The 109,318-nt window shown below is 35.8% G+C and overlaps 5 protein-coding genes and 3 pseudogenes across 12 annotated transcripts; 4 read left to right on the plus strand and 4 right to left on the minus strand.

Moving 5' to 3' along the window:
• Positions 1-11,897: 11,897 nt before the first annotated feature.
• On the minus strand, positions 11,898-12,931 carry LOC113688581 (uncharacterized; annotated as a pseudogene).
• Positions 12,932-52,415: 39,484 nt separating this feature from the next.
• Positions 52,416-54,933, plus strand: LOC113690456 (zinc finger BED domain-containing protein RICESLEEPER 2-like). Its single transcript, XM_027208368.1, has 4 exons — positions 52,416-54,134; positions 54,253-54,313; positions 54,397-54,570; positions 54,782-54,933. The coding sequence occupies exons 1-4, from the start codon at positions 52,416-52,418 to the stop codon at positions 54,931-54,933; spliced, it is 2,106 nt and encodes a 701-aa protein (XP_027064169.1).
• A 4,956-nt stretch (positions 54,934-59,889) lies between these two features.
• Positions 59,890-60,348, plus strand: LOC140008802 (7-methylxanthine methyltransferase 1-like). The gene has a single exon (XM_072053684.1). The coding sequence runs from the start codon at positions 59,890-59,892 to the stop codon at positions 60,346-60,348; it is 459 nt and encodes a 152-aa protein (XP_071909785.1).
• Positions 60,349-61,229: 881 nt separating this feature from the next.
• On the minus strand, positions 61,230-70,307 carry LOC113697868 (putative disease resistance protein RGA3). 8 transcript variants are annotated; one of them, XM_072051465.1, is made up of 8 exons: positions 66,235-70,307; positions 65,436-65,614; positions 64,971-65,150; positions 64,413-64,847; positions 63,064-63,299; positions 62,657-62,981; positions 61,703-61,755; positions 61,230-61,633 (listed from the first exon to the last, which is right to left on the minus strand). In XM_072051465.1, the coding sequence occupies exon 1, from the start codon at positions 70,054-70,056 to the stop codon at positions 66,262-66,264; it is 3,795 nt and encodes a 1,264-aa protein (XP_071907566.1). In that variant the 5' UTR covers positions 70,057-70,307; the 3' UTR covers positions 61,230-61,633; positions 61,703-61,755; positions 62,657-62,981; positions 63,064-63,299; positions 64,413-64,847; positions 64,971-65,150; positions 65,436-65,614; positions 66,235-66,261. The 8 variants fall into 8 exon arrangements, with proteins under 8 accessions (XP_071907566.1, XP_071907573.1, XP_071907568.1 ...); XM_072051472.1 differs by lacking the exon at positions 61,703-61,755 and having other exon boundaries at positions 64,971-65,139; XM_072051467.1 differs by lacking the exon at positions 61,703-61,755 and having other exon boundaries at positions 62,657-62,978.
• A 105-nt stretch (positions 70,308-70,412) lies between these two features.
• On the plus strand, positions 70,413-75,967 carry LOC140008833 (butanoate--CoA ligase AAE1-like; annotated as a pseudogene).
• Positions 75,968-84,646: 8,679 nt separating this feature from the next.
• LOC140021091 (uncharacterized) lies at positions 84,647-85,744 on the minus strand. Its single transcript, XM_072071819.1, has one exon. It carries the CDS (start codon positions 85,742-85,744, stop codon positions 84,872-84,874), a length of 873 nt encoding a protein of 290 aa, XP_071927920.1. The 3' UTR covers positions 84,647-84,871.
• A 4,154-nt stretch (positions 85,745-89,898) lies between these two features.
• LOC140008876 (uncharacterized) lies at positions 89,899-101,033 on the minus strand. The gene is made up of 8 exons (XM_072053781.1): positions 100,248-101,033; positions 99,907-100,068; positions 99,797-99,836; positions 99,616-99,698; positions 92,658-92,735; positions 92,491-92,544; positions 92,137-92,271; positions 89,899-92,007 (listed from the first exon to the last, which is right to left on the minus strand). Exons 1-8 carry the CDS (start codon positions 101,031-101,033, stop codon positions 90,292-90,294), a joined length of 3,054 nt encoding a protein of 1,017 aa, XP_071909882.1. The 3' UTR covers positions 89,899-90,291.
• Positions 100,066-106,535, plus strand: LOC140008926 (butanoate--CoA ligase AAE1-like; annotated as a pseudogene).
• The last annotated feature ends 2,783 nt before the right edge of the window (positions 106,536-109,318 follow it).

Below are 109,318 nucleotides of genomic sequence, written 5' to 3' on the forward strand. Positions count from 1 at the left end.
AATAACAGAAATAGTGACAGTGGTGCAAATTTCAAATCAACAATCAACGTACACATGATTATAGTGATTTTTAGTCGATCAGACTAATATATGCCATATAGTAGTAAGATTTAGTCATTTGTGAATTGACAATTTTAGCAATTTATATGCCATTCACCTATAAAAAATTATGATTATTATAAAATGACATTTTATAATAATTTACATAACATTTGCCTATAAAAAATGAGTTTGATAAAAAAAAATATGCATACAAATCCATAATGTAAATGATACAAAGTATATTTGAAAGTTACTGAACTTAATATATGGGTAAATTTACTATGATTTTAAAAGATTATGCTACATTAATACAACTTTAACTTTTATACTTGTGACCCAAAAAATAAATTTATTAAAACTTTACCATTTTACTATATTCATAGGTATTAATATATCAAAATTGTGATGTATTCTATATATAACTCAAAAGATTTGTTGTTATTGTCATCCAAACTTTCTAACCTTTCACAAATTCAAAAATAATTCAGAATTTATAATATGACAAATAATTCGTACATATTTTATAAGGTCATGTGAAAAAATAGTTTTCATAGTATATTTAAAATGCTTTAAATACATAACATTTATAAATGATACATACAATCGTGTATCATACATTTACATTTCAAGAAATTACTAACTATAATAGTAAGTTTCAATCATTAATAAAAAATCTTAGCATTATTTGAAATCAACTTCCTAATACTTGTTTCATAGAAGTATTGTAAGTAATGTAGTAAATTTTGCCACGAACTAGTAAGTTTTGACCATTAACCAAATTTACTATGCTATCAACAAGATTTACTATAATCTATAAAAACTTACCATTACTTGAACTAAACTTCCTCTCCGAAAAGTAAGTTTCAAATATAGAGTAATAATTTATTTTTTTTAAAAAGTAAGTTTCATATTTATTCCAATTTATTTTTTGAGACATAAAAGTTACCAATTTATCAATTTAACTTACTATTTTTTAAGTGAAACTCACTAACCAAATTTTTAGGTATTATCTTATTTAGGTGACTGGTCCAACATGCAATTAAATGGTTACTAAAAGTGTTTAAAACACAGTTTCATTACCATAACTATCATTACTTTAGACTTTTCCAAAATTTTAACGCAAAAAAATCAGTAATTATGTAATTTTGGTTCTGTCCCCCTATTTTCCTTTCAGACTTTTTCTTCTAATTATTTTCTTTTTGGATTAGTCTTTTATATTATTACACTATCAGTGTAAAATATTACATACATGAGCGAGCTCAATTTGCACAACATGTTTGATATTAACTTACATAATCTAGAATTGTTCATGTGAAACTTTTGTTAGCACTGATGGATTAATCATTTTCACAATTAATTGTGAAGTCAGTAGTGCATACAAGATTAAACTGTGTTATGAAAGGTTTTGGGCTACAAGTGTACGTCTATTACTCTGGCAAGTTAGGCTAAATGGATTTAGCTTTGAAGAAGGCAGCCCAAAGCTTGTGAATCAGAATGTTGAATCTAATAGGACTTGTGATCCACTCAAATTCCAAGACCAAAATGAATCAACTTTGCTTCAAGGGTAACTTGGCTCTTAGACCAAAACTAATGCAAATAAAAAGTTGCCTAATCCAAGATTAAATTGTTATTATGAGTCGACTACTATTTTTTGATTGTGGGGAATGGATTGTAAACCAATATTTGGAACGCTTCGTGGCATCCGTTGGGACCAATACAATTGCATTTCCCAGCAAAGTTCTTAACATGTTTTGAGTGTAATACTCCGGACAAAGTGGCAAGGTAAATTTGCAATGGAAGCTGGAAATGGCCTCAAGGTTGAAAGCTCTCTAAGGAGGTTAAGGATATGATGCATGAAAGTGACAGCCTAATCTCTTTGTGCCCAATAGTTGATTCTGAAGTCTTTAAAGTGAGAGATATGAAGGCTATCAAAGGATGGGGACCTAATGCGTCTTGCTCTCGGCTAGTTGGGGTAAATATTTGTCCACGGATATGCTTTCATTTTTTGGTTGTACTTAGCAAGAAAAAACTAAGTACTGTGGACAGACTCAATTTGGTAAGGGTAGAACACGTCCTATGGTCGATCAGAGGTCCTGTAGAGTGGATCCAGAAGAATGTGTGTTTTGTCTTAAGATAATCCAGAAGTGGACTGCAATTGTTTTAAACACAATTAACTTTGCGATCCTCACTTTGGGGATAGCTTAAACGTCAATTAGTTAACTAGAAAGTTAAACAACTTGAACTGAATATATCAACTAGAATCTGAAATCCATAATGCCAATAGTCTTGGCTGTTACTTCAAATTCTGAGCATTATGTAATTTGTGGGCGAATAATCTGCAGTTCTATGTAAAAGTCTCCATCAACTTTTCTCTTAAACTCACAAATGCAAGTGTCTTCATATCCAACAATGTTGATCCTGCACAGGCTTGCCCATCCTTCATAGTACCAAAGTCTGCCATCCTTCCAATGATTAAGAGTTGCAGTCCACTCTCAGCCTTGTTGGTCAACAAGGATAATCTCTTGTGGCAGCGTAAGATTGTGATCTCTCACAACATCAATCGGAACATACTGCATTGACTATCCTCAGCAAAATTTTTTTCTAATCGATAAGCAATACTAGGAATTCCTGTGATGTGTTTGTAATGAAATAGGTGAAATATTAAAGGGAATGGATGAATACTAACATACCAGTTCATCTTTTCTCTTTGCCTTTAATTTTGTAACAAAATAAGGATTTTTTGGCTGGGGAATGCGTCTAGAATTGAAAAGATCACGGCCATAATGGTCAACATTCCTTGTGGTACGACGTTTACCTTTAGCAGCTTTCGCTTCTGCATGATTAACCAAAATCAGAGGTCCAGCAAATGTGATGAAGTAAACTGGTTAATTCTATGAAAAATTATGCTTAAGAATAATGCAAATTTCACAATCTTGTACCATTAAAGCAATCTCTTGATGACAGTCCTGGCTTAAATAATTGATTGAGTTGTGAAACTGACGTTATTTAGTGCTTATTGTATAATCATAGAAGGATCAAGGATGGATCAAAGCCTTAGAAACTTACTATGATCGGCACCTTTGATCATTTTCAAGCCTTTGTAGGAATGCTTTGAAGCAATTGTGTCAAATGGTTTGTCTGTTTTAGCTATTTCCCCGCAACGGATCTTCTGTCCTATACCTTGTGCCACTCTTTGTCTCACTTTTTATTATATTGCTATTTCTCTTTTATAAATATCATGTTTTAGTTTTTTTTTTTGTTTTCTTAAGATCCAATAACTATTAATTCAGTAATACACAAAATTTAACAAAGTCAAAAAATCAAAATGCATAAAAAATGAGATTTTTTATAAATTTTCTGCTGTATTTTTTAATTTTCTATTATATATTACTTTTTTGAAGTTGTTGTATTTATTTTTTACTGAATCAATAGTTATTGAATCTTAAGGAAATAAAAAAGAACTAAAAAGATGATGTTTATGAAAGAGAAATAGTAATATAATAAAAAGTGGGACAGAAAGTGGCATGGGACGTGGCACAGAAGATTTGTTGCGCTATTTCCCCTTCCCCTTTTTCTTCTTCTTTTTCTTCTTTCTCAGTACTATTGTTTTCCTCTTCCATTATGCAATCAAAATCCGCGTCCATTTCAGTTGCATCAGTGTAACTCTCTGCCACTTCTTTCTCTTCTTTTTCAAGCTTATTAGCTCCATTCTCTTTCTTCCCTTCCTTTTTTTTTCAATCTCATTATCTTCCTCCTTTATCTCTAGCTCTACTTCTTTCCCTTACTCTTCTTCTTTTTCAGCATACCTTCTACTATGGTGTTCACCTGTAACAGCTTTAGCTTCTGTATGATTAAGTAAATCAGTGTTAAGTGAATGTATAGTAGGGAAACAGATTAAATAAATGAAATATCTGACTAAATAATTGTTAGGATTCGAGCGTGCAATAAACAACTATTGAGATATCAAGTGCACAACAATTTAATGAGCAAACAAGTCACAAGCATGAAAGATAGACGACACACAATATTTAACGTGGTTCGGCTCCACCATTGAGCCTACGTCCAAGGAGAGAAACTCGTTTTTTATTATGAGAGAAAAACCCTATACAAGAATATAATTTGAACTCAAACCCAACTCTTGTATACCATCTCTCATCTCCTAAGAACCCTCTCTCACACCCTATGTATAAAGCTACATGATGCCCTTGTGTCTCTCTTGTGTGTCCCTTTGTAGTATATCAACCCACCTATTTATAGATAATGTTATTTGGCCAGAAAACCAAATAACAATTGAAAATCAATACTAATTCCTAAACTCATATGGAGTAGGAAATAACATCTAATTCTAGCTAAATAGGACTTTACTTGACTACTACTTCAAGTAACTGAAACCAAGTAGGAAACTAGTTATTTTCCACACAAAACAAGAATTCTACCTAAAAGAAATTAAACCAATTTCCTAACAAATCTCCACCTTGGCAAAAATTTCTTTTAACAACCATTTGCCTTCAACTACCAAATAATATGGTACCAAACTACACACCCGAATCAATATAGTCCTGATACCAAATTGATTCAATCGGCAAATGAACATGTGTAGTTGCCCTGAGTCTAACCTCCTGTTGACTCGAGAGAAGGTGCCTCAATTCACCATCTCCCTTTGTAGGATTTCTTCTCACCACAACTTGCACCACGGGACCCCCTTCTATGAGCTCTCAATTGGTATCAGAGTTTCAGGTTGCAAAAACTAGGCTACTCATTGGCGAGTGGATTCTTTTCGGAGTTGGACCAAGTGAAAATTCTCTTCTTGATGGTGGACCGAAGTGCCAAGGACTTTGGCTAATGTTGGACTAGGTGTGCTATGAGTTTGACAGGGGGTCCGATTGGGATTAGACCAAGAAGTCAAGGGTTGGCAGGGGTCCAGAATGCAGTTTGGATATTGAAGAAGAGTGGGTCCATGATTGGGAGAAGAGATGACCTTAAGTGATAAGATGGGCTTGCGTTGAGTATTAAAGTGGGTTCGGAAAAAAAAGACTTGTAAATTTGGATTTAATGTGGGGGTTACTCATGAAGGGGGAGATTTGTAAGGTTTATGAGTAAAGGGTTGTGTCCCACATTGATCCGAGAGATGGAGAAAGAGCGATTAATATGTAAGTAAGGGCTCAAGACCTAATAGCTTAAACTTTTGGGTCAGAGTTGGATTCCTGACTTACATATTGGACTCTTTGGTGGACTCTCTCAAGATGTTTCTTTCTAACAATAATAATATCAATTCCATGCACATCAAAGCCTTAGAAACTTACCATGCTTGCCTCTTTTGGTCGTTTATAAGCCTTTGTAGACATCTTCCTCTTTTTTTTCTTACTGAGTACTATCATCTTTCTCTTCCATCTTATAGTCAGAATCCTCGTCCATTTCAGTTGCATCAGAGTAGCTCTCCTCCACTTCCTCTTCTTCTTTATCTTCATTAGTTTCTTCCTCCTCTTCCCCTACTTCTTCTTCTTCTTTTTCAACCTTGTTACCGTCCTCCTCTGCCTCCCCTTCTTCTTCTTTTCCAAACTCGTTAGATTTCCCTTCTTCGTCCCATCCTTCTTCACCTCGTCATCTTCTTCAAACCCCTTAGTTTCCTCCTCCTCTTCCTTTACTTTAACAGCTCCAACTCCTTTCTTTTCACAAGCACTGTGGCCAAATAATTTTACGTCATAAACACAATCGCCATCATACTGAAAAACTAAAAAATCTCCCAGCTCCACAGTATTGTCCTTAACAAATTTAGCCCAGCTGTTGTGGAAAATGAAGTCATCTTCAATTCTTCCCACCTGAACAGGCTACTTATTTCCATATCGATCCCTTATGTATGCATTTGGAGATAGCTTTCCTTTCATATACGATGTAAATGTTGATAGGATTTTCTGCCAAGTAAAAAATGACTCAATGTATAGCAAGAATGTAAACGAATCTACTTCAGAAAGTGCATATCTACAACTCTCATCATCACTAGTATTGAACTGATTGTTACTAGTTTATGCTTAAGATAATCTTGTAACGGTCAAAGCAGAAACAAGCAAATAGATCATCAGATGGTAAAAATATGAAAGTCTTTAGAAGGAAACCGATAAGTAAACGAACAATGGATCACATAATTTGCAACTAGTTTTTCATCAAGAGAATCCACTACAGCCTTACTTCAACTTATCAACCTTCCATCACTGCGAATCACTTGATTTTTTTAGCTGCCCCATCCCTAGACAACCCCGATGCGAATACCAAAATTTCTCCACCTTCCTGGCTTGGGCATGGTTCGCTGTTGCGGGTTGCGGTCGCATCGCAGTTTCGGTTATTCCACATCCATTATGGCATATTGGTTGAATATCAAGTGATACACACATTTTAGTACATGAAAATTTTCAAAAAATCTGAAAAAATTACTAAAATTAGAAAATATAAAAAAAGACACAATTTGAAAAAATATCCGAGTCAACTTCGAGTTGATTCGGATGTATTGGCCGATATCATGCATCATGGATTCGAATCATTCAATATCGACCGAGTCAGAGTGAGTCACCGTGGATATGATAATATCCGCGATTCGGGAATTGGTATTGTACTGGTTCCCTCTGTTCCGGTTACGATTCGGCCGATATGTATCCGTATCCACCGATATTGCTAACCATGGTCTTGGGTATCTGCAAGCCACCTTATCACGTCATATAAACAAAATTCAGCTGCCTCAAGTTTGTCGGATTTCCAATCTACTTTAGCCTATTGGCACTTGGAAGGTTAAAATCCAAGAGTTTCAGATCATAATGAAATTCTTAAGATATTGATATACAAGTAAAACTCAATTATTTGATGATCAGCTCACAATGAAATTCTTAAGAAGAAAAAATTGATCACAAGATCTTGCAGACTATATCATCAAGAATCCATAATACAAGTCACATATGAACTCATCAAACATATATCTTTACCAAATACCAATCAAAATGTTTTCTATATCACACGGTCCACACCCGAACTATAAAATACAATAGGAATGAAAATAAAAAAATTAAAAAGAGAGAGAATGCTAGCAATTACCATTCTTTCTCTAGATCTATCGGGGATGAAAGTTTTGAAACAGGCACGAAGTCTTTTACCATCATACAGGCTGTTGGTCTTCATCCCTGATTCTACTGGATATCAGTTCAATAGTATACACTCAATCGTCCAATAGTTAGCAACTCTACTTACCATCAATCTTCTAATATCCATCAATCTTCTAATATAGGAGATTTCTGTTCAACAAATCAGTAGAAAATCGACCTGCCATGGACGGTGGTTGCTGAAGCCAACTCCTTTAGTACTGGCTCTTCTTGGTAAGTTTTCGATGGCAGGGTAAAAAATTGAGGCAGATAACAAAGTTCTGAAAATCAATTTGTTGTTGCACTTGAACTTCAGAATAGGGGTGATATCGAGTCGAGTCAAACTTAAGTATCGCTATAGTTGAGCTTGAACTTGATACCCAGTAGCAGTACTTGAACTCGAACTTGAACTCAAGTGAGTTGTTTGAACAAAGTTTGAGCTTGACTTGACGTAATACTGGGAAAGTTGGAATTCGAATCAATAGAGCTCGAGAAGTTAGCAAGCTTGATATCGAGCTCGAGTTATAAATATTGCAAATAATCAACCTAAAATGGTAATTTAATTATTTATAACGTATTAATTTTAAATATTACCCTGAGTACTTGATAGAGTTCGATGAACTCTCGAGTATATGGTATACATACTCTAACTTGACTTGAAACCTCAATCAAGTTGCTCGAACTAGACATTGATCGAGCTTGAGTCAAGCAGTTGACCGAAATACTTGCGAGTTCGAGTCAATGTGCTCGATTGAATTGCACCTCTATTTCAAAATAATAGGGGCTTCATTATTGATAGGGCAAAATATACTTTAGCCCCTCGGTGGTTTAGCGATTTTTTACATAACCTCCATATAGTTTCAAAAACTATATATAACACCCTCATAAGTGACATAAATGATTGTTTATAATGGAGTCCATGAAAATGTCAAAATTACCCTTATTTAAAAACTAAAATGGCCGAAGTAACCAAAATATATAAATATAATATGCATGACACTCTAACTGTGTATGGTTTTATATTTTACCATATAACTCCCTTATGGTTTAGTGGTTTACCATACAATTCCTTTATGTTTTTCAAAAAATATAGATAAAACCCCCCCATGATTAATAAATAATTTTCAAATTTACATAGGGGTAGTTTTGATATTTTAGTTGTCTCTTTGATCATTTTGACACTTTAATCCAAATCATGAGGGGGTTATGTATAAATTTTAAAAATATAGGAGGGTTATGGGAAAAAGTTCTAAACCACAGGGGAGTAAAGTATACTGATATCTTTTAGTCCCAGGAACTTGATGTCCGTGCTTTTGTCTTGGATATCAATCAAGTGTAAGAATTCAAATGAGAAATGGTAGGTTCATGTTGAATTTATTCATGATTGTTAGTTTTTGCTAATGTACCGAGTCAATCCAAGACTGATCAAAGAGATGATCCCCTCTAGATCTCATACCTTTTCTGGAACTCCTTGCGTGGGGTTTGATGGGGAATATTGGTCGCCCTAGACAACATTTCTCAAGAAAATTCCAGGGCTAAACTTGAAATTTGAGAGGATTAATTCCTGAATTTTCAGGTGAATTTTTAATCCTTGGTTGAACAAAGACATGCAATACTTATAAATGGCTGGAGACAGGTTGATTTCGTTCATAATATTCTCACTATATAAATGTAGGCAAAAACTTCCGAGGTCCGACCAACACACACACATATTGGTGTTGTGTAGTACTCGAAAGTGATTTTTCCGATTACTACGTTATTATCCTTTTAGGCTTTTTGAAGTATAAAGTTTTAATATCAAATGTTTTTAAGAAGTAAACTTTCTTCAATATCGAGGTCTCATTGGGATATTGTTAAATGGTTACTGTGCTGCGAAAAAAAATAGAGAGAGAGCACCTTTTGATGAACAAAAGAGTTAATGAAAGGGTTACTGGATTCCTTAAATAAGGCATGGAGATTTGAAACTTTAAACAACAAACTCTTTTTTTATTTAATGCTGAAATGAGAATAAAAAATTACTAGATAGTTTTCAGTTTAAACTATCAAATGAAATTATTTGATGGTTGATTACAAAAAAAAAAGAACAAAATTATATGATGGTGTGCTAGAACTTTCATGAAAATATGATGCTGCTTACCCAAAAATCACTTTGTACTACAATTTCTATTATGAATAAGATATGTGATGTTGCAAGTGAAGTAACATTTTATTACTATTACGTACTTAAATAATGGCATCATCACTCATAGATACTCGAATCCACCTATATAAATATAGGAAAAATGCCTATTATATTGACTTCCCAAAATATTTGTTTGAATAATTACAACGTTGAGGAGATAATTGCATTAAAAGATCCAGAGGTTCTAAACAATTAAACATAAATCAATCTTGAAATGCAGATTGTTATCCAGATCCGAACATAAATAGACATTTACAAATTTGTTAGGTTCTTTCAATAACAAATTAAAGTAAACTCCTCCGACAAACAACCTTTTATTTTCTCCTTTGTACATTACAACAAACAGAAGAGCAACCCCCATACTCAATAACCATCAAGGCAAACCAAACAATAGCACACCACATACTTTTGAGTTGATTTATTCAACATTTCTTGTATATGCTAACTCAAGTGTTCAAGATTCGTTTGAATCTTACTACTAAGAATTGATCGTGTATTATCATTGTGTTTTTTTTGGAAGACGTTTGTATAACTCTTCTGTTAGTACGCTTCCGTGTCACTAAGCAAGAATGTCTATGTCATTAGTAACGCACGCGTCTAAAACTTGTCTCTCTTCCTTCTCTCTATAACACTTCTAATCAAAATCTTCTTTATCTCTCCCATGGGAGAGAGATCAAATCTAGTCTTTTCCCTTGAGAGGAAGTACTCTTTATAGTTTTAAATTTGTCTTATTTAAATAAATTCTTTCCTAAGATTTTCTAATGGGAGATTCTTCTCTCCGAAGATCTCCTAGCGAGAGTTTCTTTTTTTCTTTTTTTTTTTTTTAGATTGTTCTAGTGAGAGTTTTATTCTCTTCTGGATTTTTTCTTGTAAGAGGTTTTTAGGTTTTATCTTTGTGAAATTTGAGATTTTGTAAATCTAAAATCTAGTTTCTTAGATCTAAAATTTCTCCATTATTGTCAGATCTAAATTTCTCTTTGAACTTGAACTAGTTTTAATCAAATCTGATTGTCAGCAGGCATGCACTGATGTATTGGGTTAGAGTGATTCATTCGGATGGAAGATATATAAGAGCATTAATGTTATCTTTATTTCTGTTGTTTATTTAGATCTATTAGATCTATTAATTTCACATCTATATGTATTAGTGTCATGTTTGTTTGATGTATTTTTTGTCATTAGTGCAGATTTGTTTAAATGAAATGATCTTTTCTATCAAAAAAAAAAAAAAGAAGCAAGAATGTCCACATACAGTCAAGCCCACATACAGTGAAGGAAGTCTTCTCTCTTCCTTCTTTCTATAACTCTTCTAATCAAAATCTACTTTATCTCTCCAATGGAAGAGAGACCAAATCTAGTCTTTTTCCATGGGAGGAAGTACTCTTTATAGTTTTTAATTTGTCTTATTTAAATAAATTCTCTCCTAAAATTTCCTAATGAGAGATTCTTCTTTTCTAAGATCTCTTAGTGGGAGTTTTTTTTTTTTTTTTTTTTTAGATTGTTCTAATGAGAGTTTTATTCTCTTCTGGATTTTTTCTTGTGAGAGTTTTTTAGGTTTTATCTTTGTGAAATTTGAGATTTTGTAAATCTAAAATCTAGTTTCTCAGATCTGCAATTTCTCCATTATTGTCAAATCTAAATTTCTTTTTGGATTTGAACTAGTTTTAATCAAATTTGATTGTCAGCAGGCATGCATTGATGTATTGGGTTAGAGTGATTCATTCAGATGGAAGATATATAGGAGCATTAATGTTATTTTTATTTCTATTATTTTTTTAGATATGCTATATCTATTAATTTCAGATTTATATGTATCAGTGTCATGTTTGTTTGATTTTTTTTTTGTCATTAGTGTAGATTTATTTGAATGAAATGATCTTTTCTATCAAAAAAAGCAAGAATGTCCATATACAGTCAAGCCCTATTCCAATGCTAAACCCCAATTTCACATATGTGTTTGGATTGAGAGATTTGACTAAGGATTTAAAATCCTCTCAAATCCCTCTAGTTGTTTATATTATTTAGGCGATACTTGAATTTATAATTTACAAATTGTTCTATTATTTAAAATATATTTTAATAGTTGGTGTATTAAAAATTCAAATGCCTATCAAGTAATCCAAATAATTAGAATGATTTAGATGAATTTCAAATCCTTTGTTAAAATTTTCAAACCAAATGAAACTCGTTGAATTCAAAACGTTATTTCTTGCACCTCCGGACACTCCTCCGCGATTGAGAAGCATATCAACTTACAACTTTTACACATCAAATATCACAGGTCATTTCTCGCACGATTTATCAAATAAACGGAAATAGGAACGCCAATGCTGGAAGGATTAAGGAAGATCATACCTGAGATGTAATGCAATCTACCAATGAGAAAAATAGGACAATCATTTGCAACATTTAGGATTTAAAGTTAGAGTTAGCAATAAACCTGGCAGCAAAAGATCAAGAGGTACCATGCGTTGAACAAATTGATCATAAAGTACAGAATTCAATTCGGATTACAAACTTCTGAATAATTTTTATCCTATAAATCACTTTATATTTTCTCCATTGAACATCACAACCAATTCAACCCCACACTAAATGCCATCAAGGCAAACCAGACAATATCACACTAATACGAACCTTTTCTCCTTCCTTATTCACTTTTTGGTCCTTGAAAGTCTGACACGATGTGGTTCATTAAGCCAACATTGCTATAGGCTCGTTAAAAGAAGAGACTTTGATCCTTTTCTGAGTCTCATCCTCCAGTGTTGTTAAAGATTGATACTCAACTTTTCCAGCTAACATTTTGTTTAATCCCAAATAAAGACACACACCAAAAACTGTAACACCAATTAAGTACCAGCAAAACTGAATGTTCACTAATGATTTAGCCCTTTCAAGGGCTTCATCATCTTGGCAACTGACAATACTGTGCCCATCTACCGAGTTTATAAAGCAGCCTTTGGGAATATACTCTGGTGTGTAAAGCATGATTCCCATGACCATCATCCAAACTCCTTGAAACAAGATGCTCAGAGACCTTGCGAAGTTATTCAAGAAACTCTTTGGATAACCTATGCCTAAAAGGGTAGTGAAAAATGAGACAAGTATGACAATTTGGTGAAACCAGTGGTATTGGCCTTCCACACCCCATGTGATCGGTAGAGTGGAAATGGAAGAGGAGAAATTGTTGGCCAAAAGCAATGGCTCCTAGCATTAGAGTTAGGCCATATTGAGCTGAGGGCTGGATTTTGTCAAGAATGAAGGAGAAAAGTGCATAGATAAAGAGAGACAGGGCTATGTTTGTGTGCTCAAAGTTGCGAAGATGGTGCGATGGGATGGTGCCATCAGGATCCAGTGGCTGGTGCCTGGCAGGACCAACGAAGAGTTCCATAAATATATAGGCAACGCAGCCTCCCATCAGGAAGAAAAGCTCTACGTACCTGATTTTTGAAGTTGGAAACCCTGGCAAAGATATGTAGGATTTTGGATGGAAAAAGTGAAGCCTCATATGGTTAACCAAATGCCAAAGCCCGATCAGAAAGAAGCCAATTCCAGGGATCACATGTCCCACCAAACTGCCCATAGCTAGTGCGTTGTCTTGTGTTTTTCTTGCTTAATTGCTCCCTTGGTTTGTATGTTTTGTTTTAGGAAATGCGGTGGAAGGAGGTGAATGGAAACCAGATTTCTATGTATTCAAAGTGTGCTTATTGTACTACATTAGGAGCCTATATATAGGGTAAAATACAAAGAGTAAATCTTATATATACTGACAGTGTATACACTATCACCGTTGAATCAATAACATATGTGTATAAGTTGAATTTCAAATTCAAATTTTGCACATTTATCATTCATCTAACTCTTGGTATATACACTGTCAGTGCAGGATAGATTAATTCAATTATAAAATGAAAATAAGAAAAATAAGCAATACAAGGAACCTCTTGGTAATTGAGACAATCAACTCAAATTTACAAAATCAAATCAAATCAAGTATTTATAATTTGTACGTAAGGTTTTTTTATTTTATTGTCCAACGGCACAAGATAAGTGGTCTAGTATCACTCCTTCCACTAAAGAGCATTTCTTTTTCATGCTTATCTTGTGCCGACACACAATGAAAAGGGAAAAAAAAGAAAAGAAAAGAAAAGGTATATATAAGCAGATATTTTATGGTAAAAAATCTGATCATTTGTTGGTTTCTTGTTTTAATGTTGTCCAATTAGTTTAGCGTAGGGGCTGACAGAATAAATGACAAGTTGAAACTATGAAACGGAACAAAACTATACACAAACATCAATGAATGAGGAAGAATAACAAATAGTTCAATTACTCTACTAGCTAATGGTAAGAAAGCTAGATATTTTAAATAGTTTTTTTAGCTAATTGGAGTATTATCAGTCTGAGAATTTAATTACGAAAGGGAATAATCTAGTTCAAGGAATAAGCAAATTCAGTGATCAAACGAAACGTTGTTGTTGGGCTCTTTGTTGATGTATTAAGTTCAAGACACGTTTGAAACCTTTTAGGATTTGCTAATTTTTCTCGAAATATTGTCTTAGCCAAAATGCCCAAGTGGATTTCTTAATAGTTACCGACTTTCCAATTTTAAGTATATATAATTTGTTTTGGTTGGTATGAATGCAAAATCAAGTTATCCATCATACTCAAACAAATAACTATCACCCTTAAGTAGGATGACGCATGAGATGCCTTTCAATATTCGGAATTAGAAATTAGAAATGTTGTTTAAGAGTTTTGGCTCAGCCACTGTGAAAGAAGAACATGAAATATCATATGCTCCTTGACAAAATTGAATATTGAGTAGCAAAGTAATTAAGACTAATAAGGATGGTTGAAGGGTGAATTCAAACTTTCATTGTAAAAGTTTATGCTAATTTTCAGTTTACATCTTGAAAATCTATTTGAAACTTTTTGCACCGTAAATTATTTCACTTTGGAACAAAAACTACACACAAAAGCTAAGGAGATGACACGTTTGCTTTGCTAACTCCATTTCTCATTGACCAATGTAAAACTGAGTAAAAGTTTAGGATGAAAAGTCGAACAAATTAAAGTTCTTTGTGCGAAATGTTCAAAATTTAAATTTCAGGTACAAAATGAGAGTTAGTGACAGGGATTGACCCTGTGTAATAATAAATACCTATTTTAGTGACAGGAGTCGACCCTGTGTAATAATAAATACCTACTCAAATAAAATACAGATTTTTGTATATAGTCGTGAGCAGGGTCGAATCCAAAGGGATTGGAAAAAATTCGTTTCTTATAGAGTTTAGAGTATGGGGAATTTTTATAAAAATGGAAACAATTAAACAACTCAAATAAAATAAATAAATAAAAATTAAATGACGAGTTATTAAAATTAGAACAATAATGGATAGACTCTGACCAAGAAATAACTTCGAAAATGGTTCACTTAATTTATCATTGATGCAATAATAATTTCATTTATTAACTGATAAATAAATTATAATTGCCAAACAATCGATAACAATCAATTTCTCCTTACTGTACTGGTGGTTAAGGTACGACCATTAATCACTTTCCTAATCAAGAAATAACCATAAGTACAACGTTAGAGTTCAATTTCTTAATTGCCTTAAGAATTAGAGAAGCCCTATTCTAACCAAATAATAGGCTGCAAGGGTTATTTTAAATTAGCCCATATGTCCCCCTAATACAAATCCAATCATGCCAATTACCACTAATTTAAAGCAATTAAATAATTACGAATTTAATTATTCTAATTGATTTTAGGTTATTAAATTGCATTAAACATCGAGCGCCCTTGAATTCAAATAAAATAATAATCATAAGAAATTAAATCAGAGAATATACGAATATCAGTAAAATAATGAAAATAAATATAATCAATTCGATCTCACAATTTTAGATGAACCAACTCCTCTATTGTTTCTTAACTAGAATGAGAAGCTTAGTTCATCTTTATTGAAGAAATCACGCGCAAAATAGTTGAATTGATCACCAAGGCCATTCTTCAATTATTAGATGAAGAGTCAGGAGGAAAAACAAAGGAAACGTTGTTCTCGTTTCTTCCTACCAGAAAAACCAATAGTCCCCCGGTTAATCTGGCTTTTCACCCAGGAAAAGAATGACTGTTGCTTCGTTTCCTATCTCTGCTGAAACTAGTACTACTTATCCAACCAAAGTTCAAATCCCAATAAGCCAACATGTCATTTTCAACCCTTTTAGGTTCAACCCTCGGAGTGTTTTGGCTAATTTCAATCTAACTTGCATGTCATTTTCAACCCTCTTAGGTTTAGCCCTCGGAGTGTTTTGGCTAATTTTAATTTAACTTGTGTGTAACTTTACTGTTTGAAAAAAAACATGTCATTTTCAAAAAGTTCTACAAAATAGCCTAGACTAGTATTTCAACAAAAGTAGGGGGCTATCCATTCGGTGGAGTATCCGACTTTCACTTCTTCAATTTAAAACGAGGGATCACATGCCAAATCCCAAGTTTTCGGACGTGCAAAGTTTAAGTTTTGATGTGCTTACGTTGAACAGCATAAAAGTCTAGTGAAAATAAGTAGAATTTGCTCCAAATCGCTTCTTTAACCCTTTTTTTGCTCCAAATCCCTATGACCAATGCCAATTACCAAAAATAAGTAGAATTTACTAATTAACACAATATTTGGTAAAATAAAAGAGGGAAACAACCATAAAATTAATAATAAAATGTAACCTATCAGTTAGTGCAAAATTTCTGGGTGCAAACTAGAATTAATGTTTAATAGCAACTTTCTTGTTTACAAATATGCATGTCAATTTTTTTTTTGGTAGTTAGCAGTTGAACATCAATAATTCTCCTTAGATTCATGAGTATATGCATATCACAACGAATAATTACATCCAATCCAACCCCTTTTATGGCAATTTTGTCTTCCGGGTTTTGCTCAGTTATTTGTTTAAAACGTTTGGGCAATCTATTTTTAGAACAATTATCATGTCTTGATATGTGATGATAAGATGGTCAAAATCTGAAAACAATACAGTGCACACTTTTTTTTTTAGCATTTGTCCGTCTTAATTCCTTTTTAATATTTTTTTTTTGGGGACAGATTGCCCATCTTATTTCATCACTAATTTTAGTTACACATGCACAACCCACTTCAGCCAAATGTTCGAACTTGTACGTTTGTCTTGGTTTTGTCTGTGGTTGAGTTGCTACAAAATTAAATCTTAACCAACCCAAAGCAGCTCTTACATAAATTTGACTAAGATGGCTTCGATAATTCACTCTCTTAATTATGTAATCACAAGCGAGTGCTCCCGATTTTCATTTTGGTTTAGAAATCGTTTTTGTTAATAATTGATTTAGTGGGATATTCAGCTTAGTGTTTGGGAGAAGTTTTTCTTCTTTTGCCAAGAAGAATGTGTATTGCTTTGAAATGTATTTTCCACTTTGTTTCTTTCTGGAAAGTAATATTTCCCACTCGTCTTAGCAAAGTCAAGACCTTAGATGTCTAAGTCTTGTAAATCACGTTTGACATCAGGAACTTATGCATCATGAATGTTAAGAAACAAAAGTTTTCAGGATCATCTTGTGAGAATCATGTTCTGCAATTTTCCCTTCAAATATTCTCAACTATGCCCTCTTAAAATTATCCATTACAAGATCAATTGTCCAACATTTCTTTTTAAAGTTTTTGAGGCTGCATCCCATGGTAATTTTTGAACCATACTAGCACCAAAATATTACAGCATGCACACAACATGGGTTTTTGTTTTTCCGGATGTGAATTTACAACAGAAATTGTGATTGATACATACAGCATAATAGAAAGAAACATAATATTCCAGTTTTCCCAATAAACTTAGGCTTTGCAAGACTAGGATGCAGTCGAGTTTACTGTATTTCTTGGTTGTTATTATCGACTGCAAGTATTCACTGAGAAGTGGCCAGTTGAGGTGGAATTTATTCTTGAATGCTAGTTTTAGATAAGAGAGAATTATAGTTTTGGTCTCAAATATTTGGCACGTGATTTCTTCTAGTTGCAAAAGTTTGGAAGAAAGCAAATGTAGCTCTAAATGTTACAATTTCTAAGTACATTGAGTCCTATTAACTAAGGGAGTGGGGAGGGATGAGTTAGTTTATTCAAAAGGAGAAAGTGTAAGTAATAGATCCCGAGTTTGAACTCTCCTACTTACACTAAAAAAAAAGTCCTATTGACTGATTTTTATCAATTGCTATAGGAATTCAGTCACATACTATTATGTACCAACAATTAATTTTTTAAAACCTTTTTTAAAAACTTGAAAAAAAAATAGTGGTCATAATTTTTAGTAAAGGAGGACTAATTATTTGCACGAAGATCATGTGACTAATTATTCTCATTTAGCCAAGAAATACATCAATTTGTTGATGTAAGGATCGAGGACAACCTAAGAGGGGGGAGGGTGAATTAGGCTTTCAAAAACCTGCTAATAAATGTTCTACCTTTTTGAACAGTCAGCCTTTCTTTTTCCCAAATGCTTCCCAATGAACAAGATAATACAATAGCGCAGGTATTAGTGAGATGGAGAGAAGAACAGTTTATATATAAAAGCAGTAAATAAGAGTAAAGAACCAAATCAAGCTTCAAACACAACTGAGGTTTGAGCACCACTATAATATACCAAGTTACTTCAAGCTGAATAGACTTGCAACCAATCTTATGTGTACAAGGAAGGGATCACTTCCTTCTTGCCCCAAAACACACTTGGTCAAGTAAGGAAGTTTTACAAACACTCGCAAACCCTCACTGTGCTACACTATTGAAGAAGTTATGTCACACTTGAAAAACAACTGCACGATGATTGCACATACAAGGAATACAAATGTTTCTTTTGAGTATTCTAGCACTTGAATCACTCACAATCTGATGTAGGCTTGATGTGCAAAGTTGTCTTGAGGTGGTTGACTTTGTTCCTTTTATAGGAGATCAGAGAATTCCTTAATTAATGCTGTCAACGGGTAGAAGGCAGCTGAAGAGTCAACTAGCCGTTGGTGCTGTCGGACGTCCGATGGTTAGATTTTATGCGTCCGAACGAGATCGATGAGTTCTGGAAGTTTTCTTGAAATCCTTCGGACAGCCGATGCGTTCAGAGTGTTGTGTCCGAAGAGCAGCAACACTTGTCGGACGTCCGCTACACAGGTGTTGAGCGTCCGAACCAGATCAGTAGTCGAGTAACTCCTGGCTTGTCCTCTTCGGACGTCCGAGTCTGAGTTCTTTACTCGTCCGAAGATACTCAAAGAATATCGGACGTCCGATACTTTCTTTTTGTGCGTCCGACATCATCCTCAGCAGACTTCATTCCTTTTTTATCTTCTTTTTCTGCTTCAAATCCACATACCTGTTTGGTACATTTCTGAAAAGGATCTCTACAAAAAGTATTAGAAACATCCAATTGTTTTGTAGTCATCAAAAGATATGAATTGAGATAAACAATCTCCCCCTTTTTGATGATGACAAAACAATTGGATAGAGCACAAAATATAACAGCTCCCCCTAACGAAGTGCATAAGTAGTATACAAACTCAATCCACATCATCAGTGCTAATACAACTCAACTCCCCCTGAGACTAACTCCCCCTAACTAGTTGCACTGCTCCATCAGTGTTAAACCAAATCCAATTCCAATTCTTCCCCTTTTTGTCATCACAGGATTTTATATCAGTTTTGGTACCAGTAATGCATCCCATTAGAAACAATATCAGTATACACATTCAATCAGCCGATATCAAACAGAAACATTTATTCAAACAGCGGATTGCACAAACACATAACCAACCATAACAGTCATTCAAAACATTCATAACAAAACACTTAATTGTAACATTCAGAAACTAAATACAGACCAGATGTTCAGCACTAAGTGCAATGCAAAAGACGACCAACAGTCCTAGGTTTAGGTGCAGTGACCTAGTAGTGCCTAGATAGTGATTTTGGATGATCCAGGCCTCCTCCTGGTCAGTCGATACTGTTCAGGGTCCTCCTCTTCCTCAGTTTCCTCATCATCATCTTCAACTTCTTCCTCAGTTACTGGAGCCTTGCCTTTATCCTTGGGCTGAGAACTGGAAGCTGGATTAGTCTCTTCACCAGTGGTTGGCCTTGTAGCCTCAGACCTTGGCTCTTTCTGATGAGCAGTCTCATTTGTTTCAGGCATAGGAGGCACAAGAAGATTCCTTTTTTCAAGGAAAGAGGATTGTTGGGCAGAGGTCATGGTCATCATGAGACCATCTTCAAGAAACATAACATGCTGTTTGAGATCTTCAAGCAGGGAGATGACCTCAGAGTTGGAAGAGAAGGACTTACTGGCAGATTTTCTAGGATGAATGGTGAAAGGAGACACATACCCTGATTGATCATGGGGAGTTCTAGGAGTGACAGGGGTTTCATGCACATTTTTTCTTCTAGACTCGGCCACAGTCTCCTTGTAGCACCAGTGACATTCAAAAAATTTTAGGTTTTTTCTTTCAAAATAAGCTTTGGAGAAAACTGAAGAAGCACTTTCTTTTGGAGATTTGCCAGAAAAAGGTATGTCAAAGTGAGCAAAAATGGGAGTCAGAAATCTGCCATAGGAAAGCTTCCTACGACTATCAGTGCTGATTTTGAGCAGAAATTTGCACATTACAAATCCAAAATCAATTCAGATTTTTTCAACAAAGCAGTAAAAGAGATAGAGTTCCATTTTATTCGCATATGTTCTGTGGCCATCAGTTGGCACCAACAGATTCGAGATGATAGTGAAGATGATTAGATTCTGAGGACTGAGATCATCCAATCTTGCCTCAGCAGGGGTGTTGAATTTAGTTTGAAAATAAGTCATGAGTTTTGCATTGTAAAAATGATGATAGGCAGAAGGGAATTCCTCATATGAAAAGAAGTTTGCAATTTTTCCCTTAAAACCAGGTTCAATATTAGTTTTCAGAATTGAATTCACAATGTCAGGAGTTAATATGATGTCCACAGAATTGACCCTAGAGATGAGTTCAGTGTGTGATGTACCCTTTCTAAGATTAGCAAAAAATTGATACATCATTTCAGGATAGAAAACATTAGGAGTGGTCAAAAGATGAGTCCATTTCTGGAATTCAAAGAGTTTGATGACAGGTTCAAGATCAAGCTTACGAAATTCAAAAGGGATGATGAGCCTTTGGGTGATGAAACCTTTTTGAGATACTAACTCAAATCTGTCTCTGGCTTCATCATCGATGAACTTGGGTAGAGGAATGGGTTCAGGTGCAGGCTGAGATACTGGATTCTTCCCAGAACGTGTCCCTTTAGAGGTTTGAGTGCCAGATGCACCAGCATTTTGAGTCTCAGTCCTTGTCCTTGGAGACTTCCGGATGGGGGGTTCAGGTGTTGGCCGACTCTCAGTGATGTTTTCTTCATTCTGCTGATCAACAGATGGATCAGCAGATTGCTTTTTCTTGGATTGGGGAGTTCTTTTCCCCTTTGCAGTCCTTTTTCTTTTACTGGAAGACCTTGTGACAGTTTCTTCACCTTGGGTGGCCTGCTCTGGTTCTTCATTTCCACCAGCAATGTTCCCTTCAGAGATCTGCCTCTCCATTTGTTCATCAGATGATTCAGGAGATGAAATGACTAATTTTCTTTGGGCAGTCTCCTTCACTATGCCCCTACGAGTCACTTTCTTACTTTTTGAAGCCACAGGAGGTGGATCAACAATTTCAATGTCTTCATCCCTCAGTTTAAAAGACCGTCCGGCACTAGTAGATCCTCCCCTTACCCTAACCATGATGCAATGTGGATGTGATTTTAAATGTAGAGTGTTGCGTATAGAAGGAAAGGACAGTGAGATTTAACAAGAGTGCACTATGATGCCACAGGAAGAGGGTTATATGAGGTTAGGGTTTCGTATATAAATTGGGAATTTTGGGGCAGTTGGGTGTTAGAAGTGTCTTTTATGAGTGGTTAAAGAGCAATGAAGGTGTAATTGAGTTGGTTGAGTCAATTTCTCGGAACTTGGTTTGAGGAGAGAGGAATTTGAATTTCAAATTTTAGAGAAACTGAAAGGTCGCGTCCGAGACTTATGAAGAAAAATGAATTGAGAAGAGTGGGTAACTGCCTTATAGGACACAATTTTTGAGTGTCGGACGTCCGAACGAAGTGATGCGTCCGACACGATCGTCCGAGCCAGGAATTTTCTGGACCTTGGATGAAGAACACTGTCGGACGTCCGTTCCAATTCATCGGACGTCCGATAAAAATAAGACTCAGAACATTTTTTCTGAAACACCTAATTTAGTCCTTAAAGACACAAATTGATCTAGCGGAAGAGCTTTTGTGAGGATATCAGCGATCTGTTCTTTAGAACAAACAAACTCAATACGGATTGTCCCCTTTGAGACAAGATCACGAATGAAATGATGCTTTATGTCAATGTGCTTAGTCCTAGAGTGTTGAATGGGATTTTTTGTTAGATTAATTGCACTAGTGTTGTCACAGTACATGGGTACACATTCATATACTAAGCCGAAGTCATTCAAGGTGTTTTTCATCCATAACAATTGAGCACAACAAGCACCAGCAGCAACATATTCAGTTTCAGTAGTGGACAGTGAGATAGCATTTTGTTTTTTACTAAACCAAGAGACCAGGCAATTTCCAAGAAAGTTGCATATACCAGTAGTACTTTTTCTATCTATTTTACAACCACCAAAGTCAGCATCAGAGAATCCACACAAAGGAAGTTCATGACATTTTGGATACCACAAGCCAAAATTTAAGGTTCCCTTAAGATATCTCAAGATTTTTTTTACTGCATTCAAGTGTGATTCCTTTGGACAGGATTGAAATCGAGCACATAAACACACAGCAAACATGATGTCCGGCCTACTAGCAGTTAAATAAAGTAAACTTCCAATCATACCTCTGTACTTCTTCTCCTCAACTTTTGTACCTTCCTCATCTTTGTCAAGTTTGGTAGATGTGCACATAGGTGTCCCAACAGGCTTTGAATCCTCCATTCTGAATCTTTTCAGCAACTCCATGGTGTATTTTGTTTGATTTATAAATGTTCCATCTTGGGTTTGAATCACTTGGAGTCCAAGGAAGAAGTTCAGTTCTCCCATCATGCTCATTTCAAATTCTTTTTGCATGATGATGGAAAAATCCTTGCACAGTTTTTCATTAGTAGCACCAAATATGATATCATCCACATATATTTGCACAATCAAAAGATCTTGTGAGCTTTGTTTTGTAAAAAGTGTAGTGTCTACAATGCCTCTTTTAAAACCATTTTCAATCAGAAATCCACTCAGACGTTCATACCACGCTCTAGGAGCTTGCTTTAATCCATATAAAGCTTTTGAGAGTTTAAACACGTGATCTGGATAAGATACATTTTCAAAACCAGGAGGCTGGTCAACATAGACTTCTTGATCTATAAATCCATTTAAGAAAGCACTCTTAACATCTATTTGAAATAATTTAAAATTCTTGTAACATGCAAATGCTAAACACATTCTTATAGATTCCAGCCTGGCTACTGGTGCAAAGGACTCATCAAAGTCTATTCCCTCTTCTTGAGTGTATCCCTTAGCTACCAGTCTAGCCTTATTTCTAATAATTTCCCCTTTTTCATTCAATTTGTTTCTAAAAACCCATTTAGTGCCAATGATAGGATGGCCTTGTGGTCTGGCAACCAGATTCCAAACTTTGTTTCTTTCAAATTGGATTAACTCTTCTTCCATAGCTAAAATCCAGTGCTCATCATTCAAAGCATCGACAACATTTTTAGGCTCAATATGTGATACAAAAGCAAGATTATCTATTAGGTGTCTAGAAGAGCGAGTTCTGACCTTTTCAGAAGGATCACCAATTATAAGTTCCCTGGGATGATTATGAGTGGAAGATCATTAGGAGTAGTGGTACCTCTATTATCCACTTCTTCAGCTGGACTGATCTGAGCATCATTATCCTTTGAATCAGATTCTGGTGAAGCAGAGTCATGGTCATTGATTGCTAGTTTCTTTAGTCCTTCTTGAACACCTGTGTCATCATCTTCACCACAACTCATAGAAATGTCACCATTAGATTCATCAAAAGTAATGTGTATAGCCTCCTCTATAATCAATGTTCTACGATTATAAACTCTGAAATCTCTTTTGTTTTCACAATAACCCAAGAAAATTCCCTCATCAGATTTCTTGTCAAACTTTCCAAGATGTTCCTTGATATTCAAAATGAAATATTTACAACCAAATACTTTAAAGTAGCTGACAACAGGCTTTTTGTCATACATGAGCTCATAGGAAGTTTTGTTCAAAATTGGTCTTAGAAGAACTCTATTCATGGTATAACAGGCTGTGTTTATGGCTTCAGCCCAAAAATATTTTGGTAAACTGCATTCACTAAGCATGGTTCTAGCAGCCTCTTGGAGAGTTCTATTTTTTCTTTCTACAACTCCATTTTGTTGAGGGACTCTAGCAATAGAGAATTCATGAGTAATACTATTATGATCACAGAACTCTGGAAAACCACAGAACTTGAATTCAGTCCCATTATCACTTCTAATCCTAACAATTTTCAAGCCAAGCAGATTTTGTACTTTAGCAAATAATGAGGTGAAATTCTTAAAAGCATCATCTTTATGAGCAAGGAATATTACCCAAGTATATCGAGAGTAGTCATCAACAATCACAAAACAATATCTTTTACCACCAAGGCTTGCAGTCTGTGTAGGGCCAAACAGATCAAGATGCAGAAGTTCAAGTGGTTTTGAAGTAGAAACACAATTTTTAGGCTTAAAAGAGACCTTGACTTGTTTTTCAAATTGGCAAGCATCACAGATTTTGTCTTTTTCAAATCTAATTTTTGGAAGACCTCTAACAAGTTCCTTTTTGGAAATTTCTTTCAGCAAGTCCATATTGAAGTGACACAACCTTCTATGCCATAACCATGGGTCCTCATTTGCTACTTTGAGACATTTGAGATATGAGGAATCAAATTTTTCAAGATACACAACATAGACATCATTAACTCTTTTTCCTTTGAAAATAATGTTGAACTTTGAGTCAAATATAAGACATTCAAGCTTTTTGAACAATACAAACAGATTCCTATCACACAATTGGCTAACACTTAACAGATTGTAGCTCAAATTATCAACAAGAAGAACATTGTGGATAAAAGTTTGATCATTCTTACCAACATCGCCAATGCCAACAGTCTTGGCTTTGTTATCATCTCCAAATGTTACCTTTCCACTTGCTTTTTGCTTGAGTTTAATAAATTGTGATGCATCACCAGTCATATGTCTTGAACATCCACTATCAATGAACCATTTTGATTCTTTAGCACTGTAATCCTGGTTCACCTACACACAAACCCACAAGATAATACTTGGTACCCTTTACATGTTGGGTCCATGAGAGTTAGTCTTATGTTTGACTATCCACATGCATCTCATGCCATTCCTCATGTTTTTCTTAACATGACAGTTGCTGTACATGTGACCAGATTGATAACAAAAGTTGCATACTGACATAGGATTAATCAAATGAACAGGTTTAATGAATCTGACTTGCCTTCTTCTGTGAATAGCAAACTCATTTGTATTTTGGTTCAGTCTTATTCGATGAGTATTAACATAAGGTACAGTGTCATTTTTTTGAAGATGATTCTGTTTCACATGATGTAACAATTTACATAAATCATCCATCCTTTTTCTAAGGCTGCATTGCTCACTTTTGAGTAAGTTACAGTAATTTTTCTTTTTGTAAAGTTCAGCAAGCACATCAGTTTCAGTCCTTTTCAGGTTATCATTTTCATGCTTTAGACATTTGTTTTGTCGAAAAAGACTTGCATTGTCTTGTATTAGAAAGCTGATTTTTTGCTTCAGTTCCTTGTTTTTAGCATAGGATTCTTTCAAGTTGTTATGCATTTTTTCTAGAAAAGAATTAACATCATCATCAGATTCACTATCACTATTGAATTGAGAATTGCATTGTGTTACCTCTTCATCTCCAATAGCCATGAAAGCCACTTGAGCAGATTCCTCTTCTTCTTCAACTTCGCCTTCTGAATTGCAATCATTCCAGGTAATCTGGAAATTGTTGAACGTTGGTTTTCGTTCAATCTTGCTTTCCTTTTTTTTCTTCATTGGACATTCATTTGCATAGTGTCCAGGTTGGCCACATTCGAAACATTTATCGTTCTGCTTCTTGTTGAACTCTAGTTTCCCTCTATTCCTGAAGTCATTAGTCTGATTTTGGAAGGAATTGCTAGATCCTCCTTTCCTGAATCTTCTCTTATTGAGAAATCTTTTAAAGTCTCTTGTGATGAGTGCAATATCACTATCATCACCTTCCAAGTCATTTTCATCCAGTGAGGCTGTTTCATCTTCATCTTGTGAAGCTTTCAGAGCAATGCTCTTTCTTCCTTTTGTGTCTTCTTCTTCCTGCAACTTAGATTTAAGTTTCAGTTCGTAAGAGGTTAGAGAGTTAATCAGAGATTCAATGGATAAGGTATTTAAATCCTTAGCTTCCTCTATAGCAGTCACTTTGCTTTCCCAATCCTTTGATAGAGCATTCAGAATTTTTCTGTTCTTTTCACCTAGAGAGTACTCCTTCTCGAGCACCTCTAAATCCTTGATCAGATCATTGAATCTACAATACATTTTGTCGATGTTCTCATGAGGCTCCATCTTAAAAGATTCATACTTGGTGACCAGAATGGACTTTTTCTGTTCTCTTACGTTGTCACTACCCTCATGAATTTCTCTTAGCTTATCCCACATTTCTTTGGCAGATTTGCACCCTTTTACTCTAATTGACTCATTTGAGTCTAAGGCACTATAGAGTACATTCATGGCTTTGGCATTCAATGTGAGATTGATTTTATCTTGAGCATTCATCTATGATCTCGTTTTTGGCCGCAACAAGCCTGTATCTGCATCAAGAAAGTTAGCATCATGCGGTCCTTCATTCACAATAAACCACAGCTCAATATCAATGGATTGCAAGAAGATAATCATTCTTTCTTTCCAGCTAACATAGTTAGAGCCAGTAAACATGGGAGGTCTAGTAACAGATTGCCCCTCAACAAACATAGCATGACTGGTTGTCATCTCACTCCAAGCCGCTTGAGCTTAATCTCTAGGAGACCAAGCTCTGATACCAATTGTAAGGATCGAGGACAACCTAAGAGGGGGGTGAATTAGGCTTTCAAAAACCTGCTAATAAATGTTCTACCTTTTTGAACAGTCAGCCTTTCTTTTTCCCAAATGCCTCCCAATGAACAAGATAATACAATAGCGCAGGTATTAGTGAGATGGAGAGAAGAACAGTTTATATATAAAAGCAGTAAATAAGAGTAAAGAACCAAATCAAGCTTCAAACACAACTGAGGTTTGAGCACCACTATAATATACCAAGTTACTTCAAGCTGAATAGACTTGCAACCAATCTTATGTGTACAAGGAAGGGATCACTTCCTTCTTGCCCCAAAACACACTTGGTCAAGCAAGGAAGTTTTACAAACACTCGCAAACCCTCACTGTGCTACACTATTGAAGAAGCTATGTCACACTTGAAAAACAACTGCACGATGATTGCACATACAAGGAATACAAATGTTTCTTTTGAGTATTCTAGCACTTGAATCACTCACAATCTGATGTAGGCTTGATGTGCAAAGTTGTCTTGAGGTGGTTGACTTTGTTCCTGTTATAGGAGATCAGAGAATTCCTTAATTAATGCTGTCAACGGGTAGAAGGCAGCTGAAGAGTCAACTAGCCGTTGGTGCTGTCGGACGTCCGATGGTTAGATTTTATGCGTCCGAACGAGATCGATGAGTTCTGGAAGTTTTCTTGAAATCCTTCGGACGGCCGATGCATTCAGAGTGTTGTGTCCGAAGAGCAGCAACACTTGTCGGACGTCCGCTACACAGGTGTTGAGCGTCCGAACCAGATCAGTAGTCGAGTAACTCCTGGCTTGTCTTCTTCGGACGTCCGAGTCTGAGTTCTTTACTCGTCCGAAGATACTCAAAGAATATCGGACGTCCGATACTTTCTTTTTGTGCGTCCGACATCATCCTCAGCAGACTTCATTCCTTTTTGATCTTCTTTTTCTGCTTCAAATCCACATACCTGTTTGGTATATTTCTGAAAAGGATCTCTACAAAAAGTATTAGAAACATCCAATTGTTTTGTAGTCATCAAAAGATATGAATTGAGATAAACAGTTGACAAAAAAATTGAGATTAAAGATTAATTACTCACATGACCAACATATGTTTAATTAGTCCTCTTCTATTACAGTTTATGGCTAGCAATATTTTATTAATTTTTTAAATTCTTTTAACGATTAGTTTCTGGTACGTGATCGGTAGTAATTGGTAAAAATCAGTCATTAGGACCCAATGTGCATAGAAAGTGAAATATTTGAGACTATATTTGTATTCATCCAAACTTTAGACATTAAAAGCGCTTATATCCGTTTGATTCAAAAAAAATAAAATAAAAATAAAAGCGCTTATATCCCAAATATTTGGAATCAAAACTACAATTCTCTCTTTTAGGTAATATACCAAGTCAATCTAGGACTAATCAAAGAGATGGCTCCCCTCTAGATCTCATAACTTTTCTGGAAATCTTACGTGGGTTTGATGGGGACACTTTGATGGTCTTAGACAACATTTCCTGAATTTTCAGGTGATTTTTCAATTCTTGGTTGATTAAAGATATGCAATACCTAGCTGCTGATCACTAAATGGTACTGAGAATGGCATGGGACAGGTTGATTTCATAAATTATATTTTCACTATATAAATGTAGGCAAGATCTTCTCACCAATGTATATGTATAAGTATTATGTAGTGCTCAAAAGTGATTTTTTTTTCATAACTACGTAATTTTCTCATTACCCTTTTAGACTTTAAAGTGCAATTGGTGAATTTTGTGGTCATTTACATGCTTTTTGAAGTATAAAATTTTAGTAGCAAATGATTTAAGAAGTAAATTTTCCTCGATATTGAGGTCTCATTGGGAGACTTATTAAATGGTTATTGTGCTATTAAGAAAAAAAAATCTCATGATTGCACGTGGTGTTAATTAAAATTTTTTATTTGACAGATATTTCTGAGTTTTTGTTTTGTGATGCCAATCTTTATCATTTGGTCTAACGAATTATAACAATTTCATAGTCCAACTTCTTTTTATTTTGGTAGAAATAAGAGGATTTTAAAAATATTTACACGTATTAGTTAACTGCAGTTTTTTTTTTCCTTTGGCTGAACTCCTAATAATTCTACAAAACTCAAGGAGCCTAAAACAATAGATGATTAATTACACTCAAATTTCTGTGCTCAATCTAAATCTTTTCTGACCATCAATATTTACTTTGTTGAAAAGGTAAGAAAGGCCAAAACTGTTTCAATGATTAGGAAAATTGCCATTTGGTCCTGTCCTCATCTCTTACAAATTCACAATTAACCAACTAGATCCCTTATCTCGACAAAATATCGCTAATGTAGGACTTTTAATGATAAACTAGAAAGTTATATTGATCAAATCATGTGCACTACACGTGTGCACCGTTAAAATACAAGGGAAAGTAATGAAAATAGTCCTTCATTTGTTTGAAAAATCTTGTTTTAATCCATCACATTTAAAATGGTACAAATATGGTCCCTCACTTCTATAAAACATACCGCTATGGACTAAAAACTCATTTTGGGCCAATTTTCTAATCAAAACTTAAACAAAATTATCAATTTGTGAACTGAATCACTAAAATCACCAACCACATTACTGTTTTCCAGGTCCAAAACTCCAACCAAAAATTTAATGAATCGTGATAATAGCATGATGTTTTCTTTAAAAAAAAGTATTTGTATAAAACTATTGAATAAAAGAAAAGGCAGAAAAAAGTAGAAACAAATCCTGTTGAAATCAAAAGTATTATGTTTTTAAGTTCAATTGTTAGATTTTGACTAGTTTTAGACTTTTGATTTCTTAAGCCTAAATTATGGCTTTAATGGGCAAAAATGTCATGCGTTGGGCATGTGACCTTTTTTTGCCCTTTTGGGTCAGAAGTGTTGATTTTGGTTTCGTATTTCTTTTGAAAATATGGACACTTGAATAGTGCATGCATTTTTTGTTTGTCAAAGATTGGCTGCAAATGGGCTTAGAGACCAAATTGATACATTTTGTGTTTGTGAGTACCATTTTGCAATGGGGGAGGGTTGGGTAACTTGGGTTGGATGTTAAGGTAGGAATGATTGTAAGAAAGAGATCTTAATTCAAGACCTCTCACTAACCCCAAAAAAAAAAAAAAACCATTTTGCACTGTTATAAATCTAATAAACCAAAAAGGACTTTTTTCAGAATATGAGGGACTATTTTGATGATTACGTGCACTGCACGAGTAGATCTGTTACATTTCTCTAATTCATGTTAAGAGTTCTAAAATTGGTTACATTTCTTTGAGATAAGGGATTAAATTAACTAGTCATAACAGATAGAACTACAAAAATCAACATGTCAAAGATAAAGGACCAAAGAACAACAATTTTCCCTAAATGATTTAACAGTTTTTGCAGCGACCTCTAGTCATTTTCAGGAAAGAAAAAAGTGTAAAATTAAGAGGACAATTTCTTGGTCAGTTCTGATATCAATCTTTTCTTTTTGTAGGTAAGTCAGATTTCAATTTTCTCATCAAAAAATACCACATTAATGTAGCTCGATGAAAAGAATGATTTCCTTTTGTAGAAATTCTCAGTGCACAGCGCAAGCATAATAAGCCAAATGTTATTGCAACACTTACAAGGTTTTGTTGGAACAATGTCTTGTCAACCATGGCTGGAAGACCATGTCATGTGTTCATCTTTTTTTTTTTTTTAACTTTTTCATTATGGTTTCATTTTATGAGATATTTCAGGTATTTAAAATTTCCTCTATGAGATATTTTTTTAGTTTTTTTTTTAAATTTTAGGTCTATCATGGATTGAAATTTCACTTTGGTCTAGTATAAATCATACATTGCACATGCATTGCACGTGGAAAATATCTTAGAAAAGAAACCAACTTAATGCATGCTGCTAAAGCAGAGGAGATTTGGATTTTTTTCAAAGAAATTAAACCGAATAGGTGCAGAAATTATAATAAAACAAAAAGGATGATGGCAGACTTTTTCTTTTTTTTTTTTGTTGTTATTTAAAGTGGTGACAGACTTAGTATTTAGCAACTTTAAGGCTTTATTATGGTGAATGAGACTGGCAACTTGTTAAGCCAGTAAAGTCTAGTAGGAAATGATCCACTCATCATGCTATTCAATTTTTTATCCAATAGAAACTGTTGACTTATAGACAATCTGTGAAAAAAAAAAGTTTTTTTTTTTGGTATATTATTGTTGACCTGTAGGCAATGTATTCAATGCTACATATGGTGATGGTTTTTTTTTTTCCTTCTTTATTTTTTTCCCTTCTTTATATTATTGTTGGCAAGTAGACAATCATTCAATGTTAGTATATGGTGATATTCGTTTTTTTTTTCAACTGTGAGTAAGGTTATCAATATAGTTTAAGTAAATTTGGTAGGAATCTATTTCTGAAATAGCAATTTGATTACCATTTTTTTGTATTTGTCTTATATCAAAGCAAACATAGCCACTTTTTGTATTGCACAATATTAAAATTTCAAATATCAAAACACAGAGTTTACATATTTGTAAACAATCAATAATTTCGTGACTAATGTATTAAATTCGTTACATATTTTGTCTCTATTGGCATCGTTTCAGTAGACAGGGTGTGATCATCATATACGTTGTCTTCAAATCTCTTCAGAAAGTTGCCCTATTCGAAAATTTTCAGAATTATGTTTATTTTTAATTCCCTGGATTTTATGGATAATGGATGGTTTTTATTTTATTTTAGTTTAATTTTAATTTAGGGAAAATTACATTTTATCCCCTATGATTTAGTATTTTTTTTACATAACCACCCGTATGATTTCAAAAACTATAGATAACCTCTTCATGATTTGGATTAAAGTGTCAAAATAATAGAATTTGCATTCCATAACGGAATCAACTAAAATATCAAAAATACCCCTATGTAAAGTTGAAAATTATTTATTAACCACAGGGGGGTTATGTATATATTTTGAAAACCATAAAAGGGTTATATGGTAAAGTACTAAATCATAAGAGAGTTATATGGTAAAATATAAAATCATACATTTATCATGCATATTATGTTTATATATTTTGATTACTTCAATAATTTTACCTTTAAAACAAGGGTAATTTTGACATTTTTATAAAATTCGTTAAGAATGATCATTTTCGTTATTTTGATATTTTAATTCAAATTATGAGTGGATTATATACGTTTTAAAACTATAGGGAATTATGTGAAAAATAGCTATACCACATGGCATGGGTAAAGTGTATTTTGACCTTTAATTTAAGTAGTGGCAATTTTAACACCAAGTCTATTCTCAAGTGGATATGCAAGATAAATGCAATGTTTTGAAAATCGGACCGGACCGGCCGGTTCGACCGGTTGGACCGCGAACCGGTCATGTCTCCGGTCCGGTTCACTACTAACGTTGACTTGTTATAAGAACCGGTCAAAACCGTAAAAACAGTTAGAACCGTTCAACCCGCATTGACCCATTGAACCACGGTTTTTTATTTTTTTCCTAATTTTTTAAATCGAATTTAAAAGTCTTGAAAGGTGAAAACGCATCGTCCCAATTTTTCTTTCTAACCCTAATTTCTAATGACGGCTGTCGCACACTCTCTCTCATTCTTAATCTCTTCTCTAGTTCTCTTTCTTCTTGTTTCAAATTAAGAATCCAAATTCTCAATGGTATCGGGCTTCTTAAATATGGGGTTTCTCAACTTCAATTCTCTATTTTTTCTTGCAAAAGATTGGATTAATCTCACAAATCTTAACTCTCAAGACATCATCCAGGTTAGTTTCATTTTTTTTTTCATTTATTTGTTTATTACTTGGCGTTTGATAGATTGTATGATTCTTGAGGTCTGCAATTTTTGGTAGTTTTATTTTTATTGTTCGATTTTTCTTTGAAGAGCAATTTGTCTATTTCAGTTTTTTTTTTCTTTTTCTTTTGTGGGTAAGAATTTGAATGCCATGAGAGAAAACCAGTGCAGAAAGCTAATTTACTTGATCAACTATTATGTCACAAAACTCAGGATTCAATTCCTATTTTTGGTATTGTATATGTACTTCACTTTTGTTGATTATGTACTGGAAAATTCCTGAAGTACTTTGCACTAAAATATATAATTTATTTTGGCTGCTCTTATCCATTAGGAATACTCAAGAACATAATCTTTATACTAGGCCGACAAACGATGTTAGGGACACTATTTAGTGGATTTTCCAAAATATTGCAACAGGCTACATTTGCAATTTTTGTGCCTATTCCAGAGCATGATGATCAAATTGCGTGGCTTGAAAATTCTTCAGGGATGTTTACCGTAAAGGATGCCATGAAAACATTCCGGCCTGAGGTACCGCTGTACATTGAAGTAGTTTAGTATGGTATGAAAATCACATTCCTAGACATGTTTTTATATTGTGTTTGGTATGTAACAACGACTTAGTACGCTGGATTTGAGGAAATGCGGTGTTCTCAGTTGGGGAAAAATTCCTAGAACTCATGCAATATTCAGATTAGTTGTTCTTATTCACTGGTTGTAGCAAGAAAAGGGGAGCCTGCATGTTTGTGAGTTCTCCGATTGTAAAAAGCCTCCAAAGGATCCTACATACGGTTTGCTATGATGTTTATATTACCTACTGCTGTTAGCCTGTTACTAGACATAGTTGGATCTTTAAGTGCTTTTATATACTCTTTTTCCAGGCAGAATGTTCTGCGATATACTACTTGTATTCTTCTTCTTCTTCTTCTTTTTGTTTTTGTCAAAACATGTTTATAGGCTGAGGTTAGATCACTTTCTATAACACACAATAAAGAAATAACTACTAATTTTGTTGCAATACATCGACCACCAAGTTTATAAAAAAAAACAGAAAGTTATTTGTCAGTGACAAACGGAGATGATGCAAACAAATGTATGCGTCTGGGATGTCGTTGTTGCAAAACAGAGGTGCATGATAAAAACTACTAAAGAAGCATGATATTAGTCTAAAGAAAATAATCAAACTCCTAAACTAGTTAAGAATTTTGTGACTTCTATCATAATGGAGATACAAAAGTACGTGAATCTATTAGATTTTTCAATTCCTTTCCGGTTAAATAGAAAGTTCTGAGTATTTTGACTTCCGGAATAAGTTTATTCTAATTGTTCTCATATTATAACTGTTAAGTGGCTAACTGTGCATATAATTAGTGAATATTTTTCCCTTTATTTTGCTAAAATATGGCGTTAATCGATATATTTCACTCATATTTGAATTTTGGTATTACTTTTAGGAATTGTTGGTGAGAATGAAGTAAAAGGTGCATTAAAAGTCGACTTTCCAGAAGACGTCTTGTTAAGCGTGCCCACACTTTGTTAAACACGAAGTGGTGCTTCTAAAGGTCCATGTCCAGAAGAGCTTTCGTTATAAAGCGTGCCCACGCCTTATTTGACAAGACAATCAAGAGTGCGCAGGACATGAGATCAATTTGTCAATTGATCAAGAAGCCGGTTGCATCCCATGGGCTGACACATTAGCCACGGATTGGAGATCTTGAGGGGCCATGATTCGATGTAATTATTTTGGGAATTCAATTAATAGGTCTTGGTTGGTTAGTTTAGTTTAAGTAGGAGTCTTAGAAGGAAAAGGGGAATCCCATCCTTATTAATAGGGGAGAAAACAGACGTGGGCTCTGATTCTTCCTCTAGCTCTCATTCTTTTTCCTCTTTTTCTCTACAATAAACCCTAGTATTCCTTGTGGCCGCGAATCTACTAGGAGGAACGGCTAATTCCTTTTCTAGTTGAACGATAATTGAAGCTTTGGTTCTACAATACTGTGAAATCTAATTTGATTTGTTTGCTTCATTTATTTATGAGTATTTATATATTCTTTGCTCATTCATGACTATGATTATTTGCTACAGTTAAATACCTTATCAATATTTAATTGTCGAAATAGTCTATTGTCATATGAAGTATCAAATCCATAATTGTTTGATGGTTTTAGTATTTGTGGCGAGTGATATAATTTGATTGTAAAAGAGACTTTCGAATTTATGTCACGGGAATATATAATCTAACTTAAATGAACCGAGCGTGTGTGTTTGTTAGTTAGAATTGGTAGCTTTTCTAATTATTAATGCTGTCAATAGGTTAAATCCTAAGAGCTTGTTTAGGGTTGCTTAATTGGCAAGAGAAATAGCCACAGAGCGTGTTGTGGTTATCGAAACAGTAAGGAGAGGTAGGTTGTCAGAGCGTGTTGACAACCATAACCAGTTTATTTATGAATAAGTGATTTCACTTTTGCATCGATGATCAGTTAAATGAACCAAAGTGGAAATTAGACCTTCGACTAGAGTGTTGCCTATTTTTGGTTTAGTTTTATTTAATTTTGTGATACTGTCTTTATTTTTATTCAAGTGAGCTATTCAGTTAATTTCTCCTAATTCCCCATTTTTCACAAAGAAATAAATCACCAAATCCCTGTGGATACGACCCTACTCATCGCTACACTCAAATCCATATTATTAGAGTAGGAACTTTTATTTTTGCTGGTTTGACAAGCCAACAAATTTTGGCGCCGTTGCCGGGGACTGGTGCCTTATTGATTTATTTTCTTTAATTTTTTTATTTTTATTTTTCCCCTCACTCTGGAGTTAGTTTATGGCTAACTATACTCAACATTTTGGTGATAGTCAGGATTTCATTCACAGGAGGGATAATAATGTGGGTATCTCTTCTATTGATCAACGTTTACATTTTCTAACATTTCTTGTAGAAAAGTTCGTTGAAGGGCAAGTACAACAAAGAAAAACTTGTGGAATATGTTGTACCTCAAATAATCCAAGTAACATGCGTCCCACATTACAAGACGGTTTGAATGCCCAAGTTTATGCTGTTGGAAGATTTCCAAATCTGCCTCAAATGAGGTATGATTCATGTTCCAACATGTACACACAAGAATGAAGGGATAACCTTAGCTTCAGTTATGCAGCGAGGCCACCAAATTTTCAACAGCAATATCAACAGCAACAACCAACTTCTGAGTCAGGTATATCTCTTGAAGAAATTGTTAAATCACTAGCTACTAATATGCAACAATTTCAACAGGAGACAAGAATGAGGATTTGAAACCTGGAGAATCAATTGATCAACTAGCATCTGCAATGAGCCGAGTAGAGTCTCAAATTTCAGAAGAATTGCACTCGCAGACCATTGACAGCTCCAAACAAAATATGAGTGCAATTACCCTGAGAAGTGATGAAGGACTGCAAGAGTTTCAAAAGTAGGATTCAATCATGCAATCGAAGAGGAAGTTGAGAAAGAAGGAATGAGATCCCAATCTCAAACTTCTTCAACAAAAGAGTCTAATGAACAACCCCCAACTGTGGTGATACATCCTTCATTCCCTAATCAATTTACAAGATCCAATGAAGAGGAGGAGGAGCGAGAAATTCTGAAAATGTTTAACAAAGTTGAGAAGCTGAATTGCAATGAGAAAATTTGTATGGAGGAAAATGCTTCAGTCGTACTGCTGCTGAAATTACCTCCTAAGTGTGAGGATTTAAAAGTTGTTGAGGTGGATGGCTTGGATAAGATAGGAGTTGCAATGATCAAACCTCTTGAACCGAGAAACAAAGTAGCTCGTTTGCTTCAGAATTGCTGGCACGAGGATGAAGTAGTGAAACGAGCTAAAAGATTTTATCCCCCTTGATTGGACTTATAGTATTGTCTAGCCAAAGACGTTAAAGAAAGGCGCTACTTGGGAGGCAACTCAAGAGTTTCAATTTTTTAGTCATTTTGCATTTTTTTTTATTTCATAATTTTATGTGAAAGTTAAGTTTATTTCATTTCATTTTGACAAAAGGCTTTTTGTTGCAGGCTGTGCACGCGCTCATGAAGTTTTTGCTTTGATTGGGTGAAAAATTCCTTAGGCAGAAGACTTTCTGTTATAAAATGTGCCCACGTTTTGTGTCTAGTTTCAAATATTAAATAAAGCGTGCCAACGCTTTATGTCAAATGCAGATTGATGCTTTTAAGGATTGATGGACAGAAGACTATTTCTTATGCAGCGTGCCCACGCCTTACAACAAAACCTCCAATACTGCAATCCCAAGTTGAATCTCACTACGTGCTTCACCTACATTGATTTTTAAGCAACTTATTCCCTCCCGAATGTTCAGTTCAATAATCAGGGAAGTCCTCTTTTCTTCTTTTTGCACTTAAGTTTCATCCATTGACGATAATGTCTGATTTAGGTGTGTGAGAAAGGATCTTTCAAGTGAAAATAAAGAAAAATTTGTCATGAAAATTTTTGAAATCTAGTTTTGGAACTTCTATTGTGTTTTACGAAAAACAATCAAGATGCAAATATGAATAGCATAATGTTATTAGCATGAGTATGTTATTTTCTTGCAATTGATTTGAATGACAGATGTGCTAGATTTGACATAATTTTAATTATTTTGTGAGCTTTTGAGCCTAATGAGCAATTCATTATAGTGCGCTCTATTTTCTTTTGTTGAGTGATATCACACATGGTTTGACATTCTAGAACTTGCTTTGTTATACATGTTGAGACCATACTTGAATTTGATGCGATAAAATGATAAGGGCAATTAGGCTTAACCATTTTTGACTTTCTAAATGTCGTCCCTAATTACGTTTACCCATGGTTAGCTCTGTTTGAGCCTCAATCCTTTTCTTTGTTTAATAGCCAAATTATTACCTTAAACCTTTTTCATTTGGACCCTCTCATTTGAACCTCGTGTCAAAGGAATGCATTAATATTCCTGCATAAGAATTTCAAGTGTGTTCCTAAAGTACGTTTATGGTTGGCAAGTGTGGTATTTATGTTGTGCATTTCAAAAAAAAAGAGAGAGAAATGAAAAAAAATATTGAAAAAAAAGAGAAAAATCGAAAGAAAAAAAGAAGAAAAAGAAAAAAAAAATTGTTGTGAAGTGCACTTGTATTGTTTTGTGATAGTTAGGCTAATGTCTAAATTGCGTTTGCACTTGCCAAGCTTAATGAAGTTATTGACACACCTGGAAGCCAGCTATACATGTGAATGACAAAGGAGTTTGATTTTATGCAGAATATTATTGATGTTTTCTTTGATATATGTATACCTAAATAATTCCCTTTTATCCAACCCTTAACCCAAGCCTCGTTACAACCCTTATAAAGACCCTTTGATTTTTGCATTGAATTCATTTTAAGTGGTGGAAATGTGATATATTAACAAGTTTATGGTAATGTCATTTCATGGAGTTGATTTGAGTGTTAAACATCCCTTAAACACTTGAGTACAGAGTGTATACACTATTATCCGTGTGAGAGCTGTAGAATTTTGTGCATCCTGATTTTAATAAAATTGTTTAGAAAACATGATACTTGTGTTAGTATGCATTGTGCTATGCGTGTTTGTCATCTCGACTGTGATTCTTGAGTAGTGAATGCTTGAGGGCAAGCATTGTTTAGGTGAGGGGGAATTTGTTAAGTGGCTAATTGTGCATATAATTGGTGAATATTTTTCCCTTTATTTTGCTAAAATATGGCGTTAATCGATATATTTCACCCATATTTGAATTTTGGTATTGCTTTTAGGAATTGTTGGTGAGAATGAAGTAAAAGGTGCATTAAAAGTCGACTTTCCAGAAGATGTCTTGTTAAGCGTGCCCACGCTTTGTTAAACACGAAGTGGTGCTTCTAAAGGTCCATGTCCAGAAGAGCTTTCGTTATAAAGCGTGCTCACGCCTTATTTGACAAGGCAATCAGGAGTGCGCAGGACATGAGATCAATTTGTCAATTGATCAAGAAGCCGGTTGCATCCCATGGGCTGACACATTAGCCACGGATTGGAGATCTTGAGAGGCCATGATTCGATGTAATTATTTTGGGAATTCAATTAATAGGTCTTGGTTGGTTAGTTTAGTTTAAGTAGGAGTCTTAGAAGGAAAAGGGAAATCTCATCCTTATTAATAGGGGAGAAAACAGACGTGGGCTCTGATTCTTCCTCTAGCTCTAATTCTTTTTCCTCTTTTTCTCTACAATAAACCCTAGTATTCCTTGTGGCCGCGAATCTACCAGGAGGAGCGGCTAATTCTTTTTCTAGTTGAAGGATAATTGAAGCTTTGGTTCTACAATACTGTGAGATCTAATTTGATTTGTTTGCTTCATTTATTTATGAGTATTTATATATTCTCTGCTCATTCATGACTATGATTATTTGCTACAGTTAAATACTTGATCAATATTTAATTGTCGAAATAGTCTATTGCCATCTGAAGTATCAAATCCGTAATTGTTTGATGGTTTTAGTATTTGTGGCGAGTGATATAATTTGATTGTAAAGAGACTTTTGAATTTATGTCACGGGAATATATAATCTAACTTAAATGAACCGAGCGTGTGTGTTTGTTGGTTAGAATTGGTAGCTTTTCTAATTATTAATGCTGTCAATAGGTTAAATCCTAAGAGCTTGTTTAGGGTTGCTTAATTGGCAAGAGAAATAGCCACAGAGCGTGTTGTGGTTATCGAAACAGTAAGGAGAGGCAGGTTGTCAGAGCGTGTTAACAACCATAACCAGTTTATTTATGAATAAGTGATTTCACATTTGCATCGATGATCAGTTAAATGAACCAAAGTGGAAATTAGACCTTCGACTAGAGTGTTGCCTATTCTTGGTTTAGTTTTATTTAATTTTGTGATAATGTCTTTATTTTTATTCAAGTAAGCTATTTAGTTAATTTCTCCTAATCTCCCATTTTTCACAAAGAAATAAATCACCCAATCCCTGTGGATACGACCCTACTCACCGCTACGCTCAAATCCATATTATTAGATTAGGAACTTTTATTTTTGCTGGTTTGACTAGCCAACAATAACATATTCATTTGGTAAGCTAGTCTCTATCTATTTGTTTCAGATTTTGACTATGAATTAAGGTTGGATAGGGAGCAAAACCAGTTTGATTGGTTTTTCTTTTAAAGAGTCTGATCTCCCTTCCAAGGTAGATGGAGCAAAGGCAGAGGTCCAAGACCAAGAGAAAGATGACAAGTGAGAAAAGATTGATAGGAACTTAACTCATCTTCTATTAAGTGGATTAAGCTATTAATTTTCTAATAGATTAGTTGTACTAATCAATTACTATAGCACATTTGTTGATTTTTTTGGGCATAAACTAAGAAGCAACACCTTAGTTGTGACAGCCCCACCTCCCCCTAAGACGAACCAAAGGGTTCGGCGGACCGCCTGCCCAACTCTCGCCGGAACTCAGTCATTCACTTCAATCCTCAATCGAAACCAGAACAAACCCATAAGAATAAACATAACAACGATCCAAAACTTAAAACAAAACTTATATACATTGCTATCTCAAAAGGAAGTACAACCGTCGAATATACAGAGGTTCTCACTTCACCATGCAACCAGTCCGTGCCAAGCATTAGGGCGAGAACCATTACAAAAAAATCAAGAGTTAGACCAAGCTAGTCTACACAGGGCTCTCGTCCTTGCTCGCCTTCCCCTGTTAAGGAAAACAAAATTAAAGGGATGAGCTAAAAGTTCAGTGAGGTTCCGAACACATAGGCAAACAAGAAGTTCAATGCATTCATTACATATAACCAATAGTTCAAGATACAAATACAATATAAAGCGATAAACACATTCATTAAAAGGATACGGGCTCATAAGGAGCCATATATTCGTTTGTTCATTCGTTCTCCTGTTATTCCCCTTATTTCTTCGGTCATTTAAAAAAAAGTATTTTGTAAGTAAAACCCTCGTTCGTTCCTTCATTTCATTCACCCCCTTCCTGGACGTTGGTCAGGCTCCACCAGAATACAAGGTAATACTCGAGTATACCACTTTTACACCCAAGGTCACCATATCGCCCGACCGAGTCCGCTTCTGGCTCGAGTCGATCGGTAACGAAGGGTAGGGCCCAGTTCAGCCAAAAGGCTTACATCCATGCACAAGTAACGTTTCAATCATTAAATTATTAAAAATTTCACATTTCATTTAGGTCGAGTGCGATAAAGTACACACTCGCCTAGAAAACTCGTTTTGAAAATTCTTGAAAGCACTTAACACATTATCAAACAATAACACAAGCCATGAAGTCAAGGAAGATATACAAACATGGAACACTCACCTATTTACGTAAAACAACATGCAAAATATCCTTCCGGATATTAGCTTCAGTCACCGAGAACACCTAAGATTCAACGAGAAAGAATATCACAATTCATCTAACAAAACAAGTAAGTGAAATCGAAGAAAATCTGACTAATGCCGAGTAAAACGTATAAGGACGCCTTTAAAGTGAAAAGAGACCATTTGGATCTGTGGACGGAAATAACTAGGGTTCATAAACCAAACGCAAAACTAAATCCAAAAGGGTTATAAAATTCCAACGGAAACATTTGACCAAGGACAAATCAAAATCCAAATAGATAGGTTAAGGAAATATTTTTTCTAAATCGTTTGTGTGGCTAAAAGTCAATATATATTCAAGTAGAGGTTATATAGCAAAGGTCTTAATGAAAATCCTATGAAAAAGGAGGACACTTAAAACCTTACTTGAAAGTAGTTCACTTGTGGTCGAGAAAACCCTAATTCATACCTCTATATTTTTCTAAAGAGTAAGTAACCATTTGGAATTTTAAACTAAAGAGGTAGCATGGTTTTAAAATGCTAGAACAATCATGGTATTTGCCAAATGAAAGTATACAAGTTCAAATGGAAACTTAGCTCTCGAGCGAACCGATAAAATTTTCAATGAAATACGTTCAACTTGACACAAAACACATTTTCAAAACCATTTTAACTCATTCACATGACAAGAAAAGAAACGGACAGCATTTCCCCTAATTTTCTTCACTTTCACCCTACAATTAAAAACCCATTACTCATAGCAATTAACCATTATCACATATACAATTAACACGCAATAAAACACACTCAATTAGGCCACAATACCCTTCAATCAAAGCCAATTAGAAGCTTAAGAGCCAACTATAAGAAAACCCCCAAATTGAAACCCTAGAACCGGAAATTATCCCCACAAGCGAAAATTTTCCGCAATCAACCGCAATTAACGTATAAAGGTCCCATTTAACACCATTTTAAACCACTAATCCAAGTCCAATCCATGACTATCATATAAAATCGGAAAAATATCCAATAAATCAGAAATTAAACCAACTTGACTTAAAACCATGAAATCATCCACAATATAGCACCTCTAGCCTTTACAAGCCACTAATTAACCAATATTAGCACCAAAAGAAAATTTCTTAACAACTTACCTTATGAGCTCAAGAAAGGTAGCAACTTAAGGCTTCCCCTCCAAAAACAACTCCACCAAGACCTCTAGTCCTCCTCAATACACCTTTGTATGGAGTAGTTTGAAAATCCAACGGTTAAAACCCAAGATTGAAGTGAAAATTAAAACTAGAAAAAGAAGAGTTTTCTTTCTTCTCTCAAGGCCACGGCTGAACAAGGGAGCAAATGAAGATATTTTGGCCCCAAAACAGTTTAAAAAGAGAAGGAAACAGGCAGTCAAAGTTGGTGGCCGCCTGTGCCACGTCACAATCCGGCCAGAATCTGGCCGGATTTCCGGCCGGATTCCTGGCCGGATACTGGCCAGAGAGGAAATCATTTTTTTTTCAAAAATCCACAACAATCCGGCCAGCAATCCGGCCAAGAACTGGCAGGATTTGCGACTGGATTTGGCCCTTCAGCCTTTTCACAAAATTTTTTCTTTTTTTTTTTTCCGAATTCGATTGCCGCGCTCAACCGTACTTCTAACACATACACACATATACATATCTCACACACAAATACACATAACAACAAGGCCTTCCTTTGTTTAAAATGATTAGTTAGCAAATTTTTCACTTAAAATGGAAAATGAGAATAAACAATAGGCTCCGAAAATATGAAAATTCTAGGGTTCTCACATTAGTGTTACCAAAAAAAAAAAAAAAGCTTATAAGAGACTTGTATTGAAACTGAAAATGAGCTTATACTATTAATTCATCAACTCATTATTTATAGTAATTATATGAAACAAACTAACAAAATATCTAACTAACAATTATCCTAAAAAATTTCAACAAAACACTTGATAACATAATCTCCTACTCAACAAATCTTATCTAAAATATTTGTTAACAAAGCACATGATTTTTAGTTAACAAATATCCTAACAACAAGATTTATTTAACTACTAACTAAATTATTCTAATATCAAACATAATATAATAAAATCTATCAAAAAAGTTGGCATATCTCAACACTTCTTCTTGCCACTTTTGCTGCAGATTTTGAATTGCCTTCTCAAAATTTTGGATCTTGTTTTGGAGAAAACTTTTATAAGAATCTCTGCAACTGATGATTAGCCTTGCAATGAACTTCTTCTTTTGGACTTTCATGCAAGCTAAAGATTAGTCTTGCAACAAACTCACTTCTTTTGTCTTCTCATGCCAAAGTCCAAATAAAAGATGTTTTTTTTATTATTTTTTGATGTTTCCAAATAATCTTCTCATAGGATTAAAGTGAAACACCATTCGACAATATTTAAACTTATACAAAAAATATGAAATTCTACATGGTTCTTCATTTTATCATCACCATCAAAACTTGTAGACTCAAAAACAATATTATTATAATCGTGATAAATATTAGTAATCAATTTGATACCTCATAACTTATCAATGATCTCCTATTGAATTTTTTCAGGATCTAAATGCTTGATTTCATCACGCTTTACTTCAAAATTATCAAAACCCGACCAATTCATAATGAAACTTTTTATTTTCATTTTAATTGAGAATAATTTGTTCTCAATCAAATCATAAGCCATTATCCTTGTGAAAACGGCATCAAATGATATGTGAATGCTGATTTTGGATCTCTATCTAACTTCAACTCTACGGTCTTTAATCTGTATATCCATCGGTTTTTCAAATATTGACGATACAAAATTTGTGTCCACCATATCCCATAGATTGTTGACTACCGAATAAGTCCAAAATTTAATGGCCTAAATTTGGTAAGTTTCACCACTAAAAGTTGAAGCATTTGACAAAAAGTTCTTTCCTATCATGGTTTTGAACTTATAAAGGATCCTCATCAAATGTACTCACTCTAAAAAAACAACACAGACATTAAGACATAGGCTTTGATACCACTTTGTTGTTTTTTTTGGGGCATAAATTAAGAAATAACACCTTAGTGTTACAAAAAAAATTATAAAAGACTGTATTGAAACTGAAAATAATCTTATATTATTCATTTATCAACGTACTATTTATAATGATTATATGAAGCAAACTGACAAAATATCTAACTAACAATTATCTTAAAAAATCTCAACAAAACACTTGATAACATAATCTCCCACTCAACAAATTTTTGCTAAAATATTTGTTAACAAACCATATGATTTTTAGTTAACAAATATCCTAACAACAAGATTTTATTTAACTACTAACTAAATTATTCTAATATTAAACATAATCTAATAAAATCTGTTGAAAAGGTTGGCATATGTCAACAACATTGATTTGATTTTGCTTGAGATTACAGGCATCATTAGTTCCGTACTACCATGTGACACTTGTTTGTACATTTTTGTTTGTATCGAAATGGGACTTCTGCTAACTACTTCTATTAAAAAGTGAAGCAGGTTTAAAGACCAGAATTGGTGTGAAATAATGTGGGAATGCAAATAAACTAATTCACGGTTATGATAGAGAACATAAAAGCTAATTGGCAGTATATATGCTAAACTGAATTGCAGGAAAGGTAAAAGCGAATACCAAAGAGTCGAGCGGCCAAAAAAAAAAAAAGACTCCTGCTGCTTTTGGTCAAAATTTGCTTAACGATCAAGGAAGTATGAGACGGTAAAGAAGAAAACAAAATCATGTCCTAATTTATTAGGACATGAACTTTCGTCTATTATTCTTGACTGCAGGGAGCTGTTGACTACATTCCAGCGAATATGTTTCTACCATAACTACAGCGAAGCAAACAAATGTGCAGACATCCTAGCAAACTGGGGAAGAAACAGCACTCAAGACTTCACTTCTTTTGAATTATGTCCTAATTTTGTTCTTCCCTTACTTTTGCAAGACTTAAAGGGTGTTACCACCCCACGGATGACTGTACTTTAACGTCCACTCTGTAGACTTGGCTTTTACTTTAATGCATCTTTATTTACCAAAAAAAAAAAGAAGAAAACAAAATAGCTTTGGATTGAAAATTCTAGCGTTTAATACTAACAGTGGCACTGGCTTGTATCTACTTTTATGCTTACCCAAAAGACTTCTAGTTTCATGGCCGGATTTCATAACTTGTGTCTAGTTACTCCATAAATGTACTATGCAAGTGATTAATATGATACAACACATATGTAAAATTTTAAAATTACATTACTAACCATGAAATTAAAACTAAACTAAGGAATATTATAAGTGGCTTTTAGGATGGAACATATATGCTCATGAATTTTAAGCTACTATTCGGACAAGCCTGTGGTATCCTTCAATAGGATTTTATAATCACTTCAAAAATTATAATTATCTAACTTATTTGCTAAGTCTTCCATAGCTTACAGTTTTTCTTCGTTGTGTTGAATACGGTGGGAATTGAGAGACCGACATTGATTCTGTTGATGCAGTATTTTCTTGTTGGTTGACGAAATCAAAATCCTCCCTTATCTCTGACGGAGTTTTTGAGCATCCACAACCCATACCAAGGTTATAATACCCCGATGTGTAGTGATTTCCCATATTTGGATTAAAATAAGTAGGTGGAGGATATATGGGAATTGGGCATGAAAAATTTGGTAGATTGTGGAAATTTGATGGATAGTTGGAATTGGATAAATTTAAGGGATATACATAATTTTGCACATTTGTAGGAATACCAGAAAATGGGTATTTTGCGTAATTTGAAAAATTTTGGTGGTTTTGATTTTGCGAGGAGGATGAATTTTCTATATTTGGAGCATTTAACATATTTGTAAAACTACTAAAATTCTCAACTATTAACAAACTATTGAAATTTTTTTAAAAAATTGTGCAAAGAGGTTGAGGAAAATGAATGAGAGAGTAAAAGGGATAATAGAGTAGGATAGTAAGATATGAAAGAAAAAAGGAATGTGTTGTGTTTATATAGAGAATTAAAACATAACCATTGGAAAAAAAAAAAGAACGTTGCTAACTTTTCCTTGCCAATATAAATTTTGTCCGTTGTGACTTCAAAAAAATTAGATTTTTAAAAAAATTGGTCCAAAGGCACTAGCCCACCTATTGCACATATCATCAGAATGATACGTGTAATGGGTATTACACGGGCATAATGAATAACCGTGTAATGGATCAATGTCATCCTATTGCACATATCATCAGAATGATACGTGTAATGGGTATTACACGAGCATAATGAATAACCGTGTAATGGATCAATGTCATGACAGGTATTATACGCATCATTACACTCCATTGTGGATGCCCTTATACTAACAAAACTGGACCCTCAAAGGCAGCTTTTTGATGACAAGCACATGAAAAGTAGATTTCCTCGAGCAGCCTCTGGATTGTGCATTTGCTTATAAAACTTTGATCAGTAAGTTTTTTTTTTATTCTTTTTTTTTTTTGGTGTCCCTCAGGGAGTGGACCCTGCAGACTATTCTCCACCCTCCATAACTTGCTGACAGCAAGGTTCGAACCAGGGACCTAAGGCTCCATCTTCAACAACCTCAACCACCAGACTAAGCCCCGGAGGGCCAATAAGTTTACTTCTTCACGCACATTCATCAATGTCTTATGATCACCAGCCTCAAATGATTATATGAGTTAAACTTTTTAAAATATTTAACACCGGCACAACTATGCATTGAAATGATAAAATATTCAAGAGTTTTGGAAGGTGCAACCTAGCCCAATTATTACTACTGATCAGCAAGCTCAACAGTCAAGACTTCTTCCATTCTTTTGTTCCTAATTTTTACATACTTTCCTTCAATGACCTCTCACACCAATCATTCCTCTGTTCATCATCTCACTATTAATCTCTCAAATTCCTCCAATAAAGTTCAGTTTTGTGCCTTAAACCATATGCGCAGGTTTGATTTCTTAATCTACAATAGTTTTTGTTTTTATTATTTCTGCAATTTACTAATGTTCTAGTTTGAGATTTAAATCTAATACTGTATTTGCTTTGATTTTGCAGTTTTTATACTTTCAAAGACAAGTACTTATCTTTCTTCATCTTTTTCTTTTGTTTTCTTTTTCTTTTTCTCCAACCTTATTCTTAGCATTTTTAGCCGTTGCCTGAGTATAAGTTTGCCATCTTTTCTTCATCTCTCTCTCTCTCTCTCTCTCTCTCTCTCTCTCTATTTTTTCCTTTTTCAGTCTTATCAGCATTGTTTACATAGCATTTGGTTAAACAATTAGTAGCAATTTTTTTTTCCTTGAAGAAGTTTGTTTTCCAATTTCGTGGACAATATTCAATGAGATTGATACATAGTCATATTGCGGCTTTGAATATTAACTGATATGTGTGATAGCTAAGCTTTTGGCTTAGTATGTCAGAACTATTGTACAAGTTATCTCTGTACTAGTTTTGGCTTTCTTTCTGCCTTATATCTACTGGTGGATGCTACACTTTTTGTTATCTAGAAGATTTTTTCCTTATATTTTGTTTTGTGATTGTATGTATTATATTTGCATTAGGGCAGTGGGGATGTACTCTGCTAGATTTCTATTTTTTTCCTTTGTATATGGAATATTATGATGTTAAAGTTGGAGATGAAAGCTGTCTTTAGAGTGTTTGACTTCATGCAGAAAGTTCCGTTGTTCATACTTTCCATTTAGCCAGTAATTCTACTTACTGTTTGGCAACTTTCTCGATTTCACATTACTAGAAAACGAATTTCTTGTTTTCTTGGTCTCAGGCTTGTCACATTCATATACTTTGTTCAAGAAGTCAAAATTTGTTAATTGGCTACAAGGCTAGATCACTTCTCTGAACACTGAATGAAGAAATATCTATTGAATTTTGTTGCTGATGCAAACGATTAATATGTACAGTTTTTGTAGAAACACCCAATCAACAACTAACCAAACAGAGCATATATGTGTGCCTCTCAGGATGTCATTGCTGCAAAACAAGGGTAACATGAACAAAACTAGTAAGGAATTTTAGATTAGGCCAAAGGAAATCATCGAACTCCTAAGTTGGTCAAGAATGTGGTGTCTTCTATCATAATAAAGAGACAGAAGTAAGCCAATCTAGTGGTATTTTCAATTTCTTTCTGGTAAAATAGTGACTGCTGATTAATATGACTTCTGAATAGGTTTGTTCCAATTATTCTCATCTTATGAGATTTTCATTTGGTAAAGTTATCTTGATATATTAGTTTTTAGAGTTTGCCATCAATTAAGGTTGGTAGAAGGAGCAAAACCAGTTAAGTTGGAGCATCATGCATGCTCCCACACATTTTGATTGGTTGACGAAACTAGCACGCTTGGGAAGAACATGAGCAACATATATACTTAATCATATGTTGAATGATAATGATGCTTGGCAAATGCTTATTTCAGAGAGTAAAGCAGGTTAAAACAGAAGATATATGACATCCCACAAGTATTTCTAGTGACTTTCATATGTAGTTCAGCCCAAAATCATTTCATTGGTCAAGCATGGTACTAATGTAGCTTAATATCTTATTTCCACATTGAGTTTGATTGTATTTTAAGCCTTTCAATATTCCCTTAACTACTGATGAATATTGTTTCTGATCAATTCTCATTTTATTTCCTGCCAACTGCCAAGTACCCTTGTCCTTGACATGTATAGCAATAGCTAGATTGTTACTACTACTACCCTTACCCTCCTCACCTTTAACATAACTCCAAATTGCAGAATAGCAGCAAGGTACTGGAAATGGAACAAATTCTTCACACGAAAGGAGGGGAAGATGAGGAAAGCTATGCCAAAAATTCAACATTTCAAGTAAGTGATAAATATCAGATAAAGTCTGAATGATTTCTCTCCGGCCCTCTATATATAACTGTGCGACTGATCTCTAAATTGATACAAATATTGAGGCAAATAATAAGAGAAGCAAAGGACAAATGTTTATTTCTTTGTAAAACTCACACAACTTATAACATGAAATTACTCTATTTATAGAGTTTAAACCAACTCCACTAACTATCCCACTAACTCCACTAACTATCCCAATAACTCCACTCACTCCACTACTAACTCCACTAGGTACTCCACTAATCCCACTAGTTATTCCACTAACTCCACTAATTAGGTAGCATAAACAAATATGATTAATTAACAATGGTAAATACTTCTAACAATTCCTCCCTTAAACTGAAAGTTTATCAAACATTCAGTTTAATATGATTTATTAACTGCACAGACTCCAAGCAGCTTCCTTAATTTCTGAAACGTGGATAACTTCAATGGCTTGGTCATTATATCAGCAATCTGATCTTCACTTTTGCAGTAGAGAAAATCAATTATTTCATCCCTTGTGAGCTCCCTTAGAAAATGAAACCTCACATCTATGTATTTGGTTCTTCCATGTAGAACTGGATTTTTAGAGAGCTTGATGGCAGAACTGTTGTCACAATAAATTGTAGTAGCTCCTTCTTGCTGAAAATGCAACTCTTCAAGAATATTCCTTAACCAAATTGCTTGACAGGCACAGGCGGTTGCAGCTACATACTCTGCTTCAGTTCTTGATAACGTAACAATTGGTTGCTTTTTTGAACACCATGAAATAGCTGCTGAACCCATCATGAACACATACCCAGACGTACTCTTTCTATCATCAGAATCGCCTGCATAGTCACTGTCAGTAAAACCAAACAAATCTGATTTTTCACCATTCTTGTAAAATAATCCATACTCAATGGTTCCCTGCAAGTATCGAAGAATCCTCTTAGCAGCTAGAAGATGTGTCTCCCTTGGACTTTCCATGTATCTACTAATAAGACTTACAGCATGCATAATATCAGGCCTAGTTGCTGTCAAATACATCAAACTTCCCACAATTTGCTTGTAAAGGGTGCTATCAACCCTCTTTCCTCCTGGTTCTTTGATGAGTTTTAAACCCACTTTAACTGGCGTACTAACAGAATTACAATTCGACATTTGAAATCTGTTCAGAATTTCTTGCACATATTTTCTTTGAGAGACAAAAATTCCATCAGCAGATTGCACCACTTCAATACCCAAAAAATAATGCATCTTTCCAAGATCAGACATATCAAATTCAGCCATCATAGATTTCTTGAATTTCTCAAACATGGCACTATCATTCCCAGTAAAAATAAGATCATCAACATATAAGCAAACAATCAGCAATTTACCTCCATCTCCAATCTTTATGAAAAGTGTATGCTCATATGGGCATTTCTTAAATCCCTCCTTAGAAAAATAAGCATCTATACGACTATACCAAGCACGAGGGGCTTGTTTTAATCCGTATAATGCTTTCTTGAGTTTGTATACCTTATGTTCACTTCCAACCTTCACATAACCAGGAGGTTGATCAATAAATACCTGTTCCTGTAAATCACCATGTAAAAATGCTGATTTTACATCCAATTGGAAGATAGGCCATGAATTTTGAGCTGCCAATGCTATCACCATCCTAATCGTGTCATGCCTTGCGACTGGAGCAAAGACTTCTCCATAATCCACCCCAAACTCTTGCTTATAGCCTTTAGCTACCAGACGTGCCTTGTACTTGTCAACTTCTCCATTCTCCTTTAATTTCGTCTTGTACACCCACTTGACACCTATAGATTTTTGTCCTTCTGGAAGATTGGTTAACTCCCAAGTGTTATTTCGTTCAATAGCTGCAATTTCTTCATCCATTGCCTTCTGCCACTTCAAATCTTTGACAGCTTCTTCAAAAACTGTAGGATCACAATCGGAAAATAGTGCAAAATATGTAAGTGGGTCTTCAGATTGATCAATTCCAGTTACCTCATAATCAATCATCCATGCAGGTCTTTTTCTAATACGTTGAGGCCGTCCTTCATCTTCTGCTACTGTTTGGGAATTTGATACATTATCTGGACCATTTGATGGAATTTGTTCTGTCAACTGCTGCCTGTTTTCTTCATCAACTCCATCAAAATCAGCGGGTATTTGTTGTTTAATAATATTGTTGCTCCATGGCCAAAAATTTTCCTCATCAAAAATTAGGGGTGGCAATTTTGAACACTACCTGAAAACACGACCCGAACCTAACACGAAATTAATGGGTTTGGGTTTAGATTTTGAGGATTCGGGTCAGAATCGGGTCAGACCCGATAAACCCGAAAAAAATAGGGTCAAAATCAGGTCAAAATCGGGTTGACCTGTTAACCCGTTTCTAAAATAAAAAATAAATAAATAAAAATTAAAAAATTATCTAAACACTAAATAGGCTTACACAGTTACACATACACGTTCACTTAGAGAGTTAGAGTCTTCACTTGGCCAGTTGGCCGGCCCTAAATCAGTAAATCCTCATCCGAAAAGCCGAAATCTTTCTTCCTCACCTAACCCTAAATTTTTCTTCCCCTTTTCTTCTAAACGGCAAAACCAGAAAGGCGGCCGCCTTGCCCTTCACTTCACCAGTTCACGTCACGGTCTTCATTTGTCAAACGGCGGTTAGAAGCAACTACCAAGCAGCGGATTTTCTTCTCTAAGGTGCAGTTTTACAGCAAGTTTTTTTTCCCCTAAATCGATTTCTTTCTTGTGGTGTAATATCGCCCTTTGCTTCAGCTTTCTTTTGGTATAACCATGTATGAAGATGATACGGTAAAACAAAACTTTCTAGATTAAAAAGGGTTGGCAGAGATGTTTCTATTATAAGTTCAAATATTATACAAAAAGGTTGGTTTTCACTACTAAATACTAATGTAAATTTCTGTCGGTGGTGAGGTGAAACTTTTAAGAAGGATTTGGTGGTGATGGATCGATTTCTAATTTCTTCCTCCAAATCTGGAGGTTAACAGGGCAACAAACATATTGAAATATAAATGGCTGATAGGTCCGTTTGATGTTTGGTTCCCTTTTTCTTCTCTTCTCTTTGAACTGTCTCTGATTTCGAATTTTAATGTCCCTAATATTCGATCTGGGTTTTTGCATGGTAATTGTGATCAAACAACATTGGAGGGCTTAATGGTAGTGTTATAGAGGCAGTGGCGGTTCAGTGTTATGATGTAGAGGCAGCCGTGATCTGAGGAGTGCTTTTGATGTTTTTAATTTGGGATCTTCGACGGAAAATAGATATATTAAACTTGGAGGTCCAAATTTTGGTTTAAAACTCATGGCATACCAAAATTTTGGTTTACAACTCATGGGCAAATGGCGAATTTAGTACTCAAACCTTTTTTTTAATAAAATCAATTTATACCTTTAATTTTTATTTTGGCCAATCTAATTCTCAAACTTTAATTTTGTATCTCTGCTTTGATCCTTTTAAAGTGGCGCTGCCAAATTTTATCGTGACAAAAACCAGTAACTAATCAAGGAAATTATAGAAACTACAAGCCAGGTTCCAATTAAAAAAAGAAGAAAATAAAAACTTTCCAACAAACAAGGCAGAAAACAGATTTTCCATTAAGCTTGGGACGAAAACATAAATCGTCATTGTTTCCCCAAGATAGCAATAACATCAGACACCACTACTTCTTAAGTTTATTCTGCACATGACACTCACTTGCACTTGATTTAGTTTGTTATTGTTTCCCTCGTCCCCCCTCTTGTACTAAGCATTTTAATATGAAAGCACTATTATTTGTTTAAGTACTGAATATTTGTTTCAACCAAAAATCATAACTACTGAATTGCATAATTCTTGATGATTAACAGATGGATACAAGTATGACATATCCAAATTCAATCAGTATTGAAGAAGATGGTGATACAGGGAGTAGTGATAGCATCGAGGAAACAGGCCACACCAATCATCAATCTCAATGCCCTGACACTAGTGCAATTGGGAAAAAGAAATTACCTCCAAAAGCTACAATCAATATGCCTGGCAAGAAGAGGAGATTAAGTTCAGAAGTTTGGGATTACTTCGACATTATTCCCAAAAAGGATCCAAACGATGAGTTGAAGTGCAGATGCAAGAAATGTGGGAATGAATATTCTGCTGAGAGTAAAAGTGGGACAGGTAATTTGCATCGACATGTAAAGAGGTGTGTAAAAATGACAACAAAGGACATTGGACAGTATCTAATCACTTCTGACAAAGGTGCTCTTGCCACACGAAATGCACAATTCAGTCAAGATAAATTTAGAGAATTACTTGTGCATGCCATAGTAAGACATGAGTTGCCATTTTCATTTGTGGAGCATGAGGGAATTAAAAATGTCCTTACATATTTGGAGCCTCAAATTAAACATATGACTAGGAACACAGCCAAGTCAGACGTTAAAAAATTGCATGCAAAGGAAGTTAATAGACTTGGTAGTGAATTGCGGGGATGTCCTAGTCGAATATGTTTAACTTCTGATGCATGGACATCTATTGTTACTGATGGATACTTGAGTTTGACTGCACACTTCATTGATAGCAATTGGCTGCTACAGAAAAAAATTCTGAATTTTTCTTATATGCCTCCTCCCCATAATGGTGTTGCATTAGCTGAAAAAATTTACAATTTGGCTAGTAGTTGGCGTATTGAAAGGAAGTTGTTTGCCATCACATTAGACAATGCTTCTGCAAATGATTCTTGTGTTGCAATACTTAAGAATCAGCTTAAGTTGAAAAATTCTTTAATTTGTGATGGTGTGTTGTTTCATGTGAGATGTTGTGCACATATTCTCAACTTGATTGTGCAAGATGGTTTGAAAGAAATTGATAAATCTGTGGAGTTAATAAGAGAATGTGTCAAGTATGTCAAGGGTTCTCAAACAAGGAAGTTAAGGTTCACCGAATGTGTAACACAGACTTCTCTTGATTCCAAAAAAGCCTTAGTTCAAGATGTTCCTACTAGGTGGAACTCCACATATAGAATGCTTTCCAGTGCACTTTATTATCGCCTTGCATTTTGTCACTTACAATTAAGTGATTCAAATTTTCGGAGCTGTCCATCTCTTGAAGAATGGGGAAGAGTTGAAAAAATTTGTAGTTTTCTTCAAGTTTTTTATGAGGCAACTAATGCTTTTTCGGGGTCCAAGTATCCAACTAGTAACTTGTACTTTCCTCAAGTTTTTAAGATTCAATTGAAGCTGTCTGAGGAGTGCAATAGTTCAGATGATTTTATGAAGAGGATTGCTTCCCAAATGTTTGTGAAGTTTAACAAATATTGGTCTGAGTTCAATCTCTTGTTGGCAATTGCTGTGGTATTTGATCCCCGGTATAAATTTCAGTTTATTGAATTTAGTTATAATAAGCTATATGGTCCGGGGTCTAATGAATTAGTCAAGGTCAGGAATGCACTTTTTGATGTCTATAATGAGTATGTGAAGATTTCCAACACACCTGGTGCATCATCTTCATGCTCTCGAGGCAGCAATGAAGTTTATTCTCCTCATGGAGCCAAGGAACAAGAAGACAACCAATCATTTGATATTTTAGAGGTATGAAAATTAAACTTTTGTGACTTCATTGCGTTCTAAAATTATGATTATTATGATGATTTTTAACTATTTTGTTTTATTATCATATCTAATATATCTCTGTTTGTAACTTATGTAGGAATTTGATCAATTGACACCTTTGAATTTGCCTGTAGTGCACAAAAAAGTCAATTGGAATTGTATTTAGATGAGCCAAGAGCTAAACGATCCTCACATATTATTGTTCTTGATTATTGGAAAGCACAACAATTTCGATTTCCAGATTTGAGTAAATTGGCAAGGGACATTCTATGTGTTCCAGTATCAACCGTTGCTTCTGAATCTGCATTTAGTCTTGGTGGTAGAATTTTGGATCAATTTCGTAGTTCACTTTCACCCCAAATTGTTGAGGCTTTAGTTTGCACTAAGGACTGGTTATTTGGAGATAAAAGTGAAGGTAAATACAGTTTTTTTATACATATTTTAGTTTTCTGGTTTTGTTACTTATATATTTTTTTTCATTCTTATAATGTAGGATCTCTAAATATGAATTTGGAGGATTTAACTCAAAATATCATGTCTCTAAATATCAACAAGGATGAGGTTGATGCAACAATAATTGAGGATTCAAATTCTAATGTTGTTAATCTCTAATCCATGATACTTAGTTGCTATGAATGTTATTGCCGTGATCAAAGCAGTCCGGCTGCAGTTGGAGGTTGCTTGGAGGATGCACAAGTTTGGCATCATTATGAATGCTGCTGTTGTTAATGATGAGGGCCGAAGCATTGGTTGGCCTTGGAGCACCACTTTGTTGTGATTAAGACTCTAAACTTATATTTGGTGTAATGTATTGACTCTAAACTTATATTTGGTTGGCAGTATTTTGTTTGATTTGTGTGAAGTTGGAGTTATTAGATTTGGATGGATGATGTATTACACTATTTCTACTCTTATGGTGTCTTATCTTATGGTCATATGGGCTCTTGGTACAGATATTGATGTCTCTCATTCATTTAGGATGAATTTTGAATCTGGGATGCACCAACCACCCAGAATTTGCAGAAATAGTCTGATAACAAGCATTAGAAGTAAATGGCTTTGATATCAAGCAGTTGAAACTCAACTGTGTAGTTGTTTTTCGACAGTCTCTCTTAAATGGCTTGCATGATACTTCTGTTAAGAGTGTCTTCTATTTGATGAGTTATTGCAGCGTGTGTGAAATGACTTGGAGCTGCTTAGATTTCGATTGTGCATTTCTTGGTGGTAATTAAATTTGTATACTATGCATTTTATTTATCAAGAATGATAATCATATTTTTAATAGGATTAAATCAAGAAATTCAAATTGATTTTCGGGTTGGCGGGTTGACCCGCCAACCCGCCAACCTGAAATTATCAGGTTCGGGTCAGGTGTTCTGACCTGTTTCGGGTTGGCGGGTCAGGTTCGGGTCAGCGGGTTTCCTGTTATACCCGGGTCTCAACCCGACCCGCCAACCCGATTTGGACCCGATTGCCACCCCTATCAAAAATTACATCCCGACTGATGACAATTTTCTTGGTGATAGGATTATAAAGCTTATAAGCTTTTGACTGATCATTAACACCAAGAAAAATGCATTTCTCCCCTTTGTTGTCTAGTTTTGTCCTCTTTTGCTCTGGAACATGAGCATAGGCAATGCATCCAAAAATTTTGAAGTGATCCACTGTTGGTTTCCGTCCGCTCCATGCTTCCTCAGGCGTCATATTTTTAACAGCAAGTGTGGGACTTCTGTTCAATATATGAATGCTCCAGTTGACAGCTTCGGGCCAAAAATTTTTTGGAACACCACTTTTTGTCAAAATGCTCCTCACCATGTTCAATATTGTACGATTCTTCCTCTCTGAAACACTATTCTGCTGCGGCGTATAAGCGGTTGTAAGCTGCTTCTGAATTCCATGCTCCTCACAAAAATTTATAAATTCTTGTGAATTATACTCTCCACCACGATCACTGCGAAAAAATTTTATGGATTTATCTGCTTCCTTTTCGACAAGAGTCATGAAATTTTTGAACGTTGAAAATGCTTCAGATTTTTCCTGCAAAAAATAGACCCAAGTTTTTCGACTATAATCATCAGTAAACGTCATAAAATAACGTTTTCCACCATTAGATGACGGATTTATGGGTCCGCATAGATCAGAGTGAACCAGCTCCAAGACATTTTTTGCTCTCCACGATTTTCCTTTTGGAAAGCTATCTCGATGTTGTTTGCCAATAACACATTCTTCACAAACTTCTGAAGGAGTTGTGATTTGAGGTAAACCAGCTACCATATTTTTCTGTTGCAAAGTTTTCAGTCCACCAAAATTCAAATGTCCATAACGAAAATGCCATAACCATCCCACATCTTTCGATTTTGTCGAGAAACATGAATGAGTCAAGTTTTGCAAATCGAGTGGGAACATACGATTTGCCGTCATCTTAACTTGAGCAATTAAGCCCAACTTTGCATCTCGAATCTGACATACACCACCTTTGATTGAAATCTCGTACCCTTTTTCGAGCAACTGACCCACGCTAAGCAAATTTGTCTTTAAGTCTGGAGCAAAAAGAACATCAGTAATAGTGTGGGTAGAAGAATTTTCTTTAGTTTGGATAATTACCCTTCCTTTTCCCATAACAGAAATTGTAGAGTTATCACCAAACTTGACAGTGCTACGGAATGACTTGTCCAATTCAGAGAATGCCTTCTTATCTCCACACATGTGATTGCTGCAACCGGTGTCTAAATACCATGTGTTTTGTTGAGTTTCTTCACTCATGTGGCACACCATCAAAAGAGACACTTCTTCTTCTTTTTCTGCAAAATTAGTTCTTTCTCCATTTTGTCTATTCAAATTAGTTCGACATTCGGACTGATAATGGCCATACCTATGACATTTGTAGTATTCAACATTGGACTTGTCTGCTGACTTTGGCCTTTGATTTGTTAATGGATAGCCTCCTCGTCCTCTTCTTCTTCCTTGAAATTGATTTTCTTGGTGCTGGTATTGTTGTTGTTGGTTGCCACGATCATTATTTCCTCTACCTCTGCCTCTGCCTCTGCCTCCTCTCCATGTTGAGTGAATTTCTGCTGAAGCCACTAGTGCTTGCTCCTCTTTCTCTTGCTGGTTAATTTTTTGCTCATGAACCAACAAAGAACTCTGCAACTCATCAATTGAAATTGCATCAATATCTTTCGATTCCTCTATACAGCATACAACAAAATTAAATTTTGTTGTCATTGATCGAAGAATCTTCTCGACAATGGTGACGTCCTTCAAGTTTTCTCCATGGATCCTCATCTTGTTAGCGATTGCCATCGTTCTTGCGAAATAATCAGTGACTGATTCGCTTGACTTCATGCGTAAAGTCTCAAATTCGGTCCGAAGAGCTTGAAGCTGCACCCGTTTCGCCTTTGCATTTCCTTGATACTTTTTCTTCATGGAGTCCCAAATTTGTTTGGAGGTATCTTTGCTAAGAATTGTCTCCAAAATGGCTCGATCAATAGCTTGAAAAAGATAATTTTTGGCTTTAAGATCTTTCAGTTTCAGTGCTTCCAACTCCATTTTCTGCACCTCTGACAATATTTCTCCGGCTGTTGGCTCTGCTACTCCAGATTCGACAACCTGCCAATACTTCTTGGATCTCAACAAGTTCTCCATTAGCATACTCCAATGATCATAGTGACCATCAAAGCGAGGAGTTGCTGGCTGCACAAAATTGTCGGTGGCCATCGTAATTTACAATTCTCACAACTCACTTTTGTTTTCACTCACTAGCCTAGCTCTGGTACCACTGATACAAATATTGAGGCAAATAATAAGAGAAGCAAAGGACAAATGTTTATTTCTTTGTAAAACTCACACAACTTATAACATGAAATTACTCTATTTATAGAGTTTAAACCAACTCCACTAACTATCCCACTAACTCCACTAACTATCCCAATAACTCCACTCACTCCACTACTAACTCCACTAACTCCACTAGGTACTCCACTAATCCCACTAGTTATTCCACTAACTCCACTAATTAGGTAGCATAAACAAATATGATTAATTAACAATGGTAAATACTTCTAACAAAAATCAGTTTCTACCCTTTGGAGATCAGTGTTTATGAATGTCAACCATGCACTCAATCGGAGCATTCAGGGGTTTTGTTAAGCCAGCCTAGCAGAGGCAGAGTGCATAAGAGTAGCAGATCTGGGATGTGCATCGGGACCGAATAGGGCAAATTATATTTTACCCCCCTGTGGTTTAGCATTTTTTACATAACTCCCATATGGTTTCAAAAGCTATACATAACTTCCTCATGGTTTGGATTAAAGTGTCAAAGTGACGGAAATAGTCACTCGTAACGGAACTTCTAAAAATGTCGAAATTACCCTAATAAATACATGACACATTAACCCCGTATGATTTTTAAATTTTACTATATAACCCCCTTATGGTTTAATACTTTACCATATAACCCCCTTATGGTTTTCAAAATATACACATAACCCCCCTTGATTAATAAATAATTTTTAACTTTATATAAGGGTATTTTTTATATTTTAGGTGACTCCGTTACGAATGGTCATTCCTGTCACTTTGACACTTTAATCCAAACCATATGGGGTTATGTATAGCTTTTGAAACAATGAGAGGGTTATGTAAAAAAACGTTAAACCACAGGGAAGTAAAGTGGAATTTGCTTGACCGAATACGTTGTTAACAGTTGAAAGCATTATAGATAGCATTAATAGAGAATGCCATAACCTGAATATTCTTAAGCTACCTAATATTCAAGTTTTCTTAATGATCTCATGTCCAATGATTTCAACTTCATTTTCAAATTATTGCCTAGTTTTTATCAAAAACTTGAGGAATCATATGGACGTGGTTCAAGGTCATGCTTCATTGCAGCTATGCCCGGCTCTTTTATGGAAGACTTTTTGCTGACAACTCCATGCATTTTATACACTCTTCTTACAGCCTTCATTGGCTTTCTCAGGTTCGCCAATCTCCTGCTTTGTTGTTATTAACACGCATTGCTATGTTGGTATTTATGGACCCTCACTATCTTAATTTTCATTACTATCTATCTAAACCCCTGACTGCCTGATATAATTTTTACATTATTACTATCTGTAATAGTTTTTGCAATAGTTTTGCTGTTTTTTTTTTCTGTTCGATTAAACATTTGTGTCCTTATACTTGTCTGTATCTTACTTTCAGAGTACTTGTGATGCTACTTGAATCCTAATATGTAACCTTTGTGGTAAATTATCTTTGAACTCTTTGAAAAGGTTTGGATTTAGTTTCCAAACTCGCCATCACATATTTTATTACGTCCTTTAATGTTGTTCAGCAAATCAAACTGATTCCTTGGTGTCAATTAGAAAATTAATATTCAAGTCTTAGCCTCAAACATAATGAATTCTACAAGTATACCAAAATAGAATATGAAAGACAATGCCAAGCCCCAAAACATGGTACTTATCATGTATTTCTCTACCTCTCTGCTGCAGGTCCCGAGTAGGTTGGTGACTTAGGAAGGGTTGCCACTGAACAAAGGCAATATTTACATAGGTAAAACAAGTCCTAAGAGTGTGCATGATGCATATTTGGATCAATTTGACAGAGATTTTACAAACTTCTCGAGTGTCCGTGCTGATTGGTGTCTGGGGAACACTTATTTGTGACCTTGGCGACTAAAATCGATGGTCCCGTAGCATATAACGTTCAGGACTTACTTGGGATGACAATGAATGGCATGGTTTCAGAGGTAATGATTCATAGACACTCAATCTCGATACAATGTGCGGTGAAATATGATCCCATCTGGGTCAACTGTACAGGACTGATTGAGGAAAAGGCACTCGATACTTTCAACCTTCCACATTACCGGCCTTCTTTGGAGGAAGTAAAAACCATCATTGAGAAAAATCGTGCTCTTAAGATAAGGTATCTGGATACCATTCAACTGCGAGTGATTGGTGCGGAGGCGACAGATTGCGGGAAGGGCTACGTTTTCAATACAAACACCAATGCCAAGTACAGGGCTAGGAGCTTGAGAGCTATTTATGAACCCATCTTTCAAGCTCACTCTGGAGATGGTATAATGAACGATTTCTTTACAAAGTTGGCTGCCAATATCTCACAACATCAGGGAATGATGAAGAGCCCTATCAACAGTCTGGTTCTTTCCCTCTCCAGAACATGAAAGCGGAAGATGTATACTTTGGCTGGATTAGGTTCATGAGCAGGCTTAAGTGTGTCGTATTGGTTTGAAAGGGGTAGAAATAGTGTCTTAACATATAGATCTAAATAGTGCATGATGCATAAACCTGTGGACCTATTAGATTAAGATTGGCTTTGAATTTATATCTGAGCCTCCTTGGTGGGGTTTTTTTCCTTAATAGTCAGAAATAAAATGATGCGACTTTCCTTGGTGGGGATTTTTGTGATTTTAAATTAAAAAAAATTTCAAATTTTGCCTTTCTTTCCCTTCATAGCAAACATAGAATGGAGGAAAAAGAAAGGCAAATTTTGAAAATTTTTCTATTTAAAATCACAAAAATCATAGCAAGCATCATGCTAAAAGAGATGACTAGTTTGTTTTATTGAATTTTGTGATCATTAGTATAATTTTGTTGCTTATTTATATTGTTAGTTCATTAAATGTGAACTTTTTGATTGGTGAAATATATTTATTAATTGTTTCTAACTTTTAATTATTTTTATTCTTTTACTATTACAATTTATATACATGCATAAAAAATATTTAAAAAATCAAAGTTTCATCTCTCTCCTTAAAGTACTTTTTTAATGTTACTTTTTCTAAATTGATTAATTTTGTTATTAAAACTTTAATCTCAAGAGAGGTTTGTGTAAGCTAGTAAAATTGTTAGAAACCTCCGGGAAGGTTTATGAAATTATCCCTAAAGAAAAACCAAATGCCTTGGACAGCTGGAAGAGGACCGGTCAGGATTTGGTTTGACAAATTGAGGAAGGAGAAATTTTCAGCGAGCTTTTGAAGTCATTTGAGGCAAGTCTTGTAAAATTCAAACTTATTTAGCCCTATTTTTATGAACTCATGGTTGGTTGAAACCTAAATCAAACTCCCCAAAGCATGGTCAATTAAGTAGTTCAAAAGCTGAAAGCTCTAGGTCACATTAAAACCTCAAATCTTATCTCTCTGTAGGCCAAGCTAGAGTAATATATATATGCATTCTAGCCAGCTATCTGGGTGACAATTTTAGTATAGTAAAGACTTTTTACATGCCTACAATCCAACAGCTAGCTACTGGTATTCTTGCCGTCTCATCTTCATACTTTCAATGCTTCCATTGATATGAGATCCATATTCATGAGATTGACAAAGAGCAATCCAGACAGCTTAAACTGGAACCAAGATCAACCAAATTGGCTACAGGTCTCAGCCATGCCAGCTAAATGGTTCCTTCATATGTATTCCTTTGTCTCAAGCAAATCAGATCAGAAGAAACCTGCAAAATACATGAAAGGTCCCATATGTGTGTGAAAGACATGCCAACTTTGAGAGAAACAAAGTAAACCTTTAATCCATCGAGACTGCATTCATACACTTTAGCTCGAAAGCTGCTGCTTTCTACATGTTCCAACAAAGCCTATTAGACACTGATTGTCTTCAATATTGATACATATATTGGATAAAGAGTTGACAATGAACAAAGAACACTGTTAACAATTGGTAATGGAAAGATGATCATTCCAAATAATTACTAGATGAACCAAAAATGGAATTCAAAAATTAGCGAGGGCAATAAAATTTGCATATTGTCAATGTTAATAGAACATGAGAATGAAAGCTATATGTCTATGTAAAACTCGGAAGATCAGTGAGATGACAATCCTTCCTATGCTTACAAAGTGAGGTTCTAATCTTAGCTAGTTTGGCATAATAACCCAAGGAAAAAAGTCATGATTGATATTCATGTATTATAATTCAAAACAAATAATCAACGGATTTAGCCTCTAAGGGCTTTCTTTTGAGCAGACTGATTTCTCCTAGTACACTAAGATACTTAGGACAAAAATGGACTAGTAAAAGATAACCTTTTTCAGAAAGAAGCAGCAAAAGAATGCCGCAATTCTATAAATGTTGGCAAGTAGTTTCCTTCTTCCTTGAATTTGTTAAGAGTTAATTGTCAACTTCATTTCAATGGCTACGCTGAAAAAATGCTCATCTAACCTTAGCAGAATAGACTTGTGGCACAATATCTCTATCAAGTGGAATGAAGGACCTTGAAAAACTTCCTTGAGTAACATTTACTATTGGTCTTCACAGATGTCAGATATTTTAAAAGAGTTTCTTGGTAAAAATTCTTAGGTCTACTTATCTTTCTTAGCTAAAGCACAAAAAAAAAAATGCTACTTGAAAAGCACCTATTTATTGCTTATTTAAGTTAAAAATTTCTAATTTTCTACTATTCAAATAAAAAAAAAGTTAAAACCCAACAAGGTATTATGGTAAATATATGTTAGTTTACCTTGACAAATTCAACACCTAGCTAGGTTGGACACCCGGAATAATCAACTGTTAGCACAAGTGCATCATGAATCTCTCTTATTTTTGGGTGGAAAGGTATAGTCCATTGTCCAATTGACAAAGGCATTGCATGATCCAGCGGTAGTGCTTCCTTGAACCTTTGAACGAGGACTTAGGAACCCTTGCATGTGAATACATATTCTTGCAGCACATAATCTTTGAATTTCTTCCATCCCACTACATGCTTTGCTCTTTGCTTTTGCTTTCCGAATGACTGTTACTGCTATCTTCAACATCTAGCTTCCATCATCAAATCTTCTCTTCTTCTGAACCAAATTACATTTCCAGTAGATAGATAAAGAAAAAAAAATCGAAACAGGCTAACAAAAAGTTTAGCCAAATCATTACCTTCATTTCTGCATTCCGAGCACTACAGAACCATAACACTTTCAATTTTTCTACGTGGTGTTTGAGAAGCCTCCATCAATGCTAGTGCAAATTAATGAGCAAAATAACTATAATTGATGACCATCTTCATCTGGGAAACTTGCCTGCCGAGTGACAGTAATTTCTTCCTTTTGACATTCTCACAAAAACGACAGGGAACCATGTTGTTCTTTTTCCAACAAGATGATGTCTGCTTCCTAAATAGATTCAGGAAAAAAAACATCACCATGTTACTCTGTCACATATTGCTTTCTAGAAGACTGATCTTCACTCCCTAAGAGAACAATTGTCTACCACATCAACATCCATACATTTTTGCTTGGAAACCACTGCTTTGTACATGTTCCAACATAGCCCATGAGACATTTGTCTAAAATGCTGAAATAGATATTTCTATAAATATTTTATCATGAGCAAGTAAGTCCTTATGCAAGTAGGATGGAAAAAAATCACCAATCTACTAGATAACCAAAAATGAAAGGCTAAAAAACAGAGCATTAACAAACCAAAAGGAAGTAATGGTAGCAAAAGTCAATTGAATTTGCATAAATTGTCCTTGTGATTCTTTCTGAAAAGAAAGTGATGATCAAAGCTAAATGTTTAACTAAATGTTAAAGGAAGAGTAAGATGATAATCTTTCCTCTCTTTCTAAAACGACGTCTTAAACTAGAGTTTGGCAAACTAATCTGAAGAAAAAAATGAAAAATTTATATTCATGTACTAGCATTCATAAATTCTCTTATTAACTTCTTTTAGCCGACTGATTTCTCCTGACCGACTAAAATCTTTGGGCCAAACAAAATCAGAAAAGAATAACCGTTTTCAGAAAGAAATAGGTAATGGATGTCAATATCTTTTCAGTGTTGGCAAGTTGTTTCCTTCTTCCTTTAGTTCTTAAGAGTAATTTATCAACTTCCATTGAATGAGCATGCTGAAACATGCTCATTTAACCTAACAAGCAGATACTTTGTGATAGAGTACCTGTAATTAGGTGAAACCATGTTGGAGAACTTCATGTGAAACATTTAACATTGATTTCCCACCTTCATTAGCCTTCTGAAATGTTACATATTCCAAGTGGTTTCTTAATAATTTTAAATTATTTTTAGATTTGCTAGTCTTTCTTAGCTAAAACATAACAGATAGAATGCTACAATAACAAAACCTGTTTATTGATCATTCAAACTGCAATTTTTTGGATTGTGACTATTTATCTTGAAGTAGACATGTCAAAATAATTTAGTTAAGAACCAAGAAGGTACTTAGGGTACGTTATTTTACTAAAACAAATTCAACACTGAGCCTGGTACCTGGAATGACTAACTGTTAGCACAGTTGTATAATGAGTCTCTCTTGTTCTTGAGCAAAAAGGTATAACCTATTGTCCAATTCACAAAGGCCTTGCAAGATCTGGCGGGAACCTTTGAACGAGAATGTAGAAATTTTTGCCGCTGCAATTGCAGCACCAAAACTTTGAACTGATTCCATCCAAATGAACGACTTACACTGCAATCGCATGCTTCGTTTATGTCATCCAAACGATCACCAATGCTGTCTACAATGTCTAACTTCTTTCCATCAAATCTTGTCACCTATGGAACTAAAGTATTAGCACGTCCAGTTTTCTTCAAGCAAGTCTTGTACCTTGATAGCTCTCCAGTACCAGCTACCATGCTCTTCTCTAATTCTTCTCAATCCATACTACTTTCTACAAGCCTGGCACAAGCCACTCTGTTTTCAGCATGCTACAAGGAGAAAAGGTTCAATATTTGATTTATTTTGTTAAATACTTCCAGAAAATAGATAAAAAACACAAAAAAGAAAAGCCATTGAAACAGGCCAATAGACATGCAGTCAACATTTTTTACCTTCATTTCCACATTCTGAGTGGCATTCTGGTGGGAAAAATCACAGATAACTACCTTCCATCTTCAAAAACTGACTGATAAGTGAAAATAACTCCTCCCTCTTGACATTCTCATAAGAACAACACGAGAACCTTGGTGTTCTTTGTCCAAAAAGCATGATCTCTACTTCCTAAACAAATCCTGGAAAAAAAATCATAATATTATGTCACAATGCTGCTTCAATTATGACATTAAGTAGAAACATGAGCCACGGAAAGGTTTGGTCTGGTAACAATTTATCACTCAAAATCCTAAACAGTCAACAAATTAAGCTAAATTCCATTGATTAACCCATAAAGAAAATACACTAGTGCAGATACCACCCGACATTTAGGCACAATTACATGACTCAAACATACTTGCAAACTTGGAGCAATTCCCTTGTACTTCTAGTAAGTTGGGTGGAGAAATTTCCAAACCACATACCTCCTCATCTTTCTTCAAAAAAGATTGGAAACCACAGCCTAATGTTGCAGTTGGAGAATGTGAAAAGTGCAATAAGATGCTTTAGAGGTTCCAGGCTGACTTTGCCTCGAGCACACTTTTGAGCCTTTCGCAATGTTTTCGGCACTATCACTGCTTCCTGCTTCACTGACACTTGTGGCCTACAATGCCATAATGTTATGGTATCTGAATTTTAAAAATTTTAAAAGATGATAAGAATTTATAGTTTTAGCAGCAGCCTAGTTCCTCTGCAAACAATTTCAACTTGATCGACATTGAGCTAATTTTATGGCAAACATAATGCAGATTCTTACAGAGAGAGAACAGTGAATATTAAGAACATATCCATCTATTAAATGCCAGCGGTAAAAACAAAAATTTTAACGTTCTCCCCAAATTGCTGTTTCATTGGTTTTAATGTTGTTTGGAAATATCAGTGACAAAAAAAATAAGAACATACCCATTGAAGCTGAATGTTTACGCTTGCAATGTCAGTCAATTTCGTGGACAATAGTCAGTACCAAGTTCACATTTAGTAGTGAATTTTACCATGCTTATTAATTCATTCGATGGTTCAGAAAAGTAGATGAAATCCACAATTTCATTGTCTTTCAATTTGCTCGTAACTCTACTTTGTTAATGACAAGAATTAGTTTATAAATTGAAAGAGAGAGTAATTTCACCAGAAGAAGTAGAGGAATACGGATAGAATAAGATGGTGAAGAACAGCAATATCCAATAATGAAAAGCAATTAATCAAAAATTTGCAGTGAAATCTTACCCGATGGCTCAAAAAGATGACTTTTAATCAAATTTCAAGCTTTGGAATATTAGAGATCTTTGGCCACTCAGAGCCGCTTTGAGGAGTGCATCTTCGTTTTAATAGAGGACAATAACTAATTTCCAGACGTCTTAATTTGAGGCGTTCCATGGCATCTAAGGAGGGTAAATATTCAAGCTTTGGGCAACCCAACAGAATTAGCTCACCAAGAGACGCAAAATTCCCAAGCCAATCTGGTAAGGCCTCGATTGCTCCGAAGTAACGTAGAGATAGTGATGTGATGGTAGTCAAGCATTGAAGCTGGTGTGGCAGAGATTTCGTGTCACGCATCCCATACAAATACACGTGCCGGAGTGTTGATGAAGATGCTAATCCAGCCCAATCAAATTCGATTACTGAGTAATCTGAGAAGGGACCAATCGACACTTCCCTTAAGCTGGTAAGATGGCCAAATCCACTAGGCATCTCAGCAATCCAGTTGGGACACCCACATAACGAGAAGCTCTGGAGAGAAGGGGTTCGTCGCAAATCAAGGGGAAAGGAGACCAGACTGCGGCACTTGAACAATGTCAGCTTTCGGAGAGACGTACAGGACTCGAACATCTCCGCTGGTAATCTTGTTAATTCATCGCACTCATCGATAGTAAATCGCTTAAGAGACTTAAGGAGGCCTCTCTGTCCAAATGAATTTTTAGGATTTGGATGTCCAAATGATTTAATTCTCGAGCAACCCTGTATCTCCAAGTCCTCTAAAGTTTGAAATTGATAAAGATCTTCTGGCAACTCCCGTAAATTCTCACAAAAAGTGACTGTCAATCTCTTAAGACAAGCGGCGCAACTCATTCTTCTTAGTGTTGTTATATTATGGGCAGACATCAATTCTACATGCTGAAGAGTTGGAAAAAGACAGAGTCGTTCAAGCATAGCAGTGGGTAGACTGTGACAGCCATCAATACTCAAGCTGCTCTCTGGTCGTTTCACTAATTTTAGAGACTTGATGCATTGACCACCACGATCCCATAAGTCACCCCTTAAGTCAAGGGACGAGAGATTGGTTATATTGCTCAAAACCTTTTCTGCCACCAAAACATGGCAATTCCTTTTTATTTCCAATACATCAAGACTTGGGAAACGACTTGGAGTTGGAATGGTGGTCAGCTGGGGGCAACCCCAAATATACAACTTTTCCAGCACGGGAAACACATCCATCACATGTACTTCACCTGCGGTTGACATCATTTCGTGTGCGTCCTTCCACTCTTCCAAATTTTTCATGCCTTTAAGCCAGAGAATTTTAAGGGCTGGAAAGAATGTTTGTCTGCTAATAGTGCTTGAACCTCCTGATCCGCCGTCCTCCTCAGCACTTGTACTGTAGAATGAAAGCCCAATGCATGTTGTGTTTTTCAATCTAGTCAGATAGAGGCGCTTGAGGAATGGCAGCTGTCCTAGCGCAGGGAGCTTTCTGCATCTTGTGCACTCCTCCACCCGCAACTCCACCAGTGATGTCAATGTCAAATTCATGAACCATTGTGGAAACTGATCACCCATGAACTTCAAAATTTGTAACTCTTTTAAATTTGGGTGAGGTTGGAGGCCTTCCAACACATCTTCATCACAATTATCACTTTCTCGATCCCTATTGCCCCACTCAAATACCAACCGATACATATTTGGCTTTTTAGATAGGTTCGCTAGTTCAGCATCATCTTTGCCATTTACTAATTCAAGATTTCTGATCTCCAAGGAGCCTCTAAGATCTTGCAAGGTTCCAAGTTCTTGGATACCACGACCTTCCTCTTGACGACCTATGTTAAAGAACTCTAACGTTTGAAGACAAGTCCATCGTCCAATCCCGGATGGCATTTGGATTTCACGTCCTGTATCATCATCATCATCATCATCATCATCATCATCGCATCCTGTATCATCATCATAGTGAAGATGTCTCATGCTAATCAAATTGCTCATCTCCTTTGGAAAACCGTCTACAAGCATGCCAATTCTCAGTGTTTGCAAACTATAAAGTTTGCAAAGAGATTCTGGCAAAGTTCTAATCCTAGAACCTGAAATGTCAAGTAAGTGTAAATGTATTAGTTTGCCAATGGAGGTCGGCAACGCTTTGACATCTGCTCCAAACAATTTTAGGACATGTAAGTGTTTGAACTTTGATAACATATCATCAGCTATGCCACCCTTCAGAAATAATGTGCGAAGTGATGCTGATGCTTTTTCATTGATTCTTTCGGGTGAGTATACCGCAAGGTAACGGTCCTGATTGCTACCGTTACGATTCAAAATTGATTTTGCAAAATCATGCACAAGGTCATGCATTTTATACCATGTTCCCCACTCATTTTTTACTTCTTCCAATAAGGAAGTTTGCAGCAAAATTCTCAAATACTCATATCCTATTTTCTCCATCATTCTTTCATTTTGGGAATCCGGTTGAAGAAAGCCTTCAGCCATCCAAAGCTCAACTAGTCGATCTTGTTCCAATCTAGTATCTTGGTGGAAAATTGAGCAATATGCAAAACATTTCTTAACCGGTACAGGTGACAGATGATCAAAACTCACCTTAATTATTTGCTCGATCCCACCCTGATCTCCATTCAAGAGACTCTCCTCCAAAATAGATGGCCACTCCTCTTTTCTCTTTTTAGATAACAAACCTCCGATTAACTTTGCTGCCAGAGGTAGACCGTCACATCTTCTTAAAACTTGGTGCCTCATGTCTTCCAATTCTTTTGGTACTTCTTCCCCTAAAGTTGCCCATTTTTTAATGATAGACCAGCAATCATCATTGCAGAGCTTTCCTAGCTCATGGCGAGTAAAATTGATCTGCGGATGTCTAGACAGAATAATTGCCACTTCTTGCAGACGAGTGGTAACAAGACACCAGCTCCCTTTCTTCGCATTGAGTCCCGCCAAAGTGCTGAAAAAGTCATTCAACAATACTTCTTGATCATTCCACAAATCATCAAGAACAAGGAAATATCTTTTTGCCTTGAGTTCATCTTGAATTTTTTGAACTATAACCTCCCTACGATCCCCTTCAACCTTTCCTCCTGTTAACGATTCAAGAATCATTTTGAAGACCTTCTCGATTTTATCTACTTCTTCAGCCACACAAACCCAAATTTTTTTGTCAAAATGTCCAACAATTTGTTCATTTTTGTAAACGGCTTTAGCTAGAGTTGTTTTGCCTAATCCACCCATGCCAGTTATGGGAATAACTGAAATAACACTTTCAGATTCGGTCAACAACTTCTTAACTATTTCTGATTCATCCTCGTCTCTTCCTAGGACATCTCCTCGAACGATAGTAGAGTCGGTCTGTCGGCTTGTTGTGGCTCCAGAAGCAATAGTAGGGAATGCATCTTCAACTTGGTGCTTGTAGGCCAGTCCCAAACCTTCTGCATCCCGATGGATCCTTTGAAGGTTCGTGTTGATCTCCCTGATCATTGAACCCAACCTCCAACGAAAACCAATTTTATTAAAGAATGAAAAGCAGAAGAATACCTTCTTTTTCGTGAGTTGATTTCGATACTTCACCTTCCGACGAAGATTTTCACAGTTGAGCTCGTCCAGCACATTGTCAGCTTTGAAAACCTCTTCTTCCAGCTGCTTGAGCCAAATTTTCACGTCTGAGCTATGCATTTGCTCGTCGGCACCAGCCAAGAAGCCTCGAATCATTTCAGCAGATTTGTTGAGTCTCTCCAGCTCCGTTGGGAATTCACGAACCAGATTAACATGATCAGCGGCAAGGGAAACAACCGACTGCAATGCAACCTGAATAGTAGCACTAACAGCAGTATCAGCCATTTTTTCTCGCTTGGGATTGGAATTAGGATGAAAGTGTTCTGCAATGGTGATGGGGGGATGCTTTCTGCGATGAGACAAGGAAGGATATGGTTCAACTTTGGCAACTAAGGGCAGCAAGGAGGCTAAAACTTGCGGGAATGAAATTTTTCCACACAACTTTTTGCGCTTCCAAATTTTTCCACTTTTTGCAAAGCTACACTCTAAAGAGGAGACTTCCTGGAAGTTGCCAACAATTCGTAGCCACACCTTGTTGCCGACAAGTTGTCACATCTGCAGCATATAGCCAACCTTCAATTTGCAGCTGAGTCAACAAAGGCCTCATTCGGTAAATTCACACCCCACGCAAGGAAGGGTCCATTTATTTGTAGCATACTTCAACGATACTGCACAATCCATCGCCCAAGTTTCAACAGGAAAACAACCTCTCTTATCTACTTTCCTGTTGATAGTAGAAGCGCTCTTTTGGATTTTCAGATAAAAGGATAGAATCATCAATGGAGGGTACTGTCAAATGCTCAGCAAATTATGTACCTCTGACGCCCATAAGTTTCTTGGAGCGTTCGGCAATTGTATACAGAGACAGGATTTCAGTAGTGTATGGCGATTTAAAGTTCACTTGGGCAGAAACTCGTGGCAGGTGCGCCAGACTCGCTTCTGCTCTTCACTCCCTCGGAATCTCCCGTCATGATGTTGTAAGTTCCCATTTAATCCTTGAATTTTCTGGGCTTTCTTTGTTATTCACAATTTACCTGCATTTTCTTCTTGTCCAGTTCGTTTTGTTTTCTTTAATTTCTATGCTTCAATTTGTTCTGTAATTAAAAGTCCTTCAATTTGTTCTGTTGTTGGCATGGTTCGAAAACTCGGCCGAGACCGAGACGACTCGGCCGAGTCGTCACCGTCTCGGCCTAGTCCGAGACGAGACCGCGACGAATCGAGACCGAGATACTCATCTCGCCGAGAAATCGGCCGAGACGTCACCGCGACGGATTGACTCGGCCGAGTCACACCGAGTCACTCCGAGTTATCCCGAGTCAAGACGAGAAATCGGCCGAGTTACACCGCGACGGATTGATTCGGCCATTTCTTTGGCTATTTTTTATTATTTTTGTTTAGCATACTTTTTTTATATTATTAACAATTTTTAGAATATTAAATTCTTTAAAATTTGCGTCTCACCGAGACCGTGACCGATATGCCGAGACCGATGTGGAACGTTCCAAGCCGCGACCGCAACCGCGACCGCGACTTTGAACCATGGTTGTTGGTTAATTATCACGATTGAATCTTTTTTTTTTTGGATTGTAATTTTCTTCTGATTACTTGGTTGTTGGGAGCTAGTTGGAATGTTAAAAATGATTTCTGCCTTTGTTTGGAATGATATCATCTGGGTATTTTTTGTCTCTATCAATCATTGCACGGGTTGTTGAATAGACATGCATTGACATCATTACTATAGATTGATTCCATTTCAATGAGCCCACAAGGGACCAACTGCCCCTTATATATATTTTTTTGGTGGGTCATTTTCATGCCTCAATTCAGTGACTTTGTAGTAGTCGGAGGTTTAATTATGCAATTTATTGCTGTTACCCAACTCTAAATTCTTTCAACCTTTTTCTTTTTTATTTTGTTAAAAAAAAAAAAAGAAAGGTCGCATGGATATGGTGGGGGAAGGGGAATTTGGCACCTAATGGAACCAGATTACTTGAAACCTGTAAAAGACATGCTAACCTATCAAGAAGCTTTTGAGTGTCTGGAGCATTATAGTAAAGATATCACTATGAAATTGCTAACTTATGGAATTGTGCATTTGAGGGTCAATTTTGGTTTCTCAGCAGCCATTTACGACAGAGTTTGTCGAACACTACTTTCCTAGCAAGTACGCTACAAAAATGTTGACCTTTTGTATTTGAATAGGTCTAATCTTGATATCTGAACTTCAGGTGCTTTTTCAAGTTTGAATGTAGCTTCAAGCATCTCTGGTGCTAATATCTGTGTGCTTTAACCATTGGAATGTTTTGGCAAAGTTCTTTGAATCCTGCAGTCTTGCTGTTCAGTTATGGTACAATGATGAGGTTCCTTTCTTGATAAGTATACCAGAAATTCCATCTGCTGGTTAATGATACTTCTGATAGAGGACTTGATGAGCTGGAAGTAATACTTCTGCTGGCTGAAAATATTTCTGCTGGTTTGTGATGAGGCTAAAAGTAAACGTTTTGTTATAGAACATTGAGTGCCTAGAAGATCTTCTAAATCAAGTCTTGTCACATGCTTAAATTTGAAAGTAAGGTTGAGTTTCCTAAGATATAGGTACACTGAATTAGCTAGACCTGAGGGCTTGAGCTTTATGAAAAGCTTGAAACTTTGAATTCAACTTGTCCATGGCCTATTGAATGGACTCCTCCACATTTCTCCCTAAAATATTGTCAAGTTATACACAGAGCACACTAGAACTCGTCAAGTGTAGCTGAAAACATGAACTACCTCAGAACCTTAAAACTTTTCTTTCCTTTCTTAGATTTCCCTGTATTTCATGGATTACAAGTCAAACAGTTTGCGTGCATATGCAACAGAAGACTGTGTTCTCTTGTCTAAACCACCTGATGTGGTGTGTCTAGGGATGGCAACGGGGCGGAGTTGGAGCGGGGGACCCCTCCCCCTCCCCCACCCCTTGCCCCGTTGCCTATTAATTCCCCCCGACCCCCGCCCCATCCCCCGCCTCCCACTCGCCCCGCTTCCACCTGCGGGGTTAATAAAATTGTCGTCGCGGGGTTAATAAAATTTTATTATAGTTAAATTTTAATAAATTATCAAATACTAAAATATCAATACATCATCAAGTTATTATTCATTGTAATTTTACAATTGAAACTCATAAAAACAATCAAACAAAAGTTATTTGAATACAATCCAACATGATGAAATAAATACAACTAAAATAGTCAAGTTTTCACTTTTTGTACAAATACAATCACTAATTCATTATTGTGTTTGTGCTTTTTTTCGAGAAAAAAGTGTTATTCTATTAAGTGTAATTAGAAATTTAGTATAAATGTATTAGTAAATTTAGTATAACTAATTAATAAATTATATTAGTAGACATGTCTAATTATTCATATAACTGATAATATCAATTATATTGCATACATTAATATATATTATATAATATATCTAACTAATAATATCATTATCATAAGTTTATAACTAATTAAATTACATATTATATATATTTATTTATATATATATACTTTTTTTTTGCAGGTGGCGGGGCAGGGGATGGGGCGGGGGCGGGGGGAATTTTTTCCCCTCTCAATATACGTCATGATTCAGCAATGGTGTCGACATTGCTAAAACACTCAGGTGCAAAAGCCATTTTTGTTGATTATCAGTTACTTCATATTGCAGAAGGGGCATTAGGAATTCTACTAAAGACAAGCAGCAAGACGCCTAAATTAGTTGTGATTCCTGACCAAGCTAGCTCATCTTCCAGGGTTAGTGACATGTATTTCAATAATGACAATTTAGAGTACGAATCTTTCTTGGCATCAGGAAGACCAGACTTTGAGGTTATAAGGCCACATGATGAGTGGGATCCTATTGCTTTGAATTACACTTCAGGTACAACATCAAGCCCCAAAGGTGTTGTCTACAGTAGAAGTGGCAATTTGGATTGAGATCCATTTATCCATCCATATAATCCATAATTAAATGGATAATGGATTATCCATTTATAGTATTGGTTTTAAATGGTTGATCAAAGTAAAACCATTAAATTAAATGGATTTATATGGATTATCCACAAAAATCATATATATCCATTTACTTAAAAACCAAATAAAAGAGAGGGAAAGGAAATGACTAAAAAAGGAGCCATCCTAAAATTGCTGTTGGGGTGTGAAAAAGCCGTTCCCGTGAATGGTAACCAACCCTGAAACTGAATGTTGGGGTTTACTGCTGAACTAATTAATTATTCCTTTGTTTCTTCTTCTAAACTCCACAGTACGTGGGATTTCGATTGGCTTTGAAGAGGTCAGGACAAAGGGAACATGGCCTGCTTGGTACACCCATGCACCTGATTACTAGATGTTGAGCTCAAAAGTCATCCGTGGCTTTAGTAGTAGACATTGCAAGTGTTGTGTGAGTACGAATAAAAGCCAGTGTTGGTATTTTTGTAGATACCCTACAAACGGTCTATGCAGGACTTCTATTGTTTGGGCTAGTTTGCAATATATGGCTACTCTGTAATATGTAATATATATATACATATATATATAATAATAATAATAATAATAATTTCAGATAGTTTTTTAGTGAAATGAAGGTTCATTTTGCTTGAATTTACATCCGTGGTATTTTGTGGCTTGAATTTACAAGAAATGGTAATACAAAAAAAAAAGTAACAAAAATATTTAAATGGATTATAAATGGATAATTGGTTTTTATTTAATCCATTTAGATCCATCCATTTAGATCCATTTATTAAATGGATCTAAATGGATTGGATAAATTTCATCCACCATCCATTAAGTCAAAACCAATTATGAACCATTTATCCATATTGCCACCTCTAGTCTACAGTCACAGAGGAGCCTACCTCAATTCTCTGGCAGCTGCTCTTTTAAACGAAATGCCATCCATGCCTGTTTATTTGTGTACTGTTCTGATGTTCCATTGCAATGGCTGGTGCCTTACTTGGGCCGTTGCAGCACAGGGCGGCACAAATGTTTGTCTAAGAAATGTAACTGCAAAAGGGATTTTTGAGTGCATAGCTAAGCACCAAGTGAGCCACATGGGTGGTGCACCTACAGTATTAAATATGATAATTAATGCACCGTCTGTTGATCGGAGACTGCTTCTAGGAAAAGTGATAGTGATGACAGGCGCTGCCCCCCTCCTCCTCATGTACTTTTTAAGATGGAGGAGCTGGGATTCAATGTTACTCATTCCTATGGCTTGACCGAAACATAGGATCCTGGAACAGTTTGCACTTGGAAACCTGAGTGGAATTCACTACCACCTGATGCAAAGGCCAAGGTCAAGGCTCGTCAAGGGTTGCACCACCTTGGCATGGAAGAACTCGATATCAAAGATCCAGAAACAATGCAAAGCGTACCACCGGACACAAAAACAAGGGGTGAGGTGATGTTCAGAGGCAACACCATCATGAATGGATACTTTAAGGATAGTAAAGCAACAGCTGATGCTTTTAAAGGTGGATGGTTTCGAAGTGGGGACGTGGGGGTGAGACACCCTGATGGATACATAGAATTAAAAGATCGATCCAAAGACATTATCATCTCAGGAGGGGAGAATATTAGCTCGATTGAGGTGGAATCAGTGATTTATAGCCATCCCGCAGTTCTGGAAGCTGCAGTTGTTGGAAGACCAGATGATTATTGGGGTGAAACACCTTGTGCATTTGTCAAATTGAAGGATGATTGTAATGCAAATGCAGATGAAATTATCAAGTATTGCCGTGATCATTTGCCACATTATATGGCTCCACGAACTGTTGTTTTTGAGGAATTGCCAAAAACTTCAACAGGAAAAATACAAAAATTTGTTCTCCGCCAGAAAGCCAAAGACATGGGAAGTCTTTCAAGGACCAGCAGATTATAGCATTTCCGTCATCTGCAAACTAACAATGTAAACTTCCACCACCTGGTTCTGTTTTTAATTAAGACTGTTGTCACATCACAATTGATCCCTCACCAAGAACTTGATCCTGTTGGCTTTTTGGAGTGAAGGTGGAATATTGAGGATTTGATCCGGTACAAGGAAGTGAAAGGCATTTAATATCTTCTTAATCTATTCCAAGGCGAGATTATAATGAGTTAAATGTCAAGACTTGAGTTGTATTTGATCAACCATATAATGTGCTTTAGTTTAATATGAGATCAGCATTCCATCATAGGAGAAATGTACGACTGTATTAAGGCAAACTTGTCTAACATAGTTTTGATGCAAGCTTGGGGCATATTAAAGGATTAAATTCGTCAATCAGTCTGAATGAGCAAATCTTGTTTATTCTTTGACAACATCTACTACGAAGACTTCAACTAAAAAGTGTTAGTGTTAAAATGAAGTTGTCTCAGGTAATTTAAGATTGGAGACTTGCTGCAGCAGCTTTGCCAATGATTTGCTAGTCAGTAAATCAAGAATCGAGGAGACAATGGTCCAATCACGTCTCAAAGGACTTCAGCTTGTTTGAATTACAAATGACCTAAAACATATAGGAGATTCTTTCAGTTTTACAAGTAGTTATTGAACAAACGTGCAGCGCTCTTCACATTTTCCAGCTAGTTTAGTCGCATATCATGACCATGGTTCGCCGTCGCGGGTCGCGGTCACGTCGCGGTCTCGATTGTTCCACATCCGTCGCGGCATATCGGTTAAATATCGGATGATACGCACATTATAGTGTATAAAATTTTTTTCAAAATCTGAAAAATTGACTAAAAATAGAAAATACCATTAAAAACACAATTATCAAATTAAATTTACTAAATACCTACATTATCATATATAGTTACTGATTATTAAATAAAATAATACTGTCATTACCATAAGGGCCTATAGCATTAGTAATAAATGATTTTAGAATCAAATGTACATTCTAATTCTATTTTATATGAGATAAATAATTATATATAAGAATAAAATTATCATATCTTACATAATACAATACAAATCTCTATACACAAAGAAAATAACGGTATTTATTTAATACAATAAAAAAAATATTTATCAAATAATATTATGAAATGCAAAGATATAAAGAAACAAGCATTTTCACTTAATTACTTGGGCCAAACTTGAACTTCAGGTGCTTCCAATTTTTCCTTCTATATTTTTCCCTGATCCGGTACAAAAGCCCCAGCTTCTCTTAGCATAATAAAGCATGATACGTTAATTGCATGTTACTTCGAAGACAAAACATGCTACAACAGCTTTTTTGCACTATCCAATTGTCCTTTTTTCAAATCTTTCCAGCTTTTCTACAAAGCAGGGACCCATAAATGAGAAAGGACAAGAGAGAAAAGACATCCCAAGGAGTAGCAACAGATGATGCAGAATCCAACTCAGCAACGCTGTCTTCCACTTCTTCAGCAGCCAAGGAGAGCATACGATCATTGCAACTAGTGTTGTTCCTCTCAGATTTGGCCGTCCCTTTCTTCATTTTTTTTCCAATTTCCCTTTCGCCCTTTTTCTCCTCCTTCACGGCCAGATTGAAGACCCCTTCGCCCGGTACAGATGACGAAGAAATTGAAGATCCCTTCAGCTCCAGATGTGATATTCAGCAGTCAACTTCATTCTTTTTTTCACTTTCCCTTTCCCTCTGTTGTCTCCTTCCCTCTCTGCCGTCACCCTCTGTTTTTCTCCTCTCCTTCCTTCATAGCCGGACGATGAAGAAATTGAAGAACCCCTTCAGCTCGCTTCTCCAAATAATCACTCTAGATACTGCTGTGACCCTCGTTCTTTCTTTTCTCTTTTCTTTCTCTCTGTTTTCTCCTTCCCTCTCTGCAAAAGGCACACAGAAATTGACGGTATGCTTCTCCCCTTATCCTCCTTTTCCCCTAAATCTTGTCTTTGTGGTTGAGAAAGAAAACAAGAAAGCATGGGTGGCCGACTCTCTGTGTTCTTGTTGCTGTTTATGATCTGACCGGTTCATATCCGAGTCGAATCCGAGAATTTGGCTGGTATCCTTCTACACCGTTCTAACTCGGTTAATATCAACTGTTTCGGAGCGATTCAAATCGGATATGGTATAATCGGCGTTTCGGGTATCGGTATCGGAACGGTAGGGACTGTTCTGGTTATGACTCGGCCGAGTTGGCGAACCATGATCATGACACAGCAGACAAATATCTGTTTTCTAAATTGATTACCAGTTTTGACAGAAGTTCATAGATATAGGAACCGCTTAACTACAGAGATTGTTCAGCGACTGGAACATATCATATATCATTGTTGAACAACTCAAAAGAAGAAGGGTACAGTAATGTCAAGTTTCATCTATTAAACAACAAAACAAGGCTAACAATTTCATTAGGTTGCGAACTCTTTTAGCTTTTGATTTGAGTGGTTTATATTTCAACTGCTGGAATGCTATTCCTCTGTTGATTGTTGCTCTCTTTTTCTGCTTGCAGTTCCAAATTCTAGTATTGCATACGTTCAATGTGGGTTGGGTTGTTCTCATTTATCTTCAATGGTATGTTCAGATATGTACCATTTTATTCTGTAGTTCAAGTTTTTGCCTCTCTATTTCATTCTGAACCTCCCGTTTCTCCAATTCTTTCTTACGCTCAATCAGCTTTTGTTTCCATGCCTCTGGCTGCATGCTCTGAAGATACCTTTTCAACTGATTAGCATGGTGTCCTGCATCTTTCGTATCTCTGATTCATGTGAACGGAAGAAAGTGAGGGAAAATCAATGCAGATATTGTCACTAGTGAAAAGGGTGAAAGCGAAATAACACTGCATCAAATCATTAACAACTAAAGATATCATTCTCTGGATGTGAGGAATGAGTACACACTTTCATTATGGAATCGACCCATCTCATCATTTCGAGTCATCAAATCGAATGAGAGTATAATAGTTTCATTGTATTTACGCTCACAAACCCTGAGGGACCTGCAGTTATCTTGTATTTCCTTGGTAAAATTGTCAATAAGCCGTGAAGTTATTTGCTTCACTTCACTTCTGCTTCAATATCAGCAATAGTCGTCAAATCTGCCTTCTCTTGAAGATATTCTCCAATTAATTCTGATGAATGATAATCATCAGCACAGGCAACCCATCTATACCACTTATCACCCGGAAGCATGGTTCAAAGTCTCTGCCGAGACCGAGACAACTCGGCTAAGTTGTCACCGGAACGAACCCTCTGATATGATATCGAAATGAGATGACTCCGAGATACTTGATTCACCGAGAACTCGTCTGAAAAGTCTCCGATACTGATAGTCTCGGCCGAATTGGTCCGAGTCAACTCACAAATTTACATTTGACAAATTTTCTTTTGTTAATTTTGTTAATTATTTTTGTTCAGCATATTTTTGAATATTATTTACAATTTTTAGAATATTAAATGATTCAAAATTTGCGTCTCACCGTGACCGATATGCCAAGACTGGCGTGGAACGGTCCAGGCCGTGACCGCGACTTTGAACCATGCTTATCACCCGTTATATGCTTCATAGTAATCCCTCCTACCAAGATTCTCTGCTTCAAAATTCTCTTCAAACGCCATTGCCTGAAGACAATCCTGTCTAGTTCTTGTTGAACTCAACTATTGCATACCCTGATAATGTTGCACAGTTCCAGAATGGTTGCACAGTCATTGGATTAAACCCTTTCATAGTCAGATCATTCTTAACCTCAGAGCCACAGCTTCCAACATCTTATCCATTTCTATTGTCATCAGGAACATTTGCAACAAATCCCATCCAAGGATATACAAATTCTGCATTTACATCTGGTGTAGCAATTGAATGCAAATTCATGGTGTAGCACCTACGATTGACCTTACGTGTACCAAAACATTGGCAAAATATAATGCATTTGCTATAGTTTCTGCTATCTAACATGATTGTTGTAAAATATATAGTATTTCAAAAATATTCTTTGTCCCACATCGAAAAAAATGAGAAGTATTATTTTCTCTGTCCCACATTGAGAAGTGAGAAGGGTTGCAGTCTTTGTCCCACATCGGAAGTGAGAAGGGTTGCACCTCACTCTGAAGTCTATAAATAGGATCCACTTCTCCCTCAGAAAATCACCCCAGCAGCTTCAGTTAATATCTTTTGATAGCTGCTCTATCCCTCTCTCTCTCTCTCTTTTATTTTTTTTTTTGTTAGTTGATATCTTCCTGATAATTCTGTTCTCATCCTTTTTATATATATATCTGCTGGTTTTAATTTGCTAGTTCTGGTCCTTCTAGTTTGCAACAAGAAGAAAGTTTGTCTTTCTTGTTCGCAATAAATAGAAGAAGGCTTGTTTAATCCTGGGGAAACATTTCAATTTCATGAAATAGTTTCTTAGGACAGTGCTACGCACGACTCAAGCAGATAGTGTTAACATTGTTGTAGCCAATTATCCAACAATCTAAGAAACTAAGGCATCTGACAATGTTAGCACCCCGCAGCCTTCATCAGCAACTGTTGCAGTGGCACTACCATTCGCCAAGCCCTTTCCAGATGTATCCAAAATTGAAATTTTCGCCAATGAAAATTTCAAAAGGTGGCAAGAACGAGTACACTCACGACTCGACATCCATGGAGTGGTCTATGCACTAACGGAGTCCCAACCTGCTTCAACCACAGATGTCAAAATACAAGAATCGTGGCAATATGCCAATAAGGTATGTAGGCATACTATTTTACAAACACTCTTAAATGAATTATTTGACGTGTATTGTAGCTATATGCAAGCCAATAAGTCCCAGTATAATAGACTAAAAAATTCCAATTACAAGCCTAATATTCCCAACTTTAAGAAAAAGAAAGGCAATTGCCATTATTGTAGAAAATCAGAACATTATGTTGCCCTGTATAGATACAATAAAGGTGACAAAGCAAATGGTAATCCTCCTAAGGTTAATTTAACCGAAGGAGATGAAATAATTGCTGCAGTCATCTCTCAAGTGAACATTGCAGCTAATGTTAAAGAATGGGTGGTAGACTCTGGGGCTACTCGGCACATATGTGCAAATCGAGAAGCGTTTTCCTCCTATACTTCAATAGGGGATGATGAAAAAAATAGTCTACCTTGCAGACTCACGAACTACTAAAGTTCTGGGTAAGGGCAAAGTACTATTGAAACTCACTTCAGGAAATACTTTGGCTCTTAATGATGTGCTGCATGTTCCAAATATTCGGGCAAATCTTGTTTCTGTGGCTTTGCTTGGAAAAGTTGGGGTGAAAGTATCATTCGAATCTGAAAAGATTGTAATGACAAGAAATAATGTGTTTGTAGGGAAAGGCTATTGTAATCAGGGACTTTTTGTACTTAATATTTCCAATGTGATAAATGAAAATGCATCTTCTTCTGCTTATATTGTTGATTCCATTTCTTTATGGCATGCTAGATTAGGACATGTTAATATTGGTTATATAAAGAAAATGCAATCATGTGGTCTAATTTCTGGTATTAATGATAATATGGACAAATGTGAAATATGTGCAGAAGCTAAAATAACAAAGAAAAGTTGTATAACTGTCCATAGAGAAACTGAGTTATTAAATTTAATTCATACTGATTTAGGTGATTTAAAACAAACAATGACTAGAGGTGGGAAAAGGTATTATGTCACCTTTATAGATGACTATTCTAGATATACCAAAGTTTATTTACTTAGAAATAAAGATGATACTTATAATGCCTTTTTATCCTATAAGTCTGAAGTAGAAAATCAACTTAATAAAAGGATAAAAAGAATTAGATCAGATAGGGGTGGAGAATATTTAACTTTAGATAACCTTTGTGAACAGGAAGACATAATACATGAAATAACTCCACCTTATTCTCCAGAATCTAATGGAGTAGCTGAAAGGAAAAATAGAACATTAAAAGAAATGATGAACTCTATGTTAATTAGTTCTCATGCTCCAGATAATTTATGGGGAGAAGCTATATTATCTGCATGTCACTTACAAAATAGAATCCCACATAAAAAGACTGGCAAAACACCTTATGAGTTATGGAAAAATTATAAACCAAATTTGAAATATTTAAAAGTTTGGGGGTGTCTTGCTAAAGTCTTGTTGCCTGAACCTAAGAAAAGGAAAATAGGTTCTAAAACTTCTGATTGTATGTTTATTGGATATGCTGAACATAGTGCTGCATATAGATTTCTTGTGTTAAGAAGTGATATACTTGATTGTAATACAATTATTGAGACAAAGAATGCTGAATTTTTTGAACATATTTTTCCACTGTCTAGTAAAATTTCTCATGCACCTGTTGAAATAAATAAGGAAATTATTCCAATTGAGGAATTAAGAAGGAGCAAAAGGCCAAGAAAAGAATTTTCATTTGGAAATGAATTCCAAACCTTTCTTGTTGATAATGATCCTTTAACATACTCCGATGCTATTTCTTCTCCTGAGTGTAAATTTTGGAAAGAAGCAATTAAATCTGAAATAGATTCTATCTTGTCAAATAAAACTTGGATTTTGGTAGACTTACCTCCTGGTGCAAAACCTATTGGTTGCAAATGGATTTTTAAAAGAAAATATAACTCTGATGGCTCTATAGAAAAGTACAAAGCTCGTTTAGTAGCAAAAGGATTTTCTCAAAAATAAAATATTGATTATTTTGATACATTTGCACCAGTAACTAGAATTGCGTCTATTCGAGTTTTATTTGCTTTAGCTTCTATCCATAAACTTGTTATTCATCAAATGGATGTCAAAACAGCCTTTTTAAATGGTGATTTAGAAAAAGAAATTTATATGTTTCAACCTGAGGGATGTATTGTATCTGGACAAGAAAATAAGGTTTGTAAACTAATTAAATCTCTTTATGGCCTAAAACAAGCTCCTAAACAGTGGCATGAGAAATTTGATCAAGTATTGATGAAAGATGGTTTCTCGTCTGTAGAAGTGGATAAATGTGTATATGTCAAAATTATAAATGATCAATATGTGATAATCAGTTTATATGTGGATGACATGCTTATATTTGGTACTAGTCTAGATATTGTAAATAGTACTAAATATTTTTTGTCTTCTAATTTTGATATGAAAGATTTGGGTGAAGCCAAAATAATATTGGGTGTTAAAATCATAAGGAAATGTGATGGTATAATGTTGTCACAAGAACATTATACAGAAAGACTTCTTAGGAAGTTTGAAAATTATGATGTGACACCTGTGAGTACTCCTTATGATGCTAACACTCAATTAAAGAAAAATAATGGTGACCCAATTGCTCAGTCTAGATATGCTCAGATTATTGGGAGTCTGATGCATCTGATGAATTTTACTAGACCTGATATAGCTTATGCTGTATGTCGACTGAGTAGATATACTCATAATCCCAACCGTGAGCATTGGTTTGCATTAGTCAGACTAATGAAATATTTGAGAGGTACCATGAATTTTGGTATCCTGTATAGTGGATTTCCCACTGTATTAGAAGGTTACAGTGATGCTAATTGGATCTCTGATTCAAATGATACGAAATCCACTAGTGGTTATGTGTTCACCCTTGGTGGTGGTGCAATAGCATGGAAATCTGCTAGACAGACAATCATTGCTAGATCAACAATGGAGTCAGAGTTTGTAGCTCTGGAACTGACAGGGACTGAGGCCGAGTGGTTGAGAAAATACATTCCCGAATTTGAACCAAATTCGTATATTTCAAAAATGGAAAACTTCCGCTTTACCGATTTCAAAAATTTCGAATTCAATTTGAATTCAATTGGTAAATCATTTTTTTTTTTCGAATTTGCATATTCCCAGTACTAACTTCAAAAATTAACGAGTTTGAGAGTCAAGACCAAGACAATTGAGCTAATTTACTTTTTGTATTTAGACATTTTTTATAATTAATTATAATTTTAAAAAAATTAATATCTAAAATTTATCTTAACGAGCACTCACTAGTCAAATCATTAACGTTACTGAGGTATGACTTTTTTTTTTTATTTAAAGTCAATGAATGCAAGAAAATGTCATCATTCAATGAAGCAGTGGACAGCATTGCTACACTTGTAATAGAGAATCTATGCAAGATTTTAACGTGTACCATGCTCAAGAATTTGTTCGTTAGTGTGTTAGTTTTGAAGTGCATGGTTGAACCTTTACTGTTCAATAGAATATGTCCAAGTCAACCCGATTGTATAATTCTTATAGTATCTCGTATAAATTAGTATAACTTTAGTGTAAAAATTGAGTTTGTAACTTGTACAATTAAAGTTGTGAAGCATTCATGATTACATCGAAATTGTATGAATTTATACATGATATTGTTGGATTCACACAACCGGTTGGAATTGGAAATGCTGTATCCATTCCAGACCGCTTAGCATGTTTGGCTAGATTGTGTATGGAGATAATTTTATAAACCTCTCCTGATGTTTCAAATACTTGCATTGGCCTCCTCCCGAAATTTCCAAAATATTAGTGACCTCCCCTAAAACTAATTATCATGTAATAAATTAGCCCAATTCAAAATTTTAACAATAAAAATATGTTTCTAGGAAAGAAAAAATAAAATAATTCCACAAGTGTGCCTCATATATTGCATTAGCTAGTTAATCTATAGCATGTAAAGTAAATATGTATGTTAACAAAGTCAAACGCCAGGAGATGTAAGTGCAATTGATGGGGATTGCAAGCATCGGTTGAAAGTATATGACTTACTTTTTATCAGTTGTGGATTATGCAGATCCAAAACCCCAAACTTTGTTCTTGTATGAGTTGCAAAATAAACAAAAGTACAAAAACCATGCCTACAATTGGAAGGATTGAGGAGCATCATAGCTGAGACGTAATTTAATCTATCAATGAAGAAAATAGGACAATTATTTTCAAGATTCAAGATTCAAAATTCAACTCAGATTGATCTTAAATATGCAACTATGATCCAGAAATACTGAATAAATATTAATATGTGAAGAATTTTTAACAAAAGATTAAAGTACATTCCTCTTTTAAACAACCTTTTTCTTCTTCATACATTACAACAAACGGAAGAACTGCAATCCAAATGCCATCAAAACAAACAAACAATATCCCAACACAAATTCCAAATTTTTGCCCCTGACACCTTTGGTTTTTGCTGAGCTAGCATCATTGTAGGCTTAACTAGAAAAGCGTCTTTGTTTCTTTTCTGAACCTAAAATCATCATCATCCTCCAATTTTGTTAAAGATTGATACTCAGCTTTTCCAGGGAACACTTTGTAGAGTCCCAAGTAAAGACACATACCAAAAACTGTAACTCCAACTAGATACCAGCTAAATTGAATGTTCACCAATGATTTAGCTCTGGCAAGGGCTTCAAGATCATGGCATCTAACAACATAATGACCATCTTCCAAGTTCATAAAACAGCCTTTGGGAATGTACTCTGGTGTCCAAAGCATGATTCCCATGACCATCAGCCAAACTCCTTGGAACAAGATGCTAAGAGACCTTATAAAATTATTCAAGAAGTTCTGGGGGTAACCTATGCATAATAGGGTAGTGAAAAATGACACAAGTATGACAATTTGTAGAAGCCAGTGGTATTGGCCTTCCACACCCGTGTGATCAGTAGAGTGGAGATGGAAGAGGAGATATTCCTGGCCGAAGGCAATGGCTCCGAGCATTTGGGTCAGGCCATATTGAGCTGGGGGCTGGATTTTGTCTAGGATGATGGAGAAAAGTGCATAAATGAAGATAGTCAAGGATATGTTCGAGTGCTCAAAGTTGTGAAGATGGTTTGATGGGATGGTGCCATCAGGGTCCAATGGTTGGTGCCTGGCCGGACTAATGAAGAGTTCCATGGATATTGAGGCAATGCAGCCTCCCATGATCAAGAGAAGTTCGAAGTACCTGAATTTTGAAGTGGGAAACCATGGCAAAGATGTGTAGGATTTTGGATGGAGAAAGTGAAGCCTGATATGGTTAACTAAATGCCAGAGTCCAATCAGAAAGAAACCAAATCCAGGTATCACATGTCCTACCAAACTGCCCATTGCCTTGCCTCTCGTTCTGCTTTCTTGCTTGTTTGCTTGTTTTGTGGGTTTTGTATGTTTACTACGTAAGGAGGCTATATATATAGGACGAAAAAAATGTCTTGCTCATGAAGACAATCAACTCAAATTAAATTTGATAAAATACAACAAAATCAAATCAAATCAAATTAAATAATTATAAACTATATGCAGTTTCTTCTATTTTGTGCTCTGAATGTTCAGTATAAAAAGTGGGTCCGAAAGAGTTACAATTCAGAGTAAATGATAATTTTAGAATTTTCATAATTTGCTAACCCTTTCCTTTTTGCCCCATTTCCTCTGTGCTTCTTTTTAAAAATTTTTTTTAGTATAAGTGGAAAATCTCGAACATAGAACTTTTCACTTATATTCTCTCTTTTGTACCATCTAGTCTATCCCTCTTTCACTCGCTCTGTGCCTATCTTCAACTTGAAAAGAAAATATTAAAAACCTCTACATAAGCTAATCGCTTTCCTTGGAGACAACCTAATTGAAGAGAGTGATGGGTCATAATTGGCCATTTGAATGTGACCACCTTGAGAGTTTATGCACTGCTAGTGACCCGGACATGCACTCAACAAGTTAAATAAAGATATTTCGACTAACTAACTCTTTAGCTTAATCGCTCAATAGATGCTAAGGGTTAGGAAGAAGAGACAACGAGGTTGTTCAATATTAACAAAGTATGCTAGATTATATGAATTTGCATTATCGGAGATTCTCCCTCCTTGGTTTATATGTATATATGACGGATTTCTATATTGATCAATAAATCAGTTTCTTAAAGAAAAAGCTTCTCTTATGTGTCATCATGCTTTTCTAATTTCTAATTTATAATGTTATATTCATCTTTTTTTTCTTTACTTTTTTGTTAGTTGTTTTCATGAGTCTTAATTAGACTCAAGCGATGAAAACAATCAATTAGAAGTGATAAAAATGTAACATATTTTTTGAATATGACCAACATTTTTCTAATTGGTTGTCATATTCCCACTAACCAGTCTTAATCTTATCATTTCATGGTTCTTATGTCAATGTATAAGAGAAGTCAAGTTGAAATCAATGAAAGGAATTAAAACATTTTTTTCCCAACTGGATTTCTTAATACTGAGTAACAAATTAAGGTTAAATGCATTAAATCCCCTAAACTTTGTCTCTAATTGTACTTTTCCTCTCTAAACTTATTAAACAGGCACTTAACCCCTTTTTGATGTTTTTGGATAAAGATGCCCCCCACTATATTATTTTCTTTCTCCTTGTTTATTCATTCCTTTGTTTTTCTTTTCTACTATTTTCTTTTCCTTATCATTTTTTTCCTTTTTTTTCACTTCTCTCATCTCACTATTTCATTGCTCCTGAGATAGATAAATGTGGAGTAGCAGAGTAATTAAGAGTACTAAGTACTCTTTGGGATGTGAGAAGGGCAAATTCCATTTTGTAGACTCAAACCTACACCTATTCCCGCTTTGCATCTCAAACATTAATATGGGACATTTTGTATCATAACCTTTCTAACACATCCCACTTTTGTCCAAATATTAATGAGCTACACAAAACTAACCAAATGACATATTTGTCTTGTGAAATCCATCAATAATTGACCAAAGTGGTATTGGCTAAAAATATTAGTCTTGTGAAATCCATGGTAATTTTTTAAAAAAACATACAAACACTAAAATAACACAACATACAAACAACAATGTTCTTTTTTTCTGCCTTGCTTTTTGAGGAAGTGACTTTGCAGCTTGAAGATATTATAATTGATTCCTTCACCATAGAACCATCACTTTGCGGTTAAGCATCAATGACCAAACTTGACACACAAACTGCTGGGGTCTGTCATGATTACTAACTAATATTAACATATGATAAAAACAGTCTCAAGTTTCTTGTATCTTTTCCACTTTAACCAATTGGGTTGTATGTATCTTATCTCATTGTAAATAGTCATGACATCCAATTTTTTGTTTCTGGCCTTTTTGTGACTTGTGAGTACATTTCTAGGTCAGAATCGTATATATTTCTAGGACTAGCTTTTTAGTATTCTTTTCTTGATCAAAGGACTCACCGATAGAACCACATTCCTTCCAACATTCTTGAGTTGAAGAAATGTCCTTCATAAACAGATTGAATCGTTTGTACAGTTTTACAATAGTGTATCAGGACGATTATTTTGAATTTAAAATTTAAATTTCGTATATGTGTCATCTATCTGACTTTGATAATATATGTACTGACAGTACATATAAGATTAACTCATGAATAAAATTAGACAATAGAAAATAAAATCAATGTTGTAAACATGAGATAAAACGATAAAGTCTTCTACAAATAAAACAATAAACACTTCTAAAAATACAATATAAAAAAATACATTCATGTTTATAGTCAATTCCATCATCCTTTCCCACTCCAAAAAGACTAACAATTCAACTTTTGTTTATAGTCAATAGTTATAGTGAAAAAAGTATATGGATTCATTGGTTTTCTAAATGCCCGAATAGAGATCCTAATTTTTGTTTGGGGATACATTAAAAAAAATGAGACAAAATAATTTAGCATCTCCATATAAAGTAAAATAATAATACCGTGCAAATGCACTTAAAATTTGATCTATTTAAAAAAAATTTAAAAAGAGATTAAAGGAGAGTGGAATTCTTAATTTACTTGAAACAATAAGAAGTTGGAAGAAGGAAAGTAATTTGAAAGGCAATATTTTAATTTGTTTAAGGAGTCAAAAAAGTTTGGAAAGGAAGAGAACAGAGGATTTGACCAAATCGATACTTAGATGGTCAAACAGAATGTATTGGAAAAGAAAAACAGGGAGAATTTTTCAGAACCAAATTACTAACTGGACAACCTAAATGGATTAGCATGAGTAATATGCTAATGATATAAAAATAAAAGTTGTCAAAATTTTATAAGTAACAATGAATAATCAAGACAAATAATAGGGGTACAAAATTAAAAAGATTTGAGGACTTGTAGAATTATCCTAATTACAGATTAAAAAGGGAATCATGCCATTGAAGAGAATGTGAAAATAAATAAATAAAAATTATGGATTGATTGATTTAAAAAAATCAAGAAAGGCATAATCAGAGAAGACTATCTGAGAAGTTCTTAAAAGAATATCAATGACAACGAGTATCTCAAATTTTTTCTTTTTTTTTCTGTAAAATTTCAGAACCAAAATTCTTTAGACCCCAGCATTTATTTTCACAGGAACAATATATTTTACTATGCTACCATGAACCTTGAAGTCAATGCCCTCGATTCCAATGGATAATAGTTTCATTAATTTGTTTGTGCTTTTTTTTTTGCGGTAAATAGATGAAAACTTTGAGTTCCTTGAATTCTTTAAAGCGCCTAATATCATCAGTTACTGGAAACTCAAAAAATAGAGAAGCATTTTATTAGAATCGGACCAAAAAATTTATTTGAAATACCATAACAACATTTATGAACAACCAACTGTTATACTGCTCATCATGTTACAGTTACACTAATATAGTGCTCATGGGAATGCATTCCTATTGAAATTTTGCTTTTTCTTTATCTTCTGTGAAATTTTATTAGTTTAGACGTTATAAGGACTAGTGTTAAAGGCGCACCCAGTGTGTGCAATTTAGAAATAATTATTGATTTTTATGAATATATTAATATTATTTTTACAAAAATAAATTTTATATAAATTCTTCATGAAAAAAAAATTACAATTTATTAGTAATTTTTTCTTTAATACAGTTATAGTTAATTTGATAGTTGCTGTATCTAAGGGAGTTATAGGAGATTATATTAGCAAATATGATTAGGTGGTTGGGGTAAAAATTAATTTTTTTAAGAGCAAAATTGGAAGTTCAAAAAATGACACAAAATGTTTATCCCAACTGCCACCTCTCTCCTTTTACTGTTTTATGGATATTTGGTGTGCTCATCCTTTTTTTTTCTTTTTGGTTGGTTGTAATTTGGGTCCTACATTCAAGTGTTTTCAATAATTGAAGCATATAAAGGGAAAAATTTGAGAAACCACAACAATTCATTTACAGGTTATATAAATCAGTAAACAGGAATAGTATAAAAAAGATGAACAAAATGGCTACAAGCACAGCCATGGTATTTAGAAACATTCAGCATTGAGAATTTCATAGCAATATTCTCATTCAACACTAATGAAAAGGGAATCGACATGAGGGTTTTCTACCTTGATATTCGTCAATTTTAAATAGGTATTACAATTAGCTATGAGGTGGCCGATTTAAGATTTAGTTGATAGAGGTTGACAAGAAACTATACAAACTGTGATAGAATACAGATGTATTTTGCAACATCTAGAAATAATTGAAAGTTGAAAATTTCCATTTTTTCCCCTCTAAATGTTGGTAATAACCCATTAAGAATAGTACCAGTAAGAACCGGCAATGCATGATTTCATAAATTAGATCCAAGCTCGACACAGATTGATCCGCATCATGTGAACCTTTTTCTTGGTCATAAGCCACTGACATCTAAAAACTAACGAGCATACATTACTTTACACCGACTGAGGCCATCAGGTCTTCGTACTCTGGATCACTCTCCTGTTTCTGAATCTTTGCTCTGTTACTGCTTAAATGAGTATTAAGAGAAACAGATGTTGGCGAGAAGGGATCATACACTTGCTGTACTCCAGAAGCTCTAGAAGATAGCCCAGCAGCAGGTTGAAAGGAAATATTACTGTTAATATGTTGATTTGGAGCAACAAAACTTGGCGGCCTAGTTGCCGATGGAGGGTAGTTTTGCTGAATTTGCATTGGGCCCCCTGCTCGAGGAATTCCATCTGCATTGACGAATGGGGGATCTAAATTGAAGTTTCTTGGTTGCAGTAGAGGAGCAGCATTCGAACCTGGAAATGGTGCATGCCTAGGTGGACCCAGAAGCGCTGTTGGACTACTGGGAAAGTTAACAGACGTTTGAGCTCTAGGCTGCATCATTTGATTGCCAACATTAGGCCTAGAAAACCCTGGATTTGCAGGTGGTAGTCTCAACATGTGCATTCCTGGCTGAACAGGTGAAATCTGAGATTCCTGATATGGCTGTGCTGATTGATTTGGATGTAAAAGTATAGGTTGAGTATTTGGTCTATGAGCAACTTCAAGGGCTGGATTGTGTGGCCGGTGAGGCTGAAAAGTAAAATCATTTGAGCTGGGTTGCTGTGGTCTGGGAGCAGTCATATTTGCAGGGTTAATGGCATTAAAACTGACAGCACCAGCAGGACCAGAATTAGGAATTCCTGAAGCTGGATGTAGTAGTGTTGATGAAGATGTCACTGGTGAAAGAAGAGGGGTGGATCCTGGTACCACATTGGGAGATGAATTAGGTATCACAGCTCGTGGCATAACAGACTGCATGGGACCAGGTACTTTTGCTGCTGAAGGTAGTGGAGAAAGTGAAAGCCCCTGTTGGAAGTGGGAACTAGAGTTGAAGTATGGGACATTTGCGGGATGATTAACTGCAGCACCAGCTGACTGCAAAGCAGATTGCTGGGTAATTGGAAAGATATTTGGCGGTGCAGCTCTGGACACAGCCAAAGGATGAGAAGCCATGGAGGGGTGGCCCTGCAGACCAGTTGTTGCAGGGGTCATTGACATCATATTTCCAGCTCCAATGGATGTTGGAGTGTTCACTGGTACTATAGATGATCCAGCATAAGGTGGCTGGTAAGAAATAGATATTGAACTCCCAAACTGGGTGGGCCCAGTTGGTGCTGACTGGTTAGTAGATAATTGTGGTGATGTGACATTTGATTGAATAGGTGCAGGTTGTGAAGCTGACAAAGGTGGCGGATGTGAAATGTATGGCCTCTGCAGAACTTGTGGTTGCTGTGGCCCGGAGGTAATAAGTGAAGGATTCTGGGGAACCGGAGTAAATCCCACTGTGACAACTGGCCGAGGACCAAATATTGGCAGCATACTTGAGGGATTGAACTGTGATGGAGACAAATGGACAGGAGCCGCAGCAAAACCTGATGATGGAAAGGCATGTGTCTGAGGTGCACCCACAGGAAACCAAGGCCCTGAGTACTGCTGAAAGTGATTAGGTGAAGGTGCTGGTCCAGATCCTACACTTGGCTGAGCCACTCCACTTGCCACACCAGCAGGCACATTAGTACCAGGTGTGCCTTGACTCGGAGCACCACTATTCACATTGTCACCAGATGTTGCAGTTGATGTTACAGTAATGGAAGCAGGATTCCCCTGAAAAGTCTAACAATTACTAAGTTATTTTCGTACAAAGAATGGCATGAAGAAGTAAATTACTCTAAATGACCTTAAGAAGATATTAGCAATCATAACTGACTAATATTCTACGATCTTAAAGTTCAGGAGACTCACCGAAACTGGGGTGACTAGCAGTTCAATAAGAGCCACCGCAGCATCAATCTTTTCATATGTGTCAGCTGATACATGAACGTGCAACTCATCATAACTACCACATGTTTCATTACCATCAGGAGTAGTAACTTCAACCTGGAGAGTGATAAGAATAATAGCAGAGAAAAACATAAAGAGAAGCCCATGCATATCATCATGCAGCCCATCGCATGTACCAGCGTAAACAAAAGAGAAATAAATACCCAAGCTGATGCTCTGGATAATTACTAAAAAAGGGGCGAGAATCATATGCATGCAGGACCTAGTGAAACAGGACAAGAAATATAGCAAGGCAACTTGGGGCAGCCACATTACCTTTTCTCCAGTAACTGCTCTTGTTCCATAAACTCGTACTTTAGCTCCAGTTTCCTGATCTCAAAGTAAACAACCAGTGAATTTTTCACACAGAATTATAATTGCATACTATAAATAATTGTGGCAGTAATATAATATTAGCACAGAGGGCATATGCCGATATAAACCTTTTCCAGTCGCTTTTGAGTGTCATTTGCTGGCCCAAAAATTAAACCAACCATATTATATGCAGCATTCTCTTTAATCTGCACATAGACAGAGCAAAAACCAATACGAGGAATGTCATCAGCAAATCCCAGAAGTGTCCAATATTAGTTCTGCATGCAAGAAATTAAAAACAACTGTGACATTAGAAAAAGTGTGGCCTCTTTCTTTCTCTAGTTTCTCAAGCAAGAGTGGGATGGAGGAGACCCAAGAGTACAGTGTGTCTCTTCTTGTATCAATAAAGATTTGAAATCCAAACCAATAGGTAGGCACATGACTACATGTGTATGATCCACAAGAATGTCCATGGTCATCCTACTGCAAAATAAGTGTAAGCTTTATTCCTATTAATTTGTGAAACGAATAGACCCAACAAAACTTCAAAGGAACTCAGTAGTCAGTGATGTACTAGTTTCAAACCATCTTCACCACTCAGCAAGGCTAGAAAGTAAACAATTTCGATATCCAACATATCCACCTTTCCATATGAATGAAATCCTTATCTCTCAGCACACATAATATTAACAAATCATCTTTCTTGGAAGTCTAACTTCTTAATGATCTCACTCTAGATCCTCCAAAAAATTAAGATGTCCGCATAGATAATGTATTTCACCTAAGAGGTAACATTCAGTGTCCTTGTTAAGGTCTTGTTAAATAAAATAATAACTCAAACAGGAATTTGACCAACGGTAAACAAAGTTCTCATTTGATTATACCTCTACCCAGTATAAGAAAAGCTTTGTCACTTAAGCCCTGCTTTGAGAACCAACCATATAACTGAAGAAAATAAGTTGAAAGACTACTGCCAGACAACATATGAACAAATAGGCAAACACCAAAAAAAATTATAGAAAATTTCTGTCGAAAATATTATCCCCCATGATTATGGGAGATATTATCGCCCATGATTATGGGATTTTATTGCTTATGATCAATCAAGTTTGAATAGATTAACTAAAATAAAAGATAGGATGTGAGTTGATTACGTAATCCCTAAAATCATGATTCTGTTACCTTAAGTTGTGGCAGAATTGTGAAAGGGTTGCCCTATAAATGTCTACCTTGTAAGCATATTCCGAGTGTGGGAAAATAAAAAAAGCAGAGTTTTGTTTATTTCCTTTTCGTTTTTAAAGTTTACATAGTATCAGAGCTCCGGCTCTGTACCAATTCCTGTCCATGAATTACTGAGCAGCCATGACTGGATCCAAGGAGTCTACTGCTCACACAAGAGAAGACTCATTCTCATCTTCAGTAATTACCCAAACTACGGATTACACTGCTTCAAATTCTCCTTCCCTGCAAATAACCGTTCATAAATTAAATGGTTCCAATTATCTGGAATGGGCTCAATCCGTAAAACTTGCTATTGATGGCAGAGGTAAACTCGGCCACATTACTGGAGAAATTCAACAACCAGCTGCTGAAGATCCCAATTTGAAGAGATGGTGGTATTCAGAGAACTCTCTAGTTATTGCTTGGTTGATAAACTCTATGGAATTAGCGATAGGAAAGCTACATTTATTTTTGCCCACAGCCAAAGATGTGTGGGACGCTGTCTGGGATATGTATTCCGATGTAAAGAATTCGTCTCAAATTTTCAATCTCAAAGACGAAATTGTGGAAATTAAGAAAAGAAGACAGAGATGTTACAACCTATTACAATCCGATGGTAACTTTATGGCAGGAATTGGATCTTTGTTATGAGGACGAATCGGACTGCCCTGCAGACAGTGTTTGATATAAGAAATGGGAGGAGAACGACAGAGTCTATGTCTTCCTGGCCGAACTAAATCAAGAACTTGATGAGGTGCGAGGTCGTATTTTGGGCAAGAAGTCTCTTCCCTCCATTCGTGAAGTATTTTTTGAGGTCAGGAGAGAAGAATCAAGGCATAAGGTGATGCTAAAGTCCAAGGTAGAGTGTGAAGTTGAGAGTTCAGCATTGGTTTCTAAGGGGACAGATTTGGACGGAGATAGAAGCCTTGGTGTGAACACTGTAAAAAGTCGTGGCACACAAAGGACACGTGCTAGGAATTACATGGGAAACCTTCGAATTTCAAGAAGAAAATGGAGGTGATAGCAAGGCGTTGCAGACTGTGAACGAGGATTCTCAAAAGCAACAAACCGACTCTGAGACACTGACCTTCACAAAGGAACAATTAAGCCAATTGTACAAACTCTTTAAGTCTCCACAATTTTCAACCACTGAGCAAAAAAGCTTCACTCCCTTCTGCTCTTTTGCTAAAAATGGTAATCATTTTATTGTTCCTCTTTCATGTAAAACATCAAATGCATCTTGTGCACGAGTTTTATGGGTTATTGATTTTGGGGCCACTGATCATATGACCAATTCGTCACAATTATTTTCAACTTACAGTCCATGTGCAGGCAATAAGAGGGTCAAGATTGCTAATGGATCATTATCCATTAGAGCTGGCATAGGTTCCGTTGTCATCTCTCCTACTCAAACACTTCATAGAGTTCTTCATGTTCCAAATTTATCTTGCAATTTGCTGTCCATAAGTAAATTAACTAGGGATCTCAAGTGTCGGATTAATTTTTTTCCCTTCTTTCTATGAGTTTCAGGAACAGACCACGGGAAGAATGATTGGATGCGCTAGAGAAAATGGGGGACTTTACTTCCTTGAAGATGGATCAAATGTGACAATACCAATCAAAAACACATGTTACAAGTCTGTGTCTATTACTAGTAATAAAGAGATTACGATATGGCACTTTAGACTAGAACATCCTAGTTTTTATTACTTGAAATATTTATTGTCAGCTTTGTTTAAGAATAAGGATTCATCTTCCTTTCAATGTGAAATCTACGAATTGGCTAAACATCATCGGTCTACATCTTCTATACAACCTTATCAACCCTCAAAACCATTTTTTCTATTACATACTGATGTTTGGGGTCCCTCTAGAATTTCAACTCAGTTTGGAAAAAAATGGTTTGTTACATTCATTGTTGATCACATGAGAGTTTGTTGGGTGTATTTATTAAGAGAGAAATCAGAGGTTGCAAGTGTGTTTCAAAATTTCTACTGCATGGTTCTGACCCAATTTCAAGAAAAAGTCAAAATTGCACAGATTGACAATGGAAAAGAATATTTCAATAAAATTTTCGGAAGTTTCTTTCTTGAAAAAGGGATTGTGCATTAAAGCTCCTGCAATGATGCTCCACAACAGAATGGGGTAATTGAAAGAAAAAATAAACATCTTTTAGAAGTGGCAAGGGCATTACTTTTTTCAAGAAATGTTCCTAAATATCTATGGGATGAAGCAATTTTAACTGCTACATATCTCATAAACAAAATGCCCTCAAGAACATTGAATTTACAAACTCCTTTGAATTTTTTCAAAACACTTTATCCCATTTCTTGATTAACATATGAAATCTCACAAAAGGTGTTTGGGTGCATAGCCTTTGTTCACAATCATGAACAGGGTCAAAGTAAGTTAGATATTCGAGCAAGAAAACGCATTTTTGTTGGATATGCACCCACGCAAAATGGGCATAAATGCTTTGATCCTATTTCACAAAAAAATGTTTGTAACCATAGATGTAACAATTTTTAAAGATAAACCCTTATTGCAGATCCTCTTCAGGCAGGGATTCGGCATATAGAAGAACTTAGAGAAGATGATGATGTTTTTTGTACTGAAAATCAAATTCCTAATCAAATTTTGTTGATAGGGGGAATTGATTTTACTAATTTTTTAGAAAAATCTACAGCACAATTTCCTCGACAAAAATCTTTTCAAGATAACAATCCTGAAAAATCAAATGACTCTTCAATTTACCTGTCAAAAGGATTTTGAAAAACTTGAAAAAATTGATCAAGGATTAAAAGAGGGTCCCTTGTCTTTAGTGCCAATAATAGAGTCAAATTCTTTTAGTGAAAGACATGGGAACGTAACTGGAAAAAACCTGAACCCTATGTCAGGAAAAATTATTGAGGAAAAGAAAAAGATCCCCCATCTCTTCACAACAAGGAATCCAAACCTAGGGTAGAATTTGATGTGTTTGAGTCCTCAGATAAAGTTTCCTCTGATTCAAAGATTGCTCATTTGGATCTTCCTATTGCACTCCAAAAGGGAGTGCGTTCTTGTACGAAACACCCCATAACTAACTATGTCTCTTATGAAAAGAGATCCCCTACTTTCTTGACATTTACTTCACAACTTTCTTCTGTGGAAATTCCAAAGAATGTACAGGAAGCATTACAAGTTCCAGAGTGGAGAAAGGCTATTGAAGAGGAGATGCATGCTCTTGAGAAGAATCAAACATGGGAAGTAACAAACCTGTCACAAGGTAAAAAAAAACAATAGGGTGTAAATGGGTCTCTACCATCAAGTATAATTTCGATGAGACATTGGAATGGTACAAAGCTCAATTCGTGGCTAAAGGGTTTACTCAAACCTACAGGATCAACTATCTTGAAACCTTTGCTCCAGTGGCAAAATTATACACTATCAGGGAGCTTCTCTCAATGGTAGTAAACCTTGATTGGCCACTACAATAACTTGATGTAAAGAATGCATTTTTAAATGGAGATCTGGAGGAAGAGGTGTACATGAATTCTCCCCCTGGATTTGAAGGGAAGTTTCAGTTTAGAATTTGCAAGCTAAAAAAATCGATATATGGTCTCAAACAATCTCCTAGGGCCTGGTTTGAATTTACTAGGTCAGTAAAGGATCATGGCTATACCCAAGTTCAGAGTAATCACACCATGTTTGTTAAACACTCCAAAGACAGGAAGATAGCAGTACTCATTGTGTACTTGGATGATATCATTTTCACAAGATATGACTTAACTGAGATGGAGCGGTTGAAGAAAAGTCTTGCTTCTAGTTTTGAAATCAAAAATTTGGGAACACTACGATATTTCTTAGGAATGGAGGTAACTCGGTCCAGAAAGGGCATGGTTGTGTCCCAAGGTAAGTATGTTTTGGATCTTTTAAGGAAACAGGGATAAGTGGATGTCGACTTGCAGACACTCCTATGGATCCGAATCACAAGTTAGTAGATCTAAAAGATGGAACACCAGTTGATACTGCTCGATACCAAAAGTTAGTGGGCAAGCTAATTTACTTGGCTCACACTCGTCCTGATATAGCCTTTTCAGTGAGTGTTGTGAGCCAGTTTATGCACTCTTTGTGTGAAGAGCACCTTGATGCAGTATATCGAATTCTGAGGTACTTAAAAAGCACTCCAGGAAAGGGATTGTTCTTTAAAAGGAGAGATCGAAGAACCATTGAAGCTTATACAGATACTGATTGGGCAGGATCAGTCATTGATAAAAGATCAACCTCGGGGTATTGTAAATTTGTATGGGGCAATTTGGTTACTTGGAGAAGTAAGAAACCAAGTGTTGTAGCTCGTACTAGTGCAGAGGTAGAGTACCGGCTATGGCTCATGGTGTGTCTCAGGTGTTACGGCTAAAGAGAGTTTTAGAGGAGCTGAAAAGACCTATTGAACTTCCAATGAGGCTCTATTGTGATAACTAGGCAGCAATTAGCATAGCTCATAATCCCATGCAACATGATAGAACCAAACATATTAAGATTGACCGCCACTTTATAAAAGAGAAACTTGAAGGAGGAATTATCTGCATGTCATTCATTCCATCAGCTCAGCAGATAGCTGACATTCTCACCAAAAGGGCTCTCTAGACCAAATTTTGAACTTCTTACAAGCAAGTTGGGCATGATAAATATATACGCACTAACTTGAGGGGGAGTGTCGAAGATATTATCTCCCATGATTATGGGATTTTATTGCTTAAGATCAATCAAGTTTGAATAGATTAACTAAAATAAAAGATAGGCTATGAGTTGATTACGTAATCCCTAAAATCATGGTTCTATTACCTTAAGTTGTGGCAGAATTGTGATAGGGTTACCCTATAAATGTCTACCTTATAAGCATATTCTGAGTGTGGGAAAATAAAAAAAGCAGAGTTCTGTTTATTTCCTTTTTTTTTTTTTACAATTTCCAATCTTGCAATCATGCAAATATGGTAAGTTTGCTGTTATCTTCACCAACTATATGCCAAAATGTAGACAAGCCATACTCTTCTTAGAAATTCTGAACTCCATAAAGGCTAGCTCTCCACATTTTTTGTTCTTTCAGCATCCACTTACCATCAATTAGACCACAAGAAGAAATCAGTAGCAGTACATGACTCGATGAGACCAAGATATCGAAGCAAAAGGACAGTTACTGTGAAATGCATCCCATCTCCGAAAGATAAACTAAGTCTGTAGCCTAATGGAATGAGATGAGCAGATTAAGCATAATTATATTAATACAGCCCCAGCCAAAATGTCCCATCCACTCACAATTAGAGGGAACGAGGGGGCAGAAGGGGAAGCATCCACCTCAAAGAATAAACATAGATAGATAGATAGATAGAAAATTAAGCTAATAAACATATAACATATTACCATAATACAAAGCCATATTTCCAGGGTCCTATTGTCCTCAAATCACCTCCAGTTTGAATTGCTTCAATTATGTTTTCATCACACAATAAGACTTTGATGTGCACTACTTTAATGCTTCAGAATCACTTTTGTGATTCAGACTTCTATTCTCTATTTCATACCACAATGCCCAATCTGACAAAATTAAATTGTGATCAACCTGGCAATAGTTATAGATGATATGGAGGCCAACTATATTCTAGCATGACAACTACTAATTTTAACTCCTTGCCTGCTACCTCAAATGTTTCCAGTGAATAATTGAAACATTCAAATATAGCCGCAATTCAGAGAAAGGCTATTTTCAATCTTTATTTCTTATTTCTCTTTTTCTTTCCCTAGAAAGCCAGATTGTGTTCTAGTTATAATGCATAAACAGGCAACAAAGTGCTAAAACCATCACATCAGTAAACTCTACTGACTTACAGGGATCGGAACTTTTGCCTCTTTCAGCACAGGTTTATAATCAGCAGGAACCTTGTAGCTCGGATTTAACTTCAGTATTTCACCTAAAAACCATCAAGAATACAGTAAATATATATATACACACACACACACATAATACAGATACAGGAAGAATTATCTAAAAGATTCATGTTGATGGTACCAGTAGCATCGCGCCTTTCAAGCTCCAATAGCTCCAATTCCTACAGAGAAATATAATGGTGTAAGTGCAACCCAAGCTACCCAGGTCAGATAGTGTACTTCAAAGTTTACCTGAGCTTCAAGCTGACGATCTGAAAATTTGTGCTCCTCAGTTTGAAATGGTGACGATAAATCTTGGTTTTCCTCAGTCTCCAACTTTCCAAGTCTCAGCTGTTGTGCTATTTGGTCCACCCGAGTCTGCCCAAAATTTGTGTCGCCACACAGGCAGCAATATCACTTAGTCAGACCGAGCATGAGAAGTGATTGCAAACCATTCGCAGAGAATAGAATGACAGTTTAGCACCACAAGGGATGCTGGTAGATTTTCAATTGCCTCCCAGCAATAATAAATTGCTTCCAAATTTGGTCTATAAATGCCTCCAACCTATTTCTAGAATTTTTTGAACTATAACCTCCCTACGATCCCCTTCAACCTTTCCTCCTGTTAACGATTCAAGAATCATTTTGAAGACCTTCTCGATTTTATCTACTTCTTCAGCCACACAAACCCAAATTTTTTTGTCAAAATGTCCAACAATTTGTTCATTTTTGTAAACGGCTTTAGCTAGAGTTGTTTTGCCTAATCCACCCATGCCAGTTATGGGAATAACTGAAATAACACTTTCAGATTCGGTCAACAACTTCTTAACTATTTCTGATTCATCCTCGTCTCTTCCTAGGACATCTCCTCGAACGATAGTAGAGTCGGTCTGTCGGCTTGTTGTGGCTCCAGAAGCAATAGTAGGGAATGCATCTTCAACTTGGTGCTTGTAGGCCAGTCCCAAACCTTCTGCATCCCGATGGATCCTTTGAAGGTTCGTGTTGATCTCCCTGATCATTGAACCCAACCTCCAACGAAAACCAATTTTATTAAAGAATGAAAAGCAGAAGAATACCTTCTTTTTCGTGAGTTGATTTCGATACTTCACCTTCCGACGAAGATTTTCACAGTTGAGCTCGTCCAGCACATTGTCAGCTTTGAAAACCTCTTCTTCCAGCTGCTTGAGCCAAATTTTCACGTCTGAGCTATGCATTTGCTCGTCGGCACCAGCCAAGAAGCCTCGAATCATTTCAGCAGATTTGTTGAGTCTCTCCAGCTCCGTTGGGAATTCACGAACCAGATTAACATGATCAGCGGCAAGGGAAACAACCGACTGCAATGCAACCTGAATAGTAGCACTAACAGCAGTATCAGCCATTTTTTCTCGCTTGGGATTGGAATTAGGATGAAAGTGTTCTGCAATGGTGATGGGGGGATGCTTTCTGCGATGAGACAAGGAAGGATATGGTTCAACTTTGGCAACTAAGGGCAGCAAGGAGGCTAAAACTTGCGGGAATGAAATTTTTCCACACAACTTTTTGCGCTTCCAAATTTTTCCACTTTTTGCAAAGCTACACTCTAAAGAGGAGACTTCCTGGAAGTTGCCAACAATTCGTAGCCACACCTTGTTGCCGACAAGTTGTCACATCTGCAGCATATAGCCAACCTTCAATTTGCAGCTGAGTCAACAAAGGCCTCATTCGGTAAATTCACACCCCACGCAAGGAAGGGTCCATTTATTTGTAGCATACTTCAACGATACTGCACAATCCATCGCCCAAGTTTCAACAGGAAAACAACCTCTCTTATCTACTTTCCTGTTGATAGTAGAAGCGCTCTTTTGGATTTTCAGATAAAAGGATAGAATCATCAATGGAGGGTACTGTCAAATGCTCAGCAAATTATGTACCTCTGACGCCCATAAGTTTCTTGGAGCGTTCGGCAATTGTATACAGAGACAGGATTTCAGTAGTGTATGGCGATTTAAAGTTCACTTGGGCAGAAACTCGTGGCAGGTGCGCCAGACTCGCTTCTGCTCTTCACTCCCTCGGAATCTCCCGTCATGATGTTGTAAGTTCCCATTTAATCCTTGAATTTTCTGGGCTTTCTTTGTTATTCACAATTTACCTGCATTTTCTTCTTGTCCAGTTCGTTTTGTTTTCTTTAATTTCTATGCTTCAATTTGTTCTGTAATTAAAAGTCCTTCAATTTGTTCTGTTGTTGGTTAATTATCACGATTGAATCTTTTTTTTTTTGGATTGTAATTTTCTTCTGATTACTTGGTTGTTGGGAGCTAGTTGGAATGTTAAAAATGATTTCTGCCTTTGTTTGGAATGATATCATCTGGGTATTTTTTGTCTCTATCAATCATTGCACGGGTTGTTGAATAGACATGCATTGACATCATTACTATAGATTGATTCCATTTCAATGAGCCCACAAGGGACCAACTGCCCCTTATATATATTTTTTTGGTGGGTCATTTTCATGCCTCAATTCAGTGACTTTGTAGTAGTCGGAGGTTTAATTATGCAATTTATTGCTGTTACCCAACTCTAAATTCTTTCAACCTTTTTCTTTTTTATTTTGTTAAAAAAAAAAAAAGAAAGGTCGCATGGATATGGTGGGGGAAGGGGAATTTGGCACCTAATGGAACCAGATTACTTGAAACCTGTAAAAGACATGCTAACCTATCAAGAAGCTTTTGAGTGTCTGGAGCATTATAGTAAAGATATCACTATGAAATTGCTAACTTATGGAATTGTGCATTTGAGGGTCAATTTTGGTTTCTCAGCAGCCATTTACGACAGAGTTTGTCGAACACTACTTTCCTAGCAAGTACGCTACAAAAATGTTGACCTTTTGTATTTGAATAGGTCTAATCTTGATATCTGAACTTCAGGTGCTTTTTCAAGTTTGAATGTAGCTTCAAGCATCTCTGGTGCTAATATCTGTGTGCTTTAACCATTGGAATGTTTTGGCAAAGTTCTTTGAATCCTGCAGTCTAGCTATGTCTTGCTGTTCAGTTATGGTACAATGATGAGGTTCCTTTCTTGATAAGTATACCAGAAATTCCATCTGCTGGTTAATGATACTTCTGATAGAGGACTTGATGAGCTGGAAGTAATACTTCTGCTGGCTGAAAATATTTCTGCTGGTTTGTGATGAGGCTAAAAGTAAACGTTTTGTTATAGAACATTGAGTGCCTAGAAGATCTTCTAAATCAAGTCTTGTCACATGCTTAAATTTGAAAGTAAGGTTGAGTTTCCTAAGATATAGGTACACTGAATTAGCTAGACCTGAGGGCTTGAGCTTTATGAAAAGCTTGAAACTTTGAATTCAACTTGTCCATGGCCTATTGAATGGACTCCTCCACATTTCTCCCTAAAATATTGTCAAGTTATACACAGAGCACACTAGAACTCGTCAAGTGTAGCTGAAAACATGAACTACCTCAGAACCTTAAAACTTTTCTTTCCTTTCTTAGATTTCCCTGTATTTCATGGATTACAAGTCAAACAGTTTGCGTGCATATGCAACAGAAGACTGTGTTCTCTTGTCTAAACCACCTGATGTGGTGTGTCTAGGGATGGCAACGGGGCGGAGTTGGAGCGGGGGACCCCTCCCCCTCCCCCACCCCTTGCCCCGTTGCCTATTAATTCCCCCCGACCCCCGCCCCATCCCCCGCCTCCCACTCGCCCCGCTTCCACCTGCGGGGTTAATAAAATTGTCGTCGCGGGGTTAATAAAATTTTATTATAGTTAAATTTTAATAAATTATCAAATACTAAAATATCAATACATCATCAAGTTATTATTCATTGTAATTTTACAATTGAAACTCATAAAAACAATCAAACAAAAGTTATTTGAATACAATCCAACATGATGAAATAAATACAACTAAAATAGTCAAGTTTTCACTTTTTGTACAAATACAATCACTAATTCATTATTGTGTTTGTGCTTTTTTTCGAGAAAAAAGTGTTATTCTATTAAGTGTAATTAGAAATTTAGTATAAATGTATTAGTAAATTTAGTATAACTAATTAATAAATTATATTAGTAGACATGTCTAATTATTCATATAACTGATAATATCAATTATATTGCATACATTAATATATATTATATAATATATCTAACTAATAATATCATTATCATAAGTTTATAACTAATTAAATTACATATTATATATATTTATTTATATATATATACTTTTTTTTTGCAGGTGGCGGGGCAGGGGATGGGGCGGGGGCGGGGGGAATTTTTTCCCCTCTCAATATACGTCATGATTCAGCAATGGTGTCGACATTGCTAAAACACTCAGGTGCAAAAGCCATTTTTGTTGATTATCAGTTACTTCATATTGCAGAAGGGGCATTAGGAATTCTACTAAAGACAAGCAGCAAGACGCCTAAATTAGTTGTGATTCCTGACCAAGCTAGCTCATCTTCCAGGGTTAGTGACATGTATTTCAATAATGACAATTTAGAGTACGAATCTTTCTTGGCATCAGGAAGACCAGACTTTGAGGTTATAAGGCCACATGATGAGTGGGATCCTATTGCTTTGAATTACACTTCAGGTACAACATCAAGCCCCAAAGGTGTTGTCTACAGTAGAAGTGGCAATTTGGATTGAGATCCATTTATCCATCCATATAATCCATAATTAAATGGATAATGGATTATCCATTTATAGTATTGGTTTTAAATGGTTGATCAAAGTAAAACCATTAAATTAAATGGATTTATATGGATTATCCACAAAAATCATATATATCCATTTACTTAAAAACCAAATAAAAGAGAGGGAAAGGAAATGACTAAAAAAGGAGCCATCCTAAAATTGCTGTTGGGGTGTGAAAAAGCCGTTCCCGTGAATGGTAACCAACCCTGAAACTGAATGTTGGGGTTTACTGCTGAACTAATTAATTATTCCTTTGTTTCTTCTTCTAAACTCCACAGTACGTGGGATTTCGATTGGCTTTGAAGAGGTCAGGACAAAGGGAACATGGCCTGCTTGGTACACCCATGCACCTGATTACTAGATGTTGAGCTCAAAAGTCATCCGTGGCTTTAGTAGTAGACATTGCAAGTGTTGTGTGAGTACGAATAAAAGCCAGTGTTGGTATTTTTGTAGATACCCTACAAACGGTCTATGCAGGACTTCTATTGTTTGGGCTAGTTTGCAATATATGGCTACTCTGTAATATGTAATATATATATACATATATATATAATAATAATAATAATAATAATTTCAGATAGTTTTTTAGTGAAATGAAGGTTCATTTTGCTTGAATTTACATCCGTGGTATTTTGTGGCTTGAATTTACAAGAAATGGTAATACAAAAAAAAAAGTAACAAAAATATTTAAATGGATTATAAATGGATAATTGGTTTTTATTTAATCCATTTAGATCCATCCATTTAGATCCATTTATTAAATGGATCTAAATGGATTGGATAAATTTCATCCACCATCCATTAAGTCAAAACCAATTATGAACCATTTATCCATATTGCCACCTCTAGTCTACAGTCACAGAGGAGCCTACCTCAATTCTCTGGCAGCTGCTCTTTTAAACGAAATGCCATCCATGCCTGTTTATTTGTGTACTGTTCTGATGTTCCATTGCAATGGCTGGTGCCTTACTTGGGCCGTTGCAGCACAGGGCGGCACAAATGTTTGTCTAAGAAATGTAACTGCAAAAGGGATTTTTGAGTGCATAGCTAAGCACCAAGTGAGCCACATGGGTGGTGCACCTACAGTATTAAATATGATAATTAATGCACCGTCTGTTGATCGGAGACTGCTTCTAGGAAAAGTGATAGTGATGACAGGCGCTGCCCCCCTCCTCCTCATGTACTTTTTAAGATGGAGGAGCTGGGATTCAATGTTACTCATTCCTATGGCTTGACCGAAACATAGGATCCTGGAACAGTTTGCACTTGGAAACCTGAGTGGAATTCACTACCACCTGATGCAAAGGCCAAGGTCAAGGCTCGTCAAGGGTTGCACCACCTTGGCATGGAAGAACTCGATATCAAAGATCCAGAAACAATGCAAAGCGTACCACCGGACACAAAAACAAGGGGTGAGGTGATGTTCAGAGGCAACACCATCATGAATGGATACTTTAAGGATAGTAAAGCAACAGCTGATGCTTTTAAAGGTGGATGGTTTCGAAGTGGGGACGTGGGGGTGAGACACCCTGATGGATACATAGAATTAAAAGATCGATCCAAAGACATTATCATCTCAGGAGGGGAGAATATTAGCTCGATTGAGGTGGAATCAGTGATTTATAGCCATCCCGCAGTTCTGGAAGCTGCAGTTGTTGGAAGACCAGATGATTATTGGGGTGAAACACCTTGTGCATTTGTCAAATTGAAGGATGATTGTAATGCAAATGCAGATGAAATTATCAAGTATTGCCGTGATCATTTGCCACATTATATGGCTCCACGAACTGTTGTTTTTGAGGAATTGCCAAAAACTTCAACAGGAAAAATACAAAAATTTGTTCTCCGCCAGAAAGCCAAAGACATGGGAAGTCTTTCAAGGACCAGCAGATTATAGCATTTCCGTCATCTGCAAACTAACAATGTAAACTTCCACCACCTGGTTCTGTTTTTAATTAAGACTGTTGTCACATCACAATTGATCCCTCACCAAGAACTTGATCCTGTTGGCTTTTTGGAGTGAAGGTGGAATATTGAGGATTTGATCCGGTACAAGGAAGTGAAAGGCATTTAATATCTTCTTAATCTATTCCAAGGCGAGATTATAATGAGTTAAATGTCAAGACTTGAGTTGTATTTGATCAACCATATAATGTGCTTTAGTTTAATATGAGATCAGCATTCCATCATAGGAGAAATGTACGACTGTATTAAGGCAAACTTGTCTAACATAGTTTTGATGCAAGCTTGGGGCATATTAAAGGATTAAATTCGTCAATCAGTCTGAATGAGCAAATCTTGTTTATTCTTTGACAACATCTACTACGAAGACTTCAACTAAAAAGTGTTAGTGTTAAAATGAAGTTGTCTCAGGTAATTTAAGATTGGAGACTTGCTGCAGCAGCTTTGCCAATGATTTGCTAGTCAGTAAATCAAGAATCGAGGAGACAATGGTCCAATCACGTCTCAAAGGACTTCAGCTTGTTTGAATTACAAATGACCTAAAACATATAGGAGATTCTTTCAGTTTTACAAGTAGTTATTGAACAAACGTGCAGCGCTCTTCACATTTTCCAGCTAGTTTAGTCGCATATCATGACCATGGTTCGCCGTCGCGGGTCGCGGTCACGTCGCGGTCTCGATTGTTCCACATCCGTCGCGGCATATCGGTTAAATATCGGGTGATACGCACATTATAGTGTATAAAATTTTTTTCAAAATCTGAAAAATTGACTAAAAATAGAAAATACCATTAAAAACACAATTATCAAATTAAATTTACTAAATACCTACATTATCATATATAGTTACTGATTATTAAATAAAATAATACTGTCATTACCATAAGGGCCTATAGCATTAGTAATAAATGATTTTAGAATCAAATGTACATTCTAATTCTATTTTATATGAGATAAATAATTATATATAAGAATAAAATTATCATATCTTACATAATACAATACAAATCTCTATACACAAAGAAAATAACGGTATTTATTTAATACAATAAAAAAAATATTTATCAAATAATATTATGAAATGCAAAGATATAAAGAAACAAGCATTTTCACTTAATTACTTGGGCCAAACTTGAACTTCAGGTGCTTCCAATTTTTCCTTCTATATTTTTCCCTGATCCGGTACAAAAGCCCCAGCTTCTCTTAGCATAATAAAGCATGATACGTTAATTGCATGTTACTTCGAAGACAAAACATGCTACAACAGCTTTTTTGCACTATCCAATTGTCCTTTTTTCAAATCTTTCCAGCTTTTCTACAAAGCAGGGACCCATAAATGAGAAAGGACAAGAGAGAAAAGACATCCCAAGGAGTAGCAACAGATGATGCAGAATCCAACTCAGCAACGCTGTCTTCCACTTCTTCAGCAGCCAAGGAGAGCATACGATCATTGCAACTAGTGTTGTTCCTCTCAGATTTGGCCGTCCCTTTCTTCATTTTTTTTCCAATTTCCCTTTCGCCCTTTTTCTCCTCCTTCACGGCCAGATTGAAGACCCCTTCGCCCGGTACAGATGACGAAGAAATTGAAGATCCCTTCAGCTCCAGATGTGATATTCAGCAGTCAACTTCATTCTTTTTTTCACTTTCCCTTTCCCTCTGTTGTCTCCTTCCCTCTCTGCCGTCACCCTCTGTTTTTCTCCTCTCCTTCCTTCATAGCCGGACGATGAAGAAATTGAAGAACCCCTTCAGCTCGCTTCTCCAAATAATCACTCTAGATACTGCTGTGACCCTCGTTCTTTCTTTTCTCTTTTCTTTCTCTCTGTTTTCTCCTTCCCTCTCTGCAAAAGGCACACAGAAATTGACGGTATGCTTCTCCCCTTATCCTCCTTTTCCCCTAAATCTTGTCTTTGTGGTTGAGAAAGAAAACAAGAAAGCATGGGTGGCCGACTCTCTGTGTTCTTGTTGCTGTTTATGATCTGACCGGTTCATATCCGAGTCGAATCCGAGAATTTGGCTGGTATCCTTCTACACCGTTCTAACTCGGTTAATATCAACTGTTTCGGAGCGATTCAAATCGGATATGGTATAATCGGCGTTTCGGGTATCGGTATCGGAACGGTAGGGACTGTTCTGGTTATGACTCGGCCGAGTTGGCGAACCATGATCATGACACAGCAGACAAATATCTGTTTTCTAAATTGATTACCAGTTTTGACAGAAGTTCATAGATATAGGAACCGCTTAACTACAGAGATTGTTCAGCGACTGGAACATATCATATATCATTGTTGAACAACTCAAAAGAAGAAGGGTACAGTAATGTCAAGTTTCATCTATTAAACAACAAAACAAGGCTAACAATTTCATTAGGTTGCGAACTCTTTTAGCTTTTGATTTGAGTGGTTTATATTTCAACTGCTGGAATGCTATTCCTCTGTTGATTGTTGCTCTCTTTTTCTGCTTGCAGTTCCAAATTCTAGTATTGCATACGTTCAATGTGGGTTGGGTTGTTCTCATTTATCTTCAATGGTATGTTCAGATATGTACCATTTTATTCTGTAGTTCAAGTTTTTGCCTCTCTATTTCATTCTGAACCTCCCGTTTCTCCAATTCTTTCTTACGCTCAATCAGCTTTTGTTTCCATGCCTCTGGCTGCATGCTCTGAAGATACCTTTTCAACTGATTAGCATGGTGTCCTGCATCTTTCGTATCTCTGATTCATGTGAACGGAAGAAAGTGAGGGAAAATCAATGCAGATATTGTCACTAGTGAAAAGGGTGAAAGCGAAATAACACTGCATCAAATCATTAACAACTAAAGATATCATTCTCTGGATGTGAGGAATGAGTACACACTTTCATTATGGAATCGACCCATCTCATCATTTCGAGTCATCAAATCGAATGAGAGTATAATAGTTTCATTGTATTTACGCTCACAAACCCTGAGGGACCTGCAGTTATCTTGTATTTCCTTGGTAAAATTGTCAATAAGCCGTGAAGTTATTTGCT

The sequence above is a fragment of the Coffea arabica genome, chromosome 1e, assembly GCF_036785885.1.
Source record: "Coffea arabica cultivar ET-39 chromosome 1e, Coffea Arabica ET-39 HiFi, whole genome shotgun sequence".
NCBI lineage: Eukaryota > Viridiplantae > Streptophyta > Magnoliopsida > Gentianales > Rubiaceae > Coffea > Coffea arabica.

What these genes read in the sequence shown, in the direction of transcription:
- LOC140021091 (XM_072071819.1), bottom strand. Translation starts at nt 85,744, where the DNA reads ATGGGCAGTTTGGTAGGACATGTGATACCTGGATTTGGTTTCTTTCTG.
- LOC140008802 (XM_072053684.1), top strand. Translation starts at nt 59,890, where the DNA reads ATGAATGGCATGGTTTCAGAGGTAATGATTCATAGACACTCAATCTCG.
- LOC113697868 (XM_072051472.1), bottom strand. Translation starts at nt 70,056, where the DNA reads ATGGCTGATACTGCTGTTAGTGCTACTATTCAGGTTGCATTGCAGTCG.
- LOC113690456 (XM_027208368.1), top strand. Translation starts at nt 52,416, where the DNA reads ATGGATACAAGTATGACATATCCAAATTCAATCAGTATTGAAGAAGAT. An exon ending in AATCATTTGATATTTTAGAG is followed by an intron (nt 54,135 to 54,252) that starts GTATGAAAATTA and finishes TAACTTATGTAG; the next exon opens with GAATTTGATCAATTGACACC. An exon ending in CAAAAAAGTCAATTGGAATT is followed by an intron (nt 54,314 to 54,396) that starts GTATTTAGATGA and finishes TTCGATTTCCAG; the next exon opens with ATTTGAGTAAATTGGCAAGG.
- LOC140008876 (XM_072053781.1), bottom strand. Translation starts at nt 101,033, where the DNA reads ATGGCTGATACTGCTGTTAGTGCTACTATTCAGGTTGCATTGCAGTCG. An exon ending in TTGAAGGGGATCGTAGGGAG is followed by an intron (nt 100,069 to 100,247) that starts GTTATAGTTCAA and finishes CTGACTAAGTGA; the next exon opens with TATTGCTGCCTGTGTGGCGA. An exon ending in AGGCAAAAGTTCCGATCCCT is followed by an intron (nt 92,736 to 99,615) that starts GTAAGTCAGTAG and finishes GTCTATGTGCAG; the next exon opens with ATTAAAGAGAATGCTGCATA.